This window comes from Notothenia coriiceps, unplaced genomic scaffold (assembly GCF_000735185.1).
Source record: "Notothenia coriiceps isolate Sejong01 unplaced genomic scaffold, NC01 NC01_scaffold00026101, whole genome shotgun sequence".
Taxonomy (NCBI): domain Eukaryota; kingdom Metazoa; phylum Chordata; class Actinopteri; order Perciformes; family Nototheniidae; genus Notothenia; species Notothenia coriiceps.
The window spans coordinates 20,481-121,889 of record NW_011358802.1 but is presented as its reverse complement, the minus strand read 5'-3'; the positions used below and the strand labels follow the sequence as shown (position 1 = coordinate 121,889).

The 101,409-nt window shown below is 42.2% G+C and overlaps 10 protein-coding genes across 17 annotated transcripts in view; 6 read left to right on the top strand and 4 right to left on the bottom strand.

Moving 5' to 3' along the window:
• The window catches only part of mmp14b (matrix metallopeptidase 14b (membrane-inserted)), a 12,186-nt gene extending 9,306 nt beyond the window's left edge, over positions 1-2,880 (bottom strand). Inside the window, exon 1 of the mRNA XM_010784090.1 lies at positions 2,261-2,880. Coding sequence (XP_010782392.1) covers positions 2,261-2,359 — 99 coding nt within the window. The 5' untranslated portion in view covers positions 2,360-2,880. The remainder of the gene's footprint in view (positions 1-2,260) is intronic.
• A 1,162-nt stretch (positions 2,881-4,042) lies between these two features.
• Positions 4,043-13,323, bottom strand: sall2 (spalt-like transcription factor 2). 2 transcript variants are annotated; one of them, XM_010784087.1, is made up of 4 exons: positions 12,838-13,323; positions 11,045-11,191; positions 5,549-9,381; positions 4,043-5,396 (listed from the first exon to the last, which is right to left on the bottom strand). In XM_010784087.1, exons 2-4 carry the CDS (start codon positions 11,118-11,120, stop codon positions 5,085-5,087), a joined length of 4,221 nt encoding a protein of 1,406 aa, XP_010782389.1. In that variant the 5' UTR covers positions 11,121-11,191; positions 12,838-13,323; the 3' UTR covers positions 4,043-5,084. The 2 variants fall into 2 exon arrangements, with proteins under 2 accessions (XP_010782389.1, XP_010782390.1); XM_010784088.1 differs by lacking the exon at positions 11,045-11,191.
• A 3,369-nt stretch (positions 13,324-16,692) lies between these two features.
• On the top strand, positions 16,693-26,357 carry LOC104956581 (cerebellin-1-like). Of its 5 annotated transcripts, none has more exons than XM_010784083.1 (9): positions 16,696-16,832; positions 17,454-17,958; positions 18,043-18,138; positions 18,226-18,459; positions 19,737-19,759; positions 19,937-20,082; positions 20,672-20,943; positions 21,617-22,964; positions 23,657-23,798. In XM_010784083.1, the coding sequence occupies exons 1-8, from the start codon at positions 16,798-16,800 to the stop codon at positions 21,884-21,886; spliced, it is 1,581 nt and encodes a 526-aa protein (XP_010782385.1). In that variant the 5' UTR covers positions 16,696-16,797; the 3' UTR covers positions 21,887-22,964; positions 23,657-23,798. The 5 variants fall into 5 exon arrangements, with proteins under 5 accessions (XP_010782387.1, XP_010782385.1, XP_010782383.1 ...); XM_010784081.1 differs by having other exon boundaries at positions 23,631-23,798; XM_010784082.1 differs by having other exon boundaries at positions 23,526-23,798.
• Positions 26,358-27,756: 1,399 nt separating this feature from the next.
• chd8 (chromodomain helicase DNA binding protein 8) lies at positions 27,757-57,069 on the top strand. Its single transcript, XM_010784111.1, has 29 exons — positions 27,757-28,514; positions 29,587-30,542; positions 30,644-30,913; positions 31,831-31,944; positions 32,414-32,913; positions 33,046-33,196; positions 36,649-36,721; positions 37,149-37,330; positions 37,566-37,643; positions 38,198-38,368; positions 41,065-41,364; positions 43,696-43,917; positions 45,611-45,828; positions 45,922-46,124; positions 46,300-46,456; positions 46,543-46,632; positions 46,738-46,841; positions 47,509-47,632; positions 47,896-47,971; positions 48,091-48,362; positions 48,635-48,864; positions 50,014-50,655; positions 50,736-50,842; positions 51,003-51,224; positions 51,854-51,949; positions 52,065-52,178; positions 52,986-53,087; positions 53,178-53,308; positions 56,898-57,069. Exons 2-29 carry the CDS (start codon positions 29,688-29,690, stop codon positions 57,067-57,069), a joined length of 5,976 nt encoding a protein of 1,991 aa, XP_010782413.1. The 5' UTR covers positions 27,757-28,514; positions 29,587-29,687.
• A 1,155-nt stretch (positions 57,070-58,224) lies between these two features.
• Positions 58,225-63,393, top strand: LOC104956580 (neurotrophin receptor-interacting factor homolog). Its single transcript, XM_010784080.1, has 4 exons — positions 58,225-58,619; positions 58,886-59,025; positions 59,256-59,349; positions 61,534-63,393. The coding sequence occupies exons 1-4, from the start codon at positions 58,376-58,378 to the stop codon at positions 62,493-62,495; spliced, it is 1,440 nt and encodes a 479-aa protein (XP_010782382.1). The 5' UTR covers positions 58,225-58,375; the 3' UTR covers positions 62,496-63,393.
• Positions 63,394-63,902: 509 nt separating this feature from the next.
• Positions 63,903-67,971, top strand: LOC104956577 (E3 ubiquitin/ISG15 ligase TRIM25-like). 3 transcript variants are annotated; one of them, XM_010784078.1, is made up of 7 exons: positions 63,903-64,132; positions 64,846-65,112; positions 65,199-65,516; positions 66,210-66,293; positions 66,365-66,449; positions 66,530-66,619; positions 67,143-67,971. In XM_010784078.1, exons 2-7 carry the CDS (start codon positions 64,855-64,857, stop codon positions 67,241-67,243), a joined length of 936 nt encoding a protein of 311 aa, XP_010782380.1. In that variant the 5' UTR covers positions 63,903-64,132; positions 64,846-64,854; the 3' UTR covers positions 67,244-67,971. The 3 variants fall into 3 exon arrangements, with proteins under 3 accessions (XP_010782380.1, XP_010782378.1, XP_010782379.1); XM_010784076.1 differs by having other exon boundaries at positions 63,915-64,123; XM_010784077.1 differs by lacking the exon at positions 63,903-64,132 and adding an exon at positions 64,597-64,700.
• tox4a (TOX high mobility group box family member 4 a) lies at positions 67,622-76,543 on the bottom strand. The gene is made up of 9 exons (XM_010784079.1): positions 76,035-76,543; positions 75,877-75,942; positions 75,455-75,754; positions 75,115-75,360; positions 74,673-74,993; positions 74,508-74,588; positions 72,120-72,830; positions 71,080-71,222; positions 67,622-68,285 (listed from the first exon to the last, which is right to left on the bottom strand). Exons 1-9 carry the CDS (start codon positions 76,131-76,133, stop codon positions 68,234-68,236), a joined length of 2,019 nt encoding a protein of 672 aa, XP_010782381.1. The 5' UTR covers positions 76,134-76,543; the 3' UTR covers positions 67,622-68,233.
• Positions 76,544-81,239: 4,696 nt separating this feature from the next.
• On the bottom strand, positions 81,240-88,658 carry casq1a (calsequestrin 1a). Its single transcript, XM_010784075.1, has 11 exons — positions 88,149-88,658; positions 85,401-85,494; positions 85,036-85,136; positions 84,807-84,918; positions 84,444-84,517; positions 83,330-83,460; positions 83,196-83,241; positions 83,010-83,064; positions 82,662-82,762; positions 82,462-82,536; positions 81,240-82,249 (listed from the first exon to the last, which is right to left on the bottom strand). The coding sequence occupies exons 1-11, from the start codon at positions 88,383-88,385 to the stop codon at positions 81,938-81,940; spliced, it is 1,338 nt and encodes a 445-aa protein (XP_010782377.1). The 5' UTR covers positions 88,386-88,658; the 3' UTR covers positions 81,240-81,937.
• A 2,320-nt stretch (positions 88,659-90,978) lies between these two features.
• LOC104956575 (crystallin J1C-like) lies at positions 90,979-95,481 on the top strand. The gene is given in 10 exon segments (XM_010784074.1): positions 90,979-91,115; positions 91,819-91,885; positions 92,143-92,319; positions 92,419-92,517; positions 92,633-92,725; positions 92,808-92,964; positions 93,673-93,788; positions 94,422-94,499; positions 94,849-94,988; positions 95,107-95,481. Coding segments are annotated over 9 exon segments (1,026 nt in total). The 5' UTR covers positions 90,979-91,115; the 3' UTR covers positions 95,206-95,481.
• A 692-nt stretch (positions 95,482-96,173) lies between these two features.
• Positions 96,174-100,435, top strand: eif2b5 (eukaryotic translation initiation factor 2B, subunit 5 epsilon). Its single transcript, XM_010784073.1, has 13 exons — positions 96,174-96,378; positions 96,627-96,751; positions 96,827-97,012; positions 97,102-97,279; positions 97,365-97,445; positions 97,558-97,635; positions 97,718-98,030; positions 98,121-98,266; positions 98,541-98,685; positions 99,156-99,257; positions 99,349-99,450; positions 99,986-100,076; positions 100,153-100,435. Exons 1-13 carry the CDS (start codon positions 96,220-96,222, stop codon positions 100,334-100,336), a joined length of 1,890 nt encoding a protein of 629 aa, XP_010782375.1. The 5' UTR covers positions 96,174-96,219; the 3' UTR covers positions 100,337-100,435.
• Positions 100,436-101,409: the final 974 nt, after the last annotated feature.

The window sequence follows — 101,409 nt, the reverse complement described above, 5'->3', positions numbered from 1 at the left end:
ACAACACACACACACACACACACACAGACCACACACACGTCACACAAACTTTTCGAGTTTCCCCTCGTTTCCTCCGGATTTCCAGATAGAAAATTTCTAAGTACAAATTAATGATCTGTTGTAGTTGAGGTTTCAATGATTATACAAGACTACTACAATTTTCCCAACCAAGGTAGTCATTATCAAGGTTTGGCACTGTTACCATCCGGAAGTACAAGGTTAATGCTTAGTTAATTCTTTTTTTTTTTTTTTTTTTTTTTTTTTTTTTTTTTTTTTTTTTTTTACATAATGTGTCTTTATAGAAAGACTCATTATGATTACAGAACAAAAGATTTCATCGTAATTAATTCGATCCACCGATATGGTCCCTACGTTTATCTTATAATCTACACGATTGTTAGTTTTCAGTCAATCAACAAAATCTTTTACTGCGAAGTGGTTTTGGGAAAGAACATATTATTGACCGTAGTTTATTACGAAAAGTGAATTTAACCGACCGGAGGAAACTACGAAAAGTTGTACACTGGTCTATTCAAGCTTACATAAAAGACCGTCCAGTACAAATTGTTAGATCCCACACACACACACACACACACACACACACACACACACACACACACACACACACACACACACACACACACACATACTGGTGATACATAAGGAAGCAGGTGTGTAGGGGTAACATAACAATGTCTATTCCTGCAACATGAACAGAACTTCCTAATGCTTCACTAGCTTTGGCATGTGAGGGTGATTGATACCGCAGACAGAACAAATTAGAGTTAAAAGGGCAGAACAGAAAAGAAGAGGAACAGTCTCTAAAAGTCCCTGATCTATAACACTTAGCTGGTGCCTCAGCTCAGTGGGCTATTGGAAGTCTTTAATGTTCAGAACCAGAGTTCAAGGAGTTGTTTTTCCTCAGCTGACCATGGCCGAGATGCTGCAGAACCTCTCAGATTGTGAAACGCACCTCCCCCCAGTCCGCTGAGCCATAACTCAGGACAGATGTCAACAATTACATCTCCCCAGCCCTCTGATATAACTGTACCCACAGCTATCAATCCCCCCTCCATCCCCACAGAAAATGTCTCTGCCCCAACCACAATACAAACTCATGCATTTCTCCTCATTTGCTTTTTTCCCTCAAGCCCTCCTTTTTTTTGCCCTCTCAGCATTTCTCAGTGTTTTCACGAGCGCTATCATCATTATGGGCTGCTTCCTCTAACCCAGGGTCACAGCCCTTCCCATATCCCTGCGCCAACTACAGGCAACTGTTGAAATGACTATAACATTCTGAGTTTAAACAAAGGCTAAACGCCAGTCATAAACAAAACCGGTGTATATATATTATGTGCAGGCTTGTCAAATCAAATTAGTGTTTTTCCATTCAGAAAATATGGGATTTAGATTAGGATTTCCCAGTCACTCATCATTTAATAAAAATTTTCTAACTGAACACTTACTGTATAGATAGGTAGGTAGATAAATAGATAGATAGAGAGAGAGAGAGGTAGATAGATAGATAGATAGATAGATAGATAGATAGATAGATAGATAGATAGATAGATAGATAGATACAAAAATGTAATAATAATGATAGTATAGACATAGTAAAATCAGACAATGTTTAAATATAAACAGATCTGTAATAGAATCCACAAATAATATAAAATACATTTAAATGATCTATATAAGAGAGAAAAAAAGTCAGTAACAGAAATATAATGTATATTTATTTGCTTTTTTTAGATTCCTTACTAAATCTTTCTTCCACATCTTTTGATTTATTTATCAGGTTTTACCTATTTTTGATCTATTTTTTTAAGTAGCTGGTTTTATAGCTCTAGTCATTTTTTTTCTATTTCCCTAAACTCTGTAATTATTTATCTGACTTAGATTGATTCTTAATGTATTCATATGACTCTGTTCCCGAACTATGGATTTATGTATCATACTTTATTCCTTGAAACTGGATTTATTTATCTGACTTTGTTCCCAACCCCAGTATTATTTTTATCTGACTTCATCCCTAAACTCAGTATTTATTTATCTAAATCTATAGGCCTACCTTGATTTTGGACTATTGAGCTGACGTTATTCCCAAACTCTGGATTTCTTTGTCTGGCTTCAGTCCTTCATTCTGGATTCATGTATCTAACTTAATTGGATTTTGGATTCATTTATCTAACTATAATTCTGTATAGCTTTACCCCTCTATATTAAGGACGTTTTGTCCACCGTTGCCTGTACTCCTCACCTGTGGATTGACTTGTCGCTCCGTCGCTCCCTGTGCGCTCAGCTCCCACGCCACCGCAAGCAGCAGCAGTCGGATAAGCGATTTGAGCTCTGGCGCCATCACTCGTCTCTCCAAAAAAAACTAATCAAAAACGCACAGATCTTCCTGTAACAGTTTGCGCAATATTCACTTTGCTATTTGTCAAAACATTGTGAAAAACGTGTCCCATAAACGAAAACGGCGTGACCACGATAGACTTTGCGCAAAGCTCAAAACGCGTTTCCAGAAGATGTGTGTCTTCACAACGTATCACTTAAGTTACCTAAACCACGAGAGGTATTTGTCCAGTCTGTGCATTTTTCTTGCGTTTTGGGGAAGCTTAACCAAATTATCAGACGTTCTCGGGAGCAGGAAGTCTGAAGGAGGGGCTCGGGAGCTGCAGCCTGTGCGTATTTTATGTCCAAATTGAGCTTGCGCTTTGCTCCAGATGTTGCAGCCGACTTTGTTTTCGTGAGGCAGTCTTTACTCCTCGCTGTCCTGTCTTCTCCACCCTCTCGTCAGCTTATTTTGATCCCCTCTCCTCTTCCCCTCTCTCACCGCTGCAGACGTGGTAGTTCGATACTCCCCGGAGACTTTAGCTGGAAAGCAGAGGGTTGTAAACCTCACCTCCCCCTCCTAAAACCGCCCGCCCCTCCAACATAGAGGGCTGGAATCAACTTAGTGACCTTCACATTAGACTTGGCATAGTTTGATTTTACCTTCAGGCTGTGATTAAATGCCTAAAATGCTCCATAGAAATGCATGAAGCTATTTTCTTGCAAGCCATAGACAAAACAGTAACATGCCTCTGAAAAGTGAATTGTGTTATTTTTGGGGTGATTTACCAATATATCAATATATTTTCCCTCATTAAACGGAACAAAGAAACATACACTTAATCAATTTGTTTGTGTACCATCTTCAAACCTTTGTGTGCCCTTGCACTTTACAGCCATACTATATTATTAAGATGTTGTCTTTATTGTCTTAAACTGTTCAGGTTTTAAGCTTGGGAAATATACATTTAGTTTATTAAAAGCTGCTTTTATCGGAATGTATTTTATACTCTACAGATGAATACTTTCTCTCACTGATTCTAATGAGTTCTTCTCAAAAAGTCCCAAACAGCAACCAATTGTGTTTTGAAAGGGGAATTGCGCCCTCTATTGCACACATTGCACATACATTTAAATACTTACATGACATATAATGTATCCTCTTATTATATATATATATCTATGAATGACAATGACCTCATGATAATTTCTGCTTTATTTAAGAGGAAAACAAATACTAGAAATGTATCTTTGTAAAGACATGTTGTTGGTTTGGTACCAGATAACAGATCCAGGCGGTGTCCATTGGCATGCATGTGGTAGCACTCATTTGTTCGTTTTAATGGCAGCTAAGGGTTGGACATGGCATAGGCTGATGTGGGCATGTTGCCTATGTGTGTGCACGTGCATTCAAAGACACATTTTGGATTAAAATGTTGAAGACATTAGATGCAATCTTCCTTTTACCCACTTTATGTGTGCACATACTGTAGCTCAGCTGCTGTGTTGGCCACAGCTAAGGAAAGACAGCTGGCCTCCTGCTCTCCCTTTGGTTGATGTGATACAAGAGAAGGAGCTTTGATTGTCTCGGCAGAGAAAACAGATCAGTGACGTGTGACTGAGGGATGATGGCCGTCATGAGTAGACACCTGACCCAAGGCAAGCATAATTACGTGGAAATTAAGTCAGTATACCAATTACAGCTGGATATTTTTTTCCAAATATTTTTTAATATGGAGATACTGAAACAGCTTACAACAAACAGACATAGCCTTTTGATATATAGTAACTTAAAGTTTTAGTAGCTGAAAAAGTGTTACAGATATCACTTTTTGGACCAAACAACAATCAAAATATTCACAAACTAAAGGTCAAAGGTCACACACAAGACCATGTCCATACTGGGTTCACAAACACTGCTGCTGTGCTTCTTGTAAATCACAATGACATAAGTGAGGAGCTTATCTGAACCACAAGATGGGCGACAAAAGACGTAATATTAGCGACAGAAACACATTCAGTGTGTTGGCCTTTTGTGCTCTTGCAAAAAATGTTGCTTTCTTAATTTCCTCATTTAAATGAGTTCCTTCTGTGCTTGAGGGAAAGAATGCTATGATAATGCATAATATAAAAAACAGACCTAGGTCGATAAGCACTTGCAAGAAATCACATTTTGGTTAGCTTGAGCCTCCTTTGGTGCCAGTTGGATCCGATTTGGTACATGGCACAATAAGACAAGTACCGAAATGTTTACACACTGACCCAAAATTATTTTGAAACTATTATTTTAGTGTAGGCTATTTGTTTAACCCTATCTATAAGTGCCTGGGAAGTTAAAACAAAGAGCACCCTAATATTTTTTGACCCAGGTCTGATATTAAACATTGATACAACAGTGATGCTCTTTTTTTCTTCTTTTTTTTACGTTAGAATGTGCAACACACTATTATCAACTTCAACTGGAAAATGAAAGTGTCACTTTTTATCAAATCCAGCAAAATCTGAACTTTGTTACTACTTAATATTTTTATTGATACATAAGTCGTCTTTTTTTTTTTCCTTTTTTTTTTACACAAGACCAAGCTGGTCAAATCACAACTTTCACATACAAACATATTACTCTGACTATGAACCTGACAGGTACTTGAAATGTGTTATGGAAGCATTACTATGCAAATGTTCATACAGTTTCACCAAAAAGGTAACCATTGTTTGGAAACAGCCAAACGTTATTCAGCCATCACGCTGAGTTATGGCTCTTCACTAGACTCTTCCTCAGCTTCCTCATTGGATTTCAAATCCATCTGAGAATGAATGGGTGATTTTGAAGACCGTCCCGACTGATTTTCTCCTTGGCTGCCAGCTGTTGGATCATCAGTTGGCTCGTTACTGGTGTTGAGGAAAGCTTGGTACTGGTTCCAGAAGCCCGCTGAGCTCCTGGTGGCTGGAATGTTCAAGGAATTCATCGATGTAGAAGAAGAAAGTTGGTCAGCTGAAGAACGACTACTCCGGACTGGTGGACGTGTTGTTTTGGATGCAACACCATGATGCTTCATGTGCCCCTGCGAACATAAAGTCATTATTTAAACCAAGTAGTTTAGTACTTAAGTTCTGTAATTAATCTGTCAAATGTTGTGTCAATCTCTTGAAAAAGCACTGTACTAAAACATCTCTGCCAACTTGTCGTTTTAATATCAACATTTTGGTATTTCACCTTCAGTCCACTGCGACTGGCATACTCTTTTCCACACTCAGCACAGCTATACGTCTTCTTTTCAGGACGAGACATCGGGGATGGGAGGGTTGGGGCAAGGTTAATGGGGACAGAACCATCCATTGCTTCAATTGGAGCCAATCCACTAATCTTAACATCTTCCGTCTGCTCTTCCCTCCCGTATGAACCAAAATGAAAGCTCTGACGTGTTTCCCTCACAAACGTGCTATCTCTCTGAGATGCGCCTTTTCCATCAGCACCAATAGTGTCAGCAGTCTCCACAGTGGACGTCATGTTGGGGTTCTCGTCAGGCATAGTTGCTTTGTCTTGCTTTGGTGATGCTGGTGGAGAAGACTCGTCATTGTTTTCTTCCATGGGTTCTGGTGATTGGGGCCTTGGGGAGACAGACTCTGATACTAAGGTTGGTGTTGCGATAACATTCGTTATATCTTGACTCAGGTTGGGGTCAGAGGAGGTACTGGGACAGGTGTAAGCAGAGGGGTCAGCAAGGGCAGGTGTGCTTTTATAGTCCTCCAGATTTGATCTGGAGCCACAAAGGGCTTCGAAGGAGGTGGCTGCTTCATCTTCTCCACAGTCTACTTCCATAGCGTTCAATGAAACTGGTGTTTTGGTAACAGTGGAGGAAATTGGTGAGGGGCTGGATTTAGGATGTTGGACATTGTTAGTAGCTTGCTCAACCTGGTTATCTTTGCTAACTTGGGAAGCTTGTTCTGTCTGTTGAGAGACTGGCAAGGGGGCACTGACACAAAGGACAGGGGGTTCCACACTGCCTGGGGGTGGAATTTGTGTGGTGGGATTCATGAAGGGGTCAGGGCTAAGGTCAGAGGGGGGAATAAGGTCAGGACTGGAGGTCCCAGACTTCCCAAACTCAACTGGTTTCGTACTGCCGGACACAGGAACCGGGTCAACTGCTGGAGATTGAAATTGTGAGCTTGGGGCTGGGCTCCTAGAGTGGCCTGCTAAAGGAGGTGTTTTAGTAGAGACAGTATTTGGGTCAGTCGATTGGGATTGAGACTCAGGTTTTGCCATAGATTCAGTTGGCATCCCATGTGCAGGATCCTCCGTGCCATCTGTTGGCAACTGTCCACCAAGGTGCATACGGATGTGGTGCTGGAGCACTAGAGCGTTAGTAAACTTACGCTGGCACAGTGGGCAAGAGTTCTGGACACGTGCATTTGGAGGTCGGGCATGATGAGTGGCTAGATGTGACCGCAGGCTGCCTTTGGTAGAGAAGGATCTGCCACATATCTTACATGGAAAAGGGCGTTCTCCGAGGTGTGTCGCCTGATGCAGACGCAGTGCTCTTGGACAGCTCAGGACCCGTAGACACACCCCGCACTGATTGCTTGTCAGGTTACCAGCTGGACCTGTGATGCTTAGTGATGGTAGCAAGCCCCCTGCCATGGCACTCGCTCCATTGGCACTCATGCCTAGGGCAGCAACCATCTCATGGGTGAAGTTTGCAACAGAAGTGGAAGCACGAGTCGAAGATGGTGGGGACGCCATGACGTATGTGGTCGAAGTGTTTGCATTTTTGAAACGACTGTTGGCTGAACTTGAAGAGGTAGTGGCACTTCCGGATAACATCTCAAGAATGGAGGAGGAAGTAGAGGAAGACAGCCATTCAGATGAGGAATGGGGGGCCTTCTCTAGCTTTTCCACCAGCCTCTGCAGCTTTGAAGTTTCAGATGTAGGAGTGGCTGACGGCAGGGAGGATTGAGTGTTGGTGGTTTGACCTTGGACTTTAGGAAATGAAGAGAAAGGAAAAGAAAGCTGAGAATGGCTAGATGAAGCAAGTTGGTTGGAGCCTGGGGCAGAGGGGAGCTGGTTGCGCATCAGACCCAAGGCTGCATGGTTGTAGAGGGATGAGTGTGCAGTAGGGGTAGAGGAAGACGTGGAGACAGATGGGAAAAGGAGCTTAGGCAGGTGGGCTAGCTGGGAGTATGCAGCAGGAGTAAGCATTGGGGCATGAGGGGGAGTGTTTTCATCAAAGTGCTGCTGCTTGGCACCCTTGAATAAGCCTGTGAGGCTGGAAGACGATGACATGGAAGGGTTGGAGAGGAGGGAGGTAGCCAGAGAAGAGGAGGAAGTTGAAGAAGAGGAGTGGGATGCGCCGATAGAAGCTGCAGCTGCTACAGCCGCAGCCCTATTAAGCTGCAGAAGAGAGTGGGAAATCAAAGCCAGGTCTACACTAGGGGGCAAGGGTAGGGAAGAAGGAGTAGATCCTCCAGAGGCTCCCAGAGAAAAGCCTGTGCTGGTACCACTGCCCTCCACATTATCTCCACATGTTTCATCCTCAGGCCAGCCTTTTGGCCTCATCTGCATCATATTCATGCCACTAGTACTGCTACTACTGCTCATGCTCTGTCCCATTTCTGCCCCCCCAGTGGGTCCTAATGCTACTCCAAACAAGGATGGTGGCAGGAGTGAAAGTGAGAGCTCTGGGTTTTGCTCACGATGGCGTAGGAAGTGCACCTTGAGATTGCCCCTTGTGGTGAAGCGGCTGAGGCACACTGGGCACTGGTAGGGTCGTTCCCCTGTGTGCGAGCGTAGATGTATCTGTAGGGAAGAGTCACTACTGAATGCTTTTCCACAAAAGCGGCAGGCATGTTGCAGTCGGCCTGTGGAGGCAGAGCCTGAAGAGGAAGGTTCTATCCCTGCAGAGAAAGATTGCAGGGCATTTTGGGAGTTTTGGACCATAGATACGGATGTGGGGAGGGATGAGTTTAGGAAGGACAGCCCACTGTGCCCAGTCACTGAAGTGGTATTTGGAGATTTCTCATGAAGATAGCGGGTGGGGAGAGCTAATGACAAGGCTAGCGGATAGCTGGAAGAAGCCATGGACATGGCGGAAGAGGAAGAGGTGGGGGGTGCCGAGGATCGGGAAATCCCCCTCAGATAACCATGAGCCCCTCCAGTCCCTCCCATCCCTTCCATCTGGGATTTGTGGGGCTGCAGGATTTGAGACAGGGAACTGCTTGGCTTTGTGGGTTTGCTGGCTGCCTGAGAAGGGAGCAGGGAGGAGAAACATGCCAGGAGAGGAGCAACAGAGGTGGACGGCTGAGGTGTGGTTGGCTGGGTATTTGGGCTGGCTGCCCTTTTGCTGCCTTCCAGGCAGAGCTGAGGCAGGGGGGGGAGGAGTTGCTGGGAGGGTGTGTCTATGGTATAGGAGGCTCCACCGAGGCGTAGCACCTGTCTACAGATCTCCTCTGTTATCTGCATTTGATGGATCTGCCTTTGCTGAAGGACCCGGAGCTCCTCCAGTATAAGGGCGATGCTCAGTTGGGCCCTAGAGGGTGCAGCTGAGGCTGATGTCACTCCTGGGCTAGGTATTGGAGTAACAGGACTTGGGGGTCCCTCAGGCACACGGCTAGGGCTTCCAGGGTGTGGCGGTGGACATAGGGAGGCAGAGGATGATGAGGAGGAAGAAGAAGTAGTGGTGGTGGCTGACAGCCCCAACTTGGGAGAGGCCATGTGTGCGCTTCGGGAGGGGGGGCTGAGGGCACTTGCAGAAGATGTAGGGTTGCAACCAGGCTGTTGAAAGGGTGGATATTGAGTTTGGGACGAGAGAGAGGAGAACGGGAAGTCAGGAGAGAGGGGGGGTCCTGGGTCTTTGAGGGGCTGGTGGGAGGGCTGGCTGGGTGAGCAGGATATCAGTGGACCCTCAGTAGGTAAAGAGGGGGTCTGAGAGCCCTTGAAAAATGAACGGACAGCGAGGGGCAGCTGGGAGCTTTGAAGAGAGGTCGATGGAGAGCACAAGGGAGAATCCAGGATAAATGGAAAGGAGTTTGACTTCATTGCCAAGTTGTCATCTAAGAAAATTGAAAGAAGAAACACTAAATGTAATCATACCACCGTCAATGAAAACAAAATAATAAAAGTTTACATTATGGTCTACAATCTTTTCCATGATATAGGACACAACATAAAGTACATTATCTTATTAGGTGACTAATGTGTTGGAAATGGATGTATTGGCTTTTTAACCTCTGGGATTAATTTACACTAGTTTATGATCCACTACTGTTTTCTTTTACACACACACACACACACACACACACACACACACACACACACACACACACACACACACACACACACACACACACACACACACACACACACACACACACACACACACACACACAACACACACACACACACACACACACACACACACACACACACACACACACACACACACACACACACACACACACACACCTTGTTTCCAGGGCAACACAAGACAATGGACTTTACCTTACCCCCTCCCAAATAAAAAGAAGCCACATCCATACACTCTCCCATCCCTGCGCCTCTCGCTTTCTTCCCTCCTCCATTCAAGCTGTCTTTCTTTCATCTCCTTGAAAGAGCCCTGCCCCCCAGTAGTCCAGAGTGGTGCTAAGGGTTAGGTCCTGCGTGGGTACTGGACACTGTACTGGTAGCCTGATTGGCTGGCAGACTTGACCTCTAACACTCTGAGGTCGCATTCCTGATTTGGTTTAGGGCCAGGCAGAGGAAGAGAGGTGGCTCAAAAGAAAACAAACAGCCCCAAAAACAGACATGACGACTCACAGATTATCAACAAGCTAACTTAGCCGGAAAAAAAGGACAAGAGACTAATGTTAAAACACACACACACACACACACACACACACACACACACACACACACACACACACACACACACACACACACACACACACACTCACACTCACACTCACTCACTCCTTCATGGGTATGTTCATGCTTCAGTGCCCAGCAACAAAGCTGAAAGGGGACAATAGGGTCTAATGCTATTGCAGTTTGAGCACCTTATAGTGCCTCACAAAGTTTCCTTTTACTTGACCTTCTCATCTTTTTGCTTCAACCACAGTATCTTGCCTCTCGTAAACACATTTTCAAATGCACTATACATTGTTTTTAAATAAGTGTTTCTCTGGAGATTTACTGTATATCCCCCTATTCTGGGTGGTCTGCGTCTTTGAACCAGTGGCAGTGATGAGGAGTGAAGACATTTGTATTTAGTAGGGAAAATAAAGCAGCTAATGGCATCAACCAGAGAATGAATTAAAGACTGTCTGTAGGCCAATTCTTCCAACAAGGCTTCTCTTTCTTCTTAGCGTTCATGTATGACAAAATGTAAATTGAATGGATGTAAATGTTTAATATTTCTGGTAACAAACATTTAGAAATGGAGATAAAATAACTACCTCCTAATCAACAATATTCTTGTGACCGATTACATTTCAATTCTAAAACCGGTATTTCCTATAAGAGGTTAGGCAAGACATCCTATAGGTAACAAGTTTTACAAAAAGTTAATTTGTTAGTTTAATGTATGCATTAGATACACTATTCCAATGACAAATCAACTGGAACAATCTCTGCATGTTGAGGTAAAGTTAATTATTTGAGGTGAAACCAATCCCACTGAATAATGAGTAATCTATTGATATATAGTCTAATTCTCACCATGCTCAAGTATCCGACAGGCACCGAGGGTCTGGTTCATAAGCTGCTGAGGTCGTTTCTGTTTCCGACGGGACATGCTTCTGCAGGATGGGACCGACGCAGGGGCGCATTGGCCAACACACAACTTTTATTCTTTCTCCCTGTGCACTGAAAAAAGTAGGTATCTAAATTACTAAGAGGGAAAAAATAGAAGAAAACCTAAAGTATCATCTCAAAAAATGTGACAATGGACCCTCCGGATTGATTAGTCTCAATAAAGCTTGTCCACGTTGATGGCATTATGATGCAGAGAAAGAAAAACAGAACTAAAGTGCCAAAGACGCATGTGTGACAGTTTCTCTCAACAAGTCTTCCTTTTCTCAAAACTCACCGTTGGCCCTCCTACACACACACACACGCGCGCGCGCGCGCACGCCCTCACACACACACACACAGCCCACTTGTTCATCCACTACTTTGCATTCAAATGGCGAGTGAACACCCCTTCTTTTGAGGAGCCAAGAGTCCACTGCCTTGCTTTAGTAAACCCTCGCACATTGACGCTCAAGTTCGTCACATAAAGGCCCTTTCCTGCGCTTCCGATTATTGATATGATCCTCTAACATCTGGACGACACAGTGTGTGTTTACCAGTGTGTAACAGAATGAAACGGTTAGGATTAAGACAGCTTGGTTAAAATAATTCTGCGTTTTACTTTTTGTTACAATACACCAAATGTATTAAGTCAGAGGCCTCACATGCCCATATCCTAGTCTATTCAGGCTGTGTGATATGTGAGGTGTCTGTGCTCCAGTCGCCTCTAGAACAGGCTACTGTGTGAGCTCAGTAAACAGAGTGGCTGAAATGAGGTGGAATTTGCAACAATGGCGTAGAGGGAGCACAGCTGAGTGAACATCACCCTCTTAGAGCCTCTCCAACACATAAGGCCACTGACTGGAGGCACAATGCTCCCTTTTCACCCTCATCCCCACCGCTTACCACGTGGAGAGAGGTAGTGAAAGAAAGACACAGGCACAGAGTGAGGAGGAAAATCATTTTTCACCCAGGCCCTGTGACACCCCCCCCCCCCCCCCCTGTCTCTCTAAGACTTGGGCAGAATAATAAAATGCATCCAAGGTTTGACATATAGTCTAAATGTTATAGCCGATTACAGTCAAATCGACTAATAATGTATCAAAATTATTCTTTTTTGAAAAGGTCTTCAAGTTCCATTGTTGGACAGTTTACTGTAAAAGCGATTTATTTGTAATATGATAAATTTGACCTCCGGAATTGTGTTTTAATCCGTAGTGGATATATGGACACTTTTTATATGTAAATCGAGCAGTGATTTCCGTGCAGTATAAAATGATTAAAACGAAAATAATTAGCCTATTAACCTATAAACATGCTCGTCATTGTGTAATCGATACTAATGTGTCAAAGAGAAAGAAGTGAGAACTCCAATAGTTGTTATGAAACAGTCAAAAGATAGAATATCGTTGCTTTTTTTAAACCAGAACTCTATTGTGCCAACAACGCATTCGTATTTTTCGTGCCATCTTGCCATTACGACGGTCGGACGTGTTTTTTAGACCAATGTTTGGAACAAGCGCAAAATACGGTGGAGAGATGCGCGTCCCCGCTACTGTACGGCGACCTGTTGCACGCCAGGCGCGCTCCCACATCATAACAAGTTATGATTCATAAAATATTATGACTTCTCGAAAAAATACAGTCCCGGATGTGCATTTCCCCCACAGGCCGCTCGTCGCCGACACAACCGCTTTAAATATAACACAAAAACAACTTACCATGTTTGAAACGATGATTTTTGGCAGCGATATTGTGTAATGACACGGGGGGAAAAGCTCAGGAGCTTAGGTTGGGTAAGATCGGCTCTCGTCTCTCAGCCGGGACACTGGCGCAGCAATTCCCTATTCACACTCAGGGATGCGCAGTCGGACAGCCGCATTTTTTTTCAATTATTTATCTCCGTCGCAAATCGCGTTTCTTTCTCTTTTAACAAAGGGTTATTATGCCTGAATGTATTTACTGATTGTCCTGTGTCGGGAGGAGAAGCAGGGGCGGTGCTGCGGGCTACTCGCTGCACGGGGAGGATTATTTTGTTGGCCGTGCGTGCTGCTCTTCCTCTTTTCTTTGTATTTGTCGGGGCCTGCTGCTGTCAGGCCTGTCTGCGCTCTCTGCGGTACTGTCTGGCTGTCTGTCTGTCTGCTTAGCAGGCTAGCTGTCTGTCTGCCTGTCTCTTATAATTAATGGCCCTCGCCGCCAGACGGTCCTCTGGGAAACAGTGACCACGGTTACCTCCACATTGGCTCTCAGTGTGCATGTCACACAGGCCCGGCCACACAGCTGGGCTCAATCAGGCTGACTGGGAGATTGGTACAGGTGTGCATGATTGTACCCCCGCCCCCCCAGGTTATCATAACAAATCATATTTCATATTTTTCATATTTTAATAAAAAAATCACATTTCGTCTCAGTGAGTTTTTAAATGTTGGATTCCTGGTACTACGTGTTATCCCCATATTTACATTGAGTTCTCATTACAGTCTTTAGTGAGCTATTTTGGAACTTTGAAAGCATACTTTGTTTACAGCCAAAGTCATTTGGAGACAATACCTGTCCACTGGAAATATATAGGTTTTATTAAAGCCAATAATAAGTCTGAATGTTGTTTATAGTCCTAGTCGTAGCATGTGGCTATAGATATGTCGGTTTGTTAAGTCTTTCTGGATCAGCAAGATTGTTTTAGATTTAGTGTAGATTTAAAATGTAGTCTGACTTGTTCTGAGATTGGATTAGATTGGATTAGGATGGAGTGGGACTGACTGTGCAGGGCTGATTTACTTCATTCAAATACATTTGACCTTATGGGGCTGAGTTTAGCTTGATAAATCATCTATTCAGTGCCTCAAGAATGACCTTGACACATGTAATCTCTGACGAATCAAGATGCAAACATTATATTCTAGTCTTTCCGCTTGCATGACAATATATAGTCTTACATAAGGAACAAAGTAAGACTTCTGTCAGGATCAGGTAAAACACACTAGTGCTTCAGACGGTTACATCTCATTAAATGCAAAACAAACCAAAGTCATTATATCATTATACCTAACAACCTCCCCGATGATGACATTTAAAATAGAATAGCACATTTATTTTGATTACTATTATATTTACAATACAATGTGTTGCCTTAACTACCTTGCTGTGGTCTTACATCAGTAAAGCCACTAGGTGTCTCTCAAAGACAACATGTTTTACAATAAACTTGAGTTGCTCATATTTAAATGTGCTATGATCTACCTGATCATTTTTAATAATAATAACATAAACCCCAGGAGTACATACACATTATTTTTGAAACCTTTGCAGCATTATCCGAATGGTATGAGTTTTCCACTTTACTTATTTTTCCTACTTTGTGAAATGGGCCCTGGTTTAAAAATTGGCATCTCTGGTTTGTGAAGTAAGTCAGATATTCAAGCAGTTAAGCATGTGCTATGAGAAACAGATGATTCACACACTTCAAACATCAAGTGTTCTCCTAGAAGAGTAAAGGGCATGTTATAAGGTTTTATCTACCAAAGGGGGAATCAAGAGGGCATGTTTGCTGTGCTTTTTTGGAACATGAAGGCACCAAAGGGTGCATGCAACTTATTTTTGCCCCAGTAGTTATGGATTCACACACATACAACACCAACACGTATTGTAACCATGTACACACAAATAAAGCTCAGTGCATTAAGGCAATATGTTACACCAGATTATTTTCGTTGCTTGTGTAGAGAAGAGTCAGCAAAGTCAGTTAACTGACCCAGTAATGTCAGTAACACAGCTATATCTGAAAGCTATAACATCGGCTTAGATACTGATCATACCGGACATAGAAAGACAGAAGCAGAGTGTCATATATTAAACAAGGTCTACCAGCACCTTTAACACTCACCAATATGTTACATACTTATATGCTATCATGTATGGGAAACAAGTTTATTTTAACATTGAAAGTTGAATTACTTGGTCATGTTACAGTTACATTTTCAGGGAAGTGAAACTAGTGTTCTTGTGTGTGCAGGTGCAGTCATGGTTAACTTAACTCAGTGGTTCTCAAACATTTTCTGTCAGGCCCCCCTTTGGAGAAAAAAAAAGTTGGGCCCCCCCAACACAAATAGTCACGTAATGGGCCAAGTTAACATTTATTAAAAATACATCAATATCACCGTGAGTATTCCTTTCAAAAAAATAAAAAAATCACTTTGTCTGTGTGCTCAAAAAAATAAATACAATTGTGCAATCCCTTTGCTAGAACAATAAGTTATAATACTTTGCCACTTTGCAATCTGTGCAAAAAAATGAAAAGATAGAAAATACTGATATTTGGCAAAAAAGCGTGTCTTATCATAGCATTAGTGGCTGCAATGAGCCTGTTTTGCACTGCACATTTCTTCAAAACGGGGTTGCAGGCTCAGTGGCGGCGCCAGAGATTTTCTTTTGGGGGTGCTGTGGGTAATCTAAACAGTGAGAGAGTTATCTGAGCCTCTCAGTCTGACAGGCGAGAGTTCTCCGTCCACCTTGTTGTTGAAAAAGCTCCTTATATCCGTTAGCGTAGCTAGCTAGCACCAGATGCTAACAACAACAATCTCCGGCCTGTCCGGTACCGGTGCTCTCTCTCTCTCTCTCTCTCTCTCTCTCTCGCGCGCTCGCGCGCGCGCACACGCACGCACACGCACGCACACAAAATGGCTCGTTTCACACACACAGAACCGAGCTTGAATTAAACACAGAGACCCAGACGTACTTGTACTGTACTGTAGCATATTATTTTCGAATCATTCATTTTTCAAATTATGAATTTCATACATACTAATAAAAAATACATACATTTATTGGGGGTGCTTAGGGGGTGCTATGGCTATCCGAGGGGGACCTGCAGCACCCCTTAGCGCCCCCCTGATGCCGCCTATTGACCTTCCATCCTCAAAATGTACATTACACACCTGTGTCCTACAGCGCGCTCATAGGTTTCTAAGGTGTCTAAGTGTTACTTCCGCCAGTCATGCCGACGTCTTTTTTTTTGTTTGTCATAACAATTTTTCCTCCTGGTCTCTGCCCCCCCCCTGTCATGCCCCCCACTTTGAGAAACACTGACTTAACTGATGGTAAAAAAGTGAAGTTTAAGCCATTGACAGTGATATTGACAGTATTTTTCTGATCAACAGAATCGGTGGAAGTGGGAGGATTTTTGTTAAAGTGGCTATGCACGTTACCTATTAAGAAAGAAATACAGATGTGTATGGAATATAAATATAAATGGTCTGCAAAGGCTAAAATCCAAAAGTTCATGTCACAGTAGAGGCACAAAATACAAATATGAAGCTGAAAATGAACATAATAGAGTCCCGTTAAGGTTGATATTGCACACTGAATATAAAGACAAATTAAAAGTCACACTTTATTATCAGAGAGGTTGCTGAACTGTGATGTAACACAGACAGGGAGATGTTTTTTCCACTCACAGTGTCATATGACGTGTTAAGTAGTCACCGTTTCAGTTCCAAAAGATGATGTAAAGTTAACTTCAAAGTTACCTAATAATTTTCCCTTGGCCACCTCCAGGGTCATGTGACCTCTCTGAGTCTGGTGCAAACCACTAAAGCAGACACCGAGGGTGGGTGGATCTTTTGGGATTAGCCTCCTCGGTCAACAACACTGACCACACGCGACACTCACCCTCACCCTCACCGATGGCCACAGTCGGCAAACACCAGGGCACCACCAGGTAAGAAACACCATTTAGTTTGTAAAAAATCACATTAAATTCGGTTCAGACAAGCATATGTGTGTTCGTAGTTAAAGATGTGAAAGCCGAGCATGTGCTGAGAGTAAATCCGGCCAACAATCTCTCAAGGAGGATCTCCTGATCCCCTGTAACTGTGCTTAGTGGAGTTAACGCTCATGTTCATTGTTGCTACCCCTTTATCCTTAATGTGATAACCAGCAAGTCTACATTTTAAACGCCATTAACGCTCACTTAAACCCATTAGGATATGAAGTGTTATTTTTGTCCAACCTCAGAACATTTTCCCAGTAATGGTGGTTTAGTATTCTATTCATAGAGCGCAGTAGGCAAAAGCCCAGGAGACAGGATTACTGTTCAGCGTGCACAGTTGGAGTAAACTTCCCACCAGCTCAACAAGAACTGCGCATTATAATTCACATTCTTACGTATAACAGCAGCAGGTACATTTGTAAATAATGTCTTTCAATTTGTGTGAATAAATCCACAACTTGGTTACATTTTCCGAGCACGTACAATTACTCACAGGAATCCAAATCATTGTGTATCTGGTTTCTGTCTTACAAACTGTATAATGAGTAGCCTTGTGTGACACATACACAGTGATCCGCCCACCATGGCGTCCATGGAGGAAGAGCTGACCTGCTCCGTGTGCCGAGACTGCTTCAGCAAATCCCACCCTCTGCCCTGCGGTCACAGCTTCTGCCCCACCTGCATCCGCGAGGCCTGGAGCGGGCAGGGCGAGGTCAAAGGTCGCTTCAACTGCCCCCAGTGTCAGGAGGAGCAAGGGGAGGTGCTGTGTGACTGCTGCCCTCCAGAGGAAGCGGTGGAAGGAAAGCCACCATTGGCCGTCAAGACCTGCCTGAGGTGTGAAGTGTCGCTGTGTGCCCTACACCTCCAACCCCATCTGGAGAGGCCGGCGTTCAGCACCCACCTGCTGGTGGATCCGCTGGGGGACCTCTCCCAGCGAAAGTGCCAGACCCACGAAGAGATACTGAGATACTACTGCGCCGATGACAGGGAGTACGTATGTGGAGACTGTCTGCTGGACGGAAGTCACGCTCAGCACAAAGTGAAGGCGCTGAGACAGGTGGAAGAGGATCTGAAGGTCAGCTGGAAGAAAATGTGTTTGTTTTTTAAAAATGTTCAGTGCACAGTTCATGCATTGGCTCATATAAGTGTGATTCCCCAGGTCATTCTCCAAACTCTGCTAGACAAAGCAGAGGAGAAGATGAAAGATGGAGAGCGAATCCTCAAAGAGCATGAGTGTATTGATTCAACCATGGCAGTGAGTTGGAATTTTTTCAAATGCATTAGATATTTTTGATTATATTTAATCGCTGATCTTGCACCAATCTCTCCCGACTGATTTCAGGACTCCCTGATGGATGACATCTCCCAGGTGGAGCGGCTGGGCTCAGACCTGCAGATCCAGGTGACCCAGCTGGTAGGCGCTCTGAGGGAGATCACCAAGAGGGAGAGGCAGCAGGTGATAGAGCGAGTGCATGAAGACTGCTCCAAGGTGAGAGACGGCATGAGCCAGGCGCTGAGCATCCAGTACTACTTGGCCTCGCTGCTGTCAGAGACTGACCCCTTCCTGCTCATCTGGGTGAGGACTGACACACTGATGTACACACTTGATCTGTTGACATACAAATGCATGTATTCTGATGTATTATATTATAAGTAGGGTAGCCACTGTGGATAATGATGATACAGTGTTGTCAGTCATGCAGAAAAACCTAAAACAATTTAGCTTCTGATGTGCTCAACCAAGCTCAATCAGTTGTCCTTTAGCTAACCGTTAGCAATGCAAGTGGCATGGCTCAAGGGCTCTTTCAAAACATGTCTTTGGTTCTTATCTCTCAAAACACATGTATGCTCAAGGATGGAGAATCTGTAGGGAACAGGACAAGATTGTGGTAACCAAAGTTTTCACATTTATGGCAATTAAGTTTGAGCTGGTTTTGTCTAAATAGACACAACTTGTTGGTGTATCCTATGTTTACCTAGCATATCTTAACTCAGATGGTGAAAACTGAATGGAGGACACTTTTGATAAAGTATTAACATTGCTGAATAACTGACTGAATGTGCCATGGTTTCAAATGTGTTAATGGTAAATGGACAGCATTTAGAAGCGTAGCGCCTTTCTTGCTTGTGCAACTATTCAAAGGGATTTACAACAACACATGTCAGCATTTAAACACATTTATACAGACGCAGATATTAGGCTCAGGGGATTGAACCACAGCCGCTGTCCACATGTTGCTAAATCCTGATTACAGTTTTATTTAATGACACAATGTTTAGGCCCAAACCAGTGGAAAGAGAACAGACAAAAATGCACTAAACTAATACAAGAAATAACCAAAATGGTTCTAAATTTGACAGTTATGGAGACATTTTATCTTCAAGGCTGGGACCCCTGGTAGACTTTAGCCTATGTTTAAAACTTTGCCTAAGTCACCCCCCCCCCTAGATTTTTGGAAGTCGTCCTGCCTAATTAAAGCAAAAAGATGTTCAGGGCCTTTAAGCTGTTATTTATTTTAGCACAAAGCCAATTCATCTTTAAAAAAAGAGACAAAAACACACAGAAGATGCTGTCATCAAAACGTTTTAGCTTATCAAGAATCTGAGCTATGCAGCAGAGCCGTTCAAACATCATGATTTATGTTGCATGAGCTTATACATCTTGGGAAAAAATGGCACATATACATTCCCACAGATGTGTTTAGTTATATGTTTGTGTGAAGCTTCCTCTTTGTGTTTGTTTGTTTGCTTTCTTATCCTGCTGGGCTGGACTGTAAGGGATGTTTGCAATTTCTTTTGTAAATGAACTCTTTTCTGTCATGTTTTTCTCGGCTGTCCTTGACTCTTTCCTAGGCCTTTCAATCGGACGACACAAAGTAAGTCCAGAACAAAACCGTGTCATTATTTGTGTTGATGCAGTCTTTGTCTGTTAGAATCACTAGATGTAACGATTACACTATACATGCCTTTTATCTTTAAAAATATATATATTTTGTTGCTCATCAACAAGATAGTCCCTCTCCTGCAGCATGTGTTGTTGTCTTATATCCTAGGTTACTAGCAGACCTGGACAGCCCAGTTTATGTCCCTGATGCCGTCAGTCTGGACAGGAAACACATCTTGGAGGACATAGAGAGCAAGTATCGAGATTTCATCACCGGCACCCTCCGCTGCCTCAGTGAACTCAAGAGGGAGCTCTGTGAGTGCAGATGGGTGACATACCTAATTTATTTAAATCTAAAATAATACGGTGATACAGTAAAAATAAGCTAGTTTCTATATTAAAATTCTTACAACAAGTTCTCTGGATTATATTAAATTAACAGGTCCTTTTTGGGAAAAGACATTGCGGTGCTGGTTTTTAAATGCAGTAGTGTGGACCATCACCTACAATGTGTTGGAGCTGTGGCCGATAGAAGCACAAGTGTACCATAGTGATGTCATTAAGTTACAGAAGTAAAAAAAGGAGTCCAATGGAGGTGTTTCAGGATGGGGTGGAATGTGTGGAAAAGAAAGGGGACTTGGAATTGTAGCCTTTTGCAGACCATTTTCAAGCTAAACAACGTATATGACACTACAGGAAAGGGAAAACCCCAACAAGTTTAAAAAGGCCTCTTGAATATCTTTGGAAAATTGTTTTTATTACTTTTTTACCAAGAGCTAGATTTGAAGATTTGTCCTCATATTTATTTATTAAAAAAACGTACAGCCTTTAGAGTAGCCGAGCATGACGGCTGCCTCTAACTCTCTCCTTGCTTTGCTTCGTATGTTATTCTTCTCTCATACAGTGACCAGTCGTTTGACTCTGGACACTTACACAGCCCATCCTCTGTTGAGCATCTCTGATGACCTTCGCTCTGTGACGCGGGTACGAAACCGCCAACCCCACCCTGCTCACCTCGAACGTTTCGACCACTGGCCGCAGGTCCTCACCGCCCAGACCATCGCCTCTGGGACTCACTACTGGGAGCTGGAAGCTGAGGGATTCTGGGACATTGGCGTCAGCTATAGAAGTATTCGGCGGAAAGGCAAAGACGGTAACGCCTTTGGGAACAATAAGGTACATATGCTAAGGGTGTTTGTTCAATTTAGAGCATTTAGCCATTCATATTTGATATATGTCACATCATAATTTCAGTGTTGAAGGTTTGGTCTATAAAATATGATCGGAAATGGCTCTGGCTGATGGTAGGGTAGTTGTCTACCATTTGGTAGGTCAGTGCTTCCATTCCCAGCCCCCACAACCATTGTGTTAATGTATCCTTGACTTATGTAAAGTTCTTTAAGGGGTTGCAAAGAGTAGAAATCGCTATATAAATGCAGTCCATTCACCATTTATAATACAGAAATTCCAATAGAAATCTCCCAGTGTACAATTCAAATTGCTTGTGTTCTCTGACAAACAGTCTTACACATAAAGGTACGTTCACAGAAAACAGAGAAGATCTTTAGTCTTTACTAATAGATTCAGATTCAGATTACTTTAGTATCCATTACATTTGGATAAAATGGAAATGTGTCTTTAGCTCCGGCACATAAGACAACATACAGCACATCATACAATTAACACACATCATCACAATCATGCATCTTAAATTCAAGGTGACTTTCTGTTGAATCAAACCCTAAACATTGTTGGTACTTGATTTTCTGAAAACAATCCATTGTTTCAGCTGTAGTTTTAACCAAAAGGACATATTCCTGGATTTAAAAGGTGGTTGTTAAACGTCTAGGTGTCATGGAGTTTGACGCAGCAGCACGACAGGAAGTTGGCTGCTTGGCACAATCACAGGAAGACCCGCCTTACGTACCAAATGACGGGCAACCGTGTTTCCGTCACCGTGGACTACGGAGCGGGCACCATCACCTTCTCCGAGGTGAAATCATCCAACCACCTGACCCACCTCCACACGTTTTCCACCACGTTCACTGAGCCCGTGTGCTTGGGCTTTGGACTCTACAAAGCTGAGCTCAACAGTCACATCACCATCCTCAAAGTCTGAGGCGGAAAAAAAAACAAAGGGGGACGGAGAAAACACGCTGACTGGTACCATGCTGGTTTAACTTAGACAAAGCCATGCCAAGACAAAGCGCTGCTGATTTATTTCTGGAAGCTAACTGGAACTTTGAGCCTCTCTAATTTTTCTCTCCCCTTACATCTCAGCCTGTGCCCATCTTTACAAAGAACAGAACCATATTTCCTAGATCAGGTGATATTGATATTGAAATATCAGAGATATTTGAGAATGGAACATTCAATGCATCGTAACAGGAAAGCAACTGAAGAGGCTCCTTTGAAAAGACTCTAATAGGTTTTGGAAACCAAATTGCAAGATTGTTGTGTGCTTTTCATTCTACAGCGATCAAAACTGCAGATGACTGGTCTGGTTGGATTGGTTTAGATATAACAACTGTATGAAGAAGGTTGTAAGATGTTTTGAAATGCTTTCCATCCATTCTTAAGCATCTTCCTCAGTTCTGACTGAAAGCTCCTTTTATAAAATAACAAATGACACAAATATTTTCAGCTATTACATGTCTGTATGTAAAAGAAACGAATATCCTCACAGAGAAATGTATGCTATGTTCCATTAACCCAGTCTCATAATACATGCTCCCTAGCTGCATGAAGCATAGGAGGTGTAAAGATTTTCCACTCCACAGGTGAAAGAAAGAGCATTTAAACCCTTCCAACTCTAATTGAAAAACAGGAAGGAATCAATTATTTGAAAAAGAAAAAGAAAAACAACTGCCACTGACTCGCAAAGTTGGCTATTTGAAGCAGCTCACCTCCCCAATTATTTTGCAATTTTTCTTTATTTCACTGTAAAGGTGAGTGGGTGGATGTAACATAGAGGAGGGTGAGAAAGAAGCAGAATGAAAGGGGGGGGTTGGCTGAGAGAAAGACAAGGATAGAGAGATAGAGAGAGGGAACAGAGCATACTGTGGCTTGGTTACGATCACACTGACTGCCGTGCTGAGAGATAATATGTTAGAGGAGCCAGAGAACGTGGATTTTTTGACCATATAACAACTGTTTTTCACCTGGTGTGGAATACAAGAATATTCGGAAGGAAACAGGTGATCATCTATTTTCTATTCACTTAGGGATAGTACTATAAAGAAATATCCGGGTCATTTTAGAACACTTGTTTTAAGTTGAATAGTTTATAATATTGCAATAATATGAATCTTATCAGTCCAGAAAACTGTATATATTTGTGTGCGATGACAACAATTTCATTAAAGCTATGAAGGAGATGTTTTCACACGTCTTAGTCAACGATAAATGATTTAAAAATGTACTGTTTTAAACTTATCCTGTATAAAATGTCACATTTCTACGAGTTAATCAACAGTGCCATTTTTTTTTAATGTATAGCTCCTATATTTGTGTCTGTAAGTGTGAAACAAAAGCAAAAGCGAGAACAAGAGTATGTATGTTGTGTGAGGGAATTTGTGTTGAGCAGCGTCGGATGGAGGAGGGGGGGGGGATACGTGTAAAAGACAGATGGTCACTCAGTGGAGTTGTTCCCCCACACCCTCTCTATTTCGCACTCCCTTCTGGGTCCTACATCCTTTGCTTGTCACCTCTCCAAAATCTTACCTCATCTGTTTTTTTTTCTCACCTCTCATCATCAGCATCTTTCAATCCCCCACCATCCTTCACCCCCTCTCCATCTCCATCAGTTCAAGTCTGAACTTGGATCTTTTCTCACTTTGCAAACCTTTTTTCCTTTTTCTCAGCTACATATCTTCTGCCTTCTTGTCAGGTTTTCTTTTTGCCAAAGAAATCAACTTGAAAATACCGATTCAAGAATTTTGTTGTGATTGTCATTCTGGCCCCTGCTGACACAGCACGTAGGACACTGAACACAATTGGGATTTCTGGTGGGCAAACAAGTAAACTCAGAAGACAAGACAGAAAGGGAGTGATTGACGGCTATGGCCAGGGAGGAATTCTAAATATTTTTCCTGAATATAATTTGCTTGTGAGACACATCCGCTGCTTCTACTGCTGCGTAGGTGCATGTTAATGTACTTCAGACAAAATTACATAAGAGGTTAAACTTTGGAACATTTTACCACACACTTTTTCTTTCACTGTAGCATGTTTGTTTTCATTCCAAGTTGTGTTTGACACATCCCTACAGTAGAATCAATTAGAGATATTGGAGTAAACACGCCAGGTTCAGTCATGCACAGCAGGTCGGTCACCTTTGACCTCTCCATGCTGTTGGGGGTGTTGCTGTTGTGGGGGCCGAAGGAGTCCAGGGGTCAGAATGACACAGAGCCCATCATCCTGGAGGGGAAGTGCCTGGTGGTATGCGACTCCACTCCTTCATCCGAGCCCTCCGGGAACGCCCTGGGCATGTCGGTGCGCTCCGGCTCCGGGAGGGTGGCCTTCTCAGCCAGCCGCCAGACCAACCACGAGCCCACAGACATGAGCAACCGCACCATGATTATCTACTTTGATAATGTGAGTATTTTGTATTTAGATAACAGGATGCTTGTTATTTTCCAGGTCAAATAAAGCCCATTGACGATGAGAGGACAAATTACCCAGAGGTGTGGAATCAAGTCACATGACGTAGATTCAAGTCAGATTCAAGCCACAAATCGACAAAATCAAAACAGACCTGCAACTCAACTTTGAATAAGAAATGTATGAATGACTTGTGTTTAAACTTGGAATTGATACTTTCCCCAAGTCCAAAGATTTAAAAAATCCCTAACCAACAAATCAATTGCCCTTGTTTAGGGACAACATTCTCAATGAATTTAGTTGCTCAGAGGCTTAGACTGGGCTCTTCACTGTGACCCTTTTCAAATAGAAGTTTGTACTAAGTTAAAGTAAAAAAATTCAACAAACAACAACTAAAGTGGGACCATACAGTGGAGAGTAATTGTCTGAACCTAGTTTTCCCTCTGTCTTTCAACAGATCCCAACATACAACAGGTGCGTTAAATACAATCAACCATGAGACAAATGCCGGAAGTGATAACCAATTACAAATAAACATGGTGTAAATAAATAATGATAAATGAAATAATAAACACAAGCTAAATAAGCATTTTTGCTCCAATGTTAAAGCTATTTACTCTCAGTAAATCAACACTAAATTCTCTAAATCCTCTTCTTCAAACCAATCCGACAGCATTCAATCAAGTTGCAGTAGTTCACAAAGAAGTAATGTAACGTTACTGAGTGACAGTTGGAAATAAATAAACAAAAGACAATTTCATTTGCATTCAAAAAATATGTGGTAGCCAAAAAACAAATTAGAGTTTTCCAAACGTGCATCATGACTCAAAACACAAAAGGGATGTTTGACAGAGTGGAAAGACCTACTTGTGACTTGCAAAACAATTACTTGGTCATCTGCTAAGTACTTGGAAAATGTTTTAATGTGTAGTTTTGGAGAAAAAAAGCAAGATAATTACAATGCCATGTTAAAAATAAGTTAGAGGTAAACAACAAACGTTCAGACTCACAGTGCAGACCTGCCAGCATTTTCATGTAAATGTTGAGCTTTGCTGTTGCGATGGAATTGTAGGGAAAAAAATGACTCAGTATCTGGGTGTGGCCTGACATCTAACTGCGTGGAAGAACATAATGACACAAGTGCCGTGCCCCTTTTTCCACCCTCCCTTGCTGTTGCATCAGATTTTGGTGAACGTGGGCAATCATTTTGACCAGGAGAGCAGTGTGTTCCTGGCGCCAAGAAGGGGCGTGTACAGCTTCAACTTCCATGTTGTAAAGGCCTACAATAGACAAACTATTCAGGTAGAAACCTCAACTATGATGATTTTTGTTTTATTGCATTGAACCAACATGCACTCCATAATCCCTTCGTTTTCTCTCTCTTAGGTCAGCTTGATGTTGAACGGCTGGCCTATGATTTCAGCGTTCGCTGGTGACCAGGATGTGACCAGAGAAGCCGCCACTAACGCCGGCCTGGTGATAATGGAGAAGGGGGACAAGGTTTATCTCAGATTGGAGAGGGGAAACCTGATGGGAGGCTGGAAGTACTCCACTTTCTCCGGGTTTCTGGTGTTCCCCCTGTGAGAAAGGTGATGGAAAGGGAATTGGAGGTCACAGTTGTGAGAAAGAAGCAGAAAGAAAAAAAAATGGATTGAAGAAATGGAAGGCTTCAATGTGAAACTCTCGGAAAGATGTGTTTTATGCAAAAACAATTGCATTGTTTCTGTGTATACATATTTGTTCGGTTATAAGAGATTCAATTATAAAATAGCCAACGCGCAAAGTGGGCTTCTCTAATTAAATTTTATTTTATAAGTGTTTGCAACATTGCTGTGCTCCACATGGCATACTGTCTAGCTTAGAAATGTGCCCTTTGCTATGTTGTGTTTTATGACTGATGCTCCTCTATATGCCTGTTAGTCTCCTGCAAAATGTCCATTTATATTTCATTTAAAGAGAACATATTGAAATAAAATCCTATAATATTGGCTCAGTATGTTGCTTTTATGTGGTGCATTGTCAGAAATTGCTATCCACACATTTTTTGCCAGAGTCAACGAAACATTTGTAGACGAACACAAAGAAATAACTGATTTACTAATTGTGTGTCAGTATTCCTCCTTCCTCTCATGGTACTCTACCCACTGTGTGCCACGGCAGCTGTTTGTAAATATAGCTCCCACCAGCAGAGTCAGCGTTGGCGTGGATGGAGCAGACCCGCATGGGGCAGAGTGTGAGTGTGGAGGATAGCGGATACTCCTCGCAGTGCCGCAGACAGATGGAGGCCTTGGCGATCCGGCAGGCTCTTCTCTCAGGGCTGCCATGGATAAAGTGTGGTGGGCTGTCACATTAAGTCACTTATGCTTCCCTGGTTCATGACCATCTCTGCCTGTTGGCCCTATTGCAGAATCAAACTTGACCTTAGAATGCTGAAATATTAGGCCTCTTGCTATCGTTTACATTTTTTTGTGGTATGATATATCATAGCCTATTTCATTGTAAACTGAGAAGGACAGCAATGTTAAGTATCATTTAAAATTAACTAAATGCCAGATTTTCAACGGCGCAAAACTGATGACTTGCTCGGATGCCCCAGACCGAGAAGGACCTGCTGCTTGTTTTTTGGTAATATAATGAATTGTTATTAATGCTACACCTCAAATATTTTAACTTAATCAGGTATTTAACTGCTAGTTAACACAACAATATATGGCAGCCACTCAATGAATTAAGGCGTGTAGACATGGTGAAGGCCATTTGCTAGTTCAAACAAAGCATCGGAATTGGTAAAAAAAAGTTGATTTAAAAGACTTTAAATTATGCATAGCGATTGGTGCCACAAAGACTTGTTTGAGTATTTCAGAAACTGCTGATGTAGGCCTATACTGGAATTTATACGCATAGCTGGCTGAAGTTTTCAGAAGAATGTTTGAAGAGCAAATATCCAGTCATTGGCAGTTCTCTGGAATGGCCTTGTTGATGTTAGACGACAACAGCTTCAGCTTCATTTAAATGCCACCTCGGCATTGTTGAGGACCATGCAGCTCCCTTTATAACCACACTGTAACTATCTTCTAATGGCTACTTCCAGCAGTAAAACATACAATTCAATTCTGAAGGCAAAAGGGGTTAGGTAATAAAGACACTGGTGTACAAATCAATATCCTCATGAGAGCCTTCATGTGTGGGCCTGATTTTCAAGGCCTGTCATTAAGCAAGGTGCCAATTTATAATTTTGAGAGTTTAATTATTAGGCTACTTGTGATTTTGTAGCCTACTTAGCCTACATGGGGCGTATGCTTCAGATTAAATAAACATGATGTGCCTGTGCCCATGCATAACCCACAAAAGGAAGAAAGGAGCGGGCTGGGTGGTTAATAGAGTCTTCCCATGTGCCTCCAACGATAATCTGACGACCATTCTTTATAGAGCCTGAAATCATGTTTCAGCCTGTAACACTTGAGGGCGCCAAAACCTTGATCATACAGACCTGAATCAATGATGGAGGCTTACCAATCATCCCATTGGTACCTAGCAGAAAGCTATTATTGATACCTCAACATTTTATTATAAAGAAAAAAATCCGCCAAGGTGCCCACAAGGTCTGGAAGTATATTTTTTCATAAAGTACTAGGGTTATATCCCGCCATTAGGATAATTCCTGAGCTGAAGCAAATGTCATAAAACCATCAGAAAAAAAACAACAGTGTCATTCAGAAACAGGCCTACTGTGTTGTACAGTTCAGTAACCATTTAATGTGATTAAAACACCGTGTATTTCTCTTCAGTCAGCTCTAAATGTTTAACGCTTTCTAACGTGAGCACCCACAGCAGTAAAACACCAACATTGAAGATCACTTAGCCAATGATCCCAGCTAGGCCGCATTTATTGTTGTCTCATCCTAACTATGGCTCTCATCCCGCCCAAAAGTGGCCGCGCTGATGACGGATGGCCACTGAATCCAATGAAATAGCTGTATGCTGCCGGCTCGGGAGAACACAGACCAATCAGCTCCTGGAACCGTACGAGGGGCACGCATTCTACGCTTTCTCTGGCAAGAATGTTAGTTCCTGCTCTTCCCTGGCCGTTTCCTGTAATCGTACAGTGTTGTGAGACGGAGAAAGCCATGTGTGTCGATGCAAAGGTAAATTTAGCACCCCGAAATTATTACTGTGAGAGTTGGGGCAGTGGATATAATGGTTATTGTCATGTATTTGTGCCGAAAAATAGACGCAGACCAACCGAAACAGTATTGCGGCCTAACCCGTGTCTGAACGTTGACGGGCAATGGTTATTGTGGCACGTTGCTTTGGTTTGGTCCGGTTTGTTGATGAGATTGAAGGAGTCCGGTAGACTGAATGGTTGGTAGTAAATGACAGAGAAGCAAGGCGATGGAACCAAACATACAATATATCATGTTTATAACCCTGGAAACGTTTCGGTGCCACGCACGCTTTTGTAATAGCCACATCTTGGTCGTGGTACAAGCTAATGCTAACCGACAGGGTTTGTGAGAAAGGCTGCAATCCGACCAGAGGAAAGCATCCTGCCGCTCTAGCATCAGTACCCTCCTCTTCTCACCTCACTTCCAACTATTTTCATTCACAGAATATCCCCTACATTGTGTAGCCTTCTATATTAACATTAAAACTGCCTGAACATGTTTTAGTAAGCCTCTTATATCCCATTGATAGCGTTTTCTGAACAAGTTGATCATGAGTTTGGTGTTATTTTCAAAAACATTTGAGTGAGGCATTTGTTTTTTAGGCGTTATGTCATCCAAAATAAGTTTTTCTTCCGAATTGTTGGATACAAAAGTGGTATGTGTGAGGCATTTAATATACAGTAAACTTGCAAGTCCGTTCTTATAAAAGTTGTCTTATTTATTGTACAATACATTCGTCCTGTGCATTCAAAACTTAAATGATTGCTGTTGATTATCAACAAAAAAATGATCACGTTGTAGCTGAAAATGACACAAGAATCAGAAGTTAAAGGATTGTATTTTTTCAACTAAGGCCTAATTTTCAATGTCTCCGTCGTCTCCTTGTTATCTTTGTTTACTTTAACACGCATGTTCTAAGTATCCATTGAATGAGTCCCACCAAACGTATATTGTTCTATGCAGGTTTGAGTTGTATGATCATAATTCCTTTAACAAATGTCAACGTTATTTATTCGTGCTGCAGTAACGAGCGTTTCTCCTCTTTTCCCAGCTTTTTACCTAAAAGTTGAGAAGAACTGGACTGCGACTATTGATCTTCCTTCTTCGGAGTCTTTTCCCGCTCCACCCGTCTCCCTGTGTGGAGAGGGCAACATGGCAGACCCCATCATGGACCTCTTTGAGGACACCCCTCTGTTTAACCTTGATGCCCTGCCGGACGGTTCATTCACTCAGGGCTCCTCGGACCCCGTAGAGGAGGCTCTTAAGCTGGCTTTGGGCCAAGTGGACCCACCAACCGAGGCTGATCTCATGGACAACACGGGCCTCTGTGTTTCTGTAGCAGCTCCTTCCAACCTGGACCCCGCCCCCGTTCAAGTCCTCACACAGCAGCCGGTGGCGACTGCTCAGACTATTTCCATATCTGCAGCTCCCACTGTAGTCCCTGCTCCTGCCGTGGTAGAAACTGTACCTCAGATCCAGACCCAGACCACCATACCCATTGTCAGCAGCACCAACGTGGCCACCAGTAGCACGGTCCTGCTGCGCTCACCTCTGACCAGCTCCCCGGTCATCACCACCACTGCCAACACGCAGCAGCTCACGCAGATAACTCACCAGCTCACTCCGCAGCAGTTAGCTGCCATCACACAGCAGGCCGGCGGTAAAATTGTCATTCTCAAAGGGCCACAGGGTCAAGCCCAGGTGCTGCAGACTGTTTCAGGAGCCACAGGGCAGACCACTGGAAAGGTCATCCGTGTGTTGTCCGGCACTCAATTTAAACCTGGCATGAACATACTGCAGGGCGGGACAGTTTTGAATCAGGCGGGCCAGGGACAGGCTCAAGTCAAGGTGGGCACTGCGGGGGTGCAGAGGCTGCTGCAGTCTCCTAACGGGCCAGTGAAACAGATGGTGCTGACCACCATGCCCCAGCAGACGCAGGGCCAGACAGTCCAAGTAAACTCCCAAGGCCAGGTGCAGCTGCAGCCAGCCATGCAGGCCCAAATGCAGGTAAGCACCACCTCTCCTTCTCATGCTGACCACAGCAGGCGACTCTTGGATTTGTAGGCCAGTTTTTCCCCCTGATTCTCATCCTGTGTATCTGTTTCTAGGGTGGCGAACAGAAGAGGATCACCCTGGTTCTCCAGCAGCCATCCCAGGGAATGGGAGCGGGTCAAGGCCAGCAGCAGATCACACAGGTCCAGCAGGGGGGGACTAGACTGGTGCTGGGGCAGCTCCCCGGGGGCAAACTGGTGCTTCAGGGAAGCCAGCTAGCGGCCCTGACCCAGGCCCGGGCTGCAGGCCAGGCTGGAGGCCAGCCCAAAGTCCTCACCATTCAGCTGCAGGTGCAGCAGCAGCCCAACCAGCAAGGAGGAATTAAGGTGAGGAAGAAGTGTGAGATAATTTGGAAGTACCTGCTTGTGTAATCAAATGAGTGTTTTCATACAATATTTTTGTTGTTGTTGTTTTTTGTTCCCTTGTTGATAATACTAATAATACATGAGACTTGTATAGCGCTTTTCCAGAAACTCAAAGACGCTTTGACGGAGAATAAAAAAACAACAAAAAACAAAGACAAAAAATACAAAAAGAGATAAACAAAAACAGAAGTTTTTGAGTGATGTTTTGAATGCGGTGATATCAGAATACTCAGAGCTCTGATACTGTCTTTTACAACCGTGTGAAGAGCTGTCTTCATGCAAGCTGCAAGTTATTTTCCATTGATGCAATTTTTAAAGGGGGTGTTGAAAGTCTTCTATCCAGCCAGAGAAAATATATATATAATTGAAGATATGTTTTTGGCCACTCGTGCCTTTTTTGGAGAGATGTGGAGAAAGAGGGGGAACACACCCGTAAATGGACCACGGGTGTGTTCCCCTCTTTGAAAAAACTGGAGATAAAGACAAAAACGTTAGGAAGTTTCTGACATGTTCAGGTAAAACATCTGGAATGTGACTCTTTCTAACCTTAGTGTCAAATTGATGCTATGTGTAGCCCATCTTAGCACAAAGTATAGAAGTCAAAAAAACCTGTTGGAATAGGCACTACTTAATAACTTTCCAGCCTCAACTAATACTGCTTCTAGAAAGATGAAATTGAAACCACTAAGCAGACATACAGGCAGATTTCCCAAATATGTTTTTTACAATCTTGCCAAATGTTCTGGATATTTACTTTATCTGTATCTTATGATAGATGTATCTATCTACTTGTGACATCTAACTTGACATAGGCTTTTTAAAAAAAAGTTTTTCAAATGGGTCTGTGTCTTGACACCTCTCTTCTTTCTCTCCCACAGTACCAGCTGGTCTCAGGAACGGGAACTCCCGGCGGCCCACAGGTGCTGCAGATCACGCAGGGCCAAGGAGGACAGAGAGTTGCAGTGCCGCTCAAAATGCTTCTGCAGCCACAGGTAGACCTTAACATGTGCATAGGCCTCTCTGTATTTCACAAACGTATACACTATTATAAAGAGGGGGGGCTTAAGGATTAATTTGTGGCGTATAGTGGTTCATTTTATTTTATTTCATCAAGAAGTCTCATTCGGATTAAGATCTCTTTTGCGAGAGAGACCTGACGTCTGAACAGAAACCACACAATAACAAGGAATTTAACATGTTTACAAATAGGGCTGCACAATTAATCTACATTTTAAAACCTCTTAGGAAATCAAACCATGATCATTTATATTTTTTAATGATGAGGTGAATAATTCATTTCAAATGTGATCCGTCCCCTAAATATCGCAAATCTTAACGCAGTCCCAATAACAGTCAACATAATGGCATTAACTGTTCTTTCCAAATCATGCTGCCATTTTAACCTAAGCCCAAAAAGTCATGAAAAAAGTTCCGCCCTCTAAAATATTCTCTTTCACACAGACAAGCGCGACAACCTCGCTCGGCGGCACCGTCTCCGTGGTGAAGGTCATCAACACGTCGGCAGCAGGCCCCTCCAACACGACCACCACGCCGTCCCAGGCCATCCGCATCACAAAGGCTCCTGGAGAGCCGACCTCTGTGCGGCGAGTGGAGATCCTGTGCAAGCAGGAGAAAGCAAACCGCATCGTGGCTGAAGCTATAGCCCGGGCGAAGGCGCGCGGCGAGAAGAACCTGCCCAGAGTCCTGAACCAGGACGAGCTCCCGGCCACGCAGACCTCCCCAGAGTTGGGGGGCACCGTCACCGTGGTGTCTACTGCAAAGAAAAAGAGTGGCGGAGGAGGTAGCAAAAAGAAAAGTCCTGTAGCTGGAGGAGCAACGCCCAAAAGCTCAGGAGGGGACAAAAAGGGCAAAGCGAAGACGCCAGGAGGAGCAACAGGAGCGCCTGGAGGCACAGTGATACCTGGGTCTGGGAACAAGAGCAAAAGCAAGACTAAGACAAAGTAAGTGATATGTTTGTGAGGGAGAGAATAACATGGATGCAAGTTATGTGTTTGGAAAGGAAGACACTGTTAGTTACTTTTCGCTGCTTAATTTGATCTTTGCTCTTCCCTGCCACCTTTCCCTTCCCGCAGCACTATTACTCTAGTGGGAGCAAAGAAAAGGAAGAGGACTGGATCCTCAGACCACTCTGATGGGGAGTTGAGTCCTGCCTCACCTACTACGCTGGATGATGACCTCATTACGGTACAAACTCATACAAAGCCACATGGCAAAAAGGGAGATTAGGGATGATATTATCAACTTTTCTAGCTGGAAGCAGTGTTCATTTTGCAACCGTTTTAGTCTAGATCTTATTATTATAATTATTATATGTTAGAAATGTTTAATACTGGTCTCAAGCATTTATAATCAACTGAATGCTAATTTGCATAATCTTCTGTCAATTAGCACAAAATGCATTTCCTTCAGAAAATGCGTGCGAATGCTGTAAACTGAACATTTGTGGCTGAATTTAGCTGAAAAAGTTGAATATGTTATTAGCTGCTTTTAGTAAGTGTGTTGCTGAACTTAGCGGAGAAATGCAGAAAAGTGAAATGATTTGAATCAAAATTGTTCCAGCTCAAATGCACTGCAATGACTTTTTTGAAAACTTGAAAGTGAAATGTTAAACTGGAAGAGTAGGAAAAATAGTGAAGAAGCTTAATATTTAAAATAAAAGGTTTAAAAAAATGTCCTGAAATAGCTGAATAATGTAATGGTTGAATGGTTTATAGCTGAAAGTAGGCTGAAGGAGTTAAGTATCAGATGTAAGTCGTGAATTAATGTGTATTAAGATGAGAAAAGAAAGTAAAAAGGCTCGGGAAAGCAGCAGAATATTTTGACTGCAAACTTTTCGACTAAAACCATAGGTCACCAATAATGTATAAAATATGTGGAACATGTTGAAGTTAGGGCTGGGCGATATATCGAGTTTACACGATACATCGTGGATTGCACTCCATGCGATGTCGTAAATGACCACATCGTGAACATCGAGTATTATGTTGTCAAATCAATTTCCCGCCGCGGCCAAAATGAGCTTTCCTTTCTCCCTCATAGACACAGTCACACACGCAGGCACACACGCAGGCCCCGTCTAACTTGCACACAAACATTACACACATGCACAGTGAAAGAGAGCAGGGCTCGACATTATAAATGGCCCGCTGGCTCGGAAGCACTATTTAGACACCCCGGGCCAGCATAACGTACTTTCCACTTGCCCNTATATCGCGATATAGTCAGTAAATATCGCGATATCATTTAGAGACCATATCGCCCAGCCCTAGTTGAAGTCAGTATGAAGTCTCCATCAGACAGAAAAGAATAGGCTGAGACAGTCTGTTAAAGTCCAGTGTGTTTGTCAGNGAGAAAAGAAAGTAAAAAGGCTCGGGAAAGCAGCAGAATATTTTGACTGCAAACTTTTCGACTAAAACCATAGGTCACCAATAATGTATAAAATATGTGGAACATGTTGAAGTCAGTATGAAGTCTCCATCAGACAGAAAAGAATAGGCTGAGACAGTCTGTTAAAGTCCAGTGTGTTTGTCAGAGCATCAGGGAACCCCAATGAACTGATATATGTTTGTTCTTTTGTTTTTGTGTGTAAAATGTGGAGATGGGAGCAGTTTGTTTAAAGTTCACTTCTCTCTGTTCTGAAGAAAGATCCGGAAATTGTTTACATGGGAGTCTATTGGGAAGTCTATAAGTTTTTGTCTCTTCATGCCCTCAAGAGGCATTTTGTTTAATATTTTTTCTTAATTCTTTTTTATTTTCCAACCTAGGAGAGGTTTTCCTAAGCTTTTCATGAAAAATGATGTCTGGGGAGTGTAGGGTTTGGGAATTATCAAATCAAATCAAGTTTTATTTATATAGCACATTTATAAACGATTTTTGGTCGAGCCAAAGTTCTGTACATATAATACAAATAGCCTACAGTAGAGACACTTTACAGCTAATACAAGAGCACAGATTGTTCAGAATATCAGTATGGCAATTATGGCAGGTTTAAAAAAAAAAATGTGGGCGAATTTCAAGCTGTCCTCCACTCTGTTTTGAGATCAAAGCACTCTAGACTTAACGAGCTGCCCAATACACACTAATGTTAAAATCTGAAGAAAGCCTCTTTACCAAGCTCCAAACTAAGTTAAATATCTCAAAAAGTGTAAAAGATATGAAAAATGTGATCATTTTAAAGTTGGAATGAAGTGTCTAGCTGAAAGTATGTGGAAGGAGAAGCATTTGGCGCAAGGTGTAGGTAAAAGAGGATTTGAAGGTTCCTCCCATTGAATTCCATGTTTAAAAAAAAGAGTTTAAAAAGCTGAATATTTCAAAAAGTATGAAATATTTTGAAAAAGTTCAATGTTTCCCATCGATTGCTGAAAAGGCTGAATAGTTTGATATTTGAATGGTTTCTGTAGCTGAAAGTATGCTGAAGTTATTGAGAGCCAAAGTATTGGTTGATTTGAAGATTCAAAGAACTATAGTGGAATGATGTGGCACAGCATTCGCACTAATTAGCATGAATTAGTCAACAAGACATCTAGTGGTGCACGATAATTATCGGCCCGATATTAGGAATTATGACGTCATCCCGATAAACCCGATAAAAGTATTAATAGCCCCGATAATATACAATATATTTTTTGGGTAAAAAAAAAGCAAAAAATACTGCGGTGTGGGTGGATTGGGATGAGGGGCGCTTGTTTTTCACTCAGCTCCTCCCGTTTTGCCAGTACTGTGGTATTAGTGGTTTAGGAAGAGGGGAGTTTTTCACAAATCCAGCGCTCCCTAACTCATGCCTGGCTGTGACGTAAATGGTGTGCGGCCGTGAAGCCTGGACAGTAAACAAACATGTCGTCGGTAGTATGGGACTATTTCAAAGTTTCAGAGTTAGATAGTTCGCTTGCTATTTGTATTAACAAATGCAATGCAGAAGTTCCACGAGGAGGGAAAAAGGCAACGAGCTATAATACTTCCAACCTGATTAGTCACCTGAAACATCGACATCGCNTGATTGGCTGTGCTTTTTACAGCGCCACGGCTTCCACAGATGACATTTTTTAATGGATTTTTTGTCAAAGCACTTCAGATATTCATTGCTATCGGGATGTTAAGAGCATTCCATGGAATATAACAAAAAGTGTATCTCGAGCCAGTTTCTCAAACTTACCTACCCCACCTTTAAGAGAGCCGAGCCAAATGATCCGGCTCACTAACGTAAAAAGACAGTATCTATAAGGGACGGCTCAAGTCAAAATTCAGGGGTAGACGCCCTCTCAGCCCTGGTCTGGCAGAAACACTGATCTGAGTACTTCTACTTCTACTCAAGTACAAGATCTGAGTACTTCTACTTTTACTCTAGCACAAGATCTGAGTACTTCTACTCAAGCACAAGATCTGAGTACTTCTACTTTTACTCAAGTACAAGATCTGAGTACTTCTACTTTTAATCTAGTACAAGATCTGAGTACTTCTACTTTTAATCTAGTACAAGATCTATACTTATACCACCTCTGTTTATAGCCTATGAAAAAAACTATTAGAAAACGAAGCCTAAAGCTAACGTTAGCAGATATAATATTAATGTATGCTAGTTAGCTAGCTCAACGATTCCTTAAATAATATTGCGACAGAAAAACTTTCCAGTTCACAGGGAGCTCTGCTCTGAACACCTGAACGGCCTGTTTTAACAGCTGTTCACCAGCGGTCCGGTCTGTGCCACAGTGACTCCGGACCGCACAGTTACTGTTAACGAACGCACCGTAGGTAATGTAGCTGCTGAAGCTAGACCATCATCGCCGAGCAGCAGAGTTCAGCCGACAGACAGGAAGACACGAGCACACAGCTCGCGCTTCATTGTAATATATATATATAATGTGCTCGTCATGATGGCACATAACAACTCGCTTTATCTTGAGATATTCTTGATGACATCATTCTTTACATAGCCATCCTTTCAATTGTTTTAAGCTCAATAATAAAAACAGATAATATTTGATCAGAATTTCTCCCATTTGTCTGGGACATATGATGCTCTTTTTCAGGTTTCATATTAGGGCCCCTTTAAAACCTTTCCAGACACTAGTTAAATTACAGTATTTCACATGTTGTGGCGATCGTAAGACACCATGCTCGTACCTTTCTGGTCATGGTGTCCATATCTATGTCGGCTCTCTTGGCCCACTTCTGCCAGAACTCAGGGTCGTCAAGGGCGATGTCGTTCCGGTTCTCAGAGGCCACGAAGCTGGCCTTGGAGAACGTGGAGCCCTTGCCCTCGTTCTCGATGGTGATGGTGGTGGCTCTTCGCTGCAGGATCTGGTCGATGTCCTCCTCGCAGAAGCGATTGCCTTCATCGTTCTCGTCCATGATGGCGGCGTAGGCTCCTTTCCTCAGCAGGTCCTCGATCTCCTTCTTAGAGAACTGCTGCACCGGCTAAAGGCGACGCAGAGAGATATTTACACAAGTGGATTTAGAATTATATTTTCGAAATAAACTAAGCTTACTGCAACAGCGACTGACCCAAGAATGACGTGGCATCTAGAAATATGACAGATTTTATTTTTCTCACCCCGTTGTTGTTGCCTTCTTTGTTCCCACTCATGCTCTGCAGGACGGCACGGTCCAGCCCGAGCTTCAGACTGGCTTTATCCAACATTTCCCTCTCATAGGAGTTCCTAGTGATCAGACGGTACACCTTCACCGCCTTGGACTGGCCAATACGATGACACCGAGCTTGAGCCTGAAATAAGAAATTAAAAGAGGGGTCAAAAGAGCATCATGTGCAACTGCTGTTCAACGTTTTTAAGCATTAAATGGGAAAATATACACTTAAAGAACCGAGGGAATAAACGGAAAGACTGTTTGTTGTTGTAGCCCTATTGAACTATCTTTAGGACAGACAGCAGATATATATCTATCGTACCTGCAGGTCATTTTGAGGGTTCCAGTCAGAGTCAAATATCACACAGGTGTCAGCAGCAGTGAGGTTGATACCCAGGCCTCCAGCCCTGGTACACAGCAGGAAGACGAATCGGTCCGAGTCGGGCTTGCTGAAGCGGTCGATGGCAGCTTGTCGTAAGTTCCCACGCACTCTGCCATCGATTCGCTCGTAAAGGTATCTGTTAAAGAAATAACATTCCTTACATTAGCACATCTCATAACTCCTCACAATACTTTCATGTTATGACAATCTTTATGCTTTTAGAGCCACCTTGGCCCTCTTACCTCTTGTTGATGAGGTAGTCCTCCAGAATGTCCAAGCAGCGCACCATCTGGGAGAAGATGAGCACCTTGTGGCCGCCGGCCTTGAGGCGAGGCAGCAGCTTGTCCAGTAGCACCAGCTTGCCGGCCGAGCGAATCAGAGCCTGCAAATGGAAGTCGGAGGCCATGGGGTCGTACACCTGCCGCAACTCCGTAACGATCTTCTCCTCCGCGCCTGGACAAGAGGCACAGTTATATTATGTTATCGAACTATGCAAATGCAGTTCAGACTGCTTAGTGTGTGAAAAAATTGTTTTATTTAATATAAGACCATTTTCTAAAGTGCCACCAAATAAATAATATAACAATTACTCTAAAATGTTTTTATGAAAAAGTGCAACATTTAGATAGCAGTAAGCACAATATTTGGTAAAGTCAAAATATGTTCATATTTCTGATGCAAAATCAGTCAAAAATAGCACTTAATTACACATTTTCCCCCAAATAATTCAGCCCTTATAAATGCAAACTTCAATTACGCTGGATGTTATGCTATTTTTTTTTAATCCAACTGCTTTCATTCAGACGCGATGTTTACAGTGAGAACAGCAATAACATATGTGACCTGCTCTATCGAAATCAGTCGGAAGTCGCAACGGCTCATTTCAAAATAAACGTGGATTTGCGTAAAAAAACATTTTTTCGGGGTTCGGGTGTTTTGTTTGATTTTAAACAAACAAAGTCTTGGCTTTCAGAATATGAAACTTTTATTTCCAAACTCACACGATAAATACATTCTTTAAGCTTATAAAGGGAAGATGACAGGCAATCTGCTCCCCCGCAGCGCCGCCCCCCCTCCCTCCGGCTGACATTATGAATGTAAGCGTAGAGTAATCATAAATAACACGGCAGGGTCCGTTACAGTTTGTTTTCATCTGATTTCAATTAAACAAAGTCTTGGCTTTCAGAATATTAAACTTTATTCGGCAAATTCGGATGATAAATACAACTTTGAAGCTTGTAACGGCATAATTACAAGCGGAGAACGGAGTAATTTAACGTCACAGCAGGCATAACAACAGCCGGTGTTTCTCGTGAGGGTTTTCCCCGGGAAACAAACGCAATACACACAAACGCAAAATTACACAAACACACACACACGTATACACACACTCGCAAGCTTCTCCCAGACCAGTAATCCAAACGAAAATATCTTCCCTCCGTAGTATTTTGATCATTTGCTCCGCTAATAATCAATCAGATCGATGGATTCCAGAGAAGAGAAAACTTTGAAGGCGTTTTTCTCAAAATGATGACAAGGTGACAGTCATTATATAATGTGACATATTTTGCTTAATATTTGGAGTACAAAAACAATCCTGATATCATTAGAAAGCTAGGAATATCGTCTTTCCAGCAGTGTATAGAACTCAAAATGTGTCTTCGGGTCAATGCGACTGATTTCGAAAGAGCAGGTCACATATGAAACAGTTAATTTTGAGACTGAATAAAACAAACATACATGCAGACAACGAGATGCGTAATATGAAGAGCTAATAAGTTCATACTGTGATGACATACCATTGATGAGGTAGGGGTGGTTGCAGCACTTGCGTAGCTCCATCATAGTGTTGAGCAGGTTGGGGACGTTGCTGTTACTGGTCACACCTAAGCTGAGGAAAGTGAAGTTCCTCTCCAGGATGGCCCGGTAATACTTCTTTTGGACATCCGTCAACTCAACCTGAGATCAAATACAGTGAAATAATTTCGTTGTTGCCTTATTTGTGTCCTTCAGTTTACATCGCATGTTCATTATTTACACCTACCTCAATGATGGTTTCCTGTTTGGGCGCCAAATTCTTCTCGACATCCTCTTTGAGTCTTCTTAACATCATGGGTTTCAAGATGGCCTGCAGCTTCTGAACCTATGGGTCAAAGTAAATCATTTTCTTAGTGACAATGTCAATGATGAGTGTGTTACAATTGCAAGTTTCATTGCCAAAGTGAGTGTATATTCCACACCTGTTCTTCTGTTTTGAGGTCCCCAAAGTCTCTGAGAAATTCAGTCTCAGAGGAAAACTGAGCCGGCTCCAGGAAGTGAAGCAGGCTGAAGAGTTCCTCCACTGTGTTCTGGAGAGGAGTGCCGGTCAACAACACCTTGTGTTCCTGGGAGAATCAACAGATAGCACATTTAGGAGATAGAGAGGGAAAGGGTAGGGCAAAAATATCAATCAGGCAGACAGGTAAGTGAATACCAAATACAAAGGAAGTATTTCAGGGAACAAAGAACTTTCTTTCTCTGCAAATTTGACCATACGTTTTGTTTCAAAATGACTCACCAGATCCAACATCTTCAAGCTGTCCAACAGCTTGCAGTTGCGGTTCTTGAGTCGGTGAGCCTCGTCGATGATCACGCAGCGCCAGGAGATCTCCCTCAGCTCCGGGCAGTCGGACAGGATCATCTCAAACGTTGTGATGAGGGCGTCAAACTTGTACGCACCAGGGATCAAGTGATCCTGCAGAGAGAAGGGCCATCTTTTATTCAACATGTGTAAGAGACAAAATGCAAACAAGGGTGGAAATAGAAATCTCTCTTTACATTTATAAATGTTTGTAATAGATTATTTTTGGATCTTTTTTGTTGTTGTCTGAAAGTGTAGGATTGATCAAATATTTTAGGTTATTTCAGACAAGAACGTTTCTTTGATAATTACACAAAATTTGTTGTTTTGTTTGTTTATGTGGATATATTGTGTAAATGTAGAATTGACTGATTGAGTGTGAGCTGCAGGAAGAATAGCCAGTGCCCATATTTGGGTTAATGGGGAATTTTTAACAAGTTAATTGACAATCTAATAATAGTTAGATAAATAAAATAAAGTAATAACTCCACCTTGTCATCCTTGAAGTACATCTCGTACTGCTGGATCATCTGTCGGCTGGCCAGGCTGCCGTGGTACACGATGGCGTTCATGTCGGTCCATGTGACAAACTCCCTCTCCCAGTTGGTGATGGTGGAGAGTGGAGCGATGATCAGGAAAGGGCCGGTGACGCCGGCATCGTACTCCTCCGACAGTAGCGCGATGGACTGGATGGTCTTCCCCAGACCCATCTCGTCTGCCAGGATACAGTTCTGCCTGAGAGACAAGACACAGGGAGTCATTAGTGACGTGTTGGGAGAAGCAATTGACAAGCATTATGCAAACCTGGTTAAAGATGACAATGCATTTTTCTTGTGTTATTGATAATGTGCAGCAAACCAGTCATTATAGCAAAAGAAAAGAAAACTTCATTTTTATATCTGGTTGTACAAAGTTTTCTGAATCTTAACTGTCAAAGTCTGTTGACAAATTATTTTCCCTCTAACCAGTCTGCCAGAGCCCATACTATGTCCCATTCAGTGTTTAATTCCTGTCTGTCTGTCGTCGTCTTCTTCTTCTACTCTGACTCTAATGTCTTTCCTTCTCTAGCACTGTTTTCTTAATTTCTTTCATTTACTGGGGACAATTTAGCCATCCAACATTTGCTGCTCTAAATAACTTAAAATATAAATATTCAAAAAGTATTGAATGGTGGAAAAACAAATATATTTTTTGGCCACAGCTTAAAGTGACGGGACTTCTTCCTGCGTATTGATATGACTGCACATAGTCCCTTGATCAGCGCGTCCTAAGCAACGGTCTTCTATCGGAAAAAGAGGAGACCACTGAATCTCCAAATTGACCAGTTATAATCAAGTATTCAACTAAGCTGTGTTATAACCTCTTATAAAACGGACCAGTCAAATCAAGCAATCTGATTGGTTCTTAGCTGTGATATAATGAGCGTATATCACGGGTAGATTTGTCGTTACTTTTCACAACAAGTCAGTATCCCTCCGCGTCTGAGAAAAGCTACAACCGTTACAACTCCGGGCCGAACCACGCCCCTTAACTGTGATATAATGGCCATATACCACAGCCTGTCATGAGCTATTGCTTAATTATACAATACTTTTCTATAGTTGCTACTACTGTAATTACAGCACCTTACCTGGTAATCCAATCCGAGTGTGGCATCAAAATGCAACATCCTACAGGTGACTATTGAGTGTAGTGCTTATCTCCTCTGTGTGATAATTACCTGTTGTACCAGTTGAAGAGCAGCCAGTTGACTCCTTCTAGCTGGTACTCTCTGAGTATGTTGGAATTTTTGTACTCTCTGGTTTCCTCCAACTTTTTCCATGCACTGGCAGAGGGCCGCGCCTGAGGAGAGGAATGAAAAATGAATCAAAGAGTCTATGGGAATGATACACCAATTGCTCCTGTAGGCATGTTTACAGAATTGAAGTGTATGCAAGTCACTTTGGATAGAAGCGTCAGCCAAATGACATGTAATGTGAAGTACCAAACACTTTCGCTATCTTCCCCCTGAATGCTCACCGTTCTTTTCAGGCGGGGTTGTCGGTTTAGAATTTTGCTGAATTCTTCGACCTTGCCCTCATCCACGTCCTCCTTCAGCTCCCAAGTGGCGTCTTCATAAGGGAGAGAGCACCACTTCACCAAGTAGTAGATAACAGGCTAGAGGGAAAAGCAAGAATTTATCAACCATTATCAAATATCATACTTTATAAGAGAAGGGTCATGCTTCTTAAGGGTTCAGTTCAGTAGCGCGGTTTCTCAGGGAGAAGCCTGATCTCTCACCTCGCCATTGTCTTTGTCCACACTGTGGGAGACGTCCAGGATCCTGTCCACCTCCGTATAGTCTGGGTTGAAAGCCTCCTCCTCCTGAACAGAACCACAGGGTCAGTACAAAGTTCAAGCTTTAGAACTACATGCTAAAAATAAGAGCTTCCAGGGTCTTCCCCCGTCTCACCTCCTGGAAGAGGTGCCTCATCTGTGCCTGCTTGGCCTTGAACCTCTTGATCTTCTGATGGATCCTCTTATCTTTCTCCAGCTGACTCAAACTGGCCCACTCACAGTGCATGTATGAACTGAGAACAAGAGTCAGGATTTACTCATTTAGCTGTCTGCTCATGAAATAAACCAAAGTTACGGATTGAGATATTGAAACTTACTAGTTCTTGTATTTTACAAAGAATTCCTCAACGTTGGTGTACTGGCCCACACAAACCTGGAAAACAAGGAACGATGATGGGTTTTTATGATTCTTAAAAATGGGATTCAATAATGGTATTGGAATGAAATGAAATAACACAATGCACATACTTCCTTCTTGGTTAGCCTCAAAGACAGAACTTTGTCTACAATAGCAGCATCTTCTTCACTTGGGTTTTCCTGTTAAAAAAACAAACAATTGATACCATTAAAAAAAAGGGGCCTTTTTGAGTCTGGGGGACAAACTACCGGGAGGGAATTTGGGGATTTAAGCCTTTGCAGACCATTTACATGCACACAAAGCTATATAACAAACTACAGGGGGAAAGCATAATATGGCCCCTTTAAAAAGGCGTCAATTTTCTTAATATTTTAACATATATCATGAATAAAGCAAAAACCCCACCCTATGACAATCCTTTCACTTTGACGCTCACCACAAAGAACTGCATGCTGGGCTGTCCGTCGGCGTCCAGCTCCAGCTCCTGTTTGAGCTGCGCGGCTGACCCGCCGCTGATGGAGGCCACAGCTGCTGCGGTCGTAGTAACGTCTACATCCTCCTGCTCGTCCTCATCGTCCGTTATCTTGATGTCCAGGTCCTCTGTGTACTTCTTCCTTTTCACCACGCGATTGGAGCGCCTCTGCTGGCCGGAAGACAAACGTGTAGTGAGTGCGATTGTAAAAGGTCAAGCAGATGAAGAGATGGGCACACCCCACTTTTCACATCAGAACAGATGTGATGAATCGTTCAGCGTCTGTGCCTAACTGTACATTTTACAGCAAATTCCTTCTCTGCAACAAACGCCTACAGCTGATCTGGAGTGTGCATCCATCTGTCATCTCTCAATCTGTCACTGTTCCACACACTAACATGTGGATTTTTGTAGTTTAATTGACTGAGACAGTAGTACAGTTTTGACATTTTCAAAAAAAGGACATCTGACACCTTAGCACCAACAAGGAGAATTTATAAAATGAGGCTACATCTGATAAACAACAGGGACCGTATTCACAAAGGATTTTAGGGCTAAAAGTAGCTCCTAACTGGCGAATTTAGGAAAAACTCCTAAACATAATGGGCGTGTAGGTCTTAAATTTAGGACTCCTAATTTTATTCACTAAGAGCAATTCACAAAGTATTTTAGGCCTAAAAGTAGCACCTAAGTTTAGGAGAGCTTAAAAGTCCTCGAGAGGACTCCTAACTCAGTAAGACCTATTCACAAAGAATCTGAAAATGGCTGCGAGACGAAATGTTTTGGAGACAATGGAAGACTGTGAATTGATCAAGAGATATAGGATAAATCGTGAGGGTATCAAACTTGTTGTGGAATTAGAGCGGGATGCAATAACATCCCCGACTAACAGGAATAACCAGATTAGTCCGGAAATAAAATGTTTGGCAACACTACGATATTTAGCAACAGGGAAAATGCAACTTTGCAATGCCGACAATTTAGGAATATCGCAACCATCAGTCAGCTGTGCCATAAACCAAACCATCAACGCGCTCTCTAGACCACATATCATCCAACAGTTTATCCGGTTTCCTTTGGACAATCAACAACTACACAGGATCAAAGCCAACTTCATGGCAATTGCAGGTATGCCCGGTGTGGTCGGTGCTATTGACGGGACGCACATAAAAATAATTGCGCCATCAAAAGATGAGGACGTGTTCGTCAATAGAAAGAGAGTACATTCCATCAACACGCAGATTGNCTGAGGCTCCTTAGTAAACTGTGGTAACATGAAGAGCCGTTTGGGAGCCGTGAAAAGCAATTTATTTGTAGGGGGGGGGCTATAATAGCGCCAGCTATTTCGGCTCCCAAACGGCTCTTCATGTTACCACAGTTTACTAAGGAGCCTCAGTTTTGCTGCTGCGAGGCTCTGGTGCTCGCAGCTCACGCGCGTGCTCCACTAGCACCACTCATCGCGTCCAAATCGTGCACGTTCCGTGTTGTCCTGTAGCAGGCACCTTCGATGTCGGGGAAACGATCTTCAATACTCCGAAAATAATCCCACCAGACTCCTTTGCCCCTCCAACAGATGGATGTCCTTGTCCGGTTTCCTTTTCGTCATTTCAAGCGATAAAAACTCTCTATCTTCTCTCAAATTATTAATATTTTTGGACGCCCTCGGCTCGAGTTCAGGGCGTCCCTAGCTGAATAGGGGCGGGAAATGAGGGCGTCACATGACGGCAAGACGCTCCCCTGGCGGAAACGCTGACTCAGATATTGTGCTTGAGTAAAAGTAGAAGTACTCGGATCTTGTACTTGTAATTACAGGCTACTGGAACACTAGCTTTTATATGAAATACTTATTCATTGCGATGTAACCAATGTTACTTCACTCCCAATAGAACACCCTCGTGATCGACACTCCAAGAGTCCGCAAGCAGACCCGCCAGTTCTCCAGTTTACGAGGTGAAGGTGGAGACCTGTCCGATGACAGCGACGATGAATATCCGCCTGCCAACTCCAGACAGTCGCGGGCCTCCCGGCGCTCCGACCGCCACAGTGGAACTGGCTACGGACGCACAGACTGTTTCCGGGTGGAGAAGCACCTGCTCGTCTATGGGTACGTACACTTTGCTGCTCAATTTCCGAATGTATTCTCTTCGGCCTCGTCCCTTTTCCTTACTCTGCTTCCTGTTTTCTTCTTCTCCTCCAGTTGGGGTCGCTGGAAGGACATCTTGTCCCACGCCAGATGTAAGCGGCGTCTGAGTGAACGTGACGTGGAGACGATCTGCCGCGTCATCCTGGTGTTCTGTCTGCTCCACTATCGGGGAGATGAGAACATCAAGAGTTTCATCTGGGAGCTCATCACACCACCGGAGAACGGGCGTGAACCCCAAACACTTCTCAACCACTCTGGTACACACACAATGTTTAAAATATCTGTCAACTTTCTCAAAAAGGGGATGAATTACTTTTTTTGGAGAAGGAAAAAGTACAAACTCCTACTAAAACCACAACCTATTTTCTTTTAGCCAAAGCTTGTACCTTATCTGTTGAATGTTTTAAAAATAAACGTTTTGTTTTCTTCTAGGCCTGTCTATCCCTGTTCCAAGAGGCAGGAAGGGTAAGAGGGTAAAGGCCCAGAGCACATTTGATATTCAGAAGGTGGAGTGGATCCGCAAGTTCAACCCTGACACCCTGCTACTGGACGACAGCTACCGCAAGCACCTCAAGCACCAGTGCAACAAGTGAGTGAAGCCCAATCAGCTGTAACTCACTGTGTGTCATTTAGCCTCCATGTCCAAACACTGAAACCTCTCCTCTCCTACCTCAGGGTGCTGCTGAGGGTGCGGATGCTCTACTACCTGAAACAGGAGGTGATTGGAGAACATTCAGACGCCGTCCTGAAAGGGGCTGACATCAGGTACTGAATCTGCCCTTAGTACATTAAGCTAAATGCAGAACACACAGGCTCCATTACGGAACACAGTATGCCATGGAGTTGTTAATTTTATTAAATTTCGTCCAGGGATGTTGACATCTGGATGCCTGAGATGGAGCAGCAGGAGTTCCCCGCAGGATGGTGGGACACTGAGGCAGACCGCTCACTGCTTGTTGGCGTATTCAAACATGGTAGGATTTTTCTCTATAACCATGTTATAACTGAAATAAGCACATGGGTTAATTAAAACACGGGAAAACCTGCAAAGAATAGTTGATAAACTCCTTCCCCATTGCCAGTGGAAGTATGCCCTAGTACTTACTAATTTATATTTTATATATAATTATCATTCAGTATTTCTTTTAAGCTCTCAAAGCAGAGTTATGGATGTTGAAACAGTGGAAAGACTAAACAAGATGGCTTTAATGAGTTTTCTTTTACTTTCTGTGGATTTTGAATCAAGTGTGTTTTTTATAATGTTCAGCAAGGTAACATTACCAAATGATTAGGTGGAGTCTTACGTGTTGCGTTGTTAATAACGAATGGATTTGAATTGACTTCAACACACGTCAAATGGCAACAATTCACCTTTTTCATCACTGCCAATGGGAGCTGGAATAAGTGCTGATATGGACATACATCACTTGTCGTAGGTGTGAAAGGGGATTATTTAAGCTTAATATATTTATGAGAATAGGTTGTGGATATAATACAAAACAGTTTCTTTCAGCGTGGAGATCATATTCACCGTTGTTATGTAACATTTGTCAAGCTGCTGCGTTTGCCACCCTTCTGAGACTGGTCATTTCACAAGGCTTCGAGCATTTTCTCATTTAACACACTTGTCTCTGTTGCCAGGTTACGAGATGTACACCACTATGCGTGCTGATCCCTGCCTCAGCTTCCTGGAGAGAGCCGGTCGGCCCGACGACAAGGCCATCGATGCTGAGCAGCACACTGGTGACGCCGAGCTGGGAGATGAGTGAGTAATGCTGAATGCAAATGTATTTGTTTATACATTTATAGCAGTATTACCAGTAGAAGTGGATATTGTTTAATTGTAGACATTTTCTCATTTATGTCCATTCTAGAGACCCTATTATAACCACATTTCAAAATGTCAAATGCTTGTCGTTAACTACACGATACCTTTACATTTGGTGTCCCTTTACTAAACACTTCTTACCTTTTTTTTTTTAGAAAATGTATTAATAATAACCATTTCTGATTGTTTGTGTTGTGCAGTGCTGATTTTGATAAATACTCAGAGGACCCGGAGTTCAAGCCTGCGTCAAGACACGCCAAAGATCTGTTTGACGAGGTATGAATCTGATCCTTCGTATTAAAACTTGTCTGCACTGGTCGATTCCCGAAGAATATTTTGTAACTAAGCAACAGTGATAAACAATTGAATGAGTCTCCTCTGATCTCGTGTTGCAGACTGACTCCATGAACGTGGACGATGAGATTACTGTGGAAGACAAGGTGGGCCCGGTGATCACGGAGAGCTTTTCCAGCGTTAGCGGTGCGTGCGACTGGCCCTCCAGCTCTTCGCTGACGGCGCGCATGCGGCGGCTGATCACGGCGTACCAACGCAGCTACAGGCAGGTGCAGCTGAAGATCGAAGCGGAGGCGAAGGGCGACCGCAGGCGCAGGCGCTGCGAACAGGCCAGCAAGCTGAAGGAGATCGCACGGCAGGAGCGCCAGCAGAGGTACGCTGGGGCTGCATTATGGTTTTAATGTGACACTCATGGTAACAGAAGTTATATCTTCAGTGTTGCAGTGTTTTTATCCTTGAAGGTAACAGATGTAAGAAATGTGCCTGTAAGCGGTTTTGTTTTAAATGGACAATTGATAGAATCAAATTAATTTTTATGCTACGATAGTCTCATTAGATATACAATCTGTAGGGACCTGCCAATTCAAAAATACATTATTTTCTTTCTCATCCTTCACTTAGCTCCACTGTCTGTGTTTCCCCCAGGTGGACGCGTAGGGAAGAATGCGACTTCTACCGCGTGGTTTCCACTTTCGCAGTGCAAAAGTTTAAAAAGGAGCCAGGACTTCCTGAGGCAGGAGAGCCTGAGTTTGACTGGAACCGCTTCCGTACCTTTGCTCGTCTGGACAAGAAAACAGACGAGAGCCTCAGTCGATATTTCCGCTCTTTTGTCGCTATGTGCCGGAGAGTTTGCCACCTGCGCACTGGCCGCGAAGGTAACTACCACTAAAAATGCATTTTAAACAAAACCTTTATATTATTTTTAACCTCGGGGGCTGCGGGCTTTTTTTTCATGAAACTTTGTCTAAGGGCTTCTTAACATTTAACAACCTATGAATGTGTCATACCCACTTAACGGGAAGAAAAACTCAGCTAACTGACGTTACGAACCATCTTTAGCTAAACGAAACACAAGGGTAATATCAAGCCTCTGAATTAGCCCTGAGCGAAAAAATGCTAACGCACTTAGCACAGAACTCACGGTAGAAATGCTTTATTACTTATCGGATCTGCACAAACAAGATATCAGATTAAAGCACAGATTCCACAGATTCTAGAGGTATAAGTATCATCACTGTGAGACCAGAACTCAGGGTAGCAAAGGCAAACCCAGACAACACACAACGTAGCTTTACAGGGCCAAAACGGCAAATCCGTCTTACCTTTGCTGTGTTCTGATCAAAAGTTGTGTTCAATGGCATTAAAACGATAAAAACGCTGCCGAAGGTTAATCCAATGTCTCTGTGTCCCTTTGAAATGATTACTGATAATACATCATCATATTTATGGAAATAAGTTTTCAGTTTTCAGAGCGTAACATAGCTTTCGGTTTGGGCAAGCTGCGTGTGCATCACTCTCACTCCTCAATGGTAACGTGTAGGTGGATTTAGGAACTTCTCCTCAATTATATTGGCCCGAGGGGGGCCAGAGATATGGCAAATCCACCCAATTTTTTTTAAAAACCTCTCTAAAAAGGTCAAATTTCACTTGTTTCGCATCAATCTTTATACTGGGTACTTATTATATGTTATAGTTTGGATTCCTAAAGCTTTTAGTCTCCTATCCCATCATTCAAGGGTGGTTTTCACTGTAAGAAATGTTTTTTATTTGGACGGACCCTAGTTTACATTTTTTTACAATGTTCAATCTGAATTTACTTGATTCTGACTTTTATACATCCAACTCACAGGTTTATCATTACTTTGAGAAAAAGGATTATTAATTTTCCCCTTTTTAGAAGTGAAGATATAGTCATTTGTTCTGGGCATGTCATTTTCGAGCCTGAGACCTGAAAAACAGGCTCAGGGCTTAACCGGTTAAAAGCAGAGTCCCATTATAGTAAGAATGTCTTCTCTCCCCCTCAGATGTAGTCGAGCATCCCCAGAATGTGGCCCCCATCACTGAGGAGCGTGCTTCCCGTACCCTTTACCGCATCAGCCTGCTGCGTCGCCTCCGTGAGCGAGTCCTGCCGCATCCACTGCTGGCGGAGCGTCTTTCTCTGGCTCCGAACACCTCCGAGCTGCCCGCCTGGTGGAATATTCCCGAACACGACCATCAGCTGATGCTCGGGTCGTCCCTGCACGGCGTCAGCCGCACCGAGCTCTCCATCTTCCCAGACCCTCAGTTCTCCTTCAACCAGGCTCGGGATGAGTTTGTCCTGACCCAGCAGTCTGCTCCACCTCCGCCTATCATGCCCATCATGCCCAACATCCTGCCAAAGGTGGAGGAGGACATGCCTGTTGTGAAAGAGGAGCCGGCTTACGAGGACTCCCTGCTGCTTGGAGGAGAAATCAGTGCCGTCCTGCAGAGCACGCCCAGAAGTCATCATGATGGCAAGGAGCGAGGGCAGGGCTGGAACATCAAGAGGAGCAAGGGGAGGGTTGGGAAATCAGGAGAGAGGAAGGGGGAGGGAGGCTCGGATTCCGATTCTGACTCTGATTCAGGCTCGTCGTCGTCTGGGCGATCAGGCAGCAGCGATGAGAGTGGAGAGAGTGATGAAGAAAGAGGTAAGTTGCTATTTCACAGAAAAATTATAAATGCTTCAAGAATAAACCAAATGTAACAGTTTCCCCTTTCCTTTTCTTAGCACGCATGAAGATGTGTGACGTGGACGGAGACAACAGTTTACTCTCTATGAGCACATCTCAGGACGGCCTTCTTCCCCCCGATCCTCTCAGAGTGGATTGGCCCAAGGTAGTTCATGTACAATTTATCATTGTATGTTTAACTTCATTCAAATCTCAAAGCATTTCTCTTGGAGGATAAATCATTGCATGTATTTAAACTAATTCAGGATTAGTAAAGCACATCTAATCTAATATATGATTTTATTGTTGCTCTTTCTTTGCCTCAGGACCGCGTGTTGATCAACCGCCTGGACAGTTTGTGTACGCTGACGCTGAGCGGTCAGTGGCCCACGGGGCGGCGCTACCTGCCTGAGGCTCAGCTCGCCCCGAGCTCAGAGCTGGGGGGAGACGAGATGGCGTTCACGAGGTTGAACCGAAAACCCGGCGGCACACCAGGGGCCCCCGGGGAGGAGGGTGAAGATGGGGAGTTCACCGTCAAGCTCCTTAAGGTGAGAAAACAACAACACAACCACAATCTGTCACCAGTGTGAATCTGACAGGTCTTAAAGAGGCCCTATTATTGTTATGGGGTTTGTTCCTTTCTGTAGTGTGTTTATGTAGGGTTTTAGTGCATGTAAATGGTATGCAAAACATAAAATCCCACAGTTCCCTCAAGAGGGACTTTCTCTCTCACACTCCCCTGCCTGAAACGTCTCAATTAGACTACTTTGTTTACTTCCTTAACATACTGACATGGCTACATAACATTGCTTTCATTTGCTTCTGCTCCAACACATTGATAGACGAGATATGAGCTATGGGGCAGGACATTTCTTATTGGTTGCTCAATCACAACGGTGCTGACCAGTTAGCCAATCAGAGCACACTGGGTTCTGGTTTCAGACAGAGGGTGAAAAGAGGTGCTGCAGCACAGGCAGTATGAGAAAAAAAAAACTACCTTTTTCAACATTAAAGCATGTAAACATGTCACAGAAGAGACACAAATACACTTATGAGACTGAAAATGAGATAATAGGGCACTTTAACATTTGAGCTGTAATCATGCAGCCCTGCTACAGGGTGAAGGGTGATATGGGCTCTATGGCTAATTTAGAGGTCTCTGTGTGTCCCCTGTCAGGAGGAGGGGCTGAAGCTGACCTTCTCTAAGCACGCCATGATGCCCAACGGATCAGGGGGAGAGGGAAGTGCCCGCAAGAAGCGCAAGGACCAAGACGTAAGTGTGTCAGATCGGCATGAGCTCCTCTGTAGTCCAGGAAGAGTCGGATGGGAAAACAGAAACTGCTCTGGATTTTAGTTTGATCACTTTGTTTTGGCTGTCTCTCTTTTAGTTATCAGACCCAGATGGACTCAATGATCCTCTGGAGAAAACTCCTCGGCGCAGGGACCCCCCCACCTGGTTGAAGGAGAACCCAGATTATGAGGTGGAGGGAGACATGTTGGAGGTATAATTAGGGCATGCATTTTAGCTGATGATGAGCTGTCATACATATAGTTGCGATTAACGATTTTATACTCCGTCTCTGTTCATTTTGGCTTTTGCCTAAAGCCATGTTAGTTTCTATGGCTACTCATCAAATGCCATCATCAGTACAGGAGTGTCAATTCATCTTCATATCGTTTGCAGGGTCAATGTTTCAACCAATTGCACAGCTGCAACTAGATTAGATCAGACTTGGTGAGTGGGCCGAGCGTATGAAATGAAAACGTGTTTTATAAATGCAACGAAAAAACCCAAGCCTTGTTGACGGTTCCTCATTCAGCTTCCAAACTGTGGCAAGGAGACAGAGGGGAGCCTTGGTTTTGCATCAAGAGATGAAGTTGGTACTCACTTTGGATTCTGTACAATAATGCTTGATAACTGTACTGTAGTTTGTTAGCAAACATTTCTCTGTGTCCATCTTGCTTCGTTAGTAAGATTTACAGAGAAATAATGAGCTGAAAGAAAGGAACCTGTCCAACAGAGGCGAGATTTAGACATCCAAGCTTTTCTCCTGATATAATGCACTTTCTAATTGTTGCCACTTTGTGTCTTAGGCTTTTGTTTCTTTTGTTTGTAACAACTTTGTGAAATGATGGCAGTGAGCTCAATTCATGTCGTTCAGCGGATTATGTAACGATTACTAGAGGCCTCCGTATTTTCACGAGTTGTTCAAGTGTTAAATAAATATGAGGCCCCTGTCTCAGGTGGATTGGGATACAAATGTCTAAAATATTGTTCAGCTATTTCATAATGTGTCTTGTTTCCTCAGCTTCTTGAGAACAGGAGCAAGAGGAAGAGGAGGAGGAGGGCAGACAAAGCCCTGACAGGCAGTGAGAAGGTCAAAGTCATTAACATGCGGACAGGAAAAAAGGTGAGGCACACAGTGATTGGTATCATACCCCTGATTTGTTAGCTGTTTGTTATCTCTTGCTAACAGACACACATGTTTTTCCCTCTGTAGGTTGGAGCTGCTTTCTGTCCGATGCTGCAAGACCTGAAGGAATACCTGCAGGAGAACCCTGACAACGCTGTAGCAGCCGACTGGTCTGAGACTGTTCGGAGCTCTGTACGTACTAAAGATGTTATTACGAGGTTTTTCTCCGCAGTGTTTGAACCTCTAGATCAGGGGTGCCCAACCTTTTTTGAACCAAGAGCTACTTTTAAAGTTGCCAGTCTGCCGAGATCTACCAGTCCAAATAGAGATGGGGGGGCTGGGGTGCTAGCAAACTGTCAACTGGGGGGGAGCCTCGCTGCGGGGAAACGGCGGTGCAACTTCAATGATGCCTTTTTAAAAACATAAAAAATGAAGGGCGGTGACGGCCGTCAGCGGCCCTTGACGACCGGCGGTTCTGTGATTCTACAGATGGCCAGTCCACGGAGGGTGGTAAATACATACCGGAAGTAAAAAAAGACGTGCAACGGGACGGTGTTCCCACGGGAAACAAAACTTAAAATATTAAATGAAACAATCTCATCTCTTAAAATTATTATAAGAAATTATATAAATTATTATTATGAATTAAACATTCACAAATGTATAATGATGTATTCACATGTTTAACTGTTACATATGCACGCAACGAACAGAAGAGCTTAGGGCAGAATTAGGAGGGAATTCCGTCTCGTAGCGTTTGTGCACCTTTCTTTGATAAAGTCACGCTCGCATTGAAGATGAGACAGATGGACTTTGAATTTGAATAGATACAAAAATAATCTTCCTCCCACTCGGAGTGAAAATTATATATTTTGGGCTTTTTTGCTTCTGCCATAATTGCGGTCTTGTGTGTGTGCGGACTGTCACTCCTGTTGCCACGGACAACANAAACAACTCCGACTTTTATCAACAAACAGAAGTCACAGTCAGACTTGTCAAAATAATTAAATAAATCTCCAACAATGACGGTGTCTCACATCAAGAACAAATTCAATGTGAAGTCTCACATCAACAAAAATTAAGTTATAACGTTGATGTTCACCCGTGATGAATATTGAACTAACAAACTCCGATGTTTATTTCTACCGAACAGTTTTTACAGATTTTGTAATAGAAAACACAAAAAAATTAACAAGGTGATGTAAAGTATTACTATTAACGTGTTTACTCCCCTTCAAAAGCAGAATGACACCGTGTCTTTGTTGTTGTTTTTTGAACATTAAACATAACATAATAAAAATTCATTTCATTTCATTGAACAATGACAAAATATTAAATCATTGATTATTTTCCATTGACGCAATGAAACAACTCTCCGTTCATTTGATAACTGGTGCAAATGAAAAGATTTGTCGTTTTGAACGGGTGTGACCATAAGCTGCTCACGAAATTAGCATAACATAATGAACTTGTTATACCGTTTATAAACCCGTTGTTAGTCGCGTTTTTGGAACACCTGTAAAATTTTTTCTTTCTGTAAAATAAAATAAAAAGGATTTTTTCCTGAGGGACTTTACATGTGCAAGACAACAATTACGTAACCAAAAAAATTTGGAGAAACACGTTTATTTCCTTATTTCGTTTTGATCCTGAATAATCACGAAAATGCACAAAAGTATTGTTATTTAGGACCTACAAACTTTCGATTAGATAAAATTTCGTGAAAGTAAAAATATAAAAAGTTGTTTTTCAGATAATACAAAAACCTATCTCGGATTCAAAATACAGATAAATACTTTTTATGTTTGTATTTGTGATTAAATTAATTGATACATTCATATTCGTGATGACATTACATAGAGACTTAAGAAGAACGTAGGTGACATTGGAACATCGCGACTAGGTAAGTGAGTTTCCATCTATGTTATAATCTTTTGAACCTTCAATATTAGTGTGTTCCGAGGCGGGAGATTGAACCTTGGGATACCATGATGAGGGAAGGTACGATACGCTCGTAAGTGATGACTCAACGTATTTGCATCTGGCCGGTTTGTAGCCCCGCTCGGGATGACTATCCGGGTGTCATAAATATTCCGTCCGATTTGCGGAGGGTCGACAGTAGGAAAAAAGAAAGTCCTCGTCGTTGTGGTGAACTTTCATTTTGCAAACCTTTCTTCTTCTTCTCAATAGTTATGGAAGTACCTCAGGCGGTGAAGGTCTCTGCCCGGACAGGAAGGACGACCGAAAATTATTGCCCGCGGCTAGGGGTTGGTGGAGACGAAGTCACAAACGCCCTGCCTATGACCGGTTCCGCCACGGTAAAATTTTGCAAGCGATAGGTCGCCCCGGCCTACGACGGCAGAGCGGCCCCCTCCTCCTACTGGCTCCTTAAAGGAGGCAATGTGATGTTGAAGGCCAGCCGCAGGTACCTTTAGGTGGCGGTCCCCAGATATGAAGGGGGATCCACTACTGGTACCCGGCCGCTCTCGCCCGTGCGGTAGACGAGGGGTCGTTTCGGGTCGGTCCGACCGTCTCCGCTTCAGACGGGGTGACGCGCCACTGTCCCGCCGGGAGCTTTGGTCATCCTGTCACAACCCGTAGAGCTAGGTTTTTTTAGGAATTGGCGTTGCTAGGGGGTGGGAAGCTGGCCCTCCCCAGTCCCTCCGCGTACCATCCACACACCGTGCGGCGCGCCGTCGTAGCCGGTTAATTCTCGAGACGCCAGACTGCCTCACAGCGACGCCGACGGCACACTGTATGTGTGCTGCGGTGGGTCGTACCGTAAAAGGGTTTTCTGGAACTTACTTAGAACGACCCTGGGGGCACATAATAGGTCGTCTATACACTTTATAGACTTACTTAACCACGAAAACTACTATTCTTTTTACTTTAAACGGTGTGACAATCCTCGTACGATTCTTCTAGAATCCGATATCCTCGGTAGGCTGTGGGTGAAAACAGGTAAAACCGCTTATGTTTCTCGTTCACAGTACAAGGGTCAAGGGTGCAGAACAGACATGTAGGGAACGTTCGACCTTTTTTATCTTTAACTACTTAGATACACGCTAGTTACTTTTCTCTCCGGCGCTGCAGGATGAGATGTATTTCGGAACTGGTTCTACAAGGAAAGAGACCCTGTGTGGCTGACACGGCCTACCTATGGTTCAGGGTTTCCTTGTAAAAGTGAAATAATTTACCTCACATCTGGCTATTTAGCATAAACAAAATCAATAATGGTGGATAAACTCAAGAAGAGGTGCTTTCAGCCTTATAAGTAATCTCCAAGTTGTAAATGCGCTGCTGCTCTCGCTGATACTTGCATCTGCCATTGTGTGTGTGTGTGTGCTGGTGGTGGTCGTTGCCGTGTATGTGTGTGTGTTAGCAAGTGTTTGTGTGTCTGTGTATTTTCCCCATAAGGCAAGACCCGCCCAACTCTGTCTCTGATTGGCTTAACCTGAAATGTTACCCCACGTTAACCAATCATCACTCCTCTCTGGTCACTTTCACTTTTCCATGGTACTGTGAGAGGACATCACTGTATTCGCCTGTAAATTACATCTGCAGGGAGATTCGGTTCAGTTGGATCACATAATGTAACGCAGTAACGCACCCATTTAAATCACGGTAACTATAACGGCGTTACTGAATGGGAATAGGTAACTAGTAACGTTATTAGTTAACGCAAAAGGTAGTTGCGTTACAGTAACGCGTTATTCCAAACACTGGTCAATACTGATCTTATTGATGCTGGAGACCAGTCTGTTGTGGCCAGTGCTCTCTTCTTTGCTGCGGTCTGCTGGGGGGCAGCATCAGAGCCGGTGACACCAGCAGAATAAATAAACTGATCAGGAAAGCTGGCTCTGTCATCGGCATCAAGCTGGACACCTTTGAAGCTGTGGTGGAGAGGAGGACACTGAACAGGCTGTTGTCCATCATGGATAACCCCACCCATGATCTCCACCTGCAGCTGGACAGTTAACGGAGCTCCTCCAAAAGACTGCTGCAGCTCCGCTGTCACAAGGACAGATACAGGAAAACATTCCTGCCCACTGCAATAACTCTGTAGCCTACAACAATTACCTCTGGCTGGAAGAGAACTCACTTCTCCACACATTCTCTTGAATAACTGGACTTAAACTCACACTGTACATTTTACATTTATATTCCATTGAATATTCCATTCCTTACACACTTAGGGTAAGAATGGAGAAACCAGCTCGAGTGCGCTAGAATTTGAAAGTACACAACCGGAAAAAATCTGCCTTTTCCTTCAGACTTCCTTACAGAGCCCCTCCTCCAACACACATGAACGCGCACATGACCAATGAGGGCACGAGATAAATTTGTGCACAGATGGAAGGCTGACAGGCAGGCAGGCCATTCGGTTATTTTAGCCGGGCCGGCTCAGATCATTGGTCGTGCTTTTTACAGCGCCACGGCTTCCACAGATAACATTTTTTAAGTATTTATTGTCAAAGCATTTAATGTATTCATTGCTATCGTTCCATGGAATATAACAAAAAGTTTTTCTGAAGTGAATTACCTACCCCACCTTTAATGTATAATATCCTGCTCTATATTTTGTTTATATTTGTATTTGTATTTCAATATGTATATGTTCTACTTTTGTAAAGCTATTTTATTTCTATTTGAGATATTTACATTTTGAATTGTTTATTTCTAGTCTTTTTTTTTCTTCTCGCAGCATAAAGTCTAAAACCACCAGACTAAGGGACTTTCATCCCACAGGCCATACGAATGTTTAACAGCTGAACTTTTGAAAGAACATAAATAACATTCATCTGTTTGCAACTCACATCATATTTCATCATATATATCAATACTCCAATTACTATAGACTATTCTGCACAGTTGGAGGAGCCTGTGACCTAAGATTTCCATTGTCTTAACTACACTGTAGCTATGCACGTGTGACAATAAAAGCCTTGAAACTTTTAACTTCTCTAATGTACTACTATGCCTTGTCTTTTATGCTGCTGCAAAGCCAACATTTCCCAAATTGGGATCAATAAAGTTAGGCTACTTATTATCTTATCTTTGCTCAGCCCCTCTTATCTCAACCATAGACTGTGAAGGACGATAGACTCCAGTCCCCGCTCCCCTCGGTATTGACCGCGCATGCGCCAGTATGAGACACGCCTCTTCTTCTATCTGGAAGCCATGTGGCTGTGGTTGGTAAATAAATAGCTCTAGTAATTGTAGTCTTTGCTTTTATTCTGAATTTCGGAAACAAACCCTGACATTGCAGCGTCGAGGCAGCAAACATGTCTTCCAGCGTGGTGGACCTCGAGGCGCAGGTGGAGTCGGTGCTCGGCGCGCTGGTCAAAGCTGCGACGGTGGAGTTAACGAAGCTGTTCGAGAGCAGATACCGAGCCTCGACGATGGATGTGGGCCGCGCTGATGACAATAAGCAGAATAAAACACAGGATACTTTATCGACTGGGAGCACGACACGCAGCATTGGAGTGCAAGTGGACGAGGACATTTGTCCGCTGTTTGAACTTACTGGTGCGTATGTTTGCAGCTTTAAATGCTTTCACTTCCTGTTTACTTCCATGGCTAGGCTACAGGATTATATTATACATCCATGGGTTGTATGCACGAGGAGAATGCACGCTATATCCTTAAGATGCAAAGTGCAATTAGTAAGATTATATTCAATTGTCAATGTTTTTATTTAACTGTTGCCCAAAATCCTGCATGGTGTCCCCCATTGCTAACCCCAAGTGTAAAGGAATGTATGGGTCTTAACCCCTCCCCCTTCTTCTCCACAGACCCCCCTCTGCTCTCAAATGGAGATTGTCTGGGGGAGTGTAGCGAGAAGGAGGTGCAGGGGAGCTCCACTGCCTTGCAAACCTTCCTGTTTGAAGATAATGGCCAAGTTCACCCAGAGAGGTCGCCTTTGAAGGAACAGGTCAGTGAGAATTTACAGGGGTGTAAAATCAGCTGTGGAATGAAGAAGAACAGGCTGAATGAAACTGTAAACAGCGTTGTGATTGATTGGCTCATCATCACACCCTGGCTCGTTGTTTATCATAGCAGTATTCATTTTCTTTAATGTTGCCTCAAGGATGATCTTCATTGTTCCCATTCCATCCAGTGTACCGCAGACATGCAAATCGTGTTTGTTTCTTCTTCAAACAGGTTGTGGCAGAGATTGTAGATATGGTGGAGGTGAGCGATATTAAAGAGGAGCCTACAACTGATGGTGATCCTCATACAGAAGTTGTTTTACAAGGTAAGGAACACGAAACACACGCTGGCAAACACAAGAATATTGCAAATGGGGTTTAGCTGCAGTAGATTGAAACATTTATTTCTAAATATACTGTACATTATTTGTAATAAGCACATTTTACCAGTGGGAGTTGCAATTGAGAAAGGAGTAGGAAGTGTTCACATAATCCATGTTTGTTAAGAGCAGACTGGGCTCTGGTTTCAGACAGAGGGTGAAAAGAGGTGCCGCCGGATGAGGTTCACTGATGGAAATCATTTGAATTATGATTGTGTAAAGCAGGGGCGTCAAACTCAATTTCATCGCGGGCCACATTAACATTATGGTTTCACTCAAAAGGCCGGTTGTAACTTTAAGAATATATAAAAATACATATATAAATATTTAATATATATAAAATAACGTATTATATTACATTATTGCCTATGCATTGGATTATTTTCTGATAGGATAATAACTTCATAATTAACTACGTCTGAAAGAAGAAGTCTAGGGCAAATAATTGCAAGTCTTTTCAGTGAGAATGTCACAAAATGATTTAAAAAGAAAAGCCAAATTCTGGGGGGAAAAGGAAGTCACATTCTGAAAATAAAGTAACATTTTGAAAAAAAAAGTAACATTTTGAAAAAAAAGTAACATTCTAAGAAAAAGACAACTACTAAGAAAAAAGGCATATTTTTGAAGGAAAAAAAGTCAGACTCTGAGAAAAATTTGAGATGCATTGTGGGACATGTAGTTTATGGGCAACACACTTCTGTAAATCGGCCTGTAACCGTATAATAAACATATTATATTCTTTGCAAGCTCTTATGGGGCCACAGAAAATGAAGCTATGGGCCGGATTTGTCCCCCGGGCCTTGAGTTTGACACCCCTGGTTTAAAGCTTTTTACACAATTGTGCATTTGAAGAATAACTTAAATACCATAAAGTATGGATGATTTAACATGAGATTACACCATCCATATAAAAAATATAGTCTTTGAACTATCAGGCTCTACCCAGGAAATGTATCTGTGACTACAGGGCAGTAACTTGATACCACTGTGAAACTATAAAATACGGCACATGTCTGAAAGGAAAAACTGCAAAGAAACCCCAAACATCACAAAACAAATATTGTGAACTGAACACACTTTAAAACAAGTCTTTATGGTGTCCTGCACAGATTTGTGATGCTTCAATGATAGAACATGAGGCTGCACATCATATCAGTGCATCTACCTGACTTTTTGTTAGACATTTCACAAAACAAATATACACAACTCGGCCACAGAGGAGCTTACGGTCAATTGTGTACTTATGTGTTAAACAAATGACAGAGAAGAGAGAAGTTTAACCTTTAGAGATTTACTATTTCTAAAAAACAATCTCTCTTTAGCAGTTGGAAAACAGATGGCAAGACAAGTCAAAATTAGATTTTTATTTTACCTTTATTTAACCAGGATAGGTCTCATTGAGATTAAAAATCTATTTTTCAAGCGACTCCTGGCGCAAGAATGGTAACAGCACAGTTGTACAACAGTTAGCCAAAGCATTTACAGACACAGCGACCTGCTTCAAGGTCATTTAGAGTTGCCTTGAGTTTGTTTAGAGACACCAGCTCTCTGAGTTTCAGCTCAATTTGCACCTGGTTCCAAGCCACAGGAGCAGCGTAACTGAACGCCCTCTTCCCCAGTTCAGTACGGACTTTTGGTACAGTTGGATGAAACAAGTCCTCGGAACGAAGCCGATAAGATCCTGTGGATTTCTGGTTTATGTAGATCCTTGGAAAGGGTGCACCAAGAATAGCCTTATATATAAGGATGTGCCAGTGTTTCAGTCTATGCGTGGTCAGGGAAGACCATCCAACACGAGTGTATAGATTGCAGTGGTGCGTCAATGTTTTGACATTTGTGATGAATCTCAGTGCACCGTGGTAGATGGTATCCAGCGAGTGAAGGCAATACTTTTACTTTCCCCTCACCACTAGACAACTGATTAAAGACTGCAACCCTGTTTGTTATCATTTACCCATGAACCCCTTTACACTAATCTAATGGCAATTAAATATGTTGGTCCTATGTTTGATTAAGCACTCTGGTCATTGTACATTAACAAAAAATGTATGCCGGTGCAGTTGAAGCTCGATTAAATAAATAAGGTGGGAATGAAACATATAATTATAGGTGCATCTTAATCTGTTTCAGTCTCTGCAGCGACATGGACAGAGGAACCAAGACACGAGTCTCTGCACTACTCCCCAGAAAAAGAGATGCCTCTCATTATCCATCCAGATATCATTTCTGGGAAGAAGGTTACGTTTGTGTGCCCGTTGATTCTCAAGCCTGGGTCTCCAGCCCCCACACCGGACATTCCACAGAAGCCAATCAAAACGGAGCCTCTGCAAGTCTGGGTCAGCACCGCTAACGGCACCGCCTACAGCCCGTCCCCATCTGATGGAGCTGCCACTCCTGCTCAGGTTGGGGCTTTGGAAAACATCCACACACCAGAGGAGACGAAGAACAGCCTCGACATTAAACTGAAACAGTCTCATCCAGACAAAAAGTTGAAGCACGGCTGTGTGGTGCAACTGGTGGACGTGTTGAGGGGGCCAGCATCAGAGGCGAAGCTTCAGGATGCTGTGGCCAAAGGTAATGGTGATAACCGTAAAAACAATTATCCTCTGCCCAAAGACCTCCGCCGCCACCAAGGTCTTCACACCGGCCGCCGCCTCTGTTGCTTCACCCCCTGTGAAAACGGTATCTGGCGGCTTCAGGAGGTGGTCGCCCACTCCCGCGATGGATACCCTTGCAGCAACTGTGGGAAGACGTTCAAGCGAAGGAAGATTCTACGGCGGCACGAGCGCTTTCACACCGGAGAGAAACCCTATGCATGCCTGAAGTGCTCGAAGTCGTTTGCACTGAGGAAGAGCCTCCGGCGCCACTTGAGGTTCCACACTGGGCAAAGGCCACATAATTGTCCGAAGTGCGGCAAAAGCTTCCGTTTGCGAGAAAATCTGAAAGCACATCTGAGGTTTCACACTGGGGAGAAACCGTTTGACTGCGCCATTTGTGGCAAGACGTTCAGGATCGTCAGGAATCTGGAGAAACACAAACGGGGCTGTGTTGGAGTCTTTGTACCTTCCTTCAGGACAATTGCTGGCCTGTAGCCATGGAAACAGATGTTAGTGGCTGGTTTTGGTTGTTATATCACTTTCTACCTCAGACAAAAAACACTATCACTTTTCTAGATGTAATGTTTAGACAAAGAAGTTAAAGCTATGAGAAGAATTGAAACAATAATCCAGTTTCATTCCAGAAAGAATTTAACAACCAACATAAAGAGGTGCATTATGATCTGGCTGTTTTAACATTTGTACCTATACTACTGATTAGTTTTCTTCCACACATGTTCTTTGTTTATTATGCCTTGCCATATTTTGCCTATTGTGATTTTGGACCAATAGTGAGACTGAACAGTGTGAGTTGTTCCGCAACATGACACTTTTCTTTATATTTCAAATCCCTACCCATCTGGTGCCCCCCCATTGGACCTTATAACCAGAAAATGATATACGTTAGTCAACGGCAAGAGACAAAACATGTTTTGATCCTGTTTACATTTTGTTGTGAATGACACATTTGATGTTTTTCATGTGAGAACCTACTGGGATAAAACATGGGATCTTTGCTTCATCAGGAGATGTTTTCATATGTTTATACTATACTTTTTTTCACTTTATACTCATGTCTCTTACCAAAAAGGTTTAGTTTTATATTTCTGTTATGATGACTGAATGTATGTAGATGTCCTTACCTTCATGACCAAGATGTCAAAGCCTATTCATGCTGACTATAGAAATCTAGTTCTTATGTTAAAACCCTTTGGTATGACAAAAGTACTACAAAAGTACTAAAGTGTACTTATGGCCAAACAAATTTGTTCACATGTTGTCTTTTTTTGTTAATTAATCTAAAAAGTTGTTATAGTCCTAATTCATGTCAGATTTATTTTTAAACTTCTGATACTAAATAACATTGTGTTTTAATAAAAAAAATGGTGACATGTATTTTGTTGTCTGCACCCTCGAACAGCTCTCTCATAATCATCCAATATAAAAGATTTATATTTTAACTAATGTATTCATTGATCGGTTAATAGACTAATTACTCTAGCATTATAGTTCTCATATGAAGCCCTTTTAAATGTATGGTTAATTAACTACATGTCTTAAAATCTAGACAATGTGTAATTCTTTGAATAAGACTCATATGCAGTGGTGGGAAATGTAAGTAATGTAACGTTGTCAGAAGGAAAAAAGGAGTACATAGGGAAGTCATGGTTTAAAGAGGAATATATAGTAAAATATCATGATTTGTTATCTTATTTATGCTTTTTAACAATCGTAATCTGTTAAGAAACTAGAAAGTAAGGCTTCAACATAAATATACTGGAGCAAAATAACAAAACTGTCTTCCAAAATGTGGAAGAGTATCGGTGTAAAGTGGGGTCAAATATATGTTTGAGTTAACACCAGAGTTCCCATCATGCTTTGGGTGATGTAAACAGGAAGTAGTCAGTTGGCTCCGAGCTACGGGAAGCGTAGCTATTCATGTGCCGCATTTTTCAACCTAATATATAAATTTGTGTTAATTAACACCACGAAAAGTAATGCAAAATTAGCATGTTTTGTTTAGCTCTCACTGTAAAAATTGTTTTAGTTGCAGACAACAAATAATGTGATTGATATGATTGATCCTGAACGTCATATCTCTGGACATGGGAGAAACGGAGAGGGTACGTTAAGTGAGTAAACACATGTTGTATTTTCAGCAAAGCTCTGACTCGAGAAGATAATACGTTTCAGTTTATTTGGATAGTTGGACTAACCCACAGGAACCAATAACATCACAGCTCTGTGTCATGTAACCTTAGTCGAGCCATGACGGTCTGGACTTTGAGCACTTTTATTGCGCTGTTATTCGTGTTAATAGTTAGTCAGAATACACTTAGTGGTAGAAGGACTGTTCAGTGACTTGACTTCAACAACATATTCTCAAACTAGCAACAACTCAATTAAGCCCAGAAGAGTTCAGATATTTACTGTGAATTTGTTTTACACTCTGTAATAATGTCAATAAGTAAGCAATTGTATTTCTTATTTGTGTTCACTCTAATAATGACGTTTGGGCAATTGTTGTCTGTATTCAACTTTAAAACTGATATTATATTTAGAGACTCTCTTTGCTTAGACCACGCCCACCAGGAAGTACATTTATAAACATGTAGCAGTGCTTTCGCTTTGAGAATTGTGTGTACGGAAGATAGCAGACAAGTTTTACTGAGGTTGTGTTACTCAACTTTAACTTTTAAGGTAGGAACCCTTTTGCTTTTTAACTGCCAAGATCATGCGCTAAGGCTCACTGGTTTTTCAAAACAAACAAGTTTTACGAGGCAGCAGCTGAGTGCTGGACAAACTCTGCAGTTAACCCTTTACTGTGCTCTCTTTGAACAAATAGGGATCAAGTATGGAAGATACGGAGAAATTCAATCTTGAGGAGATGCTGATGTGCCCGGTGTGTCAGGACACGTTCAAGGACCCCCGACAGCTGTCCTGTGGTCACACCATTTGTATGGTCTGTCTGGAAAACATGATGGATCACTCCTCAGACGGCCCTTTCCGCTGCCCAGACTGTAGGGAATCTTTTGGACCCATCGTAGAGGTGCAGAAGAGCTACGCCCTGGCCAATATTGTAGAGCATTTCAGGGTGATCAAGAGGAGGAGGGTATGTGCTATAATGACATGACCATGACACTGTTGAGAATAAACATGGATAAATGTCTCACAAACCTTTCCCTTTTTTCAAAGCAGGAGGAGCAGACAAAAAATGTGTACTGTGACTGCTGCCCGGAGGAAAAAACCCTTGCGTTCAAAACGTGTCTGAAGTGTGAGGTGTCGCTGTGCAAAGAACATGTCAAGGACCACCTGGAGCTCCCCGTGTTCACCGGACACCCTTTGGTTAGCCCTCTGGGGGACCTCCTGGAGAGGAAATGCCCACATCACGAGGACAAGGTGCTGAGGTACTACTGCAACGCGTCCATGCGCTACATCTGCAACGTGTGCACACTGGAGAGCAAGCAGCACAACCTGGCAACCGAGGCCTCCTCTGTCCTGCGAAGACAGCTGACTGTGAGCTTCAGAAACACTGTATTACATGAGAAACATCTTGGCATCATTATGTTATTAGGAAAAAAGTTGGATTTACAAAGGAAGTTTGTTGTGTCTACACTCGTTTGTTGAACATTTCTTCTGGGAGTAGCACACGGGTAGGAGATTCCTGTTGATGCATGTTGTGTAGAGAAACAGGATTCTCTGGTTCCTCAGAATCTCAAAGTCTGACTGAAAATCTTTATGTGATCTATGGGACTCATTTCTTTTTTTGTGCGGATATGTAGGCTGTACATGTTTTACTCATTGAAACATATTGCTTACATGAAAATATAGAAAAAGCTGATAAATAATATGCTGTATATATATAACTGTCAGAGAGTTTAGAATAAGATGATTTATTTTTCAACTACTTATTCTAAGACACTTCAGGCAAAAACACAATGTTCATGAAAAGATACATTTTTTAAATTATTTTCATAATATCTGTACCAAACAAATGTTTTTTTAAGTCTGGAGAATAACATTTGTGGGCTGGAATATCTCTGCTGCTCTGATGTACTTTATCCAAAATGGTATTTTTTTAAACACATATTTACCCTTTAATAATTCAGTAGTCGATATTGCGATTTCAATCAATTGTGCGGGCCTAATTTAGACAATTGGATTTTCAGGGGTTTTAAGTAGAACTGTATTTGTGTATGTATTTAACAGGAGCACATGGACCAACACTTCGAAATGCTTAAGGCGCAAATGGCAGAATCCAGAGACAATTTGCAAAAAGAAATCCTACGTCAAGTAAGCTTTGTTTTCTTAATATCTGTTATTCTTCAACACTTCAGATGTAACATGTATTTCCCTCCTGACAGAAACAGAGAGTGATCCCCGCCGCCTCGCCACTCAACAGTGTCACAGTGGTGCTGCTCTTCCTGTGGTTCATCGTTTTGTATTACGGTAACAGATGATAAACCCTAGAACTTTTTGTGTTGTGTGTGTACGTGCACCCACTGATGTCTGTCCTTGTTTCCCACCAGCCTACAACTACTCTGTGGAAAACCAGATGCTAACAGAGGCGCTGGAAAAACAGCAGAACCGTGTGCATCACGTTTATTCCACCATTGCAGGTAACAAAAGAGGCATGCAGAAAGAAGTTGTAGGTTAACATTACATTTCAGTTAGCTGGCGCTTTTATCCAAAGTGACCTATAATAAGTGTATTCAACCATAAAGAAACAAAATTAAAAAGCAAGAAATGGCTACTGCATTAGCTTTAAAAAAAAAAAAAAAACCTTTCTTTTTGTATTGGCAGTCAACACATGTTTATCAGTGGACTTACTGCTGTCCTTATATCAATAGGGAGCTTGTTCCACCATGTCCTTATCAACAAAAGCTCATTGTGGATTCAACAACTTTAAAAACAATAACTTGTGGGTTAGACTTAGAGTATATTTCCCTAAATATTCCTTTATTGGCCTAATAATAACTCCCTATATTAATCTTAGTGCAAAACCTAAATGTGTAAGATACAAGTAATTATGTGACATTTCCTCAGAGTTTGAGCAGCTTTCTGTCTGATCTGATGCTCCACCTAAATGGCGACCTCCTTAAGAAGTGAGTTAATTTGTATAATCATTTTTCCTCTTCGTAGAACTCTTGGTAGGACATCCAATGAAAAGACACAAACCTCTGGAGACAGGAGAAGCCACAGGAGACGATCTGATAGAAAATTGGAATGGAAATGTCAGTTGAAGAGAACACTTTGTGTTGGAATACATTTGCTATCCTGATGGAGGTGCTATAATCGGTCTGACTATGAAGAAAACCATTGTGTTGCCTTTTAACATCCTGGTTTTGGCCATATACGTATGGGATATGATGTTAACATGATTATTCTCGTGACTTGTCATGATTCTAAAATGATCCGATTTGAGGCTGGTCTGGATCGTTTCTGTAATGGCTAAGTTGCTTCAATATTTGAAGATTCACTTTTTGATTTCTGGCTGCCTTAATTGTGCCTCGTTTACTACTCTGGCTTTGGCTTGATCAAATCTAATTTCCTTTATGTAAAGTCCTGTTTTAAGTACTAAAGTAACACAGCTTTAAGAAACTAAGTCAAGAGAGAGAACACTCATTTGAGCACACCTGCCGTTTTATTAAGAAAACATTTAAGTCGAGCATTTTTTAACAACAATGAAGAGAATGTTTTACAAAAAAAGGGAAAGGCAGCATCAAACCAAAAAGGCTTCTAAGGCCTCCTAACCAAGGTATACACAGTAGAACATGTTTTTCCTTAGCATGTAGTAAAGACAGAATTGTTAGTTCAGAGACATAAAACAACATTTCAAATCAGTGAGAACTGTACAATCACGTCTTAAACTGCTGGAAAAAGGTTGAAATGGTGGTCCAATGTTTTACAATAAACAAGTATAAAATGACTGGTATGGCCTTCATTTGAAATAAAAAAACGGAGAATACCAGAGTAACTTTGATAATTTATTGTGATCTTTTCTTTAGCTGCCTTGACGTCTCAACTAAAAGCTGTACACATAATCAAACATAACACTACATTATTTCAAAATATTAATATTGAATCCTTGTTTAGTAGCATATACTTGTAACTGTCAGACTTGTAGTAGAAATCAGAGAAATGCATGCTTCTGTGCTGCATTGGTACTGCAGTCGTCTTTCAACTGTTAACACGTGTCCTATTTTGTTTTGATGATGTGCAGCAGCTGCTCTCTATTTCACCATGGCCTGATTCCGGAATGAGCACCACGCCCTGAATATGTTTCTGAAAAACATAAAAAAATATATTTTAGAAAAGGTTTTTCTTTTATACACTTCTGAACAAAATCTTGAGACTTCGGGAACAATGACAAGACTTCTCTTTTCGCACTGATGGATCGTAACTAGGTTGTAAGTAGAGCTTCAAAATGCAAAAAGAATAGAGAGCAGGGAATTTAAACTCAAAAGTTTCAGACCATAAAAAAACAGAACTTAAAGTGTTGAAAATTAACCGAGTAATGAGGAGCCCCACTGTTGTTGTTGATAACTTCAAAAATGTGTTTCGGCATGCATGATGTGAGTGTTTCCTGGAGGCTGGTGGGAACGTTGCTCCATGTTGAGAGGATGGCTTCACAAAGGGCATCCACGGTCTGGAACTGCCTCCGTTTTTATAAACTTCCCTTCCATCCATCCCCAAACGTTCTCAATGGGATTTAGATTAGGGGAACACCAAGGATGGTCCAAAAGAGCGGCGTTATTCTCCTGGAAGAAGTCCTTCATCAGGCAGGCGTTGTGAACTGCAGCGCTGTCCTGTTGAAAGACCCAGTCATCACAAACTAGGCCCTCCGTCAAGAGGGACGCCCGCTGCAACCTCTCCAAATAGCCAGCTGCCGTTTGACGCCCCTTCACAACCTGAAGCTCCATTGTGCCATTGAAGGAAAAAGCACCCCAGATCATGATGGAGCCTCCACTGTGCCGCGTAGACAACATCTCCTTGCCATGCCAGTTGGAAGCCATCCGGACCATCCAGGTCAGAGAATAAAACGTTCTTCCACCTTTCAATGTCCCATGTTTGGTGCACCCTTGCAAAGTCCAGACGGGCACGTTTGTGGCGTGGGAAGAGACGTGGCCTTCAAAGACGTTTTTTTGTTCTTTAAGCCCTTCTCTCGCAGACGACATCTCATGGTTATTGGGCTGCGCGCAGTCAGCATCCATAATGGCCTTAATTTGGGTCGAGGATTGGCCTGTGTCTTTACGAACCGCCCGTAGGATCCTCCGGCTCAGTGCAGGTTAATTTCTTTTGGGTCTTATCGCTTGACTTTTTAGTGCCGTAACCCTCTTCTTTTAAGAAATGTAAAATTACCGCCTTACCTCGACAGCAACAGCGCATAGGGATGGGTACCGAGCCCCGGTATGAAAGGGTACCGTTAAGCTCAAACGTTATCAGTCTTTTTATCGGTACTGGAGACATTTAAATATATGTCATATGTATTATTGCTACACAAACATTATATTGCAGTTTTAGTTTCGCCAACTCCGTTACTAAAAATGCAAAAAGACTGCAAAATGTGTCTATGATTATTTTTAGTATTTTTGATCTTTCCAATCCAGACGAGAGATCTCTCTCCCCCGCCTGTGTGGGAGGGGGCGGGGCAGTTTACACACGTGCAGCTGCTACATGCAGCAACACATACACGGCGGAGAGAACTAAAAGCTCCAAGGTGTGGTTAAACTTTACCCGTCTCGATGTGGACTAAGCTCGTTGCCAAAAGTGCAATAAGAGTTTAGCATTTAAGGGCGGTAACACGAGCAATTTGTCGAAACATCTTGCTAAAGTGCACCACATTCAGACGGAGAAATGCACCGTCTTCGACTGTCTTTCTAGTAGCGCTGTAGCCCCTTCCACGAGTAGCGCTTCCACGTCAGGTATGTTATGTATACCTTAAAGTGGACCTATCATGCTATATTTGAATAATATAGTGTAGGACCATACCTATATAAGGCATATTTATACTATTTATTTTTCAAAATACCAAACAGATCATGCATTTTAGCCATTCCTCATTTTGCTCAATTCAACACTGTCTTTTCATGTGCTGATTCTGTGAGAACAGGACCATCTACAGGCCTGGCGTATTTACTACAGCGTCTCCAGCGCTTTCGAACGGCAATGTCCGTGGCTGTCTCCTCCTGATTGCTGGAGTTGGCCCAATAGAGATAGCGCCACTTCTGTGACGTCACAGAAGTGTTCAAATCTGGATCAGTCGGAATCAGATCCGTTGCAGCCCCTTTTTAAGAGATTTGGGTATGGAGGAAAATAGAGAGGGTTGTGTTTTCTGACACTTGGTGAGTTCCCTGGAACACCGGGGACACATATTCATGTATAAAAGACGTACAAAAGTGCATTTTGCATGATAGGTCACCTTTAATCTTCCTCCAGAAAAACCATTAGGCCTTTTGCAGCATGCCTGTATGCCCCATCTGTGTCTCTCTGTGCCACTGTGTTACTGCTGAAAATACTTCTGTTCTGTAAGTTCACATTATTTACAATTTGTTTAATTAATTTACCTTTTTTTTTTTTTTTAGACAACCGATAAGAGTACCGTTAAAGGACCGGATCGATAAAAGTAGTAGTAACGTTAAAACCTTAACGATACCCATCCCTAGTTGCGATAGGCCTTGCTTGTGCAGCTCAACAATCCTGCCACGTTCAAAGATAGAAAGCCTTTTTGCCTTTGCCATCTGGAGGTCATGACAGTGTAAAAACCTGATTGAAAATTTCATGAGATTTTTGTGCAGATTTTGACTTTTTGAATAAGGCTATGGTCTTAAACTTTTGATCGACCGATGAACAGCCTGTTTGAGTTTAATTGCAGTTTTCATTAAATTGCCTAGTCTCTATTTTTGGTCTCTTGTTCCTGTTTCTTCTTTTTGCATTTTGAAGCTCTACTGACAACCTGGTCACGGTCCACCTGTGCGAAATGCAAATTCTTGTAATTTCCCCCCCGGTCTTAAGATTTTGTTCAGGAGCGTATGTGCTGAAAGCAAAATTAAAAGCATGTTTATAAACGTGTACAAACCTGCAGTGAGTGGCCACACATTCGTTGCTGCAGTATTCCTTGTCCCAGTCGTCGCTCTCCACCGCGGGGTTGCTGCAGCCCGTCCTCACACACACACTCCCCACAGCCGCCACATCGCTGGACCCATTCACCTCCATGTCCTCCTGGAAAACAGTTGGGAGAGCAGCATCAGCATGGCTACAGTACTGTGTTTCTGTACACTGATTTTTCCTTGTGCACTACGGGGACAATTTTAAGAGGTTACATTTCTAACAATTTATTGAGAATAATGCTGTGCTTTATAAATAATTTAATCTTAAACCTATTGGTTATATATAATGGATATATTCTATGTACTGAGTGGGAAACACTGCTCTGTAAGTATTAACCATTTTTAGATACTTTTGGAATGTATTTCAATTAAAGAAGGACAATTCACCACATCTATTTTTCATTTGATGTTAAAACAGGTTGTTGTTTAGAAAAAACAAACAAAAGTTATTAATATCCACTCTGATTTAAAACTAACATTATAGTTGCAGCAGAATTGAGAAGGGATCAAATTTAACATTTTCTGACTTGAGGCAGAACATGGCCAACATTTCAACAGCTTTGACCCGGTGGAACCTGAATAATATCCAGCACTTCTTAAAAATAAAGATTATGCTGCCACAACAGTGTGGTGCTAAAAAAGGTATTATTTGTATTATTATTATTTTTATTCCATCATTTGATTATTTCAGTTTTATAAATCTATTATATTTATTTGTTATTTTATGAATACCTTTTTTTTCATGCGGTTTTACAACCATAACTGTTTATTATAGCTTTTTTCGTTTTGGTTTCAAATGATATTATTTTCTTCTTATTTTGTGGCTTTTCAGTCATCTTTGAAGCACTTTGAACTGTATGAAATGTGCTATAGAAAAAAAGTTGTATTCATGGATTTAAGCTAGCTTCAAAGAACGGAAAATCTAAAATTGTGAAACAGCCAATCAAATCAAAGAGTTACTTTTGGATAAACAAACCTCACACATAAAGCATGTCAACAGATCATTTACCTCATCTGAGTGCAGCACCTCTGTAACCTCGTCGTCGTCCGCACTGCCCGACGTGTCAGCAGAGTGCACCTGCAGCGAGACCACCGCAGCCTGGGCGGAGGTGGTGGGGGTGGAGGACACGGCCATCGTGTTGGGGATCATAATGGGCAGGGTCTCTTTGCCCTGCAAGGACGAGGGAACTATTTTAATCTGGAGTGGAGGGGGAGACGTAGCCGCCATGCTCACAGTGAAGCCGCCCGAGGAGTTCCCCCCCTGCGGCTTGGCCTGTAACGGTGGAGGAGCGGGGGCCATTTGCTGGAGCCGGGGCGGGGGTGGCGCGCTCTGCATCTGCTGCAGCGGGGGCGGCTGACGAGAAGCCCCCACCACCACCAGGGAGGGGTGCAGAGCGCGGACCACCCCGGGCAACATGGTCACCACCTGCCCCCCCGCCTGCAGCAGGTGCTTGGGGATGATGATCTTGGTGACAGTCTGGGTGTGGGGGGGTGCAGCCGCTGGAGCCGGGGATTTGTTGGCCCCCGTGCGGGAACGCGTGGCCCTCTCCGGGACGTCCAGGATGATGTTGGAGGCGCAGATGTTGGTGATGGTGTTCTCCTCCAGGCTGGTGGCAATCTGGCGGTTGGCATGGTGACCGGTGTAAGGAAGGGCTGCAGGGGGCGGGTGGGACACGGGGGGAGGAGGGAGAGGGGCGGTGTCCATCTCCTCAGTGGCGGGCTGTGGTGAAGAAAAGAAATGTTGCTATTGCTTTAAAGAAGGACATTTTATTTTACAAAACGTCTTTAATGCCGTAGTTGGGATTAAACTATGGAGCTCATTACCAAATGATTTAAAGAGCTGTACCAACATCTTTAGTTTTAAGAACATTATGAAATAAGAATAATTATGGCCGTATAACTCAGTTGGTAGACCTGGCGGCCCATGTTTTGGGGCTTGGTCCCCATGCGGTGGACCCAAGGTTTGAATCCAGCCTGTGACCATTTGCTGCGTGTCTCTCCCTCTATCTCTCCCCTTAACAATGTCGCTAAAATAAAAAGGCACTGGATGCCCAAAACATTCTTTAAAAAACATATATATTTGAATAATTACACCGTATCAAGATGTAACGTAATACTTCTGGTAGATTGTTGTGTTGACTGTTTGTGTTTTTATGTTACTTCCAAAGTTCACTTCCAGCTGTGATGACAGACAAGATCATTTTGAGTGAGCTGCTGACCAATCAGAGCTCAGTGTGCAGAGTTTAAAGCGATCAAGTTATATTACAGGAAAAAGGAAATACAGTTTAAACTGCCGTTGCAGGAAAGACTGCCGGCAAAAATCACTGACTGTGTGAACGTGAACATTAATAGAATATCACCCCCCATCTTCAGAGCAATCTGACTATTATAACATTAGCGTTAAGAAAGCTTACTTAAATATCTGCACAACATAAATAACCGGATCAGAGTAACATTAAGTACAGTCTGCTGCATTGTGAGTGCAGACGTCGATGTGTCCCATTATCATTCACATCACATCATATCACATCATAATGTATCATATATTTCCTTATCTGAGTCAGCTGAGCCGTATCTGGCCGTGCAACACTCACAGTGTCACATACTGTATGCAGAAGTATTATTTTAAGCAACACATTAAGTTGACGAAACACTCGAGACAAATGTAATTAAAGTCAGATCCACTAGTGTCTTAGACGGGGCAGTGATATCATAAACCTGTTAATGTACGCATTCAAACACTTTTTCTTTTACCAGCTGTATTCACCTTGAAGGTGCAGCTATGTGGCTTTTATCCTGGATACAGTGTTTAAGTCATGGATGTTTAAAGTTTAACTTCTTCATATTTGACAAATATTATAGTTCACTTTTCATTCAGGAAGTATGACGCTGCGCTGTCAGTACGCTTCTCCATGTTTGTGATTGGTCAAATGTTGCTAACTCCGCCCCTTTCATGTGAACTCAGCCGCACAGAGAAACCCTGGCTTGAGTTACCGAGTTGATAATCAGCGTCGTAGGACCTCTTAGCGAGAGCGCGTTTGTTTTGGGTTAGTTAAGCCAGATAACTCAAACCTATCCAGGGTATGTTGAACTGGATTCGTAGTACAGGCCTCTGGAAGATTGTTGACATCCTCCTGGATCGAATTTCGTTATTTTACATTCACATTATACTTTTTGTAATTTGGATTGTCTATGTTGTAAATGTATTATCTTTTTCAAGGTATAGCCACAACACCAATTGCACATCTGTCAATCCTGGGAGAGGGATTTCTCTGTTGCTCTTTAAAACATTTCCCCCCCATTCATTGTGGGGTTTCTGTACACACTGTATCACCCCTGAGACAAATGTGTTATATTTCTTTTTGGGCTATACAAGTCAAATTTCACATGATCTTACCCGTGTGAGCTGGTTGGCTTTATACGCTGCCAAGGCTTTCAAATACTCCTTCTTGGCTGCATCAGTCTTTCTCTTATACACCTAGTGGAGACAAGTACCACCATTATAAATCATATTTCTCTCCAATTAAACTTATGTTGTGTATATAAATATGTGTTCCTATACCTGTTTCTGTTCCTCAGCCAAGCTGTCCCACATGGAGGCCACAATCTTTGACACCTCCCCAAAGGAGGCGTTGGGGTTCTGGCCTTTAATGGCTGCCTGTGTGTCTCTGAAGAACAGGGCGTACGCTGACACGGGCTTCTGTGGTTCATTCGGGTCTTTCTTCTTCCGTCCTTTCTTAGCACCCAGCGCCGCAGACATTGAGGCCGGCTTCCCCCCGCCCCTCCTGCCCGCTGCTGGAGCCACTGAAGACGTGAGAGCAGGGTGGGAGGACATGTGGGCGAGGGAGGAGAGATACAGGGGGGAGTCTACAAGCACACTCCTCTGAGGAAGGATAAGGAAAATGGAAGAGAGGGGAAAGTAGGTATTAGCTGTAGGCTCTTAAACGTCAAATCCAAAATGTGAACAATAAGTAAACATTAACATAGGCAGGTAAAGCCCTCACCTTGAAGTCATCCATGTCCTCATCCTGCAGCGAGCCGGCTGGGGATGGTGTTGCACAGAGCGCCTGGTCCAGTGTGTCTGAATGATGCCCGATGCCGTCCCCCCCGAGACCCAGTGCCAACTCCGCCGGGTTAATGGTGCTCAACTGGCTGCTTCCCAAAAGACCATGGCTGATGTCCCCGAGTTGAACATCAATGGTCATGGGGGATGAACTGCTGAAATGTGAACCGCTGGAACTCCCAAGTTCCTGCAGGGGGATGAGAACACACAAAGATGAAAACATTTGCAAATATAAACCACTTATGGATATCTGTTTGAGGGTCCACGGGTAGAGCGCTCACCAGAGCAGAGGAGCTTAGCAGGGCCCCCCCTCCGCCCTGGCCCATTGCCACAAGGTTCAGCTGCTCCAGGCCTTGAGACCCGGAGTTCACATAAGTGGAAGCGAAGGAAGGGTCATTGGCTGCCACCACCAGGTTGCTGACAAGGCTCCGGGATCCTGGAGGCCCAACGATGCCGTCTGACCCATCTGTCATCTCATAGTGGGAAACTCCATCATTGATCCTCAGACGGGGGTCCGGATCCAGGGAGATGGGGGGAATCTCAAACACTTCATCACCGAGACTGGGAGTATGGAATGTTTGCTGCATGTGGGGAAAGAAACAGAGCACATATTGAGTTTTCATTAAACTAAAACACATGTAAAGATAAACACAGTGAAGATGGTTACACTGCACTAACATGATACTTGAATAAACTCCCTCACCTCGGCAGACAAGAAAGGGTGACCCGCTCCACTGATGGTGAGATAAGTGTCGCCGCCTTCTGGAAACTGAAACAAACCGTTAGCATGAAACTAAGTCATGTACATCTTCGACATGAATACAAGTTATAGCTGTCAATTTGAGATGAATACTTGTTTACCTTGTTTTCCTCAGAGTATCCGCCATATGCTTGTGTGTCCAAAAACTCCGAATCATTTTGAGCACAACCATCCGAAAGAGAATAAAAATTCAGGTCCATTTTGAGAGGATTTACTTACATGTAAATAAACTATCGCACACGTTGTATACTTGTTTGACAAACTGAACTTCTTAACCACCTACTCATTCAAGTATAATGTTCCAACATTAACTAAAACCGCTAGCTGGAGTTAGCGGCTAGCTAGCTAATCCCTCCCGGTTTGCATAACGTTACGGTGGATGAGATGATGCTAAACTAGCTTAGCTTCGAAGCCCTTGGCAGAACTAGGACACTTCAGTATTTCGAGGCTGTTGGAAGCCAAATAATCCATATAGTAGCAAAATTATACGTTTTAGCCCCCCGGGGAGCAAAGTTTACAGGAGACCCAGCCTGTTTTATACAGTATGGGGGCCCAACACATTCCCATTCATATGCTGGTGTGATGCTACTACCATGTCCTAGTAGCTAGTGTCGGGTTCACGGTCTGTGGGAAATATTGTGATTGCCTCATCAAACTCATGAAACGCTAGTGTTAACCGTAAATGACCTAAATTATTTGCTTTGTGTCGCCTATGTGACTTGTTAAGCCACAAACAACTAGTATTATTAAGCAAAAAGCTTAAACTGTTTTCACACCCGTTTTTCTTGTTTTAACGTTTTGTTAACCAGTAGAATACGAAATAAAAGACTTATTTCAATTTACATTTGAAGTAAACTACGGAGGCCCCTAAGGGTTAAATAGCAGGAAACAAATTGTGATTATTTTTCACATAGTACATTTCGTTTTGTGTTTGCATACAGTTGCCATGCTGTTACATTTATGTGTTCGTTAATTTAGGCCTGCATAAATCTATCATTATTTTAAGTACAGTACGTGTAAGTATCAAAGCAAATATTTTTGATTTGCATATAAAAACAAGTGACATGTTACTTAAAAGGCTATAACAAACCTGTAAGGGTCTGTAAAATAGGTACGCAAATATACAACTACAAAACTTGCCTTGAATAATATTAGTTTATTTCATTATTTATGTTTTTATTTATTTTCCTTACCTTCTGCAGCCATCTAATGGTATTTTTGAATGGGTGAAAGATGCATTGGTTCTTATTGTCAACATGTAATATTGTGATCTACCTGTGAAATATTTCACTTAATTCCTTGACTTCACTCCACTCCAATTGAATGCTACAATCACATTTGGGTTGGTTTTTGTACATTTGTTGACCTTTAAATAACATTTATCACATGTATTTAATATAATATATTTACTGTTTGAAAGCAAGATTAGTAAGGGATTAGTTATATTTTGAATATAGTGGAAGAACCCAATAACATCTCAGCCACCATGTTCCAGGAAAATCAATAGATGTAGAACATGTATTGTATATTAGCGAACTTTAAGCAGTTCATATCTACTACTATCAGATACTTCATTGGTCTCAAAACATGTTGGTTTTGTGTACATAACTGGCATTAATAAATTGTAGTTCAAAATGAATGGAAATCAGTTTAGCTCCTATGCAGTATCCCCTGCTGTGAAAAAGACACAACATATATATTATATTGCTTTGGCTTGATGAAAGTTTACAATAAAACACACAAACCTGCTTTCACTGTAGATTGCTGTTATTCATTTCACAGATACACTCAGATCATAAAACAAGAATAGTAACTCACTGCCGTCATCTTTGTACCACAGTACACAACTGATCAGCTCTACATTGTACAATACACCCAACCTCCTAGCACTGCTTCAGTAACTAATACACCACTTCCCCCCCCTCCCCCTCCCAGAGTGAAAACAATAACAGTACACCCACGCACTGGATCCCCTTTTAGTTCACAGTCTTGTCAGGACAGTAGATATGACCAAACAAGATTGGTGGTGGTGGTGGTTGGGGGGGGGGGGGGGGTTGGGATCTGGATCCGCGCTTCTGCTCAGTACACGTCCAGTTGCATGTAGCGCTTAGAGGACCAGCATTGAGGTCATTTGATAAGAAAAGGGCATCTGTACAGCAGGGGTCCCCTTTTGGTCATGGCTGGGAATGTCATGGGACAGGAAGAGGAGGAGAATGATGAGTCCTGAAATAAGAAAGCTCAGCTTTTTGCCATTTTGTCAGAGGTCAGAGGAGGAGCAAGGAGAGAAAGATGGAACACAACTGTGATGACGAAAAAAGAAAACAGATGGGTGCAAACCTGCTCCTTTCATGGAAAAAATCTCTATATAAAATAATGAATAAAAGTAGCAACGAAAAAAAACATTCATCTGTAATTTGAAACATAATATGGTCAAAATAAACGACGAGGAATAACATGATTCATTGTTGAGAAGGGGACTACGTCCAATGTGTGCGGGAAGGGGGGTTCAGTCAATCCTCTGAGCTCGATGAGGAGTCGGAGTCCTTCTGTGCTATGATGACATCGTCCAATAGCGCCTCTTGATCGGAGCTGTCGTAGTCGCCTTGGGAAAGGCTGTCGCCGCCCTCCATTTTAACGTCAAAGTCTGGACTGGTGAGGAAGTGGTGGGAGGTCTCCAGGTCCTCCTCGTCCATCATGTAGGCTCCGTCTGACACCAGGGTCTCCTCTTCAACCCCGTCCAGGTTGGGGTCTTCGGTGGTGGGCTCTGGAGTGTGGTGAAGGTGGTGGTGATGGTGATGGTGGCGGCGGCGGCTTTTCTTCGGGAGCTCCGAGTGCTCACTCAGCAGTCGGTGGAAGAAGGTCTCGGGCAGGAAGCCCTGTGGGAAGAATAGATATTGTCAGAAACACCGCAAAGTCTATAATGAAGAAACAGTTAGGAGGGTGGGATTTCATCAGATACCTCGATATGATAAATGATTATTGATAATGTGGATACTGGCCAAGTGGTTAAAGATGAAAATGTAATCTCGTAAAAAGCCGTAACGTAGCCTTTTGATGCTCATTTTCAGGTTCATATTTTGTGCCTCTACTGTGACATGTTTCCATGCTTTAGTGTTCAAAAAGCTCTTTATTTTTCTCATATGCTTTTCACCCTCTGTCTGAAACCAGAGCCTAGTCTTCTCTGATTGGTCAGCCGACCCGGCTTTGTTGTGATAAGTCAACCACTTAGAAATGTCCAGCCCCTAAGCCTATCACGTACAATGTGTTGGAGTGCTAGCGAGTGTTACATATTGATGTCACTTTGTTACAGAAGTAAACAAAGGACTTTACTCAAAGTATTTTGAAGTGAGACCTGAACACGTGTCATGAGTGACAGCTGCTTTAGTTTGTCTGCATGGAAACATATTGGGTGTGCAACATTATTTTTAACCACATTTTCATCTAGAGCAGGGGAGATTCCCAGTCGATCGCGAGATGTGTCTAAAAATAGAACAACAATATTCTGTTTTATCGTTAATGTCCTATAACATAATCTTCCTGTGCCAGAATAATGCACTTGAACGCATCAAAGCTTTGTGATTGGCGTGACCCCATGTGTCGGGGTGTGGCTGGTGGGCAGTGGGCACTAGTTAGCTGATGTTGTCCGTGGCAACAGGAGTGACAGTCCGCACACACACAAGACCGCAATTATGGCAGAAGCAAAAAAGCCTGAGACTGCCAAGGCACACNTCGGTCTCCTGTCCTTTCTGAAAGTCATAAAGCTTACATTAGTCATTTAGATTACTTATGTCCTCAATTACCATGGGATTACTGAAACCACCATGAATTAAAGATAATTCATGGTGGTTTCAGTAATCCCATGGTAATTGAGGACATAAGTAATCTAAATGACTAATGTAAGCTTTATGACTTTCAGAAAGGACAGGAGACCGACAGGTGACTATCAATGATTGTCAACTGACAGCATAATGAGTCAAAGGACTAGCAGCAGCAGCATGATGTTGATGTTGAAGAGCCTTTTCTTATCAAGCTCCATTTTTGTGGAATCAGCTTCCAGTTTGTGTTCGGGCGGCAGACACCCTATCCGTTTTTAAGAGTGCGCTTAAGACCTTCCTTTTTTGATAAAGCTTATAGTTAGGGCTGATTAGATTCAGCCCCTAGCTTTGCTGATATAGGCTTAGTTTGTTGGGGGACATCTTACTTCTTCCTTCTCTCTGTCTATACCTGTGTACTCTCATGTTCCGATTAACCCAGCTTCCCCAAATTTCTTTCTTTTTGGTGTCTATATACGCCGGGATCCGGAGTCATGGATGATCCTGCGGTCCTGTGTCATGGATCGCGAGTCCTGGATCTTGAGTCGTGGGTGTGGTCCTGGATCATAAGTCCTGGATGGATATCCTCGTGGATTCATCTTCCTATTATACACACATACATTTCCAAACATTTGGACTACCTATGTTGCAAATGTATTATCTTTTCAATTTACACACGGCATCTATTGCACGTCTGTCCGTCCTGGGAGAGGGATCCCTCCTCTGTTGCTCTCCCTGAGGTTTATCCCATTTTTCCCTTTAAACTGTGGGTTTTCTCTGGAAGTTTTTCCTTGTACGATGTGAGGGTCTAAGGACAGAGGGTGTCGTATTTTCATACTGATATTCTGTACAAACTGTGAAGTCCTCTGAGACAAATGTAACATTTGTGATATTGGGCTATATAAATAAACATTGATTGATTGATTGAGTCTATTGAGTCTATTTTTCGATGCGAGGCGTTGCAGAGGCCACAGCCACTGTTGAACCACTGTTTCACTTTGCCCACAACCTCTGGCTCACTTGGCCCCACAGCCAATTTTGGAATCAAAACTGTCTAATTTAGTCATTAAGGTTAATGTTTAGCTAAATGATTCACATGGTTTTACACCTTGCTAACTAACCAACCAACATTTATGATACATATTTTGAGGCCTGGATACATTCGCTTTGACAAAACAGTAATAGTAACCGACATGTTGAACATTCACTTTGACAAGCAAAACATGGTTTATTGTAAAAAACAAAACATATTTACCACTTAACCATGTGCTTCTCTCCATCACAGCTAAATAAAAATGATGTGTGCTTCCTGAATTCATGGTCACATGACAACAAATGTGCACAGTTCCCTAGATAATGCGGGAGGGTCAACTTACTCACTGGCTCATCTTACCCCACTCTCCCCTATACTGTATGTATAGTTGTGAAGGTATATCAATACTTAAAATTCACACATACTCACACACCATTACAAAAATAATCACAATAATGTTATTTCTATCCAAGTTGTCATTTATTTAAGACTTTACAGTAAGTTAAATTCCTCTTGGTACAAGAATAGAAAATAGCTGTTTTCATAATCATCATCGTAGAAAACATCCATATGATGTACAGCACTTTCAGTGTACAGCGTTACATTGATTTCACAGAGTAGGCTGGTGGTACTTAAAACCCATCAGAAAAGCCTGCTAGCACCCATGGGTCGGACTTCATTTGTTTCGATACTGCAGCAAACAAGAAACTAAGGGAACAGATAAAACACATTAAGACTACAACAGACTCCATATGTAGACTAAGACATAATGCATACAAAATTGCAACCCTTCCAGTACTTTGTAAAATAAAAACTTTAATAATACAAAAATCAATAGCAATAGATGGCATGGTTTGGAAAGAATTTCTTCTTTTATTATACTGGATAGTGTTACATTTAAAAATAAAAGTAGTGTGGGATCTTACTTAGAAATAACTTTGTTACATAGAAGATTACTCAACATGTAGGGAAGTGGGATAAACGATTAGTGGAATATTGTTCTGGTGAGATGCAGAGAGGACGATGAAAAGATGAGATACTAATAGTGACTGCCGAGTTCAACACAATAACTAGTTACAAAAGAAGATGATTTGATAGAGTATGGCAGCTATGATGTTGACTCTTGATACTGTGTTGGTCAGACTTAAGACTTAATGATTTAATAATCATCATCATCGTCATCATCATCGTCGTCATCATCATCATCATCATCGTCGTCATCATCATCGTCGTCGTCGTCGTCGTCGTCATCATCATCGTCGTCGTCATCGTCGTCGTCATCATCGTCGTCGTCATCATCATCATCGTCATCATCGTCATCATCATCGTCATCATCATCGTCATCATCGTCGTCATCGTCATCATCATCAGGATCGATTTTACCTGACAGAGCATCCTCAATCCAGTCTTCCAGCTCATCTACAGATGGCAAATCATCCCCATCATCCATGTCCATCCATACGCTGTCAGCCTTCAGGGTGAAAAGCATACAAAAAAATCCCTCAGGTGTGACTTCTGTGAAGAGGCGAAAGTCTTCAAGCAACCATGCAGAGTTTTTGACTTCAAGTAACTGACTTTAAAAGCGTCTCAAAATATATTATATATATTAATATTATAATTAAGGATCTATAAGAGTGTGGCAAAACACAGATCTATGACTAAAGTACCAAAAATATCACTCACATCATCAGCATCGACAACACCAATCTGTGGGTGGGACAGGTCTATTCCAAAAGTCTTCTCCCAGTGTGGCAGAAGCTGCAAGGACAGGTATTTTTAAGTATGCTTAGTCATTACATCTCAGTTAACTGCGAGTCAGAGAGTACACCAAGTAGTTCCTCTGATTTCCAGTTTTGCATAATTGCAGGGTTTTATATTCTTACCAGGGGGAAGTCATCAGGGTCAATCCAGACAATGCTAAGGTCAGGGTTATCTGTGTTATCCTCTGCAACTTCCTTCAGGATCTCAAGGAACTCGAAACCATCTGAGGAGTGGAAAGAACAACAGTGAAACTACAAATTAAACTATCATAGTGGTGAATCAACATGGTGGACAAACCATGGAAGGATGTATTATCAGATCATTGTATTACTTGGCCTTCATTCTCCAGCAGGCACTATACAGAACAATGGCCAGTCTAGTTTATTTTTGGCTTAAACATCAAACCATACAAATTAAAAAACTTTTCCAACCCCTTTGCTGCCCCATGTAACTCGTTCAGGGTCCTGTACCTGGGTCAGACTCCTCTGCAAAGGCAATGATATGTTCACCCTCAACATCGTCGTCCTGTGGAAAAGAACAAAGACAAACTGAACCAACTGAGGAGAACTATCCAAAGAATTTTATAAACGGTTCTGGAGGTTGAATCTCATCAAAGCATCTTCATAGAAGAATAGTTTGACAAAAACAGTTCTTACCCAGATCTCGTACATGTTGTGTGGCTGCAGCTTCCTTAAGGTTGGTCTTGAAAGGCACAGGGATATTTTATTAGGCTTTTTATATATTTATAAATAATATGTACAGTTTAGGGCATTGCGTTAATTGGATTTACCTGTCGTTATCCTCAATGAAATCGACCAGCTCTTCCTCAGTGTAAGGTTTTCCTGGGATGACTATTGGATCATCAATGAAGGGTTCATAGAAGTCTACCTCATTCAGCTTCATTTCCAGAGCCTTGGCAACCTATAACACAATCAGATGATTATAACCAACAACTGAGCATAAAGGAACTGGGAACCATGAGGGCATGGCAACACGTGTATGAAATGACATTCACCACCTGTTTGCTTTCATTCTATGCAATTTGCATATTTTTTCTATGTGGAGTTCAACTTTGGCCAATTAGGCAATTATTTGCCTCGGCAGGCAAAGGTCATTCAAGCACGTGTTGCTGTGCCATACAGACGTGTAAAGTAAAATGTGACACCTTTCATAGTTGATAACCTTCTCTAGGTGGTTCCCTAACTTTGCAAGAACCTCAAATTGCTGAGGTTAGGAAAGGTCGTCAGGCAGCAAGTCTTGCAATAATTTTCACAAGGTTTTGTGAATCAAAGTTACCATCTAGATGCAAAAGCCTACAGCCTAGAAGTCCAATAAGAAGTAGTTTCTAGATATAACAACTGTAAACTCTGCATCAAGGAACTTTGATCTTTTTCCATCACTACATTTACCATCAATTCTGATTGGGCATATAAGAGCATTTTACCTTTAATGGTTTATAACTGAAAACTTTTGTTCACAAAATCAGTAAACAGTTTAGTTTGTATTATAAATTCAAATTTTGTTTATCAATGGTCAAATGCCATATAGACCCCAACTTCCTTATGGAGTGCCACAAGGCTCAATATTTGGCCCATTGCTTTAAAAATAAAAACGGTGTTTCAATTAAAATAAGTTTATCCTAGTGACTAATCCAGAGAGGAACATTTTAATTGTTTTAAGAATTGATTTGGTTCTATGACCAACAGACTCTAATTTCGGCAGCTGCAGACAACTGTTTTAAGAAAGAAAAACATAATAAAAACTTTAACAGCACCAAATAACATAGAGCCAACGTTAATCATCAGCTCATTATAGAAAATAAGATGAATCAATTAACACTCGTTCATATTCCACCCAGTCTTATTATAGTATTTTAAGTGTGTCTAATTACACTTTTTACTCACCTTAGGGCTGAATGTGGCAAAGAACTTGATGTGAGGATGGAACTCTTCAGCAGCATCGGCAAAAGCCAGGAAATCTGAAATGTTATAGGCATCCATCAAGTTGTTTCAGTAGATCGGTTCCTGTATGAAACATTTATCAATGTCGACTTGTTGCCCTCTTCATTAATGTAGCTTCTAGTGTGCACACATGAAAATCACCTTAAAAATCAAAACAGGTCTGCAGCTCAAAGTTAAATCAAGCAACCTGAGCCTGGTCTCTGTTGCACTTGCTTGATATGAAATCATGAGACATTTTGTTGAAAAGCAACTGTAATAAAAGAAATGAAACACAGGTTATCAGTTCATCACAGTACAGATTCTTACGTTCTGACTTGTGACTCTTAAAGTAGCCCACCAGTTTGATGTCCTCTTCGATGTTTTCAAAGCCTTTCAGTTCCCTACTGTTGTCAATAATTTCCACTGGGTCCTCAAGAACCTATTAAGAGTCATGGAGGAGAAAAGAGGGGACAATGGAGTTGAAGGTGACTTGGTTTAAGAGACTTTTCTAAAAAAAGAGGCAGGCTATTAACTGGGAGATTATATCCTCACGAACATCAAAGATGAACTCCACAAGAGTGTCTGCTGCAAACTCGCCATCATATTCTATGACTTCATCGTCGGTGAAGATGTAGACACTGTCCGACTCATCGAGATCTGGAGAGAAGAGAAGAAGCCCAGACTGGAGCAAAGGTCACAAATGGCGAATCCTTCCTATATCGTTTTTTTGTATCTTGTATCTTCCGTAAAAACAGTAAATACTAAAGTTAAGCAGGCCATATAATAGTCATTGGAGATGAGCTGAGATTCTGATACTGAGTGGTCTCATCATTTTTTCATGGTTAAATAAAGGCTACAAACAATCATACACAGTGTAAAGTTACAAGCTTGCAGCTGTGTTGAGTTTTTTTGTAGGTTTACCTAATTTCTTTGCAACGACTTTGTCAAGCTTTGCATCAATGAGTCCGACTCCAATATCCTCATCATCAAACTCATCCAGGACCTGGGCTGCAAGCTGTAAAACAAAGAAACCGTCATATAACATCGGACATGAATTGTCAGTGAAGTATCTATAAGTCTATAAATCATAGAACACAAGCCTGCAATAGTGTCCATATATCATGCACAACTATACCTTTTTAACAAAGTTGTCTCACTCAATATTTTCATTACCATAAAAGCCTGCTTTTCAGAGCGCTGCTTATGCACTTTCTAAATCTGTATGAAACTTGAACCCTCATGACTGACAGTTTGTTCCACCAATGGCAGTGCAGCATTCACAGCCTTACTACATTGAGGAAGTTGTTTGAGGGTTGTCTCAAACTCTCAAACACACACTCAAACATAAACACACATGGGTGCACACTAATGTCAGAGATCTTAAGCAGCTGCTGGGACAGGCATTCAAAGTTTGTCTCATGGGTCTATCCGGCAGGTTGTTGTGCACAATGCTTTAATTTGATTGGTAGTTGCGGAGGTGAGTTACAGTATACAAATTATACATTGTACTTGTGATACAGATACTTGTGTAGAAATAATTTGATTAGACAGTGTGGAAAAGCAATGATCATTTGCAATGTTTTTATTTTTTATACAGATTATTATGTGTAGTTGCATTAAGACATTCAAGGTTGTTTATCTTGACGTTACTATTAAATACGAATTATTTGATTTTAATTATCCGGTTGTTGTCGTAGATCCAATTTGAAAAGGATTTCATATCCTTATATCTACAAGTCATCTAAATATAAAACATGCAAGGTTGCCTTTAGACCTTGGTGTATCCACCGTCATGTGGCTGATATAATTTCTTCACAGTAACTGAACCTAACAAACTACATGTAAAGTTACCAACAATCTCAATATCTGGGATGGGATTTTAGAATTGGATCCTCATGTTTTTCAACTACCCAAAATGCAAAACGCACAACAGCTGTACAATTTTCATTTTTAAATATTTAAATTTTCTGGAGAATACAGGCCCTCTAATATAAATGGAAAACATTTGGAAATTCACACAGAGACCCCAGTCAGAATGTTGGGCGACCTCAACGATCAATTTTGTCTTTGCCTAAAGTAAATAAAACCCGTAATTACGACCTCCTCATTCCTATCATGTCATATTCCATATAACTTTCCCAAACAGTTTGGCCCTGACCTCTGAAATGTTGAGTCCTTTGCTGCCGCCTCTTGCTAATAATAAATCCCCATCAAATGTAAATCATAATACATTCATAAGGAGAAACACAAGCCTTCAGGGAGCTCGACCCGCCACAAAACATCTCGGGATAAATATAGCGCCAGAAGCAACACCAGCCCAGGGACTATTTTGGCGAGGTGGCGGTGATGCTCAGCGCCCCGGGATCCGCTGACAAGTACAGTACTGCCAGAGTGTCAATCACAGCGGGGAGCTGAGCCGGCACTACTGATGCCAGGACCTCCAGAGCTGGCCTCCAGCCCTGAGACCAAGCCCCAGCACTCCCATACAGAGACAGCAGAGGCTGGTGAGATGATGTGATGTGTATTAATGTTATCTTTCTAAATGTATAGTACTATCCCTCCAATTTTATGTATTGGTTTGCATTGCAAACAACTATAATTTGTTGTTTGATACATTTATTTTTGTGTTTTAGGGTGTGTTGAGTGTTGGTTACATATCCTATGTCCAAATCTGTATTTGAATTTGGTTGTAATTGCCAATACTTTTTTGTACCCAATGTCAATTCTAAAAGAAGCCCCCCAGCAATACTTGCAGCTCCCCAACAATGCATCAAGCATATAAGGTTGCGTATTTTACTGAACACTGTGAAGTGACTATGCCAAATCCCTTAAAATGTTGTTGTCACATGATCCAGTGCATATATAATTTAAAAGCAAACTTTAATTTCGACAAGAGATGACAAGAAATGAAAATACAACTTTTCCTGGGAAAATGCTGTATGAGTGTGTGACATTTGATCTTCAGTTTTTTTTCAAGTAACCCAAGAATCTAGCCGGGTCAGTTGAGGTTTGATGCGTTCGTGAGCTGATACTAAAGGCTTGCTGGATGATGATGTAATGTCTCTGTGAGGTATGTGAACAAACTGCTGAGCATCCAGCCTGACAGGAGGCCTGAGATGTACTGACAGAGGGTGCATAAGGTCCATCAACTCTATCACACAAACACCTCCAGTCTGCACCGTCTGCACACACCGAGCAGGGAGGCGTCACTAAGCCCCGCCCCCTGCTAATATAACACACACACACACACACACACACACACACACACACACACACACACACACACAATGAAAACAAGCTAGTGACACATTTTTGAGACTTAATCTTTCAGCATTTCTGATCCAGCAAATATTTGTTCCCCCTTATAGCATCACATTTGAAATCTTGCAAAAAATCCATGTATCTGTTACCATATATTCTTAACCCTAACTGTAACCACAAATGTACACCCTTACCCTTTTTCGCTAAGAACCTAGTAACCCATTTGCATCTAATAATGCTTCAAATTCTGTGGAACCTAACAAAATAAACTCTATCAAAAAACTAAATCTACTTGAGACTACAACTTTTAATAGCAAGATTGTGTAATGTTTCTTTGTGCTTTGCATTATGAATCCAGCATGCAGCTTTCTCATCAGTACCCCACCCATAGTTCCCATCCCAACCCACCTCAAGGGTCAACTCTTCAATGTCAAACTGTCTCTGGGCGACGCGGCTGGATCCGGGATGGTCATGGTAGTACACCACCATGACATCGTACTTCTTCATCACAGACTTATAGTTCTTGGCGTTGAGGTTGTGGACGCGGTCCTTGCCATCGTAATCAGGGAAGTCCAAGCTGTCCTTGGCCAGTGATAGCGTCCCGATGGACAGCAAGACTGCCACAAGCACCCAGGTCCACTTCATGGCTCCTCTCTAAGATATTGAAGATGTACTTACAGTTTCAGCAAGAAAAAATTGGGGATAAAAACGAAACACTTTGGTGTAAGTATGAAGAACTCCTTCCAATCCGCATCACCCAGAAGAGAGCAAGACCAACTTTTGCATCCACCTTATTAAAAACCGCACATGGGCAACTGGCAGTGGGGCGCAGGGTGCAAGAGGGTTGGGCTTAGCTTGACATAGGTATATGTCTATGTGGGGTGTAATCAGGACATGGGGTGGGGTTGGGCACTGTGGTTTCTGGGGTGACAGTGCTTTGTGTGCACTTGAGTGTGTGTGTTGCAGACCTGTATAAGTGGGTGGAGTCAGGAGATGAGGACCAACCGGCTCTCTTACCATGAGAACAGAAGAAGGTGCAGGTGGAGGGAGATGGTGCAAAAGCAAGATGTAAAGTTTAAAGTGGGACATGTTTGCTTTTCTGCTCGGCGCCAACTGAAGAAATCGTGACCTGATTGGGTTCAGAGGTGGCTGCAAATATGGGGCACTCTTTTCCCATATTAAGTCTTGAATCCCAGCTAAAAATAATGGATGTAGGACAGAGAAGTACATATCAGGAGTGGGTGTTGGTTTCTAATTTGCTGCTGCTGGCATTGACGCAGCGCTAGAATGTGTTGCTGGGTCACTACGGGACATGGAGACAGGAGAGGGTGGAGCACCTGCTGAGGATTCAGTGCATAGGTGTCACTTAGCCCTGACTCAAGAAGAAAGTGAAACATAGAGTTTTAACGTAGGGGCCATGTGGCAGTCGTTTTTATCTTTTTGAGTCTGATCCCTCTGTACATACAGTATGCTAAGTCCTGTCCAATGTGTACAGCACGTATGATGATGTGATATTACTTTACAGCTTGAAAGGGAGGAGGTAAGCTATAAATAAATACAAGCCACATGGTATCGTCATCCTCCTTCAGACCCTCAAAAACACACACGTAGCCTGAACGCCACACCCCTCTTTCTGTAGCAGGTCATGCGGCCCATGTAGTGTTAAAGTAGAAAGATTTAAGGGAGTTGTTGATAGATGCACTGACTGTATGTAACAACTAGCAGTCATGTTAGAGGGGATGGTATGCATTTACTTGTGGTGTCAATGACCACTGAGGCTCCCTGTGGCACTGTCAACAAATAATAAAATGGTGTGTGATAGAGGCTTAAAGTAGAGGAGGGAGCTCCTTTCATACAGTCACATTGAATCTTCCATAAAAGCTTCCATAACCATTACATACTGTATGTAAAGGCCTTTCGTTGGGCCCCTGAGCACAGATTGGCAAAAACTCCCTACCTACTCGACTTCATAAAAGCACGATGCACAGACTTTACAGTTCAAACAGGAGAGACTTCATTCTGACTGAATAGTATTATTTATTGAAATGTTTACAACGATAGTCTTTGGCAATTAGAAAAACCCCATTGTGATACATGTTAGCAGCAGTACAGCCAAAGGACAATAGAAGAACCCCTATATGGTGTCTTGTGGACTTTTAGAGCTCCCAAATAATGCCTTTTTAAAGAGGCCCTATTATGCTTTTTGGGGTTTTCCCTTTCCTGTACTGTGTCATAGGTTTTTGTGCATGTAAACGGTCTGCAAAGGCTCAAATACCAAAGTTCCCTCCAGAGGGAGTTTCTCTCCCTCACACACTGCCATTGTAATCATTTGTTTTCTTCCGCGACATAGTGACATATCATTGTTTGTTTGTAGCCTTTATTTAACCAGGTGAAAGCCCCTTGAGATCAAAAGATCTCTTCTTCAAGGGTGACCTCATCTTACCACTCGCGCTTCTATTGGCTAGCGCTCCAATAAAATTGTACCTGATATGCTTGGGGACAGGACATCTCTAAGCAGTTGTCCAATCACAACAGAGCCGGCTAGGTAACTAATCAGAGCCGACTAGACTGAAGGTGCTGCAGCACAGGCAGTATGAAAACTAAAGACCCCTTTCAACATTAAAGCATATAAACATGATAGAGTAGAAGCACAAAATAAAACCTGAAAATGTGCGTAAATACGGCCCCTTTAAGTTCAAATGTAATGCAATATGTGTTCCTCAAAAATCAAAACAATTCTTTAGAGGTCAAGATTGTCCTATAATTTAAATAATCTGTGATAATGTGTTTGCTATCATGAATGTACACACAAATTTGTCATACAGCTGGAGACTGTGATGGCTTGACCATAATTAAATTTTGGTTAAGTCATGTCTGCAGCATTACCTCTACTGGTCAGTAGATGATGCTATTTAAAATACAAACGGTTACCTTGCTACTTTAACCTAAATGCTGGACTTGCTGATAAAGTTTAATAAACTATTGAACATTGAATACTGAGGTTTGACACTGGTCAGCTTTCAGTTGAACGTTTTGCTGTGAAATTGTCAGTGTTTGGCTCTATTTTATATATGCAGCTTGTGAAAATCACCATTTTTCTTAAGCACATGCATGCTACAGTGTAATTGACATACATGCATTTATTGTTGTTAACAGTTCTAGCCATTTATGTTTAACAGTTTTGACAATGTCCATAAACTTGAGACAAAGCAGGTCAAAGGGTGACCAGAGGGGGGCGGTGCTTAAGATAACGTTTCATAACATGTTGTAGGAACAGCCCACTGATATAAGTCATTTAACGGAAGGTTGAAACGCACTACAGTGTGCCCTGGCTATCAGTATTACCCTGTAAGGTTACTTTAAACGGATTGAAAGGTAGGACTTCACTATGTCAGCCTAGTTTGGCCGAAGACTAGCTAACGTTAGCTTGCAGTCTGCAGTGTCTGAAGTTACTGCTATCTCCGCTAACTCTGGCTAGGCCACTGGCTAGGCCACTGTTAAACTTGGACATAATAGAGGGATAAACAATGCTTCATTCAAGTCATGCTTAAGTTTACTTAAAACCATGTATATTTCTCTCGTATTAAACAATTATCGCTAGCTTTAGCATCCAATCTTTACAGATACACATTCAGGGAAACTAGTAGATTGCAGATGAACTCGAACTGCCATGTGAGACATACCGTGTAAACATTACCAACAGGGCATTATATACACAGTCTATGGCTGGATCTAACACAAAATATAACTCTTGACAAGTCTATTGGTTATTGTTTGGAAAATCAATGATATTTAGGCCTTTTTATACTGTCTCACAAAATTAAAAGTGGCTCAATATCCTTGAGCTCATTGTGAGATATGCAAATGTATTTTCAGTCCATAACCCCAAAGATATTCAGTTTATATTAACCAGATATAGGTAGCTAAGGCAACAAATTACAGAAGCTAGAAGAAATGCTTTATATGTCACCTTAATTATTATTTTAAAAGGAAAATGTTCGCCAGTATGTTTCTGTTGATTTAATTTACAGACAAAATTAAGCCTTAATTAGAATAATAACGATGAATTGTTTTACAGATGGCATCAGCTCTGGCCAACAGAGCGATAGGAGCCATCGTAGGATCAGCCGTTGCAGATGCAGCAGGTAATAACTGTTAAAGTCTATCATACTGTAATGTGTTATTGTCCGTTAAGTATTCAATACAAAATCTTAATTTACAATTAGTTTCCATGTCATACCACTGGTTTGAATACTCTTTAGGTTTCTTTTTTTAGCCCAAAGTTGTTTGCTGATGTTTATTTCTCTATCATCTGAGTCTTTTCACTAAGCACCTTTTTTATTCTTATAAAAAAGGAGTTTCGGATCAGAATGATATTGACCTGTAGTCTCTTCCCTCACAGCGCAGCCCCTCCACTGGGTGTACGACCTGCAGAAGCTGCAGGGCATCCTGGATCAGGAGCCAAACCCTGAGTTCCGCTCTGAGTCGGCCAACCCTTTCTACAGGAGGCAGACGGGCCAGCAGAGCTGCTACGGGGACCAGGCTTTTGTCCTGCTGGAGTCCTTGTCTGAATGTGGAGGTAGGCCTTACTTCTTCATCTTAATGACACAATAGACTGCCTCATGATCATTTCAAACTGTTTACATCATGTTCTAAGCTGTGTAACCTTTACGACCAGGTCTAAATGTTGAAGATCTGAAGCAGCGCACTCTAAAATTCTTTGGGCCAGGATCAGAGTACGACACGCCTGTCAACGACCCTTACAGAGACAGAGCAGGTAGGAAAACCATCTAGTAGAAGCGGAGAATTATTTCATGTTGTTGTGGAAAAATCATTAAACTCTTTTACTCAGTAAGATGGAAATAAGGATAACGTTGTGTTTGTCCTACCAGGCCCGAGACCGCAGCTGCCCATCAAGGGACCGTGGAGACAAGGGAGTTTGAAGGGCTTCCTGAAAAATGTGGATGCAGGCAAAGAAGAAACAGGTGAATGTGCAGTATTTTCATTACAAATACCAAGACATTATTGAGAGAAACAGCTCTAAATGATGTGTCTTTTTTTCCATAGGATGTGAGAACGACTGTCAGATTGATGGAATAGCCAAACTGGCTCCTGTAGTGGCTTTTTATGCAGGAAAGCCTGAGATGCTGGAGAAGGTGGAGCAGGCAGTCCGTGTCACCCAGAACAATGATGATTGTGTGGCAGAGACTCTGGCAGCTGCGAGGTCAGTTTGTTCCGCCAACGCATCATTTTCACTTCCTTTTACTGATGAGAATACTGGTCATTTCTGAAACAGGGATGTGAAAGAAATATAAATTACAAAGAAAATCTGACTTCTTTCATATTGGAAGACACAACAGGTGCAAAGACATTTTACATTTAATTTGACTTACTCAATCTAGTAGAAAGTCAGCCAAACAAAAAAAACTAATCGGTGATGGTGGAATGAACACCTTTTTTTGAGGGAGATTATTGATAGTATTTGAATATACTTGTCGTGTCTATTCCTAAAATCTATTGACAGAGGGGACGTTACAATGTCTTCATTTAGCCTTTTTACCTTTCTATGCTATTAAAATAAAGGCAATAATAACCTGTAAAACACATTATGAAAATATATAAACAATTTGAATGAATTGAATCAGAAACAAATCAAATAAAGGTCTCCGCTGAGTTAAATTCCAAACATGTCGTAATTTTGAAATATAATTTTCCTGTTGCACTTGATTAGCATTAACGCTTGGAAATTCTATCAGTTTTTTTATTATATCTCATCATGAATGGTATTGTAACATCCCTGTGGATGCTACACAGCATAACTTTTAACATGGTTTCAAACCTAAAAAAACAAAACTAAGACTAACTAATGTTATATTATAAATTAGGCTCAGCAATAAATTGGTTTCTAACAGTTCCTCATTTATTTCTCCAGGATCCTGGAGCATTTCATCCTGAATGGTCCCGATCCCAAAGCCTTAGACTCAGTGCTGGCTCAGCTCAGCGACCCGAAGAGAAAGCAGCCTCAGGATCTGGACAAAGCAGTCGTTGGTATGTGAGGCCTGCAGCACTAGACTAAAGTCATGGGACTGAGTCACAGGATTAAAAGTATTCCTCATTTTGTACAAGTGAAATATCCTGAATACATACTATGTTTAATAATTTGATATGACTTTAACTTGATCTTTGACGTCTAAAGATAAAGTAACTTGCAAAGAAGTTAGTTTTATGTGGCTTAACAGTTTAAATGTTGATTGTATTTGAGTAACTTATGAGATGAGTTCTCTGCTAGCCCTGGCTAGAACTCAACTTTCAGCTTCATAGGTTCTCCTTTATTTTGACCTCTGTTTTCCCCTTTCAATGATCATAATTTGCTTTAATTTAAGCAATGCAACTAATGTGTAACCTTGTATAATGTATATAGTATATACATAGTGTCTTATGTCTATATATTTTTTTAGTAGTACGATGGTCTCATCGTGTAATATCACTTATTCTGCATATTTAATATGATATATTCAATACATTTACACTATAGATATTTATATCTTCCTTCTGTTAATATTTAATTATGTTATTTTTAACTGTGCAATTCCTTGTGACAAGCTGCTGTTCCAAAACATTTTCCCAACCTGGGATCATTGTGAATCTAATCGAATGACTCTCCTTTCTGATTGGTTCCAGCTCACCTCCATCAGGTGAAGGAGAATCTATCCAAGACTCCTAAGGAACTGATCCCCAGTGTGTTTCCAAACACATGAGGTATTCATAAAGCTCTTTTAACATCGAGCATTAGTTCTAACATTAGACGTCTATTTCTCCCTGCAGCTCATGCATTTGTTGTTTCACTGTACTACAACATGATAAGATGGATAGGGAATTTCAGGTGTCTTAGAAACAACAGATCAAGAGTGAACAGTACAGATAAGAGCTCACACAAAGATTATAAGACTACAAGTTTATATGGAATTGGCCCTATGAATAAGAATAACATAAAATAAAACACAAGCTAAAACACTTAGTAGCTGAAAGTAGTAGTTCTGGACAAACATTGGGACAACCAGTTACAATGCCTTTATGTTATTAACACATGGTGCTGATGTTTCCTCAGGTTTGCCAGGTGCGTTCCAAGCAGCGCTGCATGGAGTCCTGACAGCCGAGCACTACGAGCAGGCCGTCAGAGACACCATGAGCTGCGGGGGATGCACCTGTAGCAGAGGCTCTTTCATCGGAGCCTGTCTTGGGGCTCAGGTATGACTGTTTTCTCATCTCACATTTGATACATTCAAAGGCGGTAAGCTATGGCAACATGCTCAAATGAAATAGGGAAGCATCTTTTTCTCACACTCACTTTTCTACATTCTCACAGATTGGATTTGAGGGAATTCCATCTTCCTGGACATCCAGAACTCTGCGTTTTGAGTCTGTGTTGGAGCACGCCAAGAAGATAACCAAACAACACCAATAGTTACTCTTTTTCTGGCTGTGTAATGTGACGTGCAGGTGGCTAAGAACAACATGAAGAACTGTTGAGCTTTCACAGGGCAGTGAATGAAGGTTCTTGTTTAAACTTTTGGACGGCAGGAGCCGGATGTTTTGTTTCTGATAAAGTTCAACATGTTGGTTCAGATGTTCAGAAGCTGAGAAATTATGTTATGAAACATTTCAAGAAGTGCATCCAGTGTCAACAAGTGATGGTTAAGCCCATCTATATGGAGATAATAAACTAATAATAAAACACTAACATGTTTTCAGTCTTTTATTAACATGTGTTTTGATAGTCGTGGATGGATGGATTTAAGTAAACTCCCATGTTTCTTAATAAGCTGCAACTGCTATTCTTATAATAGAGGACAATAAAAAAAATTGTTTTTGAAATGGGTTTTGTATGTTTCCATTAGATATCATGTTTTTCTGGCTGACTACTTTAAAACCTGAAGTTAATATTCGTACCAGCCAAAGATCAGTGAAGACAAATTCCAAATAATTTTGGCATAAGAGTTCTTTAAAAAGATAAAAAAAGAAATGGATTGAAATTGTAATTTTTGGGGGCTTAGTCAAAGAAAGCTTCTCACAAATATAAATGTATGTAAATGTTACAGCAATTTTACATTTGAGTGGAAAACACAGATCAATTTAAAGAGTATTATCGTACGAGGCAATACGAGGAAGGCTTTAAAAGTTAAGAAATCTAAATGTTTAGAAAATAAATCAGCAAACAGCTAACATACAACATATAATGTGAACATACATTTTTGAGTTTGTGAGGCATGTGAGTAAGGCTCAAATGTTGAGCTGTATTTATGAATAAATACATAAATGTCATTGTCTACATTCACAACTTATTACTTCCATAAAATCAAACAAGGTAAACAAATGCACGAGTTCTGTATTTCACCACAACCACCATCACAGACTGTCCCTCCGCAGCCACCGTAGCTGACGACATAGCTGGTTAGCTGGCAGCGTTTGGGAGAAAAACATGGCCGGTAGAGGAGCAAAACAGAGTCGTTCTGGCACTGGCCTTTCGAGTAGAAAAGGTGCAAATGAGCAGGAGGAAGAGGAGCAGCCGCTGCAGGCTGTTTTAGTCGCTGACAGCTTCAACCGGAGGTTTTTCCCGGTGACCAAAGACCAGCCAAGGGTAGGCAGCGAGCTAAGCTATAACATGCTAATGGTAGCTAACTAGAGTCCATGCTGTAAACAGTGACAGGGCTGCTTTGAAACTGATGAAAGAAAACTATTTGAACAGAAATAAACACGTTACCTTCAAGCCTTTATTTAAGCAGCTCTGTGGGTTTTGTTTGATATTGCTTAGGGACTTATTTCCATCATGACGCTGATGTACAGTTACCTCTGTAATGACATCTGTCACGTTTTCATTGATGACAGGCTCTGCTGCCGCTGGGTAATGTTGCCATGATCGACTACACCCTGGAGTTCCTCACGTCCACCGGGGTGCAGGAAACATTTGTCTTCTGCTGCTGGATGGCCAGTGAAATCAAGGAACACTTAATGTAAGTTTCACTAGGGTGATCCTTTTTGGATATCTCTCAAATGTAAGATGTTGACCTGTTTCTGTGGTCTGACAGGAAGTCGAAGTGGTGTCGACCCACCTCTCCAAACACAGTCCACATCATCACCTCAGAGTTTTACCGTTCCCTCGGGGATGTGCTCAGGGATGTTGATGCAAAGTCCCTTCTGCGCTCGGACTTCGTGTTGGTCTACGGAGACGTGGTATCAAATATTGACCTCAGTCAGGCAGTGCAAGAGCACAGGTAAGAGATGGCTTTAGTATAATCAGAAGAAATGAAATATGGTCTCTCTACGTCTGTTTTATTCTAATACTATGTGTCATTTTGCACAGGCATCGTCGAAAGGTGGAGAAAAACATCTCGGTGATGACGATGGTCTTTAAGGAATCGTCGCCCGGTCACAGGTCGCGCTGCGAGGAAGACGATGTCATAGTTGCCGTGGACAGCAAGAGCCAGCGGATTTTACACTACCAGAGGACACAGGGGCTGAAGAGGCTACAGTTCCCCATGGTAGGAGCTTCACCATTTTATCAAACCTTTACCTTACTTTTGCTTTGGATTGTTTGTTGACAGTCGCTCTCTGTTGGTTTGGCAGAACATTTTCCACAATGCAAGTGACGAGTTTGAAATCAGACACGACCTCCTGGACTGTCACATCAGCATCTGCTCCCCACAGGTTAGAATGCAACATACAGGAGCTATTGAACTTCTCATTAGTGGTTCAGGTGTAAACGTACCTGGCTATAAACTTGATTCTCCTTCTATAAATAGTTTTCCCTCATTTTCAGGTCGCTGAGCTCTTCACTGACAATTTCGACTACCAGACTAGGAATGACTTTGTCAGAGGGATGTTGGTCAATGAAGAGGTACGGCATTATTCCCTATGATATCTGGATCATGTTTTGCTACAAACCCCTTCAAAGCATTAATCCTTAATTCCTGTTTTAGATTCTGGGCAACCAGATACACATGCATGCCACCAAGGATGGTTACGGGGTCAGAGTGTCCAACCTCCTCATGTACGACTCTGTGTCGTCTGACCTCGTGCGGCGGTGGGTCTACCCGCTCACCCCCGAGGCTAACTTCGTCGACCAGCAGGGACGAAGCTGCACGTTTTCCCGCCACAACGTCTACCGAGGGTCCGGGGTCAGCCTGGGCCACGGCAGCATGATGGAGGAGAACGTCCTCATCGGCTGTGAGACAAGCATTGGCACCAACTGTTACATTTCTAACAGCGTCATCGGGAACAACTGCACCATAGGTGAGCTCTCAAAACTGATTCAGTGACGTCATATATAAGTACGTAATAAAATAATTGTTAATAATGCCTTTTTCTTCTCCATATCAACAGGTGACAATGTTACCCTGGACCATGCCTACATCTGGAATAATGTTCACATAGCCAACAAGGTGAAGATCACTCAGTCTGTGATCTGCGACAAGGCTGTGGTCAAAGAAGGCGTAACTCTGAACAAACAGTGTGTCCTGGCGTATAATGTAAGCAAGTATTATCATAATTTTTTCTTCATTGTAATTAGCAATAAGCTGAATATTGTTATTTCCAAAATTCACTTTTTTGGTCTAACAAAATACTCTGCTTTTAGCACAACCTTTCATTTTGTTTTTACAATAACACGTTTTGCTCCGATGGAGAGGGAGGTTTTTTTCCCACCACTTTTATGTGTCAAGATCAGAATAGCACTTTAGAGATGGTGAAACGGTGAAAACGTTCTCTGTCACATCACTACATTTTCTGTGGACTGTGATCCAGGTGGAGATTGGACCAAACATCTCTCTACCCGAAGGCACCGTGCTGTCCATGCACCATCCAGACGAGGAGGAAGAGGAGGATGATGATGAGTTCCTGAGTGATGATGACCATGTCGGACACAGCAAAGACAAAACCAAACTGAAGGGTGTGTATTGACTCTGTATGCAATATGAATAATCTTAATGATTGGTACAGTAAATGCCACATAACTTCAACGTTGACATTGGTGGCTGGACATCTCCCTCCATTCCTATACACAAAATAAAGGCTACAAATAAATAATAAAATATCGTCATAAGTAGGGCTGCTCAATTAATCGTATTTTAATCGCAATTACGATTTTGGCTTGCAACGATTATGAAAACAACATAATCAAAATAAAACGATTTTTAAATACAAAAAAATTCAGTTGAATTATACTTAAGGTTCAGGGTAATCAACTGTTAAAAACATACTGTTCACATTTTTATTTTCAATAAATGTATGTTTTCAAAGTAAATGGATAATCCTTTTTAATAATCGTGATATCAATTATTGAACCAATTAATTGAGATTAGGATTTTTGCCATAATCGAGCAGCCCTAGTCATAAGCTGTGTTTTCTTCTGTCCCGCAGCGTTTAACCCAGCCGAGGTCGGGGCAGAGGGGAAAGGCTACATCTGGAAGGCCGGCAGTCTGGATGACACGGAGGATGAGGAGCTGTCTCAGTGTCTCTGGGGTAGGACAGCAGGGCGGCTCACTTGTTCAGTCAGTAAATCTGTCTTTCCGTCTGTGTCCCAGCAGCCTGGCTTTTGTTTCCTGTGCATCAGGTCTGGTGTTGAACCCCGACCCTGAGAGCGACAGTGAGGACAGCGAGCCTGATGATGATGATGACCCTGTGATCCCCTCCCCCGAGATGGACGATGTCAAAGGTGAGAGTTGTTCATTTTAGCCACCTGTAGAACCACGTGACTGCCCCCTGCTGGCCAAACAGACAAAATGCCAGCGACGACAGCCCCCTGATGACACTTTATAAATAGCAATTTAATTGAGAATACTACGTAGTTCAATCATTTAGCAGTGTTTTACGAATTCATTACATAACAGTACGGAATGTATTAATCACCTAGGCCTGCAATTCATTTCACAGATGAACTATACTTTATTATATTATGCTAGTTGTTAACTAAATGTGAGAATTAGGAGCTGATCTTGGTTGCCTTGGATGTCGGCTCTGAGCAGTGGCTGATTATTATTACGAACAAATTATAGTATATAACCTCATGACAAATTCTCAAAATGGGATTGAACGCTGGTTATAAATGCATCAGAATGATCTCTGAACACTTGGATGATTTAATTTCCCTTTATTTATTAAATGTTTGTGGTCTTTAGCCTCCCTGTTGTGATTTTGCAATGAAGCGTCCTTTTTCTCGAACTCTTCTTCTCTGGTGTGATTGTGTGTAGTGTTCCAGTTGGAGGTGCTGGGGACTCTGCAGAGGGGTCTGGAGGAAAACATCGGCTGTGACAATCTCGTCCTTGAGATCAACTCTCTCAAGTAAGAAGGGACCAAACCCTGCCAACAGTCTTCTCTCTTTAGACAGATTCAGTTTTGACGCGCTCTCTCCCTCCAGGTATGCCTACAACATCACTCTGAAGGAGGTGATGCAGATTATAACCAGGGTGGTGCTGGAGTATCCCTTCCAGCAGCAGGGCCCAGAGATTACCGCATCGCAATACGTGGCTCTGCTCCTCCCGGTAAAGATGATAGAATCAAATGTAGAATTTGGCCTTTTTCGTGTCCATAGAACTGATTGAAACTAACAACACACATTTACTCCAAGTACGGATTTGACACATTTGTACTTTACTTCACTATTTCCATTTTATGCTGATTTCTACTCTACTCTATTGTAGGAACACAAATATAGTCATTTTTACTCCATTGCATTTATTTAACACTCATAGATTATTTTTACATATAAAACACATGGTTTGCTTTTATGATATAATAGACTGATGTTCTTAAAGGTCCCATGACATGGCCATTTCTACTGATCATAGTTCCATTGTTGAGGTATACTAGAATAGATTTACATTGTTCAATGTTCCAAACTCACATTGGTTTCTCATACAGCATCTCTGTATAGTATGTGTATTCACTCTCTGTCCTAAACGGCTTGTTGGAGCTCCTGCCCCCCCCCCACCCCTCCCTATGAGCCCACTGTGCTCTGATTGGTCAGCTCGCCCACTCTGTTCTGATGAGTCCACCACCGTTACAGCGGAACATCAGTGATTATGTGTTACCATGGCGTTTGTTAGTAACCAGAAAATGACACCGGTAATGACAAACAGATGAGAATGCTGCGTGGGGTCTGGGTGCCGTGTTGGCGGGACGTTGCGCGGATTGCTGCTGCGAGGAGCGGACGGTGTGAGTTGGGTTACTCGCTTGCGGGGGGTTCCTGCGGATAACAGCCAGACATCGAGAGGGAATGGCACGTGGAAGGGATGCTGAGGGGGCTGCAGACCCCCATTCAAGTCTCCATATCACCCGCACCAGGGGGCAGCATAGGACAGTATTTTCTGTGTAGAGTTTTACTCGCTACAGGGGTTACTTTGAGGTTTGTACTGCAAAGACCGTTTTACATGCAGAAAAGCTACATAACACACAAATAAATGGGTATGGGAAATTACTGTAGTCTTCATTGGTTCTAAATAACACAAACCAATATATAAAATGGGCTCTTCATTGAAACTACACATATGTTCCGTAATTTTCGGACATAAGGCGACCTGAATATAAGCCGCAGACGCAACCCCCGGTTCCACTTTTACTTTGCGCTCATACCTGTCTCACTCTTTTCCGGCCTCCACTTCTGCTGTACCCGCCG

What these genes read in the sequence shown, in the direction of transcription:
- eif2b5 (XM_010784073.1), top strand. Translation starts at nt 96,220, where the DNA reads ATGGCCGGTAGAGGAGCAAAACAGAGTCGTTCTGGCACTGGCCTTTCG. An exon ending in TGACCAAAGACCAGCCAAGG is followed by an intron (nt 96,379 to 96,626) that starts GTAGGCAGCGAG and finishes CATTGATGACAG; the next exon opens with GCTCTGCTGCCGCTGGGTAA. An exon ending in TCAGCATCTGCTCCCCACAG is followed by an intron (nt 97,446 to 97,557) that starts GTTAGAATGCAA and finishes CCTCATTTTCAG; the next exon opens with GTCGCTGAGCTCTTCACTGA.
- chd8 (XM_010784111.1), top strand. Translation starts at nt 29,688, where the DNA reads ATGGCAGACCCCATCATGGACCTCTTTGAGGACACCCCTCTGTTTAAC. An exon ending in CCTGCGCACTGGCCGCGAAG is followed by an intron (nt 48,865 to 50,013) that starts GTAACTACCACT and finishes TCTCCCCCTCAG; the next exon opens with ATGTAGTCGAGCATCCCCAG. An exon ending in AGAGAGTGATGAAGAAAGAG is followed by an intron (nt 50,656 to 50,735) that starts GTAAGTTGCTAT and finishes TCCTTTTCTTAG; the next exon opens with CACGCATGAAGATGTGTGAC.
- LOC104956580 (XM_010784080.1), top strand. Translation starts at nt 58,376, where the DNA reads ATGTCTTCCAGCGTGGTGGACCTCGAGGCGCAGGTGGAGTCGGTGCTC. An exon ending in TCCGCTGTTTGAACTTACTG is followed by an intron (nt 58,620 to 58,885) that starts GTGCGTATGTTT and finishes TCTTCTCCACAG; the next exon opens with ACCCCCCTCTGCTCTCAAAT. An exon ending in TACAGAAGTTGTTTTACAAG is followed by an intron (nt 59,350 to 61,533) that starts GTAAGGAACACG and finishes AATCTGTTTCAG; the next exon opens with TCTCTGCAGCGACATGGACA.
- casq1a (XM_010784075.1), bottom strand. Translation starts at nt 88,385, where the DNA reads ATGAAGTGGACCTGGGTGCTTGTGGCAGTCTTGCTGTCCATCGGGACG. An exon ending in TTGTGGAGTTCATCTTTGAT is followed by an intron (nt 84,919 to 85,035) that starts GTTCGTGAGGAT and finishes GACTCTTAATAG; the next exon opens with GTTCTTGAGGACCCAGTGGA. An exon ending in TTCATTGAGGATAACGACAG is followed by an intron (nt 83,242 to 83,329) that starts GTAAATCCAATT and finishes GTGCCTTTCAAG; the next exon opens with ACCAACCTTAAGGAAGCTGC.
- tox4a (XM_010784079.1), bottom strand. Translation starts at nt 76,133, where the DNA reads ATGGACCTGAATTTTTATTCTCTTTCGGATGGTTGTGCTCAAAATGAT. An exon ending in ACCCTTTCTTGTCTGCCGAG is followed by an intron (nt 75,755 to 75,876) that starts GTGAGGGAGTTT and finishes CCCCACATGCAG; the next exon opens with CAAACATTCCATACTCCCAG. An exon ending in TGTGTGGCCACTCACTGCAG is followed by an intron (nt 68,286 to 71,079) that starts GTTTGTACACGT and finishes TATGTTTTTCAG; the next exon opens with AAACATATTCAGGGCGTGGT.
- LOC104956577 (XM_010784076.1), top strand. An exon ending in GGGTGATCAAGAGGAGGAGG is followed by an intron (nt 65,113 to 65,198) that starts GTATGTGCTATA and finishes TTTTCAAAGCAG; the next exon opens with GAGGAGCAGACAAAAAATGT. An exon ending in GTTCATCGTTTTGTATTACG is followed by an intron (nt 66,450 to 66,529) that starts GTAACAGATGAT and finishes GTTTCCCACCAG; the next exon opens with CCTACAACTACTCTGTGGAA.
- LOC104956581 (XM_010784083.1), top strand. Translation starts at nt 16,798, where the DNA reads ATGGCCACAGTCGGCAAACACCAGGGCACCACCAG. An exon ending in AAACACCAGGGCACCACCAG is followed by an intron (nt 16,833 to 17,453) that starts GTAAGAAACACC and finishes ACACATACACAG; the next exon opens with TGATCCGCCCACCATGGCGT. An exon ending in TGAACTCAAGAGGGAGCTCT is followed by an intron (nt 20,083 to 20,671) that starts GTGAGTGCAGAT and finishes TCTCTCATACAG; the next exon opens with TGACCAGTCGTTTGACTCTG.
- sall2 (XM_010784087.1), bottom strand. Translation starts at nt 11,120, where the DNA reads ATGTCCCGTCGGAAACAGAAACGACCTCAGCAGCTTATGAACCAGACC. An exon ending in CTGTCGGATACTTGAGCATG is followed by an intron (nt 9,382 to 11,044) that starts GTGAGAATTAGA and finishes CAATTTTCTTAG; the next exon opens with ATGACAACTTGGCAATGAAG. An exon ending in CCAGTCGCAGTGGACTGAAG is followed by an intron (nt 5,397 to 5,548) that starts GTGAAATACCAA and finishes TTATGTTCGCAG; the next exon opens with GGGCACATGAAGCATCATGG.